This window comes from Mauremys mutica, chromosome 9, assembly GCF_020497125.1.
Source record: "Mauremys mutica isolate MM-2020 ecotype Southern chromosome 9, ASM2049712v1, whole genome shotgun sequence".
Classification (NCBI taxonomy): domain Eukaryota; kingdom Metazoa; phylum Chordata; order Testudines; family Geoemydidae; genus Mauremys; species Mauremys mutica.
Window position 1 is genome coordinate 47,627,354 of NC_059080.1, and position 129,282 is coordinate 47,756,635.

Genomic DNA, 129,282 nt, shown 5'->3' on the forward strand with positions numbered 1-129,282 from the left:
ATTTTACAGAGATGAAGTTTACCTTTTCTTTTAATAAAATTCTTCTTTTAAGAACCGGATTCTTCAGTTCTCTTGAGTTCAGAGTGGGGAAGGAACCTTGACAGGCCTGATGGTTGGCAACCCACAACTATAGACTGGAGGATGAATAAACTTTATGCTCAAACAGGTCTAGTCTGAGTCTTTATTCTTAGGAGTAGCCCCCGGTTGACCCGGTCTCTCTCTGTGGCTGACTGCCTCTACCACTAGGGAATTGGGAGCAGGGGGTATAAAGGTACTTGTGACCCTTGGATGGCATAAAGTACTTGTGCTCCGCTATCTTGGAGAGCGGAGGCAAGAAGAAGGGAGCTTGCCAGAGGGCATTTGTAATTTTCTTTACCCCCTCATGTAGCGCCAAAGCTAGCCTGGCCGGGGCTACGGGGCAGAGATCATAGAGAGTCTGTGGGTTCCTTTAACTCCTCCGCCTAGAGGCCCAGATTGGCGGCGACCCTCTTTAACAGGTCCTGATGTGCCTTAGCATCATCCTGGGAACCAGTGGAGAGGGCCCCACTATAGCTTCGTCCGGTGACAACGAGGAGGAAGCCAGTAGCAAGGAGTCCTCCGCAACCAGAAGTGGTCCAGCAGCTTGCTCACCCACTTCCTCCTGTGCCTATTAGAACAAATTCATTTCATGATTCGACAACAAAATGTGCAAAGAGGTAGTGATGATAAAACATGGTCACCATTATGTTTTGTTTAATAGTGGACATAAGTTTTAAGAGTATCGCTTTGGCTGGCTTTCTCCCCTTAAATCTCACTTGTTCCTCCAGCACATCTCCCAAACACACTCTTCAATGTATTTTGTCCATGATTGCACCATAAGAAATATCCAACACACTCAATTAATGGTGGGAGGTGGATGAAAGTGAGAATTGTTTAGAATGGCTGTTACTCAATCCACAGCCATTAGGATAGGCTGGCATAGTCACCAAAGCAGCAAAATAGAAGTCATGGGCGGAGACAGCAGGGGATGGAATCAGGATGTGCTAGCTCACTACTTTAGGAGGAAATATTAGGATGTTTATTCAAAGAGTAGCAGCCAATAGCTATTTTAGAACAGGCTGTCACACAAAGCAGTCACAGAGAAGTACGGGCTGTTAGTACAACTACAGGATGAAGTCCTTCAACCCAGAGAAACTTGTTATCCCTAGGAGAGGCTTAAGGAAAGGTTCATCTGTCCAGAGAATTCAGGTCTCTTCAGTTTCTCTGCATCTCCTTACTTTGCCTGGCGTAGGTGGGAAAAGCTCTGGATAGTCCTCTCCACTGCTTCATCCAGGCTCACCACCGGCTTGTAGCCCATGTCCCTTTTGGCCCTCTTGCAACTGTAGTAATGGAATGTCCCAGCTAATGCTACCCGCATGGGGGTGAAGGTAGGTTTGATCGTTATGAGTGGACTCAGCAGCAGCAACCCCAGAGACAGTAAGAGGGCTAAGTAATATGCCACCCAATAGGGGATTTGGTATTTGGGTGCATCGTAGTTCAAGCCAGTCAAGATACGAGACATGAATGACCAGAAAGGGACTGGCTCATCATTTGTGATGTGAAATGCCTGAAAGAAAAAACAAAAAAAGCCTTGTGATTAAATGTGACAATTTGGACAGATTTTTATAAAATCATAGTTTTCATTTCATTTTATTGTTGACTAGATTAACACCCGCAGCTTTGCTCTGATGATTCTTAGGCCTGGTCTACACTAAAAAGGGGGTTCGAATTAGGGTACGCAAATTCAGCTACGGGAATAGCGTAGCTGAATTCGAAGTACCCTAATTCGAACTACTCACCCGTCCAGACGCGGTGGGGTCGAACTCCGCGGCTCCCCCGTCGACTCCACCACCGCCGTTTGCAGTGGTGGAGTACCGGAGTCGACCGCGGCGCTTCCGGAGTTCGAACTATCGCGTCTAGATCAGATGCGATAGTTCGAACTCCGAGAAGTCGAACTCACCGCGTCGACCCGGACGGTAAGTGTGGACTAGCCCTAAGTATCAGACTTAAAAAAGAAAATTAACTACATTTAATATCAAGAAATGGCCATTAATGGAGCTACAACTCCCTCCCTTGTTAAGAGAACCCACTGCTCCCAACAAACCAGAAGTGAAAATTCACACCCCTGAGTGGCATAGTTAAGCCAACCTAAGTCCCCATGTAGACAGCTCTAGGTTGACAGAAGAATTCTTCTGTTGACCTAGCTACCACCTCTCGGGGAGGAGGATTAGCTATGCCGATTGGACCAACCCTCTTGTTGGTGTAGACAGTGTCTACACTGAAGTGATACAGCTGCGCAGCTGTGCCACTGTAGCATTTTAAGCGTAGACAAGACCTCAGACTATTAGTGATTGTTGCACTGTTTAATTCTTTACCCAAAGATAACCCTGACAATTTCCGCTGCCTTGGAGTAGGTGTTTTGTAACTGCTATGTTATACTTTTAAGTTTAAGTCTATCTTTAACCCTTATGGTTAAAGGCTATTTAACTATTTTATTGCCAATCCTACTAGCAGAAACATGCAGCTATTTCAGGAGTGTGGGCAGAGCATGGATAGGGTACCACACTCCCCCAACCCCAGCTAAGTCCCGACCATGGGGTGCGGCAGAACAGTGCATGTTGGGGTGAGGAGATGGAGTCTGAGGGAAGTTTACACAGCACTTTTTCATAGTGGGTTTTATTCTAGTTAGTGCAGTCACTTTCCTGTGCAATAAAAATTCATCCAAGTCATTGAGAGGAAAGAAGAGCTAAGGGAACAAAATGTGTGTGAACAAGGAGGACACAAAGAAATGGAACCTCTGATCACACCCAGTTTTGCTATCCATATGCAACGGAAAGAATACCTTACCTTCCCACACAGGGGAGAGTCTTTATGAAGATGTTCTGCAGCTAGTATGTGCCCATGGACCACATTTTCCACAAAGGTAAAGTCTACTAGGTTCTTCCCGTCCCTGCATACACAAAAGGAAAAAACTTATCTCAATGTACAAAGCAGCTGAAAATCAGCAAGTGGCAAAAGGCAAAGCTGAGCTACCAGCTACCTCTTCCCCAGATGTCAGCAAAAGGTGCTGCTTCAGGGCTGGAGCACCCATGGGGAAAAATTAGTGGGTGCTCTGCACCCACCAGCAGCCAAGCTCCCCTCTCCTCACCTCTTTCTTCCCCCCCACCCGAGCACACCATGTCCCTGCTCCTCCCCTTCCCTCCCAGCGCTTTCCGCCCCCCGACAGCTGTTTGGCAGCACTCAGGACTTCCCAGGAGGGAGGGGGAGAAGAGGCAGGGAAGGGACGGGGACTTGGGGGAAGAAGGTAGAATGGGGCGGGAAGGGGGCAGGGCTGAGAAAAGGTGGGGCGGGGAGGTATGGGGGTGGGGCAAGGGGGGTGCAGGGGCAGGAAGAGGTGGGACGGGGCAGGGCTGGGGGAGTCGAGCACCCACCGGGCAGAGGGGAAGTCGGCGCCTATGGCTTCAGGCCAACCTGTTTCTGAACGAGAAGTCTCTAAGGCTTTGCCTACACTACGGACCTTACAGTGGCACAGCTGTACTGTTGCAGCTGCGCCACTGCAAGGTCTCCCATGTAGCTGCTCTATGCCAATGGGAGAGCTCTCTCCCACCAGCATAATTAAACCATCCCCAATGAGCAGTGGTAGCTATGTTAATTGGAGAGAGTGTTTTTTTCACACCCCAAACCGATAAAAGTGCTAGTGTAGACAAAGCCTGTGGCTACACTTAGCACTTCAAAGCGCTGCCGCGGCAGCGCTTTGAAGCGCTAAGTGTAGTCAAAGCGCCAGCGCTGGGAGAAAGCTCTCCCAGCGCTGTCCATACTCCACCTCCCTGTGGGGAATAACGGACAGCGCTGGGAGCCGCGCTCCCAGCGCTGGGGCTTTGACCACACTGGCGCTTTGCAGCGCCGCAATTTGCAGCGCTGGAGAGGGTGTGTTTTCACACCCTGCTGCAGCACTGCAAATTTGTAAGTGTAGCCAAGCCCAAACCTAAATCACTATTCAGGAGAGCAGAGTAAGCCTGGCACCACCCCAGCTCCTGTCCAAAGCCTTCAAAACCTGCAGTCACACCTAATTGAAATCTGAAGGTTTGGGGACACACAGAACATCAGTGGAACAATCCACAGATGCAGGACAAATATGGATATTGTATCTAGCATAAAAGTGGTCATTTAAGGACAAGCTTTCTGCTCAATTATGAATTTGCCTGGCTCATTAAATTTAAAATTTCATCCAAATTTAGCCCTGGCCAAAGTGAGGGGGATCTTCACCTGCTTACATCAGAGTTGAATTTAACCCACTGTGTTCATTTCTCTTTAAGAGCCTAATTAAATCAACAACTGGATTGTCAGATGCACTCTCCCAGCCCCTATCCCTGAAAGCAAATTATTGTGAAACAATTGTCCTGATGATTTATAATTTTCAGTCATTGTGGCTTTAATGGGTCATACAAAGACAGAAAAGAAAATAGTCTTCACTGGAAGGGAATACATGAGTTTCTGGTTCTGCACAGCCAACAGCTTTCTGATGGAGGAAAGTGGAGACTGCACAAGAAATGTTTCCGTATCATAAGATAGGAAAGCTTAAATTTATTTGGATTAATGATTCATAAAGCAGCTTGAGAGGGGAAGTTTAATTGATGGTAGAGGTGCAAGCTAACACAAAAGCCACACAAGACACCTCTCTTTCTAAATATCAGGAGGTAGCCGTGTTAGTCTGTATCCACAAAAACAACAAGGAATCCGGTGGCACCTTAAAGACTAACAGATTTATTTGGGCATGAGCTTGTGCGCGTTAAAAAAATACAAACAAAAAAAACCAAAAAAAAACAAAACACCACTCACTTCTTCAGATTTTTTTTACCCACAAAAGCTCATGCCCAAATAAATCTGTTAGTCTTTAAGGTACCACCGGACTCCTTGTTTTTCTCTCTAAATATATGTCTCTCTCACACACACACACACACACACACACACACACACCCCTCCCCATCCCAGCATGCAATTAAATCTATCATAAACTGGACGGGAAATGTATTTTTTAAATCACAATACATGAGTCTAAGAAAAAGTCTTAATGGCAGTCAGTACTATTTCTTGCTCTAAATTTTAAATTCCACACTACAAGTTGTGCCACTTTCAATGAGGAAGCAAAGTTTTTGAACCTTATTATAGTTATCAATATGAATATCAAAATGCAATTTAAGTGTTGAGATCACAATAAGAGTTGAAAGCAAGAATTGTATAACACTAGATGAGCTAATGTAACAATCCATGCTCTGTCAGGTCTTGTTGCATATTACAGATGAACATAACTGGACCATGCTGAATGTGTGACTGGTCAGCTTTGAACTACTGTCCCAACTACTAGGTCTGTGGCATTTGAATGCAACTTCTCTCTGATTTACAGGTCAATCTTTGGTTTGACCTGTAATGTCACAATCATAATTTAGCCATAATGATCAAGAATCTTCACTATAAGCTAGCATAGAACAACAAACTCAAAGATGGTCCATCTGATAAAGGCTCATATGCCACTCATTACTTCTGAGTTTTAGCACCTTCCAGTAGTGCATTAAGCAATATTTGTACATAGTTATATTATAATTATATTCATTTGTTCTAGATTGTTCATAGATAGCTCAAGTGATGTAGTCTCTTCAAACAGGAGACAGTCATCTCAGTGCCAGTATCCCACAAAAAGAAGGCTTCTTCAAAATGAATCCTTGGTCAAAGCAGTGGTGGTATAGCTGGGGAACCCATCATTTCTTGGAAAAATTTTTTGATTCCTGAGTAGGTTCTGTGCAGAAGTTGATGGACTGTTAAATCACACATTCTGCCTAGTTCTTGGGCATCTCCAGTCAAGGCCTTTGATTTAACATTGGAGAAGCACCATCCACATCTTTGATACTACAGATTTAATAATACTCTCTTCCAAAAGGGGCATGTCACTTTGTTATCAAATTTCCCATGAGACAAAGATGTCTGAGCCTCTCTCACCCAATCATGAACTTCATTTTGCCACTCTTAGCTGCCTGAATGAGGATGGGAACCAGCTGTAGGTCCCTGGGACCAAATATCCCATGAGGGCGAATGGCAGTTGTGAAGAAATCATCATCTGGGTCATTAGCATTTAGCACTTCCTGTGGGAGACAAAAAGTTAGTCAAGAAAGACTGGTGAGACCAACAGATGACTTAGAAATGCATCCCTTGTGTCATCCCATTGAACTGCTTCTCACTAGAAAAATGCTTCCTCCGCATCTTTTGGGGAAACTTCTCTCCAGCATCAATATATGAGCTAATGCCCATCTATGCCTTAGGGGAACACCTTTTTCCTCTGGATTGCCTCCTTTTTTCCCCCACTCGTCTTCCTGTCAGGAAGGCAGCAGACAAGGCCACATCCAGTTTCATTGTCAGACACAACTTCACAGATCAGTCAGCAAAGGAGAGAGCAAAGGAGGTCTCTCAACAAGGACCAAGGAAATCATATCTATAGGTGAACAATGGAATTCTGGAACTGCACCGCTCCATCCCATTCCTTGCTTAGGTAGTGGGGAATAGGAGAATCAGAAAATTATTTTTCCCACCCCAAAATCCTTTAGCTCGTCAATAAATGAAAGATTTCCATCATTAGCTCCCTTAATGCACCTTTTGAGAAAGAATCATCTCACTCCACTGGAAGCACCAATTGATAACATGCAGACTTAGTTTAGTTTTAGTTCCATTAGGAGTTTCCAAACAACATGTTCTACCATATTCCAGCAGCTGGTATCTTTCCCAGAAGAAACCCATGTTATTTGTTATGAAGTACTGAGTTGTATATGCAAATAAATATGGATATTTCCACTGCTTAGACCTGGGGTAGGCAACCTATGGCACAGGTGCTGAAGGCAGCACGCAAGCTGATTTTCAGTGGCACTCACACTGCCCAGGTCCTGGCCACCAGTCCGGGGGGCTCTGCATTTTAATTTAATTTTAAACTAAGCTTCTTAAACATTCTGAAACCTTATTTACTTTACATACAACAATAGTTTAGTTATATATTATAGACTTATAAAAAGAGAGGGGGGAGGGATAGCTCAGTGGTTTGAGCATTGGCCTGCTAAACCCAGGGTTGTGAGTTCAATCCTTGAGGGGGCCACTTAGGGATCTGGGGCAAAAATTGATCCTGCTAGTGAAGGCAGGGGGCTGGACTCAATGACCTTTCAAGTTCCCTTCCAGTTCTAGGAGATTGGTATATCTCCAATTATTAGATCTTCTTAAAATGTATTACTGGCACACGAAACCTTAAATTAGAGTAAATAAATGAAGACTCGGCACACCACTTATGAAAGGTTGCCGACCCCTGGCTTAGACAAAAACAAAGGCATAATTATGGGCATATTGAGCTGGATTTATCTAATCGTGTATTCATAAGCCTCCTACTCTATTAGTTCATCAATCTGCAAGGCAGCTGAGTTTGCAAATGAACGGATGCTCTGATGAGATTTTTGAATAGCAAATTCTTAATTTTTTTTTAAAAAAGCTTTGTGTTTTTTCAAGGAATGTAAAAAGGCTGTTAAGCCTAATACTTTTGCTTAAGGGGCCACTGTCAACTTAAATTGGTATTCAAATGTAAATTGTTGAGATTGAGATTGTTTCCATACCTTTTTTTTAAATTCCAACTACAAGGATTTGGTTGTGTTTCATTTAAACAATCCCCTGCCATCTTTAACACCCAACTCCTGCTCTTTCTGTGTCCTGGGCCGAAAGTTCTTGCAGATGCAACACTTCTCTTTTATGTGGGATTCCACTACACACTTCAAAACAGCTGCCGTGCGGGTCTCTAACAGGCATAGGCATGCCCTGCCTGGAGCAAAGTCCCTGCCTGGATCCTAATGGACTATTTACTATATAACTACTACATAGAAACTATTATAAACAAATTATTTGCAGATATAGCACAAAGATCAAGTAGGAAAAAAAATGCTGACCACCTGTGAAGTAAGAGAAAGAAGCACTCCTACTAACCACCATGGTTGGTAAGAATGACACTGGGATGGCGGCACCTGATATATCAACGCACAAGCACAGCACTCAAGGGGGCACCACAGCCAGCCCTCTGGATACCGCGAAGGCAAAAGTCTCCGATAACTGTGCACGTGGGTGCACACACACTTAGAATGGAATCGACATGAGCAAGCACCTAAAGAAGAACAGCTCTGGTGAAATGAATGGTACATTTTATATCTTAGAGCTATCCTTTCAGGCTCTGAGAAATCAGGCAAACTTTGCTGCATCAGTTATACTTGGGTCACGTTTTAAAGGTTTTCTTTGCAACCATAAGAGCTAGAGATGTCTTGTTTTTTAAATGAAAGCTGAGACTCTGAAAAACAACTAAGAAGTCTGTCCACTCCATAGCTAGTTGTCTGCCGCCACTGCACAAGGCATGCCCCACTTTGGGAAGAGGAGGTTACTTACTGTAATTAGATACTCTTCACAATGTGCGGTCCCTATTTGGATTCTAAACGTGGGCGTGCATGCTCACCATGTGCTGGAGCTGGAATTATTCATAGTAGTGTCCGCTGACCACCGCATATGAGGCTTTAAGAAGCTGGGCAGGTCAACGCTGCTCCAGTTTCCTCTTCCTGGCAACAAAACAGCCCAGAGTAGAGGGGAAAAGAGAGCAGGACTGGAATCCAGATAGGGACCACACATCTTGAAGAACCTCCAGTTACAGTAAGTAACCTCCTCTTCTTCGAGTGGTGGTCCCTATGTGGATTTCAAACGTGGGAGAGTAGTGAGTAGTGCACAGGTAGAAGGTGGCTGTGAGGGCTTGGAAGAAGAGATAGTACGAAGAACAGCATGGCCCACTGCAGCATTTGTTGATTTGGCAGAGGTGATGGCATAATAAGCAGAAAAGGTGTAGACCGAGGCACAGGTGGCAGCTTGACTGTTGTCATACCATGGGACATCCGCCAGGAAAGTGGATGTAGCAGCGTGAGCCAGTGTGGACTGGGCCATGACTCCCGGGGGGAGGGAGGGAGGGAGGGAAGAGAAATATGGGAGAGCATGTAGAGGTCCATGATGCAACAAGAGGCATTGCAACGAAAGGGCATGGCTGCAACAACACTCCACAACAGTGATAAAAAGCCAATGGGGAGGCCTGAAAAGCACTGGGTTCGCTGGAGGTAAAAGGCCAATTCATGGCATACATCCAGGGTGTGAAAACACATTCCTGGGGAGAGGCCTGCAGTTTAGGGTAGAAGGTGGGGATTTGCACAGATTGGTTGAGGTGAAATGGGGAGGAAGCTTTGGGGAGGAATTTGGGATGGAGACAAAGGGAGACCTTGTCTTTCTGCAAAACAGTAAAGGGGGGTCCTGCCATCATGGCTGCTAGGTTCACTAACTCGCCTTAGAGGTGTGATGGCCACCAAGATCACCACCTTCATGGAGAGATTTGGGCAAGGGAGCATGTTGCAAGCGGCTCAAATGGTGGTTTGGTGAGGGCCAAGAGGATGAGGTTAAGGTCCCAGAGAGAAGTAGGCTTTTATATGGCGAGGAAGGCATTAAGAAAGCTATGAAAAAAGGAGGAGGTAGTCGGGTGGATGAAGACAGAAAAATCGAAGCACTAAGCACTGCCAGGTAGATGCAGACAGAAGAGTGGGCAAGGCCCGACTGATGGAGGAGGAGGAAGTAGTCCAGAATGGCAGGAACGGAGATAATCCAAGGGGAGCCCAGGTGACAAAATGGTACCCTTTGGCATGGTAACATGCCCTAGTAGATGAGTGGCAACTCTGGGAAAGGATGCCATGAACAGGAGAGGAATGTGTGTTGTCTACACATGAGCCCCATCAAATACCAGGCCGTGAAGTGGAAAGGACCCAGGTTGGGGTGGTGGTGTCAGCCATGTTGTGTGAGGAGATTCAGGATGTCCGGAAGACGTATCTAGGGGTGAACAGAGAAGTGGAGGAGAGTTATGTACCAATACCAGTGGGAAGAGGAGGGGGCTCTGAGGAGAAGAGTTGCGCAATTTCGCTGTACTTTGCGGAGGACTTGGGGAAGTAAGGAAACAGGCAGAAAAGCATAGCATAGACTGGGGGTCCAGGGAACGAGGAGGGCGTTGCCCTAGGAGCCTGGGCCAAGAGCACCTCTGGAGCAAAAGAGGGGAAGTTTGTGGTTTTCTGGCATGGCAAAGAGGTCCCAAGTCAGCATGCCCCACAGGTGGAAAAGGGACCGGAGTTGTAAAGTTCCCACTTGTGATTGGCATGGAAGGAGTAGCTGAGCATGTCTGCCATGGAGTTGCTGGTTCTGGGAAGATGTGCTGCCTGCAACATGTCGTGCTGGAGGCACCAGTTCCACAGGAGGATGGCCTTGGTAGAGAGAGAGGGATGGGGCGCCACCCTGCTTGTTGATGTAAATAGCAGCTGTACATAGCGGGATCGAAGGAGAGGTAGGAAGGCCCAGCAGGCAAGGCAAACGGCTTGCAGCTCTAGGATGCTGAGACGCATCCGTGCTTCCCTGAGTGACCAGAGGCCCTGAGCCACATGGTTGTCTAGATGAGCGCCCCAGCCAATGAGCAAAGCATCTGTTGCGAGGGTAAGGTGGGGTGTGGGAGGTGCGAAGGGAACGCCAGTCAAAACTGTGGCTGGATTGCACCACCAGATGAGAAAGGCAAGAACTGGTGGGGGAATGAGGACTCATTTTGTTGAGGTGGTCAGACTGCAGGTTGTAGATGGACCAGAGCCACAGTTGGAGGCAGCACAGATGGAGACGGGTGTATGGGGTAACGGAGGTGCAGGCTGCCATATTACCCAGAAGGGAGAGGCAACACGGATGTGAGTACACGGGTGTCAGCAGAGCTGTGCAAGGAGAGTGATAAGAGTGGTGAAGCATTCTGAGGGAAGGTAAGCCCAGGCTGCAACGAGCACCTATAAAGGTGAGGGAACGGGTAGGGGTGAAGATAGACTTTTCCTCATTGATGCAAACCCCTAGGGCGCCAAGGAGGACACGCAGGGTTTGAATAGTGGTGAGGAGATGGGTTTGGGGTGATGCAATGAAGAGCCAATCATTTAGGCACGGGAACACAGAATGGCCCAGGCAGTGCTGACACGAGGGCAAAGACCTTTGTGAAGACGCGGGGAGCATTAACAATCTCAAAGGGGATGGCCCGGAACTGATAATGAGAGCGTTGACTGTGAAGCAGAGGAACTTGCGATGAGCAGGGTGGATGTCGATATGGAAATATAAATAAAGGATGCCTTCATACTGTGAACCAAGCTCCATGGGGAGAGGGGGAATAATGAGGGGGAGGGTGAACCATGAGGAAATGGAAGTTGCAAATAAATTTATTCAGAAGGCGGAGGTCCAAAACAGTACTGAGGCCACTGTCCTTCGAAAAGAGGAAATAGGGGGAACAGAAGCCCCAGCAGCACTTGAGTTGCAAGACATACGCTTCCTTCTGGAGGAGGAGGAGAGTGTGATAATGTGGCAGGGTGCTCCCGGGACGGGCAGCAAGTCAGGAAGGAGATAAACTCAATGAGGTACCCACAATGAACAATGTCTAGCACCCAGCAATCTGTGGTAATGCTGCCTCAGTTGTGAGCAAAGAGGGCAAGGTGACCCTCGAAAACCATCTGTGGAGTGGAGGGAAGATGGTGGGGAGGTTCATGGATCTCAGGGAAGGCGTCAAAAGGGCTGCTTTGAGGAATGTTGGGGACAGATGAAGAAGCAGTGGCAGGGAAGCAAGGTTGCTGGGTGCACAGGTGGTGCCAAAAAGAATCCTGTGAGCACTGAGAATAGGGCTGGTGGTAAGGCTGGTACATGGTCTGAGGGCGGGGTCGGAAGGAGGACCGTTGTTGGTAACGGGTCGGGGGAGGGGAGGATAAAAGCCCAGGGACTGGAGAGTGGCACAGGAGTCCTTGAGGAAGTATAGGGACTCATCCATCTTGAAGCTGAACAACTTATGGTCATCAAAGGGGAGGTCCTCAAGGGTGGTTTGGACCTCTTTTGGGAAGCCACTGGATTGAAGCCAGAAGTCTCAGCAAAGGACAACCCCGGATGCTAGCAAGCAGGACGCAGTATTGGCAGCATCGACCACAGCCTGGAAAGCAACCTTGGCCACCAACTTGCCTTCATCCAGTTGGCATTGGAAGTCTTGTAGCTTCTCTGGGGGAAGGAAGGCCTGGAAGACTGCAAGCTTGGAGTATGATAGGAAGTCATACCTGGCCAAGATGGCCTGGTAGCTGGCGATGCAGAATTGAAGGCCAGCAGAGGAGCAGACCTTGCAGCCCATGAGGTCCAACTTCTTGGCAACCCGATCAGGGATGTAGATCGCAGGTGTTGGCGGGCGTGCTTGGTCACAGGCGAGTTATGGAGTGGGTGGTTGAATGAAAACAAAGTCCATGCCCTTAGAGGGAATGCAATAGCAGCATTCCACCTGCTATGGCGTTGGGGCACAGGAGGCCGGGGTGTGCCAAACAGTCTGGGCCGGTTGTAAGAGTGCATTGTGAATGGGGAGGGCAATACATGAGGGTCCAGGAGATCGTAGGATGTCCAAGAATTGATCCTGTGGGTCCTGGACATCTTGGACAGGAAGATTGAGGGCAGTAGTCATATGCTGAAATAAGTCCTGGTACTGCACTAGGTCGGCAAGAGATAACAGTGTAGGAGGGATGATGGCATCATCGGGAGACGAGGAAGTGCCCGTATGGACTGGGGTTGGTAAGGTCACTGTCAGTAACACCAGTGCCGCCGGAACAGGGACAGCCTGTGGGTCCTCAAAGATGGAGGAAGGGGCCACATGCGTTGGGGATGGACAGTGTCACAAGTGAGGTGGCATGCCATGGTCACGGTAGGGCTTCCACATGGCCCAGCATACGGGTCGCCAGGTGGGGGTGGTGCTCGGAAGTAATGGTACCATGGATTGGCCGGTGGGGCATATGTGGGAGGGTATGGATGGCACTGAAGGTCCGGGCTGTAGAACCGTACAGGCGAGAATGTGGCGTTCAGTTCGGAAGACCACTTAGATTTGGAAGACAGATCTGGTAGGGGCAGAGCCGTCAGGACCACTGGCACCGCTGGTGTGGGAGGACAGTCCAGAGGCAACAGGGGCTCCTCTGTAGATGGGCCCAGCATAGAAGAGCAGAGAAGGTTGGAATAGGAGCAGCTCGTCCACGAGGGATGGTAGGCGGATAGTGACAGAGGTCCTGGGACAGGGCAGGGAGACCATGTATGGCAGCATAAGTTCAGCCGTTGGTGTAAGGGGAGACAAGCGTTCTGGCGTACATGGTACCAGGCAGGTATGTCTGGATGGACTTGGCAGGCTGAACAGAGCCAGAGGTGACAGCAGCGGGCCAGACACCGTGGCCGGTGGTAGGCTGAACAGAGCCAGAGGCGACAGCAGCGGGCCAGACACCATGGCCAGTGGCAGTGCCAGCGGAGCGTGGGTCTTAGATTTGTGCTCAGAGCGGGACTTCTTTGGAGCAGGAGTGTCTGAGTTAGTGAGCAACTTCTCACCTGACCTGGCACGGCTCAGGGAGGCAACACTGTGCTTGGAGGCAGTTGCCATCAGGGAGCTCCCTTTGTGCCCATGAGTGTGCTTTTTATGTAGCTGGTGCTGGGTGGGGTGGCTCTGGAGAGGTGTTCACTGCCAGTGTTGAACCCCACTCCAGCAGATCCTGGAAGCACACACGGTTGCATCGCATTGCCTCTTCCATGAGGTTTTTGCAGAGGTGACATTCTCTGGCCTTGCAGATGCGTGACAGAGTGACAGAAACGACTGACAAACAGAGCAGCGGGCAGCAATATGAGCTTCGCCATGGCAATGGTGGTGCTCATTGCTCACAGAAAAGGACTGCAGGCATGAAGCACGGTATTTGAACTCAGCTTGCCAGACAAAAAGTCCCCAGAGGGGAGAAGTCCAGGGGAAACAGATAACTAATTAATGATAAACAAATAAGTACGCTACAAAAAACTAACTAAGGAGAAAAAACTATGTACAATGGACAGAAGCAGTTCTCTTATCAAGCTAAGAGCAGCAAGGAACAGGGGTTCCTACTCTGGCCATGGGTTGGTAAGAGGGAACTGGAGCGGCATCGACCCACGCAACCTCTTAAAGCCTCGGAATGCGCGGGTCAATGGACACTACTATGAACAGTTTTGGCTCCAGCATCTGGCACAAATGCGCACCCACATTTGGAATCCACATAGGGACCATCACTCGAAGAAGAAATGCTGGTTTAAGTACAGAATGTGATAGTATTAGCAGCATGGTGCTGTATACCTTCTCCTGCAGGATCTTGGTCTCTGTGTAGTAGTCGATGGGCTTCTTTGCATAAGGGAGGTCTTCTGTTCCATTCTTGATGTCTGTGCCCTCAAAGACTACACTGGCACTGCTGGTTAATACCAGTTTCTGACAATGGTTATGGAAGAAAAGTAATGTATTAGAGGATAAGCCAAAAGATATATTGTTTACAAAGGCTGCATGAAAAGTCAATGTGAAGGAACAATATTAGCCTCTTCTTGGCTAGTTCTACAGAGAATGCAGCAGTTCCTTTTAGAGATGCTTTAATTGAAAATGATCTGAAAATTACAGGTTATAAAAACCCCATATTCATAATTGAGCTCCATTAGACGGCACACTGCTGTAAAAATCAGAGGAACTCCCTATTCTAAGGAATGTATTTAGTTATTTATTTCTATGAACTGTTTATTAATTTTTGAATACACATAGAAAATGCAAACAAAATATACATAAACTTCTCATAATACATATGTGATACTGGCAAACCAGATGCCAGCTCTTGCCCATGCTGCCGGCATTAGCTAAGAACTGACAAACTCATAGCTGGAGATCAGACCAGTTCACCTGTATGTTAGTTTTGCTCAAAAAAATTAATGTATTTAATGTTTAGACTCTACGAAATGCTTGTAAAATTTTGCATGCATTAATCTCACTTGTAATGTTGGTATTCCATACTAAGAAAATGCGTAAGTTTTGCTTTATAACTTTGAAAATATTTACTCTGAACTTGTGAACGCAGGCACCGGAATCATGCATCACGCTCATCCCAAAGGACTATCAAAATCTGATGGGCCATCAAGGAACATCGCAATACAATGGACTGGTTAATGGGCCTCTGACACCTGGGAAATTCTAACAAAACAAAGTCACAAGAAGATTTTTTCTCTCTTTGGCCCTGTGAGAGTTCAGACTGCAGAGCTACCAAACTGAAGCCAGAGATCCCCAGGGGCGGTCTTCTGGGTCTGCTCTGAAAGACACTTTGAATTGACAGATTACTACAACTCTGTCATTCTTAGAATTTAGATGGTAAGTAATTTGTTTGCTTGCTTTAAGTTGTAACTAACTCTTTTTCCCCCTAGTTAATAAACCTTTAGATAATTTATTACAAGACTGGCTACAGGCATTGTCTTTGGTGTAAAATCTAGGGAACCAGTTGATTTGGGATAAGTAACTGGTCTCTTGGGATTGGAAGCAATGTGAATATGGTACGATTGTGGTGTACATAACCATTTATCACCAAGTCCAGTTTGTCTAGATGACAAGATAGACTGGAGAGTCTAAGAGGACTGTCTGACTCTATGCTAAAACTGTTACAGTGATCCAGGAGTTCACATTTGGTGAAATCTAATTACAGAATACATCACCAGTTTGTGGTATCTGCCCTGGTTCTGACAATCTGCCCTGAGATAGAAATTCATGGTTGTGAGCCACTGCAGACCGCCTGACGACATAAACGTCTCATAATATATCCTACTCTAAGGATTTTATAATCCTACTGAAGTGATCAAATGCTTCAGAAACAGGTGAAGTGGACACTTCAGAAAATTTCCAGTGTTGTCAATCAAGAGGGAAAAATAGTTTCCAAGGAGAACTTGAATGCCCACTTACCCTGCTTGCCTGGCACATTTCAACTCTTAATACCAATGGCTGCTTTTTAAGAGGTATTTGCTAGTCTTTAAAGTATCTTAAAAAATATTTTTATGCTGCATTTGTTAGAATATGATATGGCCCAGCAGATTTGAAATGGGAAGTCAGAGAAATACCATCAACCAAATTACCCTCTGAAACACAACTTTTTAATCTTTTACACTTTAAAAGAGACATTACTTTCTGCCTAAAGTACTGGACTCAGATGTACTCCTTGTTCTGACAAATCCCAATCTGAAACCTGAAGGTAAACAACACATGGCCCATTTTCCTCCCAGCAGCCTATTACAAAAAGAAAGCAATTGTGGGGTGGGAGTCCATACTTGACATGCATCATTTAATTCTGTGTATTGTTTTCGTAACTCTGTATTTCCACCCAGAGACTGTACAATGGGGGTATTTCATAAGCAACTTTCCCTCCACCAAAAAATAAAGTCTCTCATTCATCCAGTGCTCAAGGATTTCAATATGCAGAAATTGAAATAAAAAGCTCATGTGATGTCAGAAAGATCAAGGGGAAAATGGTGCAGTTGTCTTACAGTTACTATTGGAGTCACTGAGTTCACATTTCTTTAATGCCGCTATTGCTCTATATCCTTATATCAGGACTTCAGCATCTCACGTTCCCCCCCATACACTGTTCTACTCTTACCTGAACCCCAGCTTCTTTGCAGGCTTCAATGACAGTTTTGGTCCCCATAAAATTCACCTTGTAAAACAGATCCCTGTTGTCACTGGAAGGTGCTGGTGAAGCACAGTGAAAAGCCACTGTCACACCTTGTAGAGCTGGGAACAGGTCCTAGGGGGACAGATGAGACAAGGCACCAGTGAAAACACCAGGAGTACTTTCCATTCAGAAAGTGTATAGGTTATATGAACACACACATGCCCACATTTTTGTTGTGAAACATAACAGCCACATCATCTTCATGAAGCTGAAGAGTCAAGATATAGGACCAGCTCTTGTATCTCCAGACCTGTTACTGCTAGGCAGGAAGCTCCATTTATTGTTTTTTCCCTCCAGAAAAAAAATCCAGAAGCTTTCTAAGGCTTGGAAACAACTAGTCAGGTGCAGGCAGAAGGCCAAGAACACCTCAGATAGGAGTTAATAACTCAGCATGGAACCCTTCCAAGGATTTAACCCCCAAATCCCAACGTTACTGCCCAGCTTTATGGTGCATCCCTCGTAAGGAGTACATCATGCCTGTGGAGGAGTCCTCTCTAAGACACATGCAGCAATTTATTTCCAAGACACGTCATGATGCATGTCTCCACATTGCAAGGCAGGTATAAGCCCTGTCCTTGTACAGATACAAGCTAAAACAACCAAGGACTGTTTCAAAGAGTTCAAGAAGAGTCCCCCCCTTAGGGATTATTTTTAGCCACTGGCGAAAGAGAAGCGAGGGACTGCACTGGCAGAGAGGGGACATAGCTGATCACCCTTTCACAAGGTCGTACTGCAACCCTTCCACAAAATACTGCTGTAGCGTTGACCTTCCCACCTTTCAAGGAACACATTACATGTCTCATACAAAAATTGAGTCAATTACCTTGGGGAATGTGCCTCTACGAGATCCTAAGCTCAGTCTATATATTTCACTTTTATTCCCTAACACAGTATTATATTTGTTAGCTCTGTTCATACTATACCTTTTTACTGCAGAGATCTCCCAGGAAAAACTGCACTTTATCATTCTCAAACCCCTTTTGGATATCAAACACATTGACTGTGTAGCCTTTCTCCAGCAGCTTCTCCACCATGTGTTGGCCTAAAAATCCTGAGCCACCTATCACGGTACATTTCTTACTGGCCTGCAGAGGCAAGAAGGGGAGAGAAGTATCATAACAAGCAGGCACACTTGTGAAGTCTTTCAGTAAACCCAGGATTGAACTTCACAGGATCATATGAGTAATGATCTCAGTCACTTGGCTGAAGTTCAGAACTCAAATTTTCCACTGCTGCAGTTAGACAAGTCAGTAATTAGGCTGACCAGAGGACTCTGAATCCAGGTATTAAGCGACTCACTGGCACAGCTTATGTCCTTTGTAAGAAAACCCTGTCTCATTCTCTCTCATTGACTAGGTTTATCCTGACTGTATTTACCTTCCCAGGAGGTTGATTATAGTGCAAAATTTCATTAGGCTAATTTATTTTGTTTAATTTCCCAGTTCTTGTATCAAGCAGGCTGAAACTGCTCTAGAGCCAGAGACACGGGAAACAAGAGTTTACCCACCCCTAAAAATATGATGAACCAAGTTCTACACAATCCTATCTGACTTTATGTACTGATTCACAACCCATGTAATGCCACTAATTTGGCTCAGATATAAAACAAATACATTAGTTTCCCAATATTAGAAAAATCCGTTCAGTTTCCTGTAAACAGGAGCTGCAATTCTTGGGCTTTGCAACATGCCAGCTATCTACCTCCTCCCCCATTCTGCCAACGAGCCCCACTCTTTATATATTCCAATTGCTCGCTCATTTACAATCTCGATCTCTAGAGCACTCAGATTGCAAAATTCTTCTCTACTTCGATACACATGTATTTCATACTGTGCAGGCAGTGTATCTACAAACCAAAGCATGAATGATAGGTGCAGTTGTAGATCTATTTTCCCCAAGTGTCTCTTAAAATCAATGGGAACAAAGTCCACTCTGGCTGTCAGTAGCTCCTAGTCTCCAGAGGTTTCCTTCATATATAGCTGTAACCCTCCCACAAACTTAGCTTACTATAGTTAAGTCTAAGAGTTTCATTCTCAGTGATGGAAAGGAGCAGGTGAAACTAGCTCTCACACAAAGCTTGGAGCAAGACTAATGGGTCCAAAACCAGGAAGCAAGCCAAGCAGATACAGCTTATCCTTTTAATTAATCCTTAGCCTTTCTTCTATGAAGACATTGGTCAGAGTCAATATCAGGCACTCTGGTCTAGGTACTCACCTGCCTGAAATAAGACCAGTGACCTATCTGCTCAGCACCAGCATTGAATGAGCAACTGAGGCTTTGCAGAAGAGCTTTGTACAGAGAACCCTTTGTCCTGGTTGCAAACAGATTTGCTCCTATTGTTACTACACAAAAACTCGCCTCAGCAAATCTTCTACAGAGTTCAAGGGGAAAATTATCCCAGTGAAACTACCCAAGGCAGGTGATTGTTCAATGGATTCTAAGTGCTGTGTCTTTAGACTGGGATCACATTTGCATAGTACCAGTTTTCCAGAACGGAGATGAGAAAAAAATATTTCCTTTGAACTTACTGGTCTGAGTCGTGTGGCCATTTCTTGGAGGATTCACTGCAAATCTAATTCCAAAAAAAAAAAGAAGAAAAAAAAGTTAATACTTTAACATATCACATTTAATTAATGAGTGGTGCAAAGAACTTAAACACCTGCCATTTAAACTGGAAAACACAGACTTTCCCCATATAACATTACCATAGCAGATGAGTAACTTGGATCAATCTTGTATACTTTACTCACTAGCATCGTCCTCTTAAGGAAAGCACACTGTTTTTGTGTAGGTCCCACAAAAATAAAATGGCTATTTTTCATAAAACATAGTTGAGCTCTTACTATTTTAAGCTCCAGAAAATACATAAATTATTGAAATTCAAATTGATATAAAGATTCTATGTCAATAACAGAACTCCAAACAGGTTTATGTAACTCAGGTATTTGTATATTTGTGGAAAAATGACTCTTAATCAGCAAATCCTTCTCATTTTAGCCAGTTTAAACTGCCGTGCCATCTCTGAATTGAACACTAGAATGCAAACACATCAGCAGACTGTGCAAAATAATTCCCAGAGAGCAGCCTGGGAGTGGGGCAGAAGCTCCGTGCAAATGTGGGGGATTGAGGGGTGGTACTGAGACTCAGCCAGGAAATGGAGTGTTTCTAGGCTGGAAAGGAGGCTTCCAGGGGTACCTGTCTACTCCAGCCCCTGCAGGTCCCACTCTCTGGCCTAACCCCCAACCCCTGGTAGCCACTCCAGCCTCTCTGTCTCCCACTCTTACCTCCCCTCCCAGTATGAGTTTACTGTGTGACTATTGCAGGGGTGGGGGCTAGACCGCCCCTCCAGTTCCACCACTCTGGGAGCAGCCACACTGGGCCCATCAATAACTACTGCAGATCTGTTGAGGTCTGTTAAGGAAGAATCTGAGGTTAAATTAGTGGCGGTTCGGATTTTATCAGGGAGATTTTGCCGGGGAAGAGTAGTATTGTCAGTCCCCAGTCTTCAAAAATCAGAGTCTGGCCCTGGAAAAATATTAGATTGGCTTAAAATTCATGACGTATTTTACATGATAAAAGATTTCTGTGCCTTCACAGTGCACCTGCTTCCTCACCATGACAGCTAGAAACTTTCTTTAAAAGAATGAAAACTGAAGTACTGTACTGTATAGCAGTTCCAGCACCTGGAGCTTTAATAAAAGCACAAGAGTTGGCAACACAAAGGCAATATGGGAGAGAGCTCCTAGGTGAGTCCCTGCCCCGGGCTAAAGCCTGGGAGATACCACCCCTCCCAACGCCCATATTAAAATGACACATGTGAATGACAAACACAGCCCATAACTCCCCCTGTTCATGGGCGGCGAGTTCTATGGGCCCTTGGTGCCTGGGCACCAGGAATATCCCTGGCCCAGGGACCTGGCTGTTGCATTGCAGGCGTACATGAACAAAGCTCAGCAGTCAATATGATTGGAAGCAAAGAGTTTTTTATTTTTTTCCAGCATGCTTTTATATACAATTAAGGTCAAGCAATCAAGCAGTTGCTAATTAGTTAATAAGGTACACACAGGCACAACTGTAACTTCATTGGGTAATTGCCATTCTGTTTAGCCTTCTAATTTATTATCCTGTTACTGCCTACCAGCAAATAAAAACTAGCCTCATCCTAAAAACTTGCATATCAATTTCTCACACTCTCATGCAAAACAATCCCACACCTGGCTCCAGCAGTTTCCCTCCCCTCCCCACCTGCTGCCCCCTGGCAATTTAAAACAGTGGGGCTGAGCGGCTTCTTGCAGACTCATTCCATGCGGCTGCCCACACGTCCTTGCAGCCCATGGGGGGGGGCAGTAGCCCCCACCCCGAATGCCCCCGCGGCCAATGGGAAGCTGCAGGGGCAGTGCCTGGGAACAACAGCATGGGGCCGCTGCTGGAGGAGGTGCCCCAGGTAAGCACCAAACCCCACCATCTACTTCCAAAGCTTGCACCCCCACCACCTCCATCTCCACCCCCTGTCCCAACCCAGAGCCTGCACTCAGCACCCAAACTCCCTCTCAGAGGCTGCACCTCAGGTCCCCTCCCTGACCCGAACTCCCTCCCTGAGCCAGACCTCTCACCCCTTCTGCACCCCAACTCCCTCCTAGAACCTACACCTGCCCCAGCCCAGAGCATGCACCTCAGACCCCCTCCCCCACCAAACTCCCTCCGAGCCCAATCCCTCATACCCCCTGCACCCAAACTCTCTCCCAGAGCCTGACCTCTCACCCCTTCTGCACCCAAACTCCCTCTCAGAGCCTACACCCTGCACTCCTCCTGTACCCCAATCCCCTGCCCCACCCCAAAAAACCCCTCCCTCCCAGCGCCTTAGGCAGGTGGTGGTGGTGGGGAGTTTGCCGGGGGGGGGGTTCTGGGAACCACCAAAATTTCTACAAACCTGCTCCTGTCCCTATAGCCCAAGGACTCCCATTGTCCCCCCTTCCCCGCAACCAGCATTCGGGACTCCCCATCCACAGGTCCCTACGGCCGTGAGCACCCAGACACCCTCCCTCCAGCCCCCCCTTGTGCCCCCAACCTCCTCCTGCCACAGCCCTTCCCCACCCACCTGGCGCCCAGCCCCGCGAAGAAGCAGGCAGGACCCCTACACCGCCGCTGCGCTCACCAGCCCCGTCCCAGCTTCAACCCTCAAAGCGGCAACAGCCTCTCCCGCTAGCTCCGCCCTTCTCGCAGCCCAGCCCCTGGGCCGAGAATCAGCCGAGCCCCAACACGCTCAGTGATTGGGTCCCCGGATACACCGCTTCAGCCAATCAACTTGGCGGAAGGCGGAATATACCCCCCCTTCTTCCGGATCCGCCCACTAAGCGTCTTGACCAATCGGCATAGGAGCGGGTCTCCGGAGCGAGGCCTTTAATCAATGGAAAACGTGGTTGCTATGGCACCAGGATAGAACTATTGGCTTACGGGGAAGGCTGCCGTTGATACTGGGCCCGCCCCCTTTTTTCTGTCCGGAGCGGAGGCGCTGCTCCCGCGGCACCGGCCTGCGGGATGGTGAGGGGGGCGAGGGCTGCCCGGTCCGGAGGGCGGGGCGGGGCGGGACGCACAACACGGCGTGGCGCGGGCTAGGCCGGCTGCTTGGGGGAGTGACCGCAGTGTAGTGCAGCGGCAGTAGGCCCCGAAGGCTGTCCTGGGATTTAGCAACCCCAGCCCCACACAGCGGCTGGGGCAGTGGGCCCTGGGGTGGTCACCGCCCCGGGGGAGGCAGCCCTGAGGTCCTGGGGCTGGGTCCGGGCTGGCGTGGCAGGTACCGAGTTCCTAGCTGCATCCTTGCCCGTGCTGTAGTGGCGCTTCCAAGGGGGCTGCAGGCCCCACAAGCGCGTATCCTCCTCCCACCCCGCCATAATAACACCACCACATTTTGTCGATGTCAAAGTACATTACAAAGGAGGGTGGTAGCATTATCCCCATTTTACAGGTGGGGAAACTGTGGCGCAGAGCAGGGACATTACTTACTGAAGGTCCCTCTGCAGGCTAATAAAGGTGCTGGGATTAGAACCAGGTCTTCTGAGACTGGTTCAGTGCTAATTTATTAGGCTACACTGCCACAGTGTGTTGCTCCAGTTGATCTAAGTGGCATGACCTAGGTAGGCGACAGGCCCTAGTGTGTGCTACATGGTGCTGGTCCCAGCTGCGTGGCTTGCAAACATATTCTGGTGTGCACTGTATCATCTTGATCCCAACCATGTAGCCAGGGCTGTCGCTAGGGGTATGTGGGGCCTGGGACTACCCCCCCTCCATCCCAGACCGCACCCCTACTTCACCCTTTCCCTTAAGCCCCCACCTGCCTCTTCCTTCCCCTGCTCCACTCCTGCCTTGCCTTTTTCTGGCTTCCGCCCCCTCCTCTGAGCAACACCGGGAGCTGGCGGGGAGGGTTGGGGTCACTGCTGCTGCTTCCCGCTGGTGAGTGCAGGCCTGACCTTTGCTGCTGGTGCTAGCCTGGCCCCCCACACCCTAATCACACACACCCCAGGCTGGCCTAGCACCCCTCCTCCCCCCGCACGACACACAGAGCTGTCCCTAGGGTATGGTGATTCGTGGCAGCTGCTGTGGGGTCCCCCAAAGTGTGGGGCCCCCCAAAGTGCTGGGCTTAGGGGCTGCCCTGATTCGCTGCACCCTGCAAAAATTACCAGTCTCAGCATACATTGCACTGTCTCAATTTCAATGCACTTACATACAAATATAGATGGAGCATAATATTTAGGGATCTATCATCCCTGCAAGTTACACCTTCAGGCTGGAGCCTTCTGTCTTCACAAGCCATACCTCTGTCCTTTAAAAGGGCAGCTTTTTACATTTTTGTGTGGCCACACAGTGTCTATTGTTCTCTGGCTTCTCTGGAAATCACAATGGTTGCTGAGAATGGAAGCTTCTGATTTCATTCCGGATTGTTCTCCCCTGACACTGAGAGTCTTGTCTGCCTACTTTGGGAATCTAATTCTAGTCTCTACTCTTCTGTTAATATTTCAAGGCTTCCAGCTTCAAGAAATCTACTTTAGGGGCAGTAGCCCAGAGGAAGAAGACAGGTCCTAAACTTGAACTAACTGAAGACCAGAAGCAGGAGATCCGAGAGGCTTTTGATCTGTTTGATACCGATGGCACTGGGAACATAGATGTTAAGGAGCTAAAGGCAAGATTAAACTCAATGTTAAAGAGAAAAAGGACCTAGACGTATAGAGACCTAAACTAATTTAAGCTGGGGCAGAGGAGGGTTGATCCCTTTACAACACAAAGCCACTGCATCCCCACACAACCGCTATCTGTCGCTCTTTGTGCTGTCCCCTTCTCCCATGGGTCTCTTTGGAGCTGGGTTGGCAAAAACACACTCTGGATTGTAGTTCTAGGATGTCATGAGCTTTGTATGTGTTGGTAGAAGGTCAAAGGTTTTTGGTCATTATGAAAGCCATCTTAGGCTCATACCATTATGAAAGCCATTGTTAAAGAACATGCCAGTGTCATCATTTCTGTGTCTCTGTGACAGAGCAGATATTTGGGTCTTCCACCTCACTCATTCTGCTAGGGAGGATGATTAACCCTGTCTAGGATTTTCCTGCTTTCTACAGCTCCCTCTTCTGCTTCTCCAGTTTAAACCCTGCCACACTCTGAGGGCCATGCAGAAAGGCAACCTCATGGCAGGAGGGATAGCTCAAGGGTTTGAGCATTGGCCTGCTAAACCCAGGGTTGTGAGTTCAGTCTTTGATTTAGGGATCTGGGGCACACAAAAAAATAAAAAAAATCTGTCAGAGATGGTGCTTGGTCCTGCCCTGAAGGCAGGGGACTGGACTCAATGACCTTTCAAGGTTCCTTCTAGCTCTATGAGATAAGTATACTTCCATAACAAAAAAAACAACTTTCAAGTCTGCCATTTGTCTCTTCACCAGGGAATGTAAAAGCAGTGTGTGGAGGGGTGAGGAAACTCTCAAATATGCTGAGGGGATTCTAAGTGTTTTTTCTACACTCTTTGAGAGAAATTTCCATTATGTCAGTGGAATGTGGCAGGGGCTGAAGCAACTTCTATGTACATGATGGACAAAACCAACTATTCAGCTTTTTTAAAGGAGATTTGTAGAGGAACCAGAATCCCAGCTGTTTTAGACTTTCTTCTGAAGGTTTATGTCTTATGTTCTTATGTTCTTATGTCAAGGTGTAAACGCAAACTCCCCCTGGGCTTAAGTGCTGGTTGACTTGAGGAGCACAGTAGATTGGAGTTCAGTACAGTACTAGACATGATGGGATCTTCTTCCATGGGGTCACGTTCCTTGAAGGCTGTGACCTTTCTTTTCCCTCCAATTACCTCCCTAGAAGCTCCAGGAAGTCTGTATATCTGAGGTTCCTCATTCTGAATGTAGTGTCCACATAGTAATGTAGTGACCCTTTGACCAGTAGAATAGGAGAGCTCTCTGCCTTTTCCTGTACCCCATCCACACTTGATTTCCCATAGAGAAAAGGTGGTCTTTTAGATCTGTTCTATTTGTTTTCCCAAACCTTTCACCTAACCAGAACACTTATCCTCTGAGTGGGTGTCCGAGTTCTAAGCCAGAAAGAGGGAAAACCCAGACCTCAAAAAGTGACTTAGAATGCTAAAGATCAAATGAATAAGGTTAAAGATCTGAGGATCAGGGGGAACAATTTCTTACGTGGCATGGGTGATGAGTCTTACATCTTCGGCTTTTTTCTTATGGGGGAAAGAGGGTCTGCAGAACACCAAGAACTTCTCTCTTCCATTAATTTTCCCCTTTACTGACTCCACTTCCTTGCTAGTACTGACTAGATATTCTCCAGAGCATGTCTAGAGAGCTCCTATACAAGCCGAAGGAGTTACTGTAAAGGCATTCAGCTCTCTCCAGGTTGCTAAGTGTTATTAGGAGACCATTTTTCCATCACCTGCTCTTTGACCTTGCTGTTTGCCTTGAGGAAAAAATACCTAATTTAACCACAGTGTGACATAGTTTAACTTTTTTTCTTTCGTACTTCTATTTCCATTGCCCACTGAGGAGCTAATCTTTTTTCATTGTTTGCAGGTGGCCATGAGAGCACTAGGGTTTGAACCCAAAAAAGAAGAGATCAAGAAAATGATATCAGACATTGATAAGGAAGGAACAGGAAAGATCAGCTTCAATGACTTTCTGGTGGTGATGACTCAGAAGATGGTATGTAAATTGGGACAGTTACAATGAAACCAACTTTGCAAGTTGCTGAATGCTTTTCAATTCCTGTTGACTTCAGTGGGAATTGAAAGGACTCAAAACTTCCCTGCCTAATCTTAGCAACCACATGTGCAAAAGTTGTGGTTGCGAATAGGAACCATCCCATCATAGTTGGTGGTGTCTTTAAGATCTTTCTCTCTGATAAGATTGCTTAAAAAGAAGGGTGTGGAGAGAAACTAATATCAAAACCACACAAGAGAAGAAAAACGTTGGCCACCAAGAAGAGAAGCTGTGATCAGTTTTGGTAAGTTGAGGATGACAGTGATAGTCATTATGCCAGTGCAATGTTTTTCCAAATTTAAGATCTCTACTGCCATGATCTGTGTACTGTACCTAAAAATTCTTAGAAAAACTCATTGATAACAAAATAGCATATTTGACAGTGTAGAAGCTTGATGCTGCAAAACTTTAATCATGCAAAGATCTGGTCCTAGACATGAAAGGAACAGAAAAGTGACATTCAGAGAACATCATTACATTGGCAAAATTAAGGCTCGCTAAGTGCTTTCACTCACTATTTGCATAATTTCTAATAATTGGGTTTCTTTTATATTGAATCTTATCTGAGTTTCCTGTGTTTCTAATGTTTATTTTGATAACTACAATTTTACACTTAAGTTATTGATATATACTCTTAGACTTAACTACAAGTTAACAAAGTTTTTGGCTATGAACTGGTATGTTGTTTACTTCTTTAAGGCTGAAAAAGATTCCAAAGAGGAGATTCTAAAAGCCTTCAAACTGTTTGATGATGATGAAACTGGCAAAATCTCTTTCAAAAACCTTAAACGTGTGGCCAAGGAACTTGGGGAAAATCTCACAGATGAGGAGCTACAGGTTTGTGCCTTGTATGATTTTTGCCCACATATGTTGTGTACATAGTAGTTGTGACAGGTTGGATTGGATCACAGAACCCCCCTTGAGAGCTGCCACCTGATGTGCCAAGACTACTTCTACCCCTGCCTTCTCTGCCAGCTCGGGGCCTCAGCACCTTGTCTTGCTGAGCCAGACACTCCCGTCTGCTCCAACAAAGACCAAGGGTCTGAATTACTTGCCTCAAAGCTGCAAGTTTACCTGAAAGCAGCTAACAGAAGTGTTCCTGTCTTTAACACTCAGATGCCCAACTCCCAATGGGGTCTAAACACAAACAAATCCGTTTTACCCTGTATAAAGCTTATGCAGGGTAAACTCATAAATTGTTTGCCATCTATAACACTGATAGAGAGAGATGCACAGTTGTTTGCTCCCATAGGTATTAATACATACTCTGAGTTAATTATTAAGTAAAATGTGATTTTATTAGATACATAAAGTAGGATTTAAGTGGTTCCAAGTAGTAACAGACAGAATAAAGTAAGTCACCAAGCAAAATAAAATAAAATGCGCAAATCTATGTCTAATCAAACTGAATACAGATAATCTCACCCTCAGAGATGCTTCAGTACTTTTTTTTTTTCCCCCTCCTCTCTCAGACTGGACACCTTCCAGGCCCGGGCATAATTCTTTCCCCTGGTACAGCTCTTGCTAGGGGATTCTTCATGATGGCTCCTTCCCTCTCTTTGTTCTGTTCCATCCCTTTATATATCTTTTGCATAAGGTGGGAATCCTTTGCCCCTCTCTGGGTTCCCACCCCTTCCTTCTCAATGGAAAGACACCAGGTTAGAGATGGATTCCAGTTCAGGTGAAATGATCACATGTCACTGCAAGACTTCATTGCCCACTTGCCAGCACATATGTGTACAGGAAGACTTACAGGTAAAACACACCCATCTGCAGACAATTGTCCTGGTTAATGGGAGTCATCAAGATTCCAAACCACCATTAATGGCCCACACTTTGCACAATTACAATAGGACCTCAGTTATATTTCATATTTCTAGTTTCAGATACAAAAGTGGTACATTTATACAAATAGGATGATCACACTCAGTAGATTATAAGCTTTGTAATGATGCCTTAGAAGAGACCTTTTGCATGAAGCATATTCCAGTTACATTATATTCACTCTTTAGCATATTTTTATAAAACCATATAGACTGCAATGTCACAGTAGTCACTGATTGTATTACTCCATTCAGATTTAATTAATTAACTTTCATTTTTTAACTTAAGTGAAACTGCTGCAAAATCACCAGTCTGCTGCACTAGAGTGCCACAGAATCCAGAAGTTTTGCAACAGAATTCTGGCTTAGTTTGTCACACAGTACATGGGGCCTTGAATATGCTCTTTTTAAAGAGATGGGTGTACAATGTAGTGGAAAGAGCCTAAAATATAAGCCTCCCCACTCTGAACTCTGGGGTACAGATGTGGGGACCCACATGAAAGACCCCCTAAATTTATATTCCACCATCTTAAGTTAAAACTTCCCCAAGGCACAAATTCCTTTCCTTGTTCTTGGATGGTATTACTGCCACCACCAAGTGATTTAAACAAACATTCAGGCATGGGCCACTTGGAGCCCTATTTCTCCCCCCCCTTCAAAAAAAATATCCCCCCAAGCCTCTTCATCCCCTTTCCTGGGCGGGGCGGGGGGGCGCTTGAGAATAATATACCAACAGTTAAGTTAACAAAGTGAGCACAGACCAAATCCCTGGTTTTTAGGACTCTGAAAATCAACCAGGTTCTTAAAAGAAGAATTTTATTTAAAAAAAAAAAAGGTAAAAAAATCACACCTGCAAAATCAGAATGGAAGATAACTTTACAGGGTAAATAAAAAGATTTAAAACCCAGAGGATTCCCCTTTGATTCTGCTTCTCAGTTACAAAACAGGAATAAAATTACCTCTTAGAATAGGGAAAATTCATAAGATAAAACAAACGATAATCTAACGCATTTCCTTGCTATTACTTACAATTTGTAATCTTAGATCCTTATTTCAAGTAGGGTTTTAGGAGATTTTTTTTCTTGCCCTGGTCCCTCTCTGTCTGAGAGAGAACCCACAAAGAGAGCACCAACAAAGAACTCCCCCACACACAGATTTGAAAGGATCTTCTTCTCTTATTGGTTCTTTTGGTCAGGTGTCAACCAGGTTATTCGAACTTCTTAACCCCTTACAAGTAAAGGCAAAATTTTATGCTACCCTTTGCTGTGTGTTTATGACAGGCCTGAACTAAAGTAGTGGGCAAGCTTTGCTGATATAAAGCAAAGTTAGGCTGTGAGCAAACATCAGGCTTTGCCTGCTTGCACAGTTACAGAATTTGGCAAGAACAAGACTAATATTGCACAAAACACACATTTCTAAGAAGTGGTAGGCACAAAGTACTTATGCAAACTCATTTTAGAAGAGTGGTACCAGAGCATTTCAGTATTAAAGATGGTACAAAAACATTCCCCAAAGATAACAGGGACACATTGACCCTCCTAAAAATAGGGTCAGAATAACAGTGTAATGAATAAAAATGTATAAGGTGATGGGTGGTAACTGGCTACGTCAGAGGGTGCTAACTAACCACGTCAGATGGGCAATACGTAACTTGTTTATATTAACGTATAAAATTAAGTCTCCGAGGAAGTGTCTTTGGCCAGCCTAAGGGGCAGTGAAAAGTCCTGCCACTAACTAAGCTGCATCCATTGTCCTGGGCATACGTGTCTTAGTATCCTCGTAGAGACTGCCAGGTGCTATTACTGTGCTTCATCAACAATAAACCTAGCTGTGTGTCTTCATTCCTAAACAGATCTTGTGGTCATTGGGCAGTTTGCTCAAGGTCTGCACAAAGCTGGGACAGCGCACAGTAAAAACACACACGCAGCCGAATATCTAACAACGTTGGTGACCCGCTAGATCTTTTGTTCTTTCACACTCCATAGACCAAATCCCCAGTCCCCGACATATCCCCTTTGCATTGCTTGGTAGTGCAAAAGGTCCGTAAGACTGCCCTAACCAAGTACTTGAGGATTTCCCTTGTGTGGGGAAATTCCTTGGTGGAATAACTGGTTCTGTGTTAAAACCCTCTCAGTCTTCAAGGCATGGGGATGGTAGGGCAAGGGAATGTGTCCAGAGTGCTGCTGTGTGCCTGCAAACCCTGGTTCGTGTTATGGCTCTGTGGGGGCTATTCTTAGCCAGCACAATCCTGTGGCTGCTCTGGCTTACGTGGAAGAGGCACACCACAGGCACCAGGATCAGGGATGGGATGTAAAAGTTATTTAAACCCACTCTTGCCCTGGATGCAAGCAGGTAAATTTGTAAATTATCTTTGTAACAACAGAAAGTGCTGAGTTTTACTTAAATTATCTCCATTTCCTGCTGCCCTTTCCTTTCCCACTCCCTCCTATTTCCTGTACTCTGCTGGTGTCATTCTTGCTCAAATGGCACTACTCTGGGACTAAAGAGTGCAAATTAAAGATCCACACCACAATGGGAGCTCTTGCCCAGTGCAGACATTGTAATGTATTAAGTGAATGTTGTGCTGTCCTTCTGCATCTTAAATCAAAGTCCTTTCCATGTGCACTACTACAAAAAATAAAGTTAAAGAGTTTATGAATATTTGTGTCTGAAATAGGTTCTAAAGGCCAAGACTGTGTTGAGTGTATATTGCCGGATGGATCCTACTTACAGTTACACTTTTGTAAATCCCAAGTAACTCCAATGTCTTCAGTAAAATTGCAGTACTCTGGAGTTACAAAGATGCAATACAGCAGGATCTGTTGTTTTCTTCCAGGATAGTTTCTGTAACACACAGTGTGTATAGTAGCATAACAACTGCTTTTGAATAGATTGGATGTGAAATTTGCTGTAATAAAATCCTGTGTTCTTTTCATTCCATTTCCCTCCCTTCCCTGATATACCTTAATGGACCCATCTAATTTGGTCTCTGAATCCTTAACATCATGCAGGAAATGATTGATGAAGCAGATCGAGATGGAGATGGGGAAGTGAATGAGCAGGAATTCCTGAGGATCATGAAGAAGACCAGTCTTTACTGATATGTTTGTTGTGGATTTTCTTTTTATACAGTTGGAAATATACTTGGTAGGTGCATGAGTTTTCTCCAGTCTCTGTCATTTCTCAGGGACAAAGGAAAAGTTGGGTCATTGTGTTCTGTGTGTCTGATCTTTAAACTTCATTTGTGAAATGTTCCAACTGCTAAGCTGAAACTGTTTTCAATGAGAAAAACCTTCACACATTTATTCTTATAGGTTTTTCACACCCAGTTTGTTTCAAATATACAATTCATATTTGCAGAGCCATATCTGACTAAAAACGCACCGGAAAGAGATTGTGTATGCTTACAGAATTGTTAATACAAGAGAGGACTCATAGCCAGAGATTTCTGATACAAACTGCCTCACAGTAAACGGTGAATTTGAATCCAGAGTTTTGGTTTGGGCGCAGTGATATTAAATGCTGCATTTAACAGAGTGACAGGAACCCTTTCCTTCTTTTATTATACCGTTGAAAAACATGTAAGTGAGCAGATTGTTACAGCTTAACATACTGCTATCAGAGAAGTTCTTCTTTGTGCAATCTGTCCTTAATAGTGGGGGACGGGGAAGAAGAGAAGTTACAACTGTTAAAAAAACAGAGCTGTATGTTGTGGGGAATATTCAATGGCTCCTAATTGTACAATTTTGTTTGAAATGAAATACTGGTTTCTTTTTTTAGCCATCATGGTTGTAGAAATAAACATACACAAACATGAATATAAAGGGACACAGCTGCCTTCTTGAATTTGCAAACAACCTAAAGCAAATGTGCCAAATTCTCCTAATAGACTGTTAATATATTAATGGTCAATTTTAGGTGTGACAAAATGGGGGGTTTTCTTAGTGTTTTGCTATGTATTTGCTATGTGCTGCATATTTAACGAGGTGGTGGGAGAGGGTGTGTGTTGTTGCAGAGGACCAGGCATGATCTCACCTAGTAGCCTGGATCCCAGACAATGACCTGAATATTGTGGAACTTAGCAACCAGAGGCCCAGGGCCAGATTCATTTTTTGTGGGCCCTGCGCCAAACATATTTGTGGGCCTCCTGGGGAATGATTGTAAAAGGGGCTGGGAGCAAAACCACAGTGGGGCGGGAGCTAGGGTTGGTTCCTGGAGCAAGGGAGGGACCGGGGTAAACTGCAAGCACAGCAGGGTTGGGGAGGGGGTAAACAGGATCTACCCCTCCCGCCCACCCCTGCCCACATAGAGCGGGTGCCTACCTGGTTCTAGCCCATTCTCTTCATCTCTCTCTGCACTGAGCTGTCCAGCCCTCTGGGGTGGGTGTTGGAGGAGGGAGGAGAGGAGGCTAATGTGGTTACTCCTATAACCGGACTTTTAGTTTCCAGTCAGCACTGCTAACCGGACACTCAGATCCCATTTTCTACTGGAGTTTCCAGTCTAAAACTGGATACCTGGCAACAGGGCTGAGGGGGCGAGCAATCATTTTTAAAAATGAGAGGGCTAAGCCTTAAGCGGGCAGGGAGAGAGGGGAAGCAAGTGGTGGGTGGGCTAGGGAGTGGAGAGGAGCTAGTGGGCAAGGCCAGGTCTGCTGTAGGGCCCAGGTAGGTTGGAGATTGAGGGGGATCAGTGGACACAGTATCCCCAGCCCAGGTGACGTGACAGCCAGTGGTGGATTTAGAGTTAGTGGGGCCTCTTGGCCCTGTGCTCAGCTTCATTTTTGGGGCCCCTCCTTGGGATCCAGCCAAGAAAAAGAAGGGGGGGGGTGTTGCGAGCTGTCAGTCTCCACCCCAAACCCTGCTTTGTCTTCAGCATTTATAATGGTGTAAAATGTATTAAAAAGTGTTTTTAATTTACACGGGGTCACACTCAGAGGCTTCCTGTGTGAAAGGGGTCACCAGTACAAAAGTTTGAGAACTAGTGATATAGAGCTTTCTTGCTGGGTCTAATGATTGACCAGGGACTGGCTGGTGGAGAACTTTTGTTTTGCTGATGTTCAGAGTTAGCTCTAGGCTTTTGTAAGCTTCAGAGAAGCAATTAAGGGTGTTTGATGATCCTCCTTCGAATGTGCAACTATTGCACAAGCATCTGCATACTGGAGTTTGGTTACTGTTGCTAATATTACTTTAGTTCAGGCACAGAGACGAGAAAGGTTGAAGAGGTTGATGTCAATCCTATATTGGATGCCAATGCCCTATGGTAGACTGTCTTGGATTAGTGTTTTCATAGCTGCTAAGTAAATGGAGAAAATGGTGGGTGCCAGTACACAGCCTTGTTTTACGCCAGTTCGAATGACAAAGGGCTCAGAGGTAGAGCCACTACACAAGATGGAGGCAGTCATCTGGTCATGGAGGAGTCTTACAATGGTGACAAATTTGCTTGGGCAGCCAAATTATGACATGATTTTCCACAGAGGCTCATGGGTGACAGAGTTGAAGGCTTTGGTCAGAGCCATAAAGGCCATATACAGCTCTTGGTGGTGTTCTTGACATTTTTGCTGGATCTGCTTGGCTGCAAAAATCCATGTCGGTTGTGCCTTGTGATGGTCTGAAGCCACACTCGGACTCTAGAAGTACTTCCCTTGCAACAGGGAGCAGGCAATTCAATAAGAGTCTAGCAAAAATCTTCCCAGCAATCGAGAGGAGGGCAATGCCTCAATAGTTGCAAAAGACGGCCCTGTGTCCCTTTTTGAAAATAGTGACGATATTAGCATTACATAAGTCAGCAGGGATTTCTTCAGTGCGCCAGATTTTGAGGAGCAGCAAGTGAAGCTTGTTAGTTTTTCTTCTCTCATTTTCAGTACTTCAGTTGGCATGCCATCAGGGCCTGGTGATTTATTGTTCTTCATGTGTTTAATTGCTTTGCAGACCTCCTCAGATGTTGGTGGGTTGGCAAGAGTTTCCCAGGGATGGAGTTGATAGTGTTGTCACTCACAGTTGAGTCTCAATTTAGAAGCTTTTGGTAGTGTTCCATCCAGTGCTCTTTGATGGGTTCGTTATCTTTAAGAAAGGTACTACCATCTTGCGTATACTTAACACCCTAATAACGATGCTGTCTGTAGTCTTGTACTTCTGGTAGGGTCACCTATGGCAGTGTAACCCTTCTGCCTGTCAGAGTCGGCAGCAACAAGGGCTGGGTTCAGTATCTAGGGATTCCTTTTCAATAACACAAGGCAAAACCGGCTCGAGCCCCCACCCAGTGACCTGGGACAATTACATACCACCCACCTGGGTGCCTCTAAGTGGCAATACTTCCCCTCTCGCAAGCACAGAGTCTGAGTGTAGCAAAAACCTTGTTTCGCTCCTTTAGTAAAATGTGGCATTATGTGGGGAAACACCACAAACAAGATTCATAACACAAACCATGAGCAAAAGACCCACCCCCAAGTAAGTTTGGAAGTGTCCTTTTCCCTTCAGGGTCTTAAGTCACCCCCCCTCCAATTTCTGTCCTTGGTCAGTGCAGCCCCAGAGTTCAGAAGTTCATCTGCAGGGTTTACCTCCCAGCCTGAGTGGAAGGGGGGGAGGTATGGGGGCTACTTACATGCTCCATTGCTTGGGTCAACGGCCAACTGCCACGCCTCTCTGCCAGCCATCCTGCTAGCTGCTCACCATGTCTTCAGCCCCCCCACCCCCATGCTTAACACAGCTCTGAGTGACTTCAGCTTTTAGTAACTTTAACTCTTTAGTGATTTCAGCTGTTAGTAGGGGAGCCTCAGTGCTGGCGCACCCAGAACCACTAGCCCAAAGTATGTCTAATACTTAGACCTAGGAATCAGCCATTTCAGCTTTGCAGCACATAACAAGACTCCTAATAGAGTCAGAATTAGCTCTGTTGTTATACTGTGGAGAGAGGAAGAACCAAAGTGGTGTTTAGGGCCGACCCTACCAGGCGCACATATCCATCCCCAGCTTATCTCTATTCACTGGGCTTTGGAACCCATGTCCCTTGCAGAGTGAGTGCTACTTAGTTGAGGGCGAGTCCCTCAGTCATAAAATGCCAAGTACAGTTCTACTGTCCTTGATTCACATAACCAGGATAATAACACTTCATTACTCCTGCCCCAATAACAAAGAGACTGGGGATCCCGCAGCAGCCAGATTGACCATTTGGGCAAGCAGTCTCATTATGCTTGGCAGGGTGGGTGTGCCCGTGCAAACTTGATCAGCCCCTGAACTCCTTTTCCATAGCTCACCACCAGATGTCAGGGTAGAGCTCATTCTGACTCTCCTTACAGCAGTAAGGTCAAAGGTGAAGTACTAGACAAAGTGCAGCCTAGCACAGCTCAACCCAGTATAAGACCTCAATGTCAGAACAGTTGGATGAAGCAGGATCACCTCTTAATGGCTGCAAAGGCGGACGAAGACTGCAACATTAAACTACTCACGCACAGGCTTCTTTCACGGGAAGAACTTTTTTCCCCACCCCTACCCATAAAAGTCCTGCGGCGATGAGCAAGTGGCGATGGGAATAGGTGAAGAGAGACACACACACAGGCGGTGACCGCAAGATGGTCGTCATCCCTGTACTGGGATGGGGGGCATTTTCAGCAGCAGTGGTCATGACTGAGCAGGCCTTTTTAGGCACCCCTCTGCTCACCCCATATGGAGATGGGACTAAAAAAGGGATATAGGCTATATCCCACGATACCTGACTAGAGAACCATGTCCAGAGGGATCACTCCCAGTGTGGTCAAAACCAAAAATGTTTCTTGCAACTTGGAATGTCTGTACTCTACTAGATGGATCAAAAAGTGAAAGACCCAAATACAGATAGAGCAATTGTTGATCGAGAACTCTCGAGGTACTACATTGACATTGCTGCGCTCAGCGAAACAAGACATGCAGATGAAAGCCACTTGATGGACGAGAGTGGCGGATGTACTTTCTTCTGGAAAGGAAACCAGCAAGCGACAGGTGTCGACTTTGCAATCAAAAACCTGCTAGTCAACCACCTGACTGAGCTCCCTGTTGGCATCAACGAGCGCCTTATGACCCTCAACATCCAATTGGTTAATAAGTCATTTGCCACTATGATCAATGCATATCCACCAACTGTTGATGCTGAAGAAGAACAGAAAGTATCCTTCTAAACTGACCTTGATAACATTGTCATCCATTCCAAAAACAGATACGATAATCCTTTTAGGAGACTTTAATACAAGAGTTGGCTGAGATGCTAACATATGGAGTAGCACCACTGGGAAGGAAGGACAAGACCAGTTCCAATGGCATCCTTCTACTCAGCAAATGTGCACAGCACAACCTTGTGGTCACAAACACAATCTTCAGACAAAGCAACAAGTACAAAACAACTTGGCAACACCCCCTCTCAAAACAGTGGCACCTCCTAGACTGTGTCATTGTAAGAACACAGGATTGAAGAGATATCAAAATCACCTGTGTCATGGGAAGAGTCGATGATTGCTGGACTGACCACCACCTGGTGAGGTTAATCATGTACATCAGGATTTCAATGAAATATAGAACCCAGTCCAAATCTCACAGACTGCAATACTACATCCAAAGATTTCACTCCTCAGCGCACCAAGAGAACTTCCAAACACTCCTCAGTGAAAAACTGGCCATATGCACACCTGGAAATGACAGCACAAGTGTCAAAGAAGACTGGGAAGCCCTAAAACAGACCATCCATGAGGTTTGTGAGGAATCCATTGGCCTTGCTACCATCAGGATTGGTTTGACAACAACAACATTAAGATTACAGCCCTTTTGGACCAGAAGAGAAAAGCTTTCTGTGATTCACAAAACCAACCACTATCCAGTCAGAAGCAGCGCTCTTTCCATCAAGTTCAAAGGAGGATCTGAGAAATCAAAAACAAAAGAGTTGGAAAGACTTTGGCCTGCTTGGCCTCCGTAAGGCTGATGAGTGACATCTGGTAAGTTTTGGGCATATGTATAGGAACTTTTATTGTTTTGCATATGCTTTCTCTGAAATGCTTTTACCTTAAGAATAAAGCTGCTTGCTTAGAAAGAGTTGCATAGTAACTTGTAATTGCTGGGAATATGCTGTTCATAGCCATCAGCGAGGCAGTTAGGCAGGGTGGCTTGCTGGGGATATCACAGCGTAAGGCAGGCAGCTGGGCAGCTTTAAAAACCTGGTCGTAAGGAAGTGGGACATGAATACCTTCCCAGAGACTGATGATGGTTGGAGGCAAAGTTCTGCACATTCCACTATCTTGCTCTCTGTTCTCATGTCACAGGGACCAAGGCCAATAGTGTGGTAATGCCAATCAGTTTGACTGAGCCATGTGTTTAAATACTAGATGGATGCCAGTGAAGATGGTTGGATTGCCAGACTCTGAATCAATGAGGGGGTTGAATACAACTGTAAACTACCCAGGTGATGGCTGAGATCCTTGTATGAGCTGACAATGAATCCATCATTGTATATTATTTATTATAAAGGCACTGGGCCTTTATGGTACTGCATAGGAATCCCCAGATTTCTATTTAGATAAGGGTGCCATTTGGGTATATATTTTAAAGACTCAGTTGAATAGTGCTATGATTGTACATTCATTGGGCAGCACAAATATGACATGCTGATGAGTGAGCTGATTGGGAAAATAGATTTGAACAGGAGTCTCCCATCTTTTGCATGGCTGTTAATGCTGGACAATCAAGGCATCCAGCCCCCCAGTCTCCCACCAAGGGGTTCCCTCTCTGCTTATAACACCTGTAGATCAGTGATGCTGAATTCTGTGGCAGCAGCCAGAACTTTTAAAATAGGGATGTTTTGACAAATGAATACAAACATGTTGGTTATTTTGATACAAAATTGAAAAGGGCCCTTATCCTGATTGCAATCTCCAATTACTACAATACAAGTCAGTAATAAAAGTACAAAGTGACTACAAAATATGTAACAGTAGTGTGTTTGTGACATTCCTCAGGGTACAATCTGGACAGAAGGACAGCTGCATCCCCTCAAATCTTCTACCTGGGGAGAGCAATCATGCCTGGTCCTGCTCTCACACAGCCTCTAATATGCAAAAATCACTCCCATCTGAATTGTAAGCATGTCATAATATTACATTACAGGGTGACAGTAAATTCCCAGTTCCAGGCTTGTCCCCAGAAAAGTGTATCTTGTACTGCCCAGCTCTTTCCTTCTGTGCATTACGAGCTCATAGAAAGTCTGTCATTTCAACAATAGAAAATGATATGCACAAATCAGGTAACCCCAAATAGAGGTTCCCAAACACTTCACTCCAAACATACAGTGATAAAACAATAAAACAAGTGTATTAACAAGAGAAAGATTGTAAGTGATTACAAGCCAGAAGGCATAAAAGTCAGAATTGATTAAAAAGAAAATAAAATATAAAACACAAACTAATAGCTAATGTAGCAAGCTAAATGAAGTCAAAGCAAAAGCTTTTCTGATCTCATGCTTTTTGCTGAAAGCCTCCCAATCAGGAGTCTGCCCCAGTTCAGTGTTTCTTCAGGTGGTGTTGCTGCCGTCAGCAGAGAGGAATGGAGGAGATAGGTAATTTGTGTTGAGTGGCCTCTATTCTTATACCTTTCTCTCCTCTTTACGGATTATCTCCTGGTGGGGTACAGGCGACAGCGTCTATCACACAGGAACCCTCAACTGTTCCCTTGTCTAAAATGTAAATTTCTTGTTCACACCCTACTTCCTGCCACAGGGTGGATGTTTACCCAGGTGATAGTCTATTTGATTATACCGATACTTAGCTGAGGTGCTTTTTGTCTCTGAGGAACTGTTTTGGGCTGTTTTTCTAACATTGGAACATGTCACAGCAATGTCATAGAGTAGAATCTTATAATATTACATACAAAGTTGCCACACATATTTTACCAGGACAATAATGTTTAGCAGATTATGAGTTTTCAAATGATACATTTTGTACAAAGTATGCCTTGTGAAGTATCATTGTCTTGTAAACGTGATGAACATGGAGTACAGGCTGTCACAATGGTGCAAATGTTTGTCTATGCATGCAAAACAGCACTAATTTCATTGTTACAATTAACATATACATTGTAAATGTCCTAATGGCATGTACGCTTAGAAGTTGGTCTGTGTTTCAGGCAAAGATAGCAAAGGAAGACGTAGGGGCTGTAGGAAATCAAACTCCACTCCTGAGATTTATATTCTGCAGATAAATGTGCTTAAATGAGAGCAGATAAAAATAATGTTCAAAAAAATCAGTCCAGTTGGTTTTATTAAGAAAATTATAGCAGAATGGAATTAAGATACAGAGGTAGGAAAGGAAATTAAATCAGTTTCTTTCAATGTAGCCAAAACATAAGATTTCAGTGAGTTTTTGGAAGGAAAACTGTATCTTCAAATAATTAGAAATGTCAGACACTAATGTCTTTGAGTTTCTTGTTTGCTTTTAAAGTATGGATCTTTCATTGAAAACAGGAATTCCCAAACACAAATGTTAAGGTTCAGCATATTTATCAGTAATTCAACCTGAAACACATGGTATAGATGGTGTAGTTATCACAAAAACGAGTTGTCAAGGGTGATCCCCCATTCTGGCACTTCGAGTGCAGGAGGTGGGGGCCCACAAGGATTTTAAAAATTAATACTGGCCACTCCAGGCTTGTATTAAACTAAAATTAAAATACCTTTTCTCTGACCTTGGCTTGGTAAATGTGGCCACCACCCAAATGCAAACCCCCTCTCAGATCCCAGGAAGGCACACTTGGGAATTCCTGCTTGTGGGGTATCCTCAAGCCCTTTCACACACACACACACCCTCCGAGAAAGAGCTGAGAAACAAAAGAAATTAGCTGTTGCCACCAGGTAATTTAACAACATATGCAACAAACCTCTTAGAACACCAAAAATCCAATCCTGTTCTTAAAAAAGGAAAATTTTATTAAAAACAAAAAGAAAGAAAATACATTTGTAACTTAGGCTTTTGTGAGATTTTAAAGGAGCAATTCCAAAAATTAAGCACCCAAAATAGCTCTCTTGAGGTTCAGCTTAAAGGTTACAAGCAAAACAAAAGCATCTGACTGGTTAACCGAGCGAGGAGGGCTTTAAACTAGGTTCAACGGGGACAGGTGAGCAAAGCCCACAGGTAAGTGGGGAACATGGAGACCTGGGAGATGGGTCGGAAACAAGAGGGAGCATGGGCTATAATGGCAGAGAGAAAGGAGGGTCAGGGCAAAACTGGGAGGCAAGATCAAACCAGTATCTTAGATGCCTATATACAAATGCGAGAAGTATGGGTAATAAACAGGAAGAACTGGAAGTTTTAATAAATAAATATAACTATGATGTTGGCATCACTGAAACTTGGTGGGATAATACACATGATTGGAATGTTGGTGTGGATGGGTACAGCTTGCTCAGGAAGGATAGACGGGGAAAAGGGAGGAGGTGTTGCCTTATATATTAAAAATGTACACACTTGGACTGAGGTGGAGATGGACATAGGAGACGGAAGTGTTGAGAGTCTCTGGGTTAGGCTAAAAGGGGTAAAAAAACAAGGGTGATGTCGTGCTAGGAGTCTACTACAGGCCACCTAACCAGGTGGATGAGGCTTTTTTAAAACAACTAATGCCTAACATAGTGAATGCTTATGGGAAGGGGGTAGGTTTAGAAGATAAAATAAAAAAAGAACAAGTTAAAAATCACTTAGAAAAGTTAGATGCCTGCAAGTCACCAGGGCCTGATGAAATGCATCCTAGAATACTCAAGGAGCTAATAGAGGAGGTATCTGAGCCTCTAGCTATTATCTTTGGAAAATCATGGGAGACGGGAATGATTCCAGAAGACTGGAAAAGGGCAAATATAGTGCCTATCTATAAAAAGGGAAATAAAAACAACCCAGGAAACTACAGACCAGTTAGTTTAACTTCTGTGCCAGGGAAGATAATGGAGCAAGTAATTAAGGAAATCATCTGCAAACACTTGGAAGGTGGTAAGGTGATAGGGAATAGCCAGCATGGATTTGTAAAGAACAAATTGTGTCAAACCAATCTGATAGCTTTCTTTGATAGGATAACGAGTCTTGTGGATAAGGGAGAAGCGGTGGATGTGGTATACCTAGACTTTAGTAAGGCATTTGATACGGTCTCGCATGATATTCTTATCGATAAACTAGGCAAATACAATTTAGATGGGGCCTACCATAAGGTGGGTGCATAACTGGCTGGATAACCATACTCAGAGAGTAGTTATTAATGGTTCCCAATCCTGCTGGAAAGGTATAACAAGTGGTGTTCTGTAGGCGTCTGTTTTGGGACCGGCTCTGTTCAATATCTTCATCAACGACTTAGATGTTGGCATAGAAAGTACGCTTATTAAGTTTGCAGATGATACCAAACTGGGAGGGATTGCAACTGCTTTGGAGGACAAGGTCATAATTCAAAATGATCTGGACAAATTGGAGAAATGGTCTGAGGTAAACCGGATGAAGTTTAATAAAGACAAATGCAAAGTGCTCCACTTAGGAAGGAACAATCAGTTTCACACATACAGAATGGGAAGAGACTGTCTAGGAAGGAGTATGGCAGAAAGGGATCTAGGGGTTATAGTGGACCACAAGCTAAAGATGAGTCAACAGTGTGATGCTGTTGCAAAAAAAGCAAACGTGATTCTGGGATGCATTAACAGGTATGTTGTGAGCAAGACACGAGAAGTCATTCTTCCGCTCTACTCTGCGCTGGTTAGGCCTCAACTGGAGTATTGTGTCCAGTTCTGGGCACCGTATTTCAAGAAAGATGTGGATAAACTGGAGAGGGTCCAGAGAAGAGCAACAAGAATGATTAAAGGTCTTGAGAACATGGCCTATGAAGGAAGGCTGAAAGAATTGGGTTTGTTTAGTTTGGAAAAGAAAAGATTGAGAGGGGACATGATAGCATTTTTCAGGTATCTAAAAGGGTGTCATCAGGAGGAAGGAGAAAACTTGTTCACCTTAGCCTCTAAGGATAGAACAAGAAGCAATGGGCTTAAACTGCAGCAAGGGAGATTTAGGTTGGACATTAGGAAAAAGTTCCCAACTGTCAGGGTGGTTAAACACTGGAATAAATTGCCTAGGGAGATATTTAAGAGTAGGTTAGATAAATGTCTATCAGGGATGGTCTAGACAGTATTTGGTCCTGCCATGATGGCAGGGGACTGGACTCGATGACCTCTTGAGGTCCCTTCCAGTTCTAGAGTCAGAGTCTATGAATCTGGGGTTAGCACAGAGGAGTCCACAAGCCTTACAGAAAATAAAATAAATAAACCTAATCACATCTATCTAAACATTCCCTGTCCCAATGAATCCTGCTAGGTATGGATGATGATTTTTCATGCCTGGTCCAAACTTTACACAGCATTGCAGCTGCCCCTGTCTCTTCAGCCCGTAGAGAACAACAGAGAGACAAAGGTGAAGCTTTCCCCCCATTTTAAAAAGTTCTAGCTTTCCTATTTACTCTTTTGGTCAGGTGCCCACTCCCTTTTCTTTACCTGGGGAACTTTTTTAACTCTTTACAGTACAGGTAAAGCAAGCAGCCACCAAGAGGGACTTTGTAGCTAGCTGGCTGGCTGGGTGTCCATAAAAGGGAGCTACCTCCCCACTTCATTTATCACACAAGCAATATATATGCAGGAAACTGTGAGGTGCAGTTAAACTTGAGCAATCCAAAGATATGAAGGCACACCTGGCCAACCTTCACACTGCAGTGATGCCACAACACAAATAAAAATGTGTCTTTAAAAATCAGTTACAGCTAATTGGGGACTAAAAGCAAATGCCTTAATCAGACTGATGTTTGCATGGTGTCACTCCAGGACAGAGCTATGGTTATTTGGGTGCCCTAAGACAATACCACATTTGCAATGCTCTTGCAGTTAGGAGCATTAGGCTGCAAATACTCAGGGACATGAATGTGTTGTTGAACAGTGTTGCTTTGCTCTCCAGGTGGCCCAGCTCCCTGTCCTTGAATTGCTCGGTATTCCCCAAGAGGCCTCTCTCACAACATCCTTCACCAACATTTTTGCCACAGACGCAGGTATGCTTGTGGCTAGTCACAGCAGCTCAACTCTCAGGCTCCCCAGTGTCATGTGTGTGGAGGCCACAAGAGAATGTTGACGTCTGTGGTGGAAATGCACCTTAATCATTGCCCTCAGCCCAGCTCAGTGCTTTCCCCTGCTATAGCCCTGCCATGCAGGGAGGAGGGAGAAAATTCCCTCCGAGCAGCAGTGGAACTCCCTTCCCCAGGTGAAGGCACAGTGAATATATGTTTGCATGGGGGGGTTAGTGGAGTGAGGTCTGGGCAAATGAGTAAATGATGGGGTGTCCAAAGCAATGAGAGAAGAGACTGCAAAGGAGACAGACTGAAATAAATTTCCCCTTAGAATCATAGAATATTAGAGTTGGAAGAGACCTCAGGCGGTCATCTAGTCCAATCCCCTGCTCAAAGCAGGACCATCACCAACTAAATCATCCCAGCCAGGGCTTTGTCAAGCCAGGCCTTAAAAACCTCTGAGGATGAAGATTTCACCACCTCCCTAGGTAACACAGTCCAGTGCTTCACCACCCTCCTAGTGAAATAGTGTTTCCTAATATCCAACCCCAACCTCCCCCACTACAACTTGAGACCATTGCTTCGTGTTCTGTCATCTGCTACCACTGAGAACAGCTGATCTCCATCCTCTTTGGAACCCTCCTTCAGGTAGTTGAAGGCTGCTATCAAATCCCCCGTCACTCTTCTCTTCTGCAGACTAAATAACCACAGTTCCCTCATCCTCTCCTCGTAAGTCATGTGCCCCAGCCCCCATATCATTTTCTTTGCCCTCTGCTGGACTCTCTCCAATTTGTCCACATCCCTTCTGTAGTGGGGGGATCAAAACTGGATGCAGTACTCCAGGTGTGGCTTCACCAGTGTTGAATAGAGGGGAATAATCACTTCCCTCGATCTGCTGGCAATACTCCCACTAATACAGCCCAATATGCCATTGGCCTTCTTGGCAATGAGGGCACACTGCTGACTCATAGCCAGCTTCTCGTCCACTGTAATCCCTAGGTCCTTTTCTGCAGAACTGCTGCTTAGCCAGTCGGTCCCTAGCCTGTAGCGGTGCATGGGATTCTTTCTTCCTAAGTGCAGGACTCTGCACTTGTCCTTGTTGAACCTCATCAGATTTCTTTTGGCCCAATCCTCCAATTTGTCTATGTCACTCTGGACTCTATCCCTACCCTCCAGTGTCTCTACCTCTCTCCCCAGCTTAGTGTCACCTGCGAACTTGCTGAGGGTGCAATCAATTGCATCATGCAAATCATTAATAAACATGAACAAAACTGGCCCCAGGACTGACCCCTGGGACACTCCGCTTGATACCAGCTGCTAAGTAGACATCGAGCCATTGATCACTAGCGTTGAGCCTGACAATCTAGCCAGCTTTCTATCCATCTTATAGTCTATTCATCCAATCCATATTTCTTTAACTTGCTAGCAAGAATACTGTGGGAGACTGTATCAGAAGCTTTGCTAAAGTCAAGGTATATCACATCTGCCGCTTTCCCCATATCCACAGAGCCAGTTATCTCATCATAGAAGGCAATCAGGTTGGTCAGGCATGACTTGCCCTTGGTGAATCCATGTTGACTGTTCCTGATCACCTTCCTCCCCTCCAAGTACTTCATAAAAACCCTTGAGCACCTACTCCATGATTTTGCCAGGGACTGAAGTGAGGCTGTAGTTCCCCGGGTTCTCTTTCTTCCCTTTTTAAAATTTGGGCACTAGATTTGCCTTTTTCCAATCATCTGGGACCTCCCCCAATCACCACAAATTTTCAAAGATAATGGCCAATGGCTCTGCAATCGCATCAGCCAATTCCCTCAGCACCCTGGGATGCATTAGATCTGGACCCATGGACTTGTGCGTGTCCAGCTTTTCTAAATAGTCTTTAACCTGTTCTTTCACCACTGAGGGCTGCTCACCTCCTTCCCATACTGTGTTGTCCAGTGCAGCAGTCTGGGAGCTGATCTTGTCTGTGAAGACTGAGGCAAAAAAAGCATTGAGTACTTCAGCTTTTTCCACATCTTCTGTCACTATGTTGCCTCCCTCATTTAGTAAGGGTCCCACACTTCCCCTGACCTTCTTGTTGCTAACATACCTGTAGAAACCCTTCTTGTTACCCTTCACATCCCTTGCTAGCTACAACTCCAATTGTGCCTTGGCCTTCCTGATTACACCCCTGCATGTTCTAGCAATATTTTTATACTCCTCCCTTCTCTTGTGTGTTGTCGTGTTCCCAATTACAAAGGGCTAAAGAACATGAATGTGTCAGTCACTCTAGATGCCTTTTATTTCAGATTAAGGGGAGCGTACAGATTTATTTTAATGGAAAATGAGAACAAATCTACATTCTATACTCAGGAATAAACAAAACTGAAAAATCCTACTAGCTCTTAAACAATTTTCCTGTGAGATAAATCCAATAACATATTAGCAGATAGACTGTGAATACAACAGGGAAAGAAAGGGAAACAAAAATCCAAGGGATGGTATATAATCCTTTGTAGATTAAGGAAGTGAAGTTTTTGAAACCCTTAGACCCTGAATCCCTCATTATATTAATTTGAAACCAGCTTAGCACTGTAGTAAAGAGGTAGAAGTGGAAGTAAATGAACAGGGATTCAACATGGGAGAAGGGTTAAAATCCATGTGCATTTTATATAACAACCTGGTATATGGATTGTGCCAGCTCTTTTTCAGACCCAAAGTCCAGAGTTTGGTCTGGAGACCAAAGGCCTAGCAAATAGTGAATAGCTAAGAGAAAGCTGGGGTAAACAAGATAACATTGCCTTTGCTAAGATATGCTTGGTCAGTAGCAATGCCAGATGTTGAAGCAATAACTGAATAATTATGTTTCATCCAATGTTTCAAATTGAACAAAGGATCCCTGTTCCTATTGTGTTTCTCCTGAAGGGAAACAGTCTTCCCACAGATCCAGCCTTGAGTTTATGAAAAGTTGGCACATGTCAGTATAAAATATGGCATCCTTCTACCTCCCTTCCCAGGGATCAATGCCCTGCCTTAAAACATAAAGGGGACAATCTTTATTGCCATATACTTTCACTGTTTCTTTGCTTTAACCCCTAGGAATGTACCTGTTGGACAATCAAAGGAGTTGCTCCATTTCTATGGACCCCAAATCAGAATTCAACATATATATTTTATACTAATAACATTTTATCAATTTATTAATTAAATGTTAACTTGCTAACTTGAGACCATGGGCGGAGACATTGTGTAACCTTTTAACCATTGGCTAATGTGCTATCTCGTCTTGCTGCAAAACCTATCCCGGGGTGTGGAACTGCCTACCCTGTCATTTTCCCCCACACATGGAAAATCTATATATTCTATTGTAATCAATTGATTGACAGTGTCTCTGAGCCTAATAAGCAAGGTGACACTCCGCCTGCACTGTGTGTAATAAACTCCTATGCTTGAAATCTACCTTGTGGATTTATGTCCTTCAATGGGAAAATCCCGTATGTCCCAAGATGTCGGCACGAGACATTTAAAGATGATTAGTGTCAAGTCCAATGTATGGAGGGCAGCAAGTTGGCATGACATGTCCACAGTTACAACAGGAGCTAAGAGAAAAATCCGTGAGTATCTGAGAGTGGACGAGACATGTTCTGGAATGCCCACTGCAGGATCCCATCAAAGGAGCTCTGGAAGACAAAACAGAGGCATCAAAGGGGTAGTATGTATTTAGGGCATCTCAGGAAAGCAAAGGAAGGGCTTCATGAGGGCAGTAAGAAGGTTTTCTCCAAGTGAGAGAGGAAGATTAGGAGAACATGTTCATCTGGCTATATGAGGCACTTGCATGTGCACGCCTTTGCTCTCTGTCCCCCACTTTAATGGGCACTGATTTCAAACACAGTATACAAAAATAAACCTGCTTTACGCATTATCAGCCTTGTAAATGGGCCTGTTCAGACTCTGACCCTGTCTCAGCCTGTACCCTGGCTCCCCAGGAGCCCTAATCTACACCTTTTGCCAGCAGGGGTTTCTGATGGCACAGCAAAGCTTACAGGGAATACTCATTGACACAGGACTGCCCATTCAGTGCAGTCATACCTGGACTGCTGAAGGTGTTGCAGTATTTCTGTACTTGGACCCAGCTACTTTTAGGCCAGGATTGGGTGAGGAGCCTTTGCAAACAGAGGTGAGTGGAGTGTCTGTGAATTCCATGACCTGTAGGAACTGCTCTGTTCAGATTGTGGACTATTTTCTTGCATAAAATAAAATCGGAGAGATGAGAAGATGAAATGGTATATTACCTCACCCAGGAGAGAGTCCAGCTCTTCTTTATTCAGGATCGGGTCATTCCCAGCAGATTCTTCCACTGCCTGGAATCAAGAACATGGCCAGACTGCTCAGTTTCCCAACATGAAGGTGAAACGTTAAACACAATGGGTCTGAGTCTCTACCCAGTTACACTGGTTTATGATGGAGTAATACCATTGTCATCAATGGAGTTATACCAACATAAGCCTTCTGTAACCAAGAGGAGAATCAATTCCAGCCAAGCTCATCTGTTACTGAGAATTAAAGACACTTGTTGCTCCATGAAGTTTGTTTAGAAGACAGTTGGGAATTGGGAACAAAGTAGTGCTAAACTCACAAGAACCTAAGCCAGAGCAGGGATGTTACACAGATGATTATGCCAGGCATGGCCAAACTGTAGTTTGTGAGCCACCTGTGGCTCTTTTACAGGTAAAGTGTGGCTTGCAGAGCCCTTGCCCCCATTTTCTGCCTACCAGACTGGGCATGGGGAGGAGGAGAGCTCAGGGCTCAGGTGGGGTAGTGAGACTAGTGGTTTCTGTTCTGCAGAGAGGGAGGTCTAAGGGCTTTAGCCCTGTTAGGGGGGATCAGGGCAGAATCCCTACTCTCCAGCAGGTGCTGCCCTTTGGGCCAGATTGTGTGTCTTGTGGCTCTCAAACTTCTGAAGATTATTGGAGGGTCAGTAAATGTGACCACTCCTGGTTATGCTTTCATTACTTGGATTAGCATGGTGGTCCCTTCTGGTCCTGAATGACTAAGGTTCTTGGAGTGAATATTGGCACGGTGACTGGCTATATCTTCTCTGCAATCATTAGAGTGGTTAGTAAGTGTGGCAGTGTGATATACTGCGATATGTGCTTCTCTGGTAACATTCTCAAAAGGGCTTCTAAAAATTTGACCTCCAGTCTATACCAGGCTGTACGGGGGATTCCCTTAACCAGATGGACTTGGAACTGTGTACTAAGTTCGGGGAACTGTGAATCTTGTTACTGTTATGATAAGCATGTTATACTGTAGCTCTAGGCATGTGTATGGTGCTTTACAGAAGACGAGGATCATCTAGGAAGGTTGGGCTTGTGGTTAAAGCACTTGACTAAGTCATGTGATCTGGATTCTGTTCCCCCACAGATCCAGGTAGAGCACAACTTCTCTCTGCCTCCATTTCATCATTTGTAAAAGAAACTGGAGCTTTCCTACCTCACAAGGCTACTATAAGTATACCTGTATTTGTGAAGTGCTTTGAGAGTCTTTGATGGAAGATGATACAGAAGGGCTAAGCATCTGCTGGAAGAGGTTGCTCCCACTGATACGCACTTTGCTAAGTAGCCCTAAAAATGTCATCTAGGACTTCCGCATGCACTGCAGAAAAGTACTGACCTTTGCTGCTCTTAGTGCATGGTTATTTGAGGTCACTGTTCCCTCCAGGCCACTGGTTCCAGAGCTGCCAGAGCAGGACTTGCATAACAAGATTTCACTGGAACAGAAGATAAAGATTATGGATCCTAGTCAAAGCATCACCCTGCAGACTGGAAAAATTAAGGAGAGCCTTTGTATATGTTGCTATTTCGGATCAGAAAAGATAAGTGAGACAGAGTACTATGAAGGATTTAAGACAGTAAAGAGAATTTCAGTGCCATCTTTGACAGCAAGCCAGTAGCCTTCAGCTTCTAAGACTGGCCAGACCCCATAGTGGAATATAGTGTGTGTGCATGGGGTCGGGAACATAGAGCATGAGTGCAAAGTACCAGAGTCATGGGAAGCTACCAGAGATTTGAGAGAATCAAATGTACTTTTCATCTTGAGAAACTGGAGAACAGAGTGTCCAGCGAGTGTAACTTATCCCTTGTAAAATAATAGACAAAATACCTGTTTCTGGATTAAAGCAGGTACACCCAGGTGGGAGATGGCAATGACTTTGCAGTCGTGCACCTCACCTGAGCCGCTCTGCTTGGGCAGGGAAGTGGCAGTTGGCGTGGAAGGCCTTGAAGCACTGGGCACAGTAGGTCATGTCTCCTCCTCCCCTGCAGACTCCACATCTCTCACCAACTGTCAGTTTCTGTGGAAAGGAAAGGTGGAGAATTTGGATTTTATACTCAGCCCCACTGTGACATTCTATACCTTGGGGGAGCGTCCTGTAACCCCCATATTCCTCATTTTTATATAATTGTGATCTTACATATGAAGCATGCCTTGTAAGGTATCAGGTTATGATCTGCTGAGTCATTTCTCTGTCTATATATGTATATCATTAATGCATATGAAGTCATGAGAATTGTGTAGTATGGTTGTCACTAAAACATGCTGTAAATTGGGGAATCAGCCAGACATTAGCTCCCCAGAAGCAACAGCAAGAAAAGTAACCAGCACCCGGGCAGGGTTTCAAACAACCCATCAACAACCTTTGTCCAGCAAGGGAACTACAATTCAATGACTCACCTGCATGAGGCCACACCAGGGGAATTGTTCAACCTTGCCGGGAGACTCAGCAATGCTCTCAGACATGCCTGGACTTGTGTTTTCCAAGCATATGGACTGAGGGTATAAAACAGGCAGAGTGGACACATACTGGGCCCTTCTCCTGCCCCCACCCATTCTGCAAGCAACTAAGACACTGAGACGACAAGACTCCAACAGAGGAGATTGGCCCAGATTTCAGGGGTGAAATCTGTATATTAAGGACTGCAATATCCAGTGGGGTGAGAAAAACTGCTTGATCTAGTTGTTGCCCAGTCTAATAGGGTTGAGAGTTTAGACTGCATGGTTATTTTATTTCTTTTGGTAACCAACTCTGACTTTTTGCCTATCACTTAAAACCTATCTTTTATAGTCAATAAATTTGTTTTACTGTTTATCTTTACCAGTGAATTTGTATGAAGTGTGTGGCAAATCTGCTCAGGTTTGACAAAGCCTTGTGTATATACACTTCCCATTGTTGAAGTGGTGAACCAATTAATAAATTTGCACTGCCCATCTTACAAGACAGTATATTCCTGAGGTACAGTGCTGGGAGCTGGGGGGATTTGCCTCTGGTGCCTTTCTCTGTGTGATTCATGAGTGACTCTGGGAGCATTCATGCAATCTAGCTAGGTGGGGGCGCCACATGCTTTTGTGCTGAGTGATCACAGCACCTGGAGGGGTTTGCTGCTGGTCACTAGCAAAGCATTGTGAGAGACAGCCCAGGCTGGAGAGCGTTAACGGGACACAGCGGTCTCACAGTCCCAGGCTGTACACTGTGGGGGATCCCATCACATTCATATTCTGTCTCAGTCATGGGACCTGCTGGGTATATGTGCTCTGACCATCCCTACCAGCCCATCTCCTTTTTAGATGCAGTGCCTCCTCTGCCGCTGGCCCCTTCTCCTCTCCCTGCCTTCTTTCCCCCTACTTTGCAGCAGGCATGGTGCATGCTCTGCTTTACAGGACACACACACTGACCCCACACCTGCTGCTCTGAGCACTGGGGTGGCAACTCCATGGAGTATTTTGGGGTACATTTGTACTGCTGGGGATAAGCTGAATATGCCTTATAGCCAGCTCAGATATGCTGAACATACTCTCTGAATCTGAACTCTGTGCACACCATGGTTTTAAAGGCCCTATAGAATAAGGTGGTTGAAAATCACATGGAAAGCAGAGCCACAAACTAGCTGTCTCTCCAGGCCCAGACTTGACAGAAGCTGGAGAGTTGAGGCTGGCATTACCACTGGCATTGGTGAGTGGGAAGGCGCAGCGGGCAGAGGTTGTTTGAAGGTGAATGAGGCATCGGAGCCTGGCGTGGGTTCTTTGATAAGAATCCTCTCTCTGTCTCCAGCTGCCCTCTGTCCATACAGACCCTTCTAGGCACAAACAGAAGTGTCGTTAGTTAGTCCCTCCAGAGGAGACACCTCAGGCCCCTGCAGGTGGATCTGCTGATGACAGTTCTGTATAGAGACACTTCAGTCTCCTGGATGGCTATACTGTGTTAGACCAATGGTCCCTCTAGCCCAGTATGCCGGTACCAGAGCTTCAGGGTGAATGCACAGAACAGGGTATTTGGAGTGATCCACCCCATCTTCTCTTCCTGGTAGTCAGAGGTTCTGGGTTGTCCCAAGCATGGGGTTGGGTCCCTGACCATCTTGGCTAATAGCTATTGATACCTTATCCTCCATGAACTTATCTAATTATTTTTTTGATCCCAGTTACACTTTTGGCCTTCACAACATCCCCTGGCTATGAAGTCCACAGGTTAATTGTGCATTATATGAAAAAGTACTTCCTCTTGTTTGTATTAAACCTGTTAAAGCTATTCATTTCCTCGAGTGATCCCTGGTTTTTGTATTGTGGGAAAGGGTAAATAGAACTTTTCTATTCATTGTTTCCTCACCATTCATGATTTTATAGACCTCTGTCATCCCCCCTTAACCATCTCCTTTCTAAACGGAACAGTCCTAATCTTTAGTCTATCCTTGTATGGAAGCCTTTCCATTCCCTTGATCACTTTTGTGCCCTTCTCTGAACTTTTCCAGTTGCACTATAACATTTCTGAGATGGGGAAACCAGAACTGGAAACAGTAACGTGGCATAACATGGATTTATATAATGGCATTATGGTATTTTCTATCCTTTCGTGGTATTTCCTAGCACTCTGTTCACCTTTTTGACTGCTGCTGCGCATTGAGCTGAAGTTTTTAGAGAACTGAACAATGACTTTAAGATCTTGATTGAGTAATAACAGCTAATTTAGAGCCCGTCATTTTATGTGCAGTTGGGATTATTTTTTTCCAATGTGCATTAATTTGCATTTACCAATGTTGAATTTCATCTGCCACTTTGTTGCCCAGTCACCCATTTGTGAAAACTGATCATTTATTCCTATCCTTTGCTTCCTATCTTTTAATCACTTACTGACCCAAAAGAGGACCTTCTCTCTTATCCTATGACCACTTTGCTTCCTTAAGAGCTCTTGGTGAGGGACCTTGTCAAAGGCTTTCTGAAAATCCCAAGTACACTGTGCTGACTGGATCACCATGTGCTTGTTGACACCCTCAAAGAATTTATCCCTACTGAGGGAAGCGAACCATCCCAACAGACTGGGAAAAAACTCTGAGCAAAATCTTGCCCACCCTTTCTTGTATAAGTAGAAGGGACAGAGGAGGGTGGCCATAGGGGGGTTCACATGTCACATTACACACAAGGCAGGGTAATCCCAACAGCACCTGGAACATAATCCTCCCATTTTGCCCAATTTCTCTCTAGGGCACAGAAGAAGAGCGGTGTGGGGATATCGATAGAGGAGTGGTTGGATGTGGCTAAGTTTGGTGAAGCAAGGCTCCTAGCTATACCTGTGTCTCAGATGGTGGCTCTCTGGCCCGCTCCTCTTCTATGCGCTGGTCCTGCTTCACTTTCTCAGTTGAGCAGGAGATGCACCTCCATGTCCCGCTGTCCAAAGTCAGATGGTAAAGAAATAGGTCAGCAAATGTTTAGGGGGAACAAAAGAAATGAGAAAGCAAAGCCAACCTGCATTTACTACAATGGTGCTTTCTTATAGATACAAGGGATTTTTTCCTGGAGACTCAACTGATTGGTCACAGTTGTGTAAAGCAACAGTACTGGCTAGTGGCCAGTTCTGTGAACAGCAATGAATTACAATGAAGCTATGCTGATTTACACCTGCTAAGGACCTGGCCCTGCATGTAGGCTCCACAAGTACCCAAGGTCTCTGCCTCTGTAGGAATCATAGAATATCAGGGTTGGAAGGGATCTCAGGAGGTCATCTGGTCCAACCCCCTGCTCAAAGCAGGACTAATCCCCAACTAAATCCTATGTTTAGGGAAGAAGGAAGCCTTCCTATATTTAGGACAATAAGTTTTGTTTTTTATTTTAAATGTGGTTAAGAAAATCAGGCAAAATAATGCAAAATTATTTCAGCATTTTTTTAGCCCAACACTGAGCACTTTGAAAATCCTGCATCTTCCCCCCACCCTTGGACCAAAGTGAGCTGATGGGGTGATAGAGCAGTAAATACTCTGTGGGGAGTGTGCCTGGGAGTGCTTGTTATTACCTTGGAATTTCTGTCAGTGGGGGCACGAGGCAGGCCAGATGGAAAGCTTTGGGGCAGCCGTCACAGCAGATCAGCTCCCCACCATCCCTGCACACTGCACATTCATCATCATTCTTCTGACCCAGGGAGGCAAATAGCGCACGATGTAACAGAAAGCAAAAGTACAGAGACTCAAAGCCAACTTCTCCCTCACTATAACTATGGTGATCTGTTACACTAGCGCAGAGCAATCCAGGATACTGCAGGACAAACTGGACTTGGTCTCTTATAAAGGGTCATGTTCCAGCACAGGTGACCAACTGGTGAATCCTTGCTATCAGATGTCACAAAACTAATAACTGGAGCAAAACATTAGTATCCTGGACTTCAGAAAATATCTCTCTCTTCTCCCTACAGGATGACTAAACAGAATACAGAGCTGAGCAGCCAAGGGAGGTGAATGCTCAGGGGACAGCATGTAGTACAGCTGGCTGGCAGATGTAGCATTATAACAGAAGCCTGCCTGACTTCTGTAGCCAGGTACTGTCTATGGTATTTCAGAGACATTACACCTGGCAGGTGCTTCCTTGTTGGGGATCTGGGAAGGAATTAAAGCAGTAAATGCTTCATCCTTAATTCCAAGCTCCAGAATCCCACAAATTCAACAGACACTTGTCTCCATTGGGTTATACAACACATCTGACAGTCTGCAGGGAAGCCCTGAACCTCTGAAAACCTTTCCGCATTTTATGCTTTCAACATGTAAGTCTAGTGCCCACACACAGACCATCAGTTAAGCAGGGAGCTCTTGGGCTGAGCAGTGGATGGAAATGGTGTCTGTTTCACTTTGGAATCTTCTGGGGAATTCCAGTTTGCCCGAGGCAGGGGGCTTTTCGCTAGCAAATGTTTGTCCTGACCAAGCCGTTGTGTCTCCCCCTCTCTGGTAGCAAGACTACCAGGCTGAGGAAACCAGAGACTGAGGAAACCAGAGACTTCCAGGAGTCATGTACTAATTCCACGCAGCACCCTGAGGCTCAACAGGAGAATCTCACTCTCACTGAGATAAGGTCATCCAGCAAAGAGGCACACTGCTATCCACCATGAGAGAATCAATGAAAACAAGATGTGGGCCCTGCACAACATTTGGAAAATTCGCCCTGGAGGAGGAAGAGGGAGTGACACTGGACAGAAACAGTTTGCCTGCTCCTGGCAGAGGGGAAGAGAAGCTCAGCTCCCCAGTAGGGTTTTTACCTGGTGGAAGGTTTGATCCATGGTGTGAACAGGGGTGACATGGAGGCTGCTCTGTGAGTTTATTTTCAGCTCCCCATTCTGCAGAGTGAGACGGACAGGGGGTGAGGCAGGAAATGTTGCTGTGATCAGTCTGGCTGTATAAATGCACATCCCATAGATGCATGTCCTGTCTCAGACGGATGCTAGGTCTAGACTCTAGAGCATCCTGTGTTCTCCTGCAATGGAATCTGACTCGTGCCAACTGGCTGGAGAAGCTGTTGTGCTGCAGGAAGAACACTGCTCTGAGAGCACTTTAGGCCAAGCTGGTTCAGAGAGTAGGGAGAGGTTAGAAAACCACTCACACCTTTCACATTCAGCACGAGGTCTGCCCGACCTGCCCAGGGCCAAGCCAAGCACAAACCTGCTCGATAGTTTATGAAGAAAAAGGACAAGGCTGAGCTGAGCTGTATGGGTGGAACCAGCGCAGCATAGAATCATAGAATCATAGAATCTCAGGGTTGGAAGGGACCTCAGGAGGTCATCTAGTCCAAACCCCTGCTCAAAGCAGGACCAAACCCAACTAAATCATCCCAGCCAGGGCTTTGTCAAGCCTGACCTTAAAAACCTCTAAGGAAGGAGATTCCACTACCTCCCTAGGTAACCCATTCCAGTTCTTCACCACCCTACTAGTGAAAAAGTTTTTCCTAATATCCAACCTAAACCTCCCCCTCTGCAACTTGAGACCATTACTCCTTGTTCTGTCATCTTCTACCACTGAGAACAGTCTAGATCCATCCTCTTCGGAACCCCCTTTCAGGTAATTGAAAGCAGCTATCAAATCCCCCCTCATTCTTCTCTTCTGCAGACTAAACAATCCCAGTTCCCTCAGCCTCTCCTCATAAGTCATGTGCTCCAGCCCCCTAATCATTTTTGTTGCCCTCCACTGGACTCTCTCCAATTTATCCACATCCTTCTTGTAGTGTGGGGCCCAAAACTGGACACAGTACTCCAAATGAGGCCTCACCAGTGCTGAGTAGAGGGGAATGATCACATCCCTCGATCTGCTGGAAATGCCCCTACTTATACAACCCAAAATGCCATTAGCCTTCTTGGTAACAAGGGCACACTGTTGACTCATATTCAGCTTTTCGTCCACCGTAACCCCTAGGTCCTTTTCTGCAGAACTGCTGCCCAGCCATTCGGTCCCTAGTCTGTAACAGTGCATGGGATTCTTCCGTCCTAAGTGCAGGACTCTGCACTTGTCCTTGTTGAACCTCATCATATTTCTTTTGGCCCAATCCTCTAATTTGTCTAGGTCCCTCTGTATCCTATCCCTACCCTCCAGCGTATCAACCACTCCTCCCAGTTTAGTGTCATCTGCAAACTTGCTAAGGGTGCAGTCCACACCATCCTCCATATCGTTAATGAAGATATTGAATAAAACCCCTTACTGCATGTGAAACCCCTTACTGCAAAGAGGACTCAAACAGGACAAAGATGTAAAAACAACTCGTGTTTGCTGAAAGCATACATATTGGGGCCCTTGAAATCCCTTGGCTCGCACACTGGGCTTCAGGCTTCGGCTTTTGTTCTTTCCCCCAGGTTCTTCAAACTTGCTTGGTGCATAAAACTCGCCTCCAACTTTGACACATTTCTTGGAGCCCCCTGGAAGAGAGGACACTCGCTTATGTAAGTTGTGTGCTGGGAGCACACGCACATGCTGCTTGAATGATGTTCGGGTGCAGGGGAAGGTTTCATTGTTAATGTGGTAAGGACGCAGAACAGATGTAAAAGCATTACATTTTAGAAATGTTTGAAAACCATCTTCTCTGTTTCCCTCCCAGAGCCCAGTTCAGGAGTCAGCACTTCCTCTGAAGCAGCTGATGACACCACGGGCCCCAGAAAATGTTGCAAGCAGGAGTTCAGGTCCCTGTTTAGCTGCTAGCGATGGGATGGACTCTTATCAGGGAACTTAATCCTGAGCCCAAGGCTTGGCAGGTAAATGAAGGATCTGACCTGCAAGGGCTTTGTCAAGAGTCATCCACACGATATGCTGATGTTTCAAGGGCCAAATCCTAGTGATAGGGCAGAGAGCACAGCAGGGACAGTGGCTGGTAGCTGCACACCCTGCCATGTGCAGCCTGTTAGTGAGAATCATGGGGCAGGACACCACCTGTCCAGCTGGCCCAGCAAGGTGTAGTGCTGGGTCCTGCTGCCACTTGCTACTTCACGTTGCTGCAAAAATAACTCTTGTGCACCATGGCAGGATGCTACGTACATGCCCACATCACAACAACTACTGCTCACAACTCCACCCTCCTTACACAGGCAGGGGTAGCCAGAAGGCTGTGTTTGTTTATATTCTGCCAGCGACTTTTAAAAAATTAAAGACCATCTATGCTAGGAGGAGGGGGTCTCCCAGTCCAGGGTTACAGTACCTCTATACTTTCCACCTGAACCGGGACACCCTTGGGGGTTTCCCCATCCCCCATATCCCATCTCCTCCCCAATGCTGACCCTATCCGTGTCTCTGTTCTTCTTCCCACAGCCATCCACGCTTTCCACCAGTGTATGCTACTTACAGAGCCCTCTGGCTGGTCTGATCTGCTAACTCACCCCCCCAGGCCCACCCTGCCGGCCCCACCATCCACCCTACTAGCCCCTCTGCCAGCAAGTACTGAAATCTTGCCCTACCTATAATTGCCTGGGTGGCTTCTAGCTTCAAGAAGGAGGGTCCTTTCATTCTGATTAACCTGAACTAAATCTGTCTCCTGGAACCAGGCTGTCCTCAGGAAGGGGAAAAACCTGGAATGGAATTGGCCCACATTGTTGTCATGAGCACTGTTCTTGAACTCCCTAGATACTCAGCTGTGTGTCTCATTATAGTCACTACCAGCCCCAAGTTCATGATTTCCTGTCCCAAGAACATTGGCATATCTACCTGACTCAAACACCTGTTTGATGAGAATTCCTTCTACAGCCCCGCAGCTCACTGGTAGTTCACTGGATGACACAGTAACAGCCCTCTGGACTGAGGCAGCCATACTCTGAATGCCTATGGTTTTAAAACAGTCATTATCAATGAAACACGAGGCCTTTGTACATATATTCTCCCAAGGGATGGGGGAGGGCTATGGTTTGAAGTATGTTAAAAACTGGCAAGGCATTCAATACAACCTGATGACCCCAATCAGGGGCTCCCCCAACCCTGATGATTGCATCTCCCTGCATGGCCCATCCCAATCTCTGCTAGATCACAAGCCCCTGGCTGGCCACTTGATCTGGTCCCATGCCTGGCAGGGCAGTAGAATGCAGACCTCTCTTCCCCACCTGCTGAGATCAGCATCTGGGGAGGTCGGTTTAAATAGGGATTTGATTTCAAATGAAAGGAGATTGGTGGGCTCAGTCTTGTCCCTAGTAAATCATTGGTCATATCACACATTACAGGGCATGACTGAAAGTCTCTGCACACCAGCCAAGCCCAGCTTTGGAGCAAGGTGTGCCCAAGGTGTGTTGGCAGAGCTGTGTAGGGAAGGTCATGCAGTTGATGGGTTTTCTGGGTTTTCTGAATCCATTGCTACTAGTCCTTTAGCTTCACAAACACTAAGAATCCTCCCTTCGCCCACTGAACCCTGATCTTTCCCATCTCCTTATACCAGCATGCTGCCACCTAACCCTTTGAGGTGCCTGTGTGGTGCTGCCCTTGTCACCTGGTTCTGGGAGCTGCTGCTTCCCTGAGACATTTAACTTAATCTAATGTTGTGTATGGGAGACGCCAACCCACTAGCACTCACATGGGCCATTGCTATGCAGGGTGATGGATTCTCTTCCCATGCTGAAGGAGGCCCAGTGACACCCAGCTCAGGAATGGCTTTAGCCTGTTCATTGCTGGATGGTGCTAACAACAAAGATTTCTTCAAACAGGGCTGAGAGGAAACCTCACTGACGGGGTAAGACACATCACTCACCATTTCCCAGAGGGAAACGTTGGATCTCCACGCCTTCTGGTTTCTTTACAGCTTTTGCCTTTGGCAGGGTCCCTGTGGGATTATAATATGGGTTAGAGACAAGGGTACACATTGGATGTTATTAGAAAGAGCTCTTAATTCGCCTCCTGGTTAGATAATGGAAACCTTACAAGAAACTGGAACAGTAGGCAGGGATGGTGAATGCTCCAACATGAGCAGCCAGATCTAGGTGCTTAGATTGCACCTGCTGGGGTGTAAGAGAAACTATGTCAGCAGTAAGAACTCCTTATTGAAAGTGGTTACATTCCTTCTTGCATATGCAGTCATGGTGCACACCTCTGGGCACAATGGGCAGCTTTAGAAACTCAGCTGAAGTCCAAAGACCATAAATAAATGATTGCATCTCCCTGCAATGTATATTATGGATTTATATGAACTTTAAAGAGATTTGTAGATTCTAAGGCCAGAGGGGACCATTGTGATCATCCAGTCTGACCCCCTGATCCCCAGAGACCTGTCCCCAAATAAATCCTAGAGCTGAGCTTTTTGAAAAATATCCAATGTGACTTTTCTTACATTTTCTCCAACTCTTTATTCTTTTTCCTCTTCTTCCATCTACCACTTTTCCTTCCTTTCTCTCTCCATTCTGTTAGGTTCTCTCCTTTCAGCTCTCTTTTCCTCTCCTCTATCTCCATTCTTAAAATTCTCAATCTTCATTCTTTTCTCCTCTCTTCTTCCTCTCCTTCTATCCCTTCTTCCAGTCATCCTGGTTCTCTGCTATTCTTTCCATTTCCTTCTTCATTTCTACATTCTCCATCTCATCCTTCCTTACTCTTCCTGCCGCCCCGCCCCCCGACAGCTGGCATCTCCCTGCAAGGCCCAGCCAAATCTCTGCCTGATCACAAGCCCCTAGCTGGGACTTTGATCTGCTCCCTTGCCTGGCTGGGCAGCAGAATGCAGACCTCTCTTCCCCACTCCATTTAGATAGCTGCAGAGGGGATGGGGAGCTACTTGAGGCCTACAAGAAGCCAGAATAGAAGCTGTTGGACCCAAGTGGGAAGAGCTGCTTGAAAGTCCAAAACAGGACAGCTGCTCTTCGTTGCCTATAGAGCCTGGGGGAATTGTGAACGTATGAAGGGCCTGGTGAGATATTTGCTTGATGGGTTTGGGAGGCTGTGTACCAGCACGGCTCAGGATCCAGCATGGGCCAGGCAGTGAAAGAGGCTCTGTACCAGGATTCGAGTTGCATTTCAGCAAGGGCTGAGCTGGCTGGGGAGAGTCCCGTTCCTCTGGTGCTTTCCTCTTCGGCTGCTGTTTGTGCTGCACCAACGTCTTGGGGCTGGGGGGTGGTTTCCTCCCCCGGCGCTGTCTGCTGAGATCCACATCTGGAAAGAATGACAGCAGAGAGATTGGCATCAGGGCGGGGACACTTCAAACTGCCCAGTTCTTTGCTGGGGCTCTAGATTTCTTAAGTTCCCCAGTGATCTGGTGCAAGTTCACCCCTTGGTGCTGATCGTTCCTGAGACAATCACTGCTTGCTTCTCCCCTCCCGCCCTGCTCCCTGTGCACTTCATTGCTGGCCTGATGGCTGTCATTGTGCACCTCTCCTGGGGCTGGAATTGGAGTACGAGAGGCAAAGCTCTTGGTTCCTAAAGAGGAGGGACTCTCATGGAGCAGAGGCCTGCTAGGTAGGGAGTTGTTCTCTTCACAGTCCGTCTGAGCACCCTCCTACCTTTGGGAAAGTTGCTCTGAATAGGCTGGAGCTTGGAGTATCTCTCCAGGTTGTAATCCTTGAAGAGGACCCTCCAGAAGTCCTGGATGGAGGATGAATCCCGGTTCAGTAGCCAGGTCAGCATGGCATGGAAGGCCTTGTGAGAACCCTCCTGCTCCTTCAAACTCAGTGTTTCCTTCAAGAACAAAAAGAGCAGTGTAATCAAATGTTCAGTTCTCAAGGGCATCCCTCCTGTTCCCATGCCTCTCACCACCTTCTCCCCCAATGGTGCCTGGGTGTGCATGAATGGATGCTTTAGTCAGCCATTAAAGGAAAGCATAAAGATCACATGCAATGGGGCGCTGGGGTAGGCCGTGTTGTGTTGTGTGTGGGGGGGGAAGTGAGACCCTAGGATGGACTGAATGAGGCTGAAACCATGTTTGACAAATAGCATAAGATTTGAAATTGTATTGCCTAGAGCTGATGACACAGTCACATTATCATTGTAGCATAAGAGGTGGAGGGGGGTGAGTCATGAAAACAGCAGAGGAAGGGCAGAAAGAAGCCAAGAGTCCATTGTAAGTATAAAAGCAAAGGACTTTAATCAAAGAGCTCCTAAAAAGTTCATTAAGTTGACTTACAATGTTCCCTTAACAACCATCATATAAAATAGCCACCACTTCCTAAAAATTGGTGTTAAGGGCAAAAGTGCATTTGGCCTGTAATCTGACCAGCACTAAATTCTAATGACTGAGCCTCTAGCACCAGAGATCAGCTTTATAATTACTTGGCTCCACCCCTTTTAGTTTCATCCAATCCGCTCCCCCTTCCTCCTCATGCTGTTTCCCCCTTTTATTTGTGTGTATGTGTTCCCACCATGGAAACACTTTTCACCTGATGTATTCCAGCCAAGAGGATGTAGGGGCCCCCACCAAGAAACCATCCAAACCAAACAAACCAGAATTACAACAAACACACAGAGTATTTAACGTTCCGCTCCTTGGAGGGCGGGGGCGCTGCCATGCTGACTTCCTTGCAGTATTGTCAGTTCCGGGTTTACAATGGCTCCAGTAGCCCATGCTCAGAAGGGGCCCCGCCTGCTCTGCTTGCACTGCGCCCTGAGACCCCGCTGGGTCCCCCCGCCCACCACTTGCTTCTTCTCTGCCTGCCTGCAGGCTCCTCCCAGCTCCCTGGCCCCACCCCCTGCTCCTCTCAGCCCCCTGGCTGGACCCCAGTGCACCTCTGGCTCTGGGCAGTCTCTGCTTCCCACTGCCTGTGCGGCCCCGCCTGTCTCCCTGGAGCTGAGCCGCCTGGGACTGGTGCAGAAGCCTGGCCAGTCTCAGCCAACTGAAGGGGGAGACAGTGTGGGGGGCTTGGCTGGACCTCTCCAGGCAAGTGCGTCTTGAGGAAGCCCAGCTGGGCAGGCCCTGACCTGGCTGATCACACCTGAGGGGCCAGAACCGGGGGGGGGGGGGGCTGTGTGGTATGGCATGGGCCTGCCCCCAGGACAGGCCACTGTGCATCTGGCAACTGCTGGTTTGTAAATAGTGCCCTGGCACTGGGCTGAGCGGGGCTTCCCCTGCCATGCCATGCCCCATTGCCTGTGGCTGGCTCCTCGCTCTGGGGACTGACCTCCCCGCGCCATGCTCCATTGCTTCCATGGGGGCCCACAAATATGTTTGATGCCGGGCCCATGAAAGGTTAATCCGGCCCTGATTACACTCCAGACAGAAGGATGTGCTGTGTAAGAATAAAAATAGCAGCATTTCAAAGCCCCACCTAATGACTCAAATAGAGTCCAGCAGCCACCTGCAGGAATTATGGCCTCTGCTGATTCAAGAGAAAACTCCTGAAAATACTGCCTCCAGGTAAGACTCAGCAGTCTCCACCTTCTGGGGAGGGCAGCTGAAAAAGGAAGTCAGCTCTGCAGCGTGTATCCTTCAGTTGTTTCTCCTTCCCTATTTTAACCTTAAACATTATATATAACTCACCAGGCAGTTTTACTACAACTACATTTCAAATGTCTCTCCCCACAGGCCCAGCCCTTGGGGTTCCACACTATCTGCACTAGCTTGTGCCAGTACGATCATCCTTGCTGATAGGCCTCTCAGCTAGCTGCAGTGGGGAAGGGAATCGGAGTGTCAGATACAAACCAAGGAAATACACCTCATCCCTCAGTGGAATATTTCCAGTTTTTCCAATTCCTTTTCAAGAGTATAAACCTGGAGCTCCAGTCAAGCTTTTCATAAGTGCCCAGTGGTTTGGGGTGCTCAGCTTGACACCTGACTTTCAGATGGTGGGTACTCAGGACTTTCTGAAACTCCTGCCCCTTTAAGGGGCATCCATAATCACTAGTTACTTGAAAGTCTTGGTTTATATGCATGCACATGTATACATACATGTGCACATACAGAGCAGTGCACAATCATTGCCCAGTCCTGAAGGAATGTAGTTATAACCCCAGTAATTCCCAAAGTGAGCTTAAAATATGACACTTTCCTCCACCCCCAAAAGACATTCATAGAATCATCGAATCTCAGGGTTGGAAGGGACCTCAGGAGGTCATCTAGTCCAACCCCCTGCTCAAAGCAGGACCAAACCCAAGCCTGACCTTAAAAACCTCTAAGGAAGGAGATTCCACCACCTCCCTAGGTAACCCATTCCAGTTCTTCACCACCCTACTAGTGAAAGAGTTTTTCCTAATATCCAACCTAAACCTCCCCCTCTGCAACTTGAGACCATTACTCCTTGTTCTGTCATCTTCTACCACTGAGAACAGTCTAGATCCATCCTCTTTGGAACCCCCTTTCAGGTAGTTGAAAGCAGCTAACAAATCTCCCCTCATTCTTCTCTTCTGCAGGCTAAACAATCCCAGTTCCCTCAGCCTCTCCTCATAAGTCATGTGTTCCAGCCCCCTAATCATTTTTGTTGCCCTCCGCTGGACTCTCTCCAATTTATCCACATCCTTCTTGTAGTGTGGGGCCCAAAACTGGACACAGTACTCCAAATGAGGCCTCACCAGTGCTGAATAGAGGGGAATGATCACATCCCTCGATCTGCTGGAAATGCCCCTACTTATACAACCCAAAATGCCATTAGCCTTCTTGGCAACAAGGGCATACTGTTGACTCATATTCAGCTTTTCGTCCACCGTAACCCCTAGGTCCTTTTCTGTAGAACTGCTGCCCAGCCATTCGGTCCCTAGTCTGTAGCAGTGCATGGGATTCTTCCGTCCTAAGTGCAGGACTCTGCACTTGTCCTTGTTGAACCTCATCATATTTCTTTTGGCCCAATCTTACAACTCTCCACACCTCTGAGACCCTTTCTTCCAGATTTACAAGTATCCACATTCAAACTGCTTCTAGGGTTAGAATCCTCACTAGAAAATCGCCTCAGACATTAGACCTGAGGAGGTCACTTAGCATGGAGTGCCAGTGTTCTTCTCACCTTGAACATCTCCTCTGTGACAACGTCATGATCAGCAAGTCCATGAAGCAATGGGAAAACGTCGTCCACAGCCATGGAGATCTCCGTGCGGTATAGCTTCAGTAGCTGCCGCAGGTCCCCTTCTCCCAAGGGCCTGTCAGTGCTGGACATCCTGCAAGGAATCCGTATTTGTGGGGGTTTCAGCTGGAGCGGGAGAATCTCCCCTACAGTCAACACCATTGGCTGCCTATGCTCTTACATCATTCCCTGTGAAGCCTGGTTCTGGGAAAGGCAGGCACTGAAACAGGGAGAAGAATGTGCATCTTACTTAGGACAGGACATGCTGTGTCAAGACAGGTGCCAAACTTCCCCTTTAATAGAAATCTAGGTGTCTTGTCACCAATAGCCAGCTCAGCTGTCAATCGCTGGCTATTGAGCTGAACCCAGGAATCCCATTAAGTTCAGTTATTGCATTCACATTTCTATACTCATGCTAACGTCACTTTCCATGAATTTCTTCTTCTGGCTCTCCTCTCTGACTGTTCCTCACCTGTCCCTGGACCGAGACACCACCAGACTGGATGTGCTATGCCTCAAGTGCTGACTCTTTGCCCACGCTGTTCAATAAGGCTGGGTGGTAGGTATTCTCCTCCGTGTGCGTGTGTACACGAAGATGCAGAAAAGGTTGGTTGGTTGGTTGTACATCCACCAGCCACACTGAAATGTGTTAGTAGCTAAGCTTGGTGTCTGTGAAATCCATCCTTTGCCCTTTAGCATGCAACACTTCCTTGAGCTCTTTATACAGGTTAATCTGTGGAGGGAGGGGAAAAAACAAACTACTATTATTGAGGAACCAATTGGGTCCCAAGGATGAGCTTCTGAAGCTTGATTGGAGCTGGGAAGGTGTCTCTAATTAAGCTCATTTGCTCAGTTTGACTTTATAAGAGTTTGTTGGGTTTTTTTCCCCCTCGCTTCACTTAAACCCTGCAGATTATTTTAAATTGGTGCAAAACAAAATTGCTTAGTTAATTTTAGTGAGATGTAAAACTACGGTAGGTGCATTTTCAGATCCGTAATGCTAGTATGAAATGGTCAATACACATTTTACAAACACTCTGGCAGTTAGTGGCCACAGAGGAGTCTCCAGTTGTCATAGGCCATGTGTGCAGCTTGCTGTATGATTTACTGTTTGTGCCAATCAAACAAACAATTTGTGTATTTGATTTTTTAACCAGTATTCACTATGTAGAAATATTTCTGCTTATTCAGCCCCTGTCACATCTGATTTCTGAAATGTTTAATGTCTGGCTGCTGCTTATACCAGTTGGATGGTTGTCTTTACAAAAGAAAGACAGCTGGATGACACATGACACATATTTACAGGCTTGCTTGATTAGACTACATGTCAGCTTTTTAATAATTCTATTCATTTGATGGCAGTAAACTGTTTGGCAGTACCTGAAATTCTGACCTGCTCATATTGTCAGAATGAAGAGTGTAGTTTCCTGTTCCTCTTAGGAATAGAACCTGCAAAACCTTAAGCACATGCCTAACTTTCCAACCAATTTGAAATCAATACTCATGGGGGTAAAGTTATGCACATGTGTGATTGCAGGATCAGGAAATTAATTTTGAAATTATTAGTTGATACACTTCTGCAGTTTCCACCCAACCTTCAGTTTTTGTTTTGTCAGTGAACCCTTCTAATAATGGATGCTCAACACTTCAAATGCATTTGTATTTCAGCCCATGAGCAGGATGAGAGTGTTTTGAGGCTTGGCTCTGCCACAATTGCTTGTTACACACGCTGCACTCCAACTATTTAGGTGAGTATTCTTCCAACTTCTGTAACTGGAGTCTGTATCTTTTCTATGAGTAAAATCCTGAAAACCGCGTCTCCTGCAGAGGGGAGCCCCACACCAGCTTGTGGTTGGGAGCCAGGCCAGCGTGGTATGAAGTACAAAGTGACTACTAAGAGTGTTGGCTGGGCTCCTCACCCATGGAGCAGCAGGGCATGGTTTGGCATTTAAAATATGACAAGCACCAGTTTGCATAGGGGTTCTGTACAATAAGCAATATATTCACACTGGAAAATGAAACTTTTGTATACAACTGCTGCCTCAGGGATGCTGTATACTATGGGAAACAAACTTTATACTCCACCACCTAGCAGGAAAGGATCCTTTATTTCAGAATAAATGGGAGATCCTGTTCACCGTGGTAAAGGTAAGGGTAGGTAAACGTGGGCATTCCAAAGCCTTTGCGAAGATCTGCTCTATGTGTTTGGGTAACTATTAACTGATCAATGCCAGGTGAAACTTAGAAGCTACAGAATCATTCAGATTTCCAAATGGAATATCTCTGCACCTACACCAATCAATGGTCAGCACTATTTTCCCTATGAAATATAATCTCTTCCTATAGTGTTCATTAGTGTCAACTAATTGCTAGCTGTAGATAATTTTGGTTCTATATTAACCTTGATGAGACAAATTCAGAGATTTCAGCTTATACAAGGCAAAAGTAGCCCAACCCTCAGTATATTGGTGTTACTCACAATACCTCTCTTTGTTCTTGTAATGAACTAAGAGTCACCTCAGAATTTATGTACTTTCCAGGGCACCTGTCATTTTCATCCAGAAACTCTCCTATGTAATTGTATCACCAGTGACCTGTCTCTTAATGTTTCCTCCTGTTCTCAGTGAAGTCATTGGAGTCTTGCCATTGACTTCAGCGAAGGTTGAATCAGGCCTGTATTGCATACAGCCTGTTGTGCTATAAGATGATGGCAGAGAAATTCAGCTCTGAGCTGAAAATCTCAGCAGCCCATGTTGGCTCAAATAAACTGTTAAAATGAGAGCAGTAGACTGACATCACACATAGAGACATAATCTAGGAAGAAAAATAAAACTGTTGCTTACTGAGGGCTACAGATTATCACAGGATTGTAGAAAGCACTGTAATTCAGGGCTGAATATAGTCGCTTGCTTATGACTTCTCTTGCCCCTTCAACAATTGACATCTGTTTCCTTACCAACATTTTTTGTTCTTTTCCCATTCCCAGCTCTTCCTCACGCTGCTTTGATACTGTAAGGCTGCTCATCATGTGTGTGCTGAGTTGTTGGCCTCTTCTGAGGAGTAGAAAATATTGTAGGATGCAATTCAGTAACCTAAATGTATAAAGTAAATTGTCTTTTGACAAAGTTTGTAGGCCTAAAACATGACCCTTTAGTCTACCCACCTCACACCTGCTCCACAATCCCTCTGAGCCCTGTCCTTGGCTAAGGACTCAGTAGAATGTATGTGAGTGCTCTCCATATCAGGAAGACTCCCACAAAGTTTCTGGGAACAAGCCAGGCCCAGCTCCAGTTCTCTGGTGAAGGGCTTCAGGAAAAGGCTGTAGATGTTTATGGCAGCTCTGCTGATGAGAACAATTTGACAGTAGTGCAGTCGCACCTCTAGAGTTAAGGCTGCATCCTGACTTCTGTTTAAAGGTTGCCCATTCAAAGTCCTCTAACATCAATGTTCAGTCAGATTCCTTTGCAAATTTGTGTGCCTCAGGAGAGTGCAGGGTGTAGGCTTCAGGCTGCAGATGTGGGGTAACTTGAGTGAGAGTGCTGCAGCAATATAAGCCCTGAAAAAAATGCATTTTCAAACAGTTTCTAGGTGGTTTTTATTTGTGCAGAGCTAGAGATCAAACAATTGATGTAGTGCAGGTCACAATGGGCTCACTCTGGACACATTTCCTCAGGGTAGTGCATAATACACACTAAACCTTTGGAAACCTACATTGAGAATGATTCAAGACAATGTGCATGCCCCCAATTAAAAAAAAAGGCAGCTAGAGGGTTTCCATTCCTGTTTTATATGCTTTAAAGCTCAACTCTTGTCAGTTCTCTGACATCCAAATGGTTAACCAGATTGCTTCCAAATTTGGTGTGCCTCATGCAGGCAGGGGGCAGCGTTAGTGATCCAAAATCTGGGGCTGTTTGCCCAGAGTATTCCAAGTTATAGGCCCCTGCCAAAAATCAGTTCCCTTCTGCTCCCTTGTACTGTTAAACTGAGAGTTACAAATGACTAGATCAGTGGTTCTCAACCTATTTACCATTATGGGCCACATATGCAGCTCTCAAGTGTTATGTGGGCCATCCACACTATATATATTATACCTTTGTGGCCCTGAGGATGTCATATGGGTTGCAAGCAGCCCACGGGTTGAGAACCACTGAATTAGATGAATCACAGAGCACATAGAGATTGTTGGTTATGAACTTGCCCTTCAATTAACAGAACTAAGGATAAGTTTCTTACAAGCTCCCACCTAAGACATCCTCAGCCACGAAGACTGATGCAAAGAATTCATCTACAGTAGTTTCTCCGCAATGGCCTTATTGTCCTTGAGTGCTCCTTTGGCATCTTGATCAGCCAGTGGTCCCTTTGATTGTTTTAGGAAGTTTCCTGCTTGTGATGTACTTAATTTTTTGATATTTGGCTAGCTGTTCTTCAAATTGTTTTTTGGCCTTCCTAATTATATTTTTACCCTTTGTTTGCCAGAGTTTATGCTCCTTTCTATTTTCCTCACTAGGATTTAACTTCCACTTTTTAAAGGATGCCTTTTTGCCTCTCACTGCTTGTTTTACTTTCTTGTTTAGCCATGGTGGCACTTTTTTGGTTCTCTTAACTTGTGTTTTTTTTAATTTGGGGTATACGTTTAAGTTAAGCTTCTATTATGGTGTCTTTAAAAAGTTTCCATGCAACTTACAGGGATTTCACTTTTGGTGCTGTACCTTTTAATTTCTGTTTAACTAACTTCCTCATTTTTGTGTAGTCCCCCTTTCTGAAATTAAATGCTACAGTGTTAGGCTGCTGTGGTGTTTTCCCCATCACAAGGATGTTACATTTAATTATATTATGGTCACTATTACCAAGTGGTCCAGCTATATTCACCTCTTGGACCAAATCCTGTGCTCCACTTAGGACTAAATCAAGAATTGCCTCTCCTCTGGTGGGTTCCAGGACTAGCTGTTCCAAGAAGCAGTCATTTAAGGTGTCAAGAAACTTTATCTCTGCATCCCCTTCTGAGGTGACATGTACCCCATCAATATGGGGATAGTTGAAATCCCCCATTATTATTGAGGTTTTTCATTTAATAGCCTCTCTAATCTCCCTTAGCATTTCACAGTCACTATCACCATCCTGGTCAGGTGGTCGGTAATATATCCCTACTGCTATATGCTTATTATTCAAGCATGGAATTACTTTCCACAGAGATTCTATGGTACAGTTTAGTTCATTTAAGATTTTTACTTCATTTGATTCTATGCTTTCTTTCACATAAAGTGCCACACCCAACCAGCACGACCTGTTCTGTCCTTCTGATATATTTTGTACCCTGGTATTACCGTGTCCCATTGATTATCCTCATTCCACCAAGTTTCTGTGATGCCTATTATATCAATATCCTTATTTAATATAAGGCACTCTAGTTCACCCATCTTATTAGACTTCTAGCATAGGTATATAAGCACTTAAACTTGTCACTTTTTAGCTGTCTGCCATTACATTATGTAATTGAATGGAACTTTTTTTCATTTAACTCTTTCTAATCAGATCTTACCTGTATTTTATCAGCTTTCATCCTTTCCTCCTTACTAGGTCATAGAGAAACTCCATTAATAGATCCTCCCCTAAGAGATGTCTTTGTCTGAACCATGTGCTTCTCTGCACCTGTCGGCTTTCCCCCAGACCTGAGTTTAAAAACTGCTCAACGACCCTTTTAATTTTAAGTGCCAGCAATCTAGTTCCATTTTGTTTTAGGTGGAGCCCATCCTTCCTGCATAGGCTCCCCCTTTCCCAAAAGTTTCCCCAGTTCCTAATAAATCAAAACCCCTTCTCCCTATACCATTGTCTCATCCATGCATTGAGACCCTGCAGTTCTGCCAGTCTAACTGGCCCTGCACCTGGAACTGGAAGCATTTCAGAGAATGGAGGTCCTGGACTTCAATCTCTTACCTAGCAGCCTAAATTTGGCCTCCAGGACGTCTCTCCTATCCTTTCCTATGTCATTGGTACCTACATGTAGCACAACCACTGGCTCCTCCCCAGCACTACACATAAGTCTATCTAGATGTCTCGAGAGATCCACAACCTTCGCACCAGGCAGGCAAGTCACCATGCCGTTCTCCCGGTCATCACAAACCCAGCTATCTATGTTTCTAATGATCGAATTGCACATTACTAATACCTGTCTCTTCCTAATAACTGGAGTTCCCTCCCCCAGAGAGAGGGATCCTCACTGTGAGAGGATACCACATCATCATCTGGAAGGAGGGTCCCAAATATGGGATCATTTTCCTCTGCTGCGGTTGGATGTTCTCCTTCCCTGAGACTTTCATTCTCCTCAACAGCACAGAGGCTGTCAGACCAGGGATGGGACTGTTCTACTGTGTCCCGGAAAGTCTCATCTATGTACCTCTGTCTCCCTTAGCTTCTCCAGTTCAGCCACCGTGGTCTCCAAAGCCCGTACATAGTATTTGAGGGCCAGGAACTCCTTGCACTGAATGCACGCATATGCCACCTGCCCATAGGGCAGGAAATCATACATGCTGCATTGGGTGCAATAAACTGGATAGCCCCCACTCTGTTGCTGGACTTCTGCCTGAATTCTCTTTTTACTCCTGAAGCTTGTTGCTTTATTGCTGTTTTGTTTTTATCACAGGGTGTTTTTAGCTTTAAGGTTAAAGAATGTTAAATTTATCTAGACACTCCTCCCCACACACTTCCGCTCCTGTTTGCTAGCTCCTCTGGTCACTTAGGATCAGGCATTTTAAAGCCCTGGTCTTCCCGAGTAGCCTACCCTCTGGTTAAAGATTGATGAGTGCTAAAGAGCTTAGGGCATGGCTACACTTGCAGATGTAGAGTGCTGTGAGTTAAACCCACCTTCGGAGAGCGCATTAGGGAAAGCGCTGCAGTCTGTCCACACTGACAGCTGCAAAGCACACTGGCGTGGCCACATTTTTGGCACTTGCAGCGGCATTGGGAGCAGTGCATTATGGGCAGCTATCCCACAGAGCACCTCTTCCCACTGTGGCTTGTGGGAAGGGGGCATGCAGTGCGGGGCATTCTGGGTCCCGTCCCAATGCCCCATGATGCATCGGTTCGCATCCCAGCATTCCCTTTGCTTCCATCCACATTTGGTACCATCTTTCAACATTTTTTGTATTGCACACGGTCTTCCCTTTTGGTCTGCAGGAATGGAGCCCGAACTACTGAGGAGTATGCTGACGAGTCTTGCCAGCACGTCACATTTGGCAGTCGAGTTTTTCCTTATGATCCAAAGTGACAGTGAGTGCCGACAATATCAACTCGAGTAACACATATGACACGAGTTTGCTTGTGGCATTCATGGACATGCTCACCACAGCAGAACACCGCTTTTGGGCTTGGGAAACAAGCACTGAGTGGTGGGATCACATTGTCATGCAAGTCTGGAATGACAAGCAGAGGCTGCAGAACTTTCGGATGAGAAAAGCCACTTTCATGGGACTGTGTGAGGAGCTCGCCCCCACCTGTAGCACAAGAACACAAGATTGAGAGCTGCCCTGACAATGGAGAAGTAGGCGGCTATTGCAATCTGGAAGCCAACGAAGCTATGATCCCTTGTTGCGGGTGGTTTTATTTTGTCATCAGGAGAGCTTTCTCTAGGCAACAAAGAGCAGCTACACTGCGTACCTTACAACAATGTGGTTGTAGCAGCACAGCTGCGCCATTGTAAGGTACATAGTGTAGACATAGCGTTAGGCACCCCCACTTTCCCAGTTACAAGGGCTTGGAGCAAAAGATGCACCTACCACTACCCAGTTCCTAGGGCTCAAGGTGTAATCTTTTGTGGGCTTGCAGGGCCTTTTACCAGTGAAAGTCTTAGAAGTTAAGTATATTACTGTGTATTTATTAACAGTTACCAAAACACAATACACTTGCTAAGCATACAATGCTCAACACTCCCAATAAGGCAGACAAACTTTTCTTGGTGGCTAGTTAAGATTAGCTCGTTCTGGACTTAAGCTTCTGCACAGTATGATTGGCAGGATGTTGAGGTCTGGCGACTCTGATCTTGGGCTGTGTCCTGGAGTTAGGTTCCAAAGAACTTCCTTTTGGACCCATTTATATAGTTAACACTTGGGTCCTACTTAACCAATCATTTTAAACTGAAGTACTACAAAACTGTATTTTTCACCAATCCTAGCCCATTATGAAACAATTCTTTAACCAATCAGACCCCACCACCTTAGTTGATTTAAATTTTGACAAAAACAAAATTAAAGAACAGACAGTGATAACTATAGGTAAACAAATGAAAGTATTACAAATTAAAGAACATACAAAAGCAATCAATGGTATCTTTTCAACCAAAACTTCTGGGAAGTGGTTTTGCCAAAGTGTTACCTTGCAAAGTTCTGTTTACACATTTTAAGATTTGTCTGTTTGGTCACTATTATAAAAAGGTAATAATTGGAGATATACCAATCTCCTAGAACTGGAAGGAACCTTGAAAGGTCATCTAGTCCAGCCCCTGCCTTCACTAGCAGGACCAATTTTTGCTCCAGATCCCTAAGTGGCCTCCTCAAGGATTGAACTCACAACCCTGGGTTTAGCAGGCCAATGCTCAAACCACTGAGCTATCCCTCCCCCTATTGGTGCTATTAGGGCAGAAATGCTTCTTAACAACCCATTATATTATATTATTTTGGTGCAGTTTAGACAGGACATCATGTGACTCCCTGCTTCTTAGCTCATGGCTGCTGCTGCTTACTGCAGAAAGCCCACTTGCAACAATCACTCTATATCTGACCTCTCAGTTCTCATATCAAAGGAAACCTGCAAAACCCCTTGAATAGATGAGCCTGGGAGCTTAAATTCATAACTTAGCTAGACACTAAAAATCATGGACACTTTGTAACCCACTAACCCTCTTTTGTCCTATGACTGCGGAGGTGTTAACTGCACACTTCACTTTGAATAGTCTCTTTGCAATGTGTTTACTCCTTGTCTGCTCCACTGAAGGCAAGTCTACACTTAAAAGGCTGCATTGGTACAGCTGCACCACTGTAGTGCTTTAATGAAGACACTCTAAGCCAGTGGTTTTCCAAACATTTTTTCTAGCAATCCAATTGAAAAAAAACTGTTGATGCCCACGACCCAAGAGAGCTGGGGATAAGAGGTAAGGGGTTGGAGGGGCTCAGGGCTGGGGCAGAGGATTGGGGCACAGGCTTACCTCAGGTGGCAGCGCAGCGGGGGTGTCCTGGCTTTCTGCCTGTCCTGGCCCCATGCAGACCATGCTGCACCCTGGAAGTGGCCAACAGCAGGTCCAGCTGCTGGGCAGAGGTGTGCAAGCGGATCTGTGCGGCTCTTGCCTGCAGGCATTGGCGCCCCGTCCCCCCGCCCCAGCTCTGGTGCGTGGGGCGGGAGCAGTGCACAGAGCCCCGTAACCCCACTGCGAAGGAGCTGGACCTGCTGCCGGACACTTCTGGGGTGCAGCGTGGTGTCAGAGCAGGTAGGGACTAACCTGCCTTAGCCGGGCAGCACCGCTGATGGGACTTTTAACAGCCCGGTCGGCGGTGCTGACCAGAGCCGCCGTGACCCAGTGCCTTTGGGTCACGGTACTGGGTCATTGCCCACAGTATGAAAACCACTGCTCTAAGCTAACAGGAGAGATCCATCTCCACACCGACATAATGCTGTCTACATGGGGGGTTAAGTTGGTATAACTATGTTGCTCGGGGGTATGAAAATGTGGATTTTCACACCCCTGAGCAACATAGTTATACAGATAAAGGTCTGTAGTGTAGACCAGACCTGCGTACCTTTGCCTGACCTGAAGAAGAGCTCTGTATAAGAGCAAAAGCTTGTCTCTTTCACTAACAGAAGCTGGTCCAATAAACAATATTACCTCACCCACCTTGTCCCTCTAATATGCTGGGACAAACATGGCAACAGCAACACTGCAAATGGTAACTAATTGACATATATGAGAATTATTGTGACATAAGTGGGTAATAAACCAATTAGCAGTGGGAACCCTCAAGAGAAGTTGGGTTAAAAATACAGATAAGGAAAAGATGTGAAAACCATTAGAAATACGCGCAAGATAAAGTGGGTGTTAGCATAACACAACAGGCACAAGTGTTCAGAGATGCCATGATAAACACATACTGACTCTTGGGTATCTCCACAAAGGATGGTGTAAGGCAGGGATTCACAACCTTTGGCACACGGCTCGCCAGGGTAAGCACCCTGGCGGGCCGGGCCCATTTGTTTACCTGCCACAGCTGCAGGTTTGGCTGATTGCGGCTCCCACTGGCCGCAGCTCACCGTCCCAGGACAATGGGGGCTGCAGGAAGTGGCACAGGCCGAGGGATGTGCTGGCCGCTGCTTCCCGCCGGTGGGAGCCATGATCGGCCAAAACCACCGATGCGGCAGGTAAACAAACCAGCCAGGCCCGCCAGGGTGCTTTCCCTGGCGAGCCACGTGCCAAAGGTTGCCGATCCCTGGTGTAAGTAATGCAAGCGCTGGACATCTGGCAGTATCTTTCTATTTTTTGCTCTATTGCAGTGTGTGTATTTTAGAGGGCTGGACCACATGATTTATGAGGAGAGGCTGAGGGAACTGGGATTTAGTCTACAGAAGAGAACGAGGGGATTTGATAGCTGCTTTCAACTACCTGAAAGAGGGTTCCAAAAAGGATGGATCTAGACTGTTCTCAGTGATACACAGATGACAGAACAAGGAGTAATGGTCTCAAATTGCAGTGGGGGAGGTTTAGGCTGGATATTAGAAAAATCTTTTTCACTAGGGAGGGTGGTGAAGCACTGGAATGGGTTACCTAGGGAGGCAGTGGAATCTCCTTCCTTAGAGGTTTTTAAGGTCAGGCTTAACAAAGTCCTGGCTGGGATGATTTAGTTGGGGAGTGGTCCTGCTTTGAACAGGGGGTTGGAGTAGATGACCTCCTGAGATCCCTTCCAACCCTCATATTCTATGATTTTTGCCTGGCTAGCTAATAAAATTAGTATGTAATCAAAAAGTAGTGTGATGTCCCTGCTGTGTATTTTGGGATCCTCATTCTGATGACAAGTTCTCTACAGTAGCTGATCTTGGGGCTGACCCCTACCAGACCACTATATTTTAAATCTGGGGAGATTAACAGATTAAGCTACATACTACCAAGGAAACTGGAGACCTCCAAATTAAGACTGTATGCCTTTCTGTAAGATACACTTTAGTCAAGTTATTGGGCTCTGTAACAAAGTGAAATTTAATGGCCTGTGATTTACAAGGGGTTAGACTAGATCAGGGATCGGCAACCTTTGGCATGTGACTCGCCAGGGGAAAACACCTTAGCGGCCGGGCCGTTTGTTTACCTGCCACTCCCTCGGCCTGTGCCGTTTCCCACAGCCCCCATTGGCCTGGGACAGCAAACTGCAGCCAGTGGGAGCCATGATCAGCCGAACCTGAGGATGCAGCAGGTAAACAAACCAGCCTGACCCGCCAGGGGTCTTACCCTGGCGAGCCGCGTGCCAAAGGCTGCCGTTCCCTGGACTAGATGATCTAATGGTCCCTTCTAGCCTTAACCTCTACGAACTAGGAACATTATCAAAGCACTATACAACAGTGTTAAAAACCATATTCAAACCACACTGGGTTTCTGTTTAATACGTTTCAGTTTACATCACTTGCTGTATTTGTAGTGTGAAGTGGGTTTTACAGCAGGGATTGAAAATCATACTGTTCCAAGATCTAAGACTGGCCACATTCGGTCCCAGACCAGTGCTCAAGCAGTGCTGCTGCTGTGAGTGCCCAGTGACTGGTTTAAGGTCTAATATATCTCAGGTCTTGAAGGCAAGAAAGTTGAAATGTGACATGCCAATCATTAAATTCAATTTCCTTTTAAACTTTGTTAATGATCTTTACTGCACTGAGTTTGGTTAATATTTTGGAATAAATCCTCAAGGGACCTCAGTTATTTATGTGAAAGTTAACTGAGTAACCAATAAGAGACTAAGTATATTATTCAGAGAGGCAGACAGTTACATCCTTTGAGGGAGAGAGATAATGTAGCTACATATACTTGAGCCTGAGAGGCAAGGCCATTGCCTCCTTCACAATACCAGCAGTTCTTTATTCCATATGAATTTGAAATGCAACATTAAAACTACTAATTTAAGTAAGTACTCACTGGGAGTGGGATTTCAAAGCAGTCGAAGGACAAAGGTAATTAGCCAGTTTTACTATTAGTCCCGATTCTAAAAGGTGCCAAACATCCTCAATTCCCACTGAAATTAATGGGAGTTGTGACTGCTCAGCATCTGCACTTTAAATTAGCTTTATCAACAATATTGTATTACTTCCCAGTAGTCAACTAGAATCCTGTTGACACTATTGGCCCACCATTGCTATCACCATGAATTTTCAGATTTAAATAGCTGAAATCATGAAATGTACTATTTAAAAAATCCTATTACTGTGAAATTGACCCAAATGGACCATGAATTTGGTAGGGCCCTAGACAGTCGTTTTTTGCACTGTTTTTTTAAAAATGGTCATGCAAAAATCAAAGTTGGGAGGTTTTTTGTTTATGAATCAGATCACTTCTGAGAATGGAAACGACTCTTCCATTCCTTGTTCTGTTTGCAACGCGATTACGTTATCTCTGTGGACAACAGAGAATCGTGCTAAAACTTTAGCCTTTCACTTCTGGAAATGAAGATTGTATATATTGTCTTAGATGACAAGTGAAAGTATTTGGTACTCTTAACTGTATCCTTAGTGAACATTCATCCAAAAAAGTCTAGTACAGACAGGGCCTTAGATGAAGAGACTTGTACTGCTACATAGATGATCTGGAGGTTATCTCTAAGCCTTCATTTAGTTAATGACTGGTTTTTCCTTTGGAGTTCATAATCTTTTACAGTTTCTGCCAATCTCATTACTTCAATGCTCTTCCCTCCAAGGTGGATGTTTCTGAATGTTGTTAGAGTATCTACATCAGTGACTTCCAAATGATCATGCTATTTCAAGATCTCCTAAACATCTTGTTGCTAACTTCTATTACAGTAGCTTCAGCTTGAGACCGATGTGTACTAGGAGTTTTTAAACTTGTCAACAGTCTCATAGAACCCAGGCCTAACTTTCCTGATGCTCATACGTATACGTTGACACTCAAGAGGCATACTATCACCAGCTGATGTTGATGAGCTGGCAGTCCACGTAGAATATGGACGCTTTCTTTTCCTCTTAGATGAAAAATCTGGAACACCTTCATCCTCCTCCTCTTCTACAACATATGATTTATTTACACTCATACTGTCATCTGATTTCTCATCAGTTTTGTAAGTCTCTTCTTTGACTTCACTTGTCTCTTTTTTTTCTGCAATTTTTCTCAAGTGCTCCAGGCACTGTAGTTTTCTTCTTTCTATCATCTTAATTTCTTTCTTGTCCATGAAATCTTTATGGTACATTTTTCTCTCACTTCTTTGGTTTTCAAGAAATTTCCACTCAACGTCTGTCATTTTTATACCACTGTATTGTTCCAGCTCATTTCTTATCACGGTGTCTGTACAAAATATGTCAAAGAGCTGTTCTGAACTCCTGTTGAATGTGTCTGCCTTCTCTGTAAATGACTGATTTTGTCTCTGCTTTCTGGTTTGATAGAGTTTTGTGAATTCCTCATACATTTTGAGAATATTCTTCTTTATATTTTCTGTCGCTATGGTGTGTAAGTTGCAAAACAACCAGTGTTCCTGCAGAAGTTCAGCAAGCAATTGGGCTGCATCTTCTTTTGACCGTTGTGCTTGCCCAGCTCTTTTGGGTTGCAACAGATACAACATGTTCTGAATGACATCCTTATTTGTAGGCAGAATTCCTTGGGAGAATTCTGATGACTCTACATAGTCAACGTTTCCAAGAGTTTTCTTTGCTTTAGACCCCGTATCCAACGATTCCATCACTACTTTCTTATCGTCTTGTAATTTCGATAACCTGAAAGTAAGATGAAACTCAAAATTAGAATTTTTGCAGCAAGAACAAACATCAGAACAGTCTGAGAAAAGGACAAAGTTTACATGAAAAAAGACATTCTAAGATATTATAGAATACACAGATACTGTTGGATATCTGCTCCCTTAGATCAGTCCATCTAGATGTCCGCACAATGAAACTGTCCTGCTGATCTGTTTAACTTCTTTATATAACGTTAATATTTATTATCTGGTTAGTTTTGTCACTTTTTGGACTGAATTTCTTAAACATTAGCTTTTCAATATTACAAATGCTCAATCCATTGTGCTTCAACTTTTGAAACACAAAGAAAGAGTGTATCCACACTAGCCACTCTGAAACAGTCTAAGCTTTACCCTGCATCCACACTAGGGCTGCCTTAAACTGATGCAGGTGTAGTAGATGGGCTGTCATCTCAAAGAAGATCCAATCTCCTCACCCCACCCTTTAAAATGCATCCTGGCCACATCATGCAACAACTGCCCCTAATGTATCCAATCCCCCATACAGCTCAAAATACCCACAGGATCTGGTGCGGAACACTCTAAAGTGACACTGTTGAATCCTTTGCAAAAAATTATTCATTGTCATCAAAAGATGATGTTGCCCTGTTGGACCTGAACTGCTCTGACAAAGCAGAGCCCTAATGAGAGATGGTTGGCACTTCCTTTTGGCCCTGGGGGGCCCAATGGAGAGGGATGAGGCTGCTGTCAATGGAATCCAAGCATCTGCATTATTTGGTTCATCAGGTATAAATCATGATTTGGCACCTGTACTAGCAGCTGGTGAGCCACAGTTGGCTCAGTTTGGGACATCTGGTGGCCAGGGCAAGGGGTATGACAGAAGTGGGGGCAGGGCATTTCAGAGATGAGGATGGGGTTGTTCATGGGCAGAGGGGAACATTTAACAGGAGGCCATTGCTAGGAGGGGGACCCCAAAGGGAAATGTGTCAGAGTTCACAGTTAGCTTAGAATGTGTCTATGCAGGAACCATTAGCTGAGCATTTGGAGGGAGTAATCATGAGTGGGGCACCATTTCTGAGGAGAGGACTCTGAGGAAGTAGCGGTTTGAAAGGGGACTCTTAGCTGGCAAACTGAGGTGGTCCACTGGCTGAAGGGCCTGTCAGCCCTAAGCTGTGTCAGTCAGTAATGCACAATTGTGCCAATGTACACACTGGATTGATCTCCAATTGACTGAAGTATTATCCCTAAAAATTTCAGACAGAGTGAGCACTAATTGTTACATAACACTTCTTGAAGCACCTTGTGTCCATGTACAAAAGTGCTTTTCATCTGATTAAGGGGGAACAATCTACATTAACCCTGGTACCATTTTCTAAAGGTGACAAAACCTGTGTATGGGATAGGGTTGCCAGTTTTCTACTCACACAAAACCAAACAGCCTTGCCCCACCCCCTGCCCCGCCCCTCCTCCAAGGCTTCACTCCTGCTCACTCCATCCCCCCTCCCTTGATCGCTCACTCTCCCTACCCTCACTCACTGGCTCATTTTCACTGGGCTGGGTCAGGGGGTTGGGGTGTGGGAGGGGGTGAGGGCTCCATCTGAGGATGCAGGCTCCGGGGTGGGGCCAGGGGTGAGGGATTTGGAGTGCAGGAGGGGGGTCCAGGCTGGTGAGGGAGGGATCCACGGGGTTCAGAATATGGGAGGGGGCTCTGGGCTGAGGCAGGGGGTTGGAGTGTGGAAGGAGATATGGGCTCTGGGCTGAGGGTGCAGGTTCTGGGGTGGGGCCAGAAATGAGGGGTTCAGGGTGTGAGAGGGGGCTCTGGGCTGGAGTGCAGTGGGGGTGAGGGCTCTAGTGTGGGGCTGAGGATTTAGGGTGCAGGTCATAGACTTTAAGGTCAGAAGGGACCGTTATGATAATCTAGTCTGACTTCCTGCACAACGCAGGCCACAGAATCTAACCCACCCACTCCCGCGACAAACCCCTAACCTATGTTTGAGCCACTGAAGTCCTCAAATCATGGCTTAAAGACTTCAAAGTGCAGAGAATTCTCCAACAAGTGACCCATGTCCCACACTGCAGAGGAAGGCGAAAAACCCCCAGGGCCTCTGCCAATCTGCCCTGGAGGAAAATTCCTTCCCAACCCCAAATATGGCAATCAGTTAAACCCTGAGCACGTGGGCAAGGCTCACCAGCCAGACACCCAGCAAATAATTCTCTGTAGTAACTCAGATCCCACCCCATCTAACATCCCATCACAAGCCATTGGGCATAGTTACCGCTAATAGTCAAAGGGCAATTAATTGCCAAAATTAGGCTATCCCATCATACCATCCCCTCCATAAACTTATCAAGCTTAATCTTGAAGCCAGATAGGTCTTTTCTCCCCACTACCCCCCTTGGAAGGCTGTTCCAGAACTTCACTCCTCTGATGGTTAGAAACCTTTGTCTTATTTCAAGTCTAAACTTCCTGATGGCCAGTTTATATCCATTTGTTCTTGTGTCAACATTGGTGCTTAACTTAAATAACTCCTCTCCCTCCCTGGTATTTATCCCTCTGATATATTTATAGAGAGCAATCATATCTCCCCTCAGCCTTCTTCTGGTTAGGCTAAACAAGCCAAGCTCTTTGAGTCTCCTTTCATAAGAAAGGTTTTCCATTCCTTGGATCATCCTAGTAGCCCTTCTCTGTACCTGTTCCAGTTTGAATTCATCCTTCTTAAACACGGGAGACCAGAACAGCACACAGTATTCCAGATGAGGTCTCACCAATGCCAGGTGGGAGCTCCAGGCTGGGATCGAGGGCAGGAAGGGGATCAGGGCTGGGCAGGGATGCAGGGGGGTCAGGAGTACAGGGTCTGGCCAGCGCTTACCTCAGGCAGCTCCCAGAAGCAATGGCATGTTCCCCCTCCGGCTCCTATGCGGAGGCATGACCAGGCAGCTCTGTGCATTGCCCCAACCACAGGCGCCGCCCCCGCAGCACCCATTGGTCATGGTTCCCAGCCGGGAACTGGCGCTTGGGCAATGCACGGAGCCCGTTGGCTATCCCTATGTCTAGGAGCCAGAGAGGGAACATGCCACTGCTTCTGGGAGCCGCACGGAGCTGCAGCAGGCAGGGACCCTGCCTTAGCTCTGCTGCGCCGCTGACTGGACTTTTAACAGCCCAGTCGGCAGGGTCCCTTTTCAACCAGGCATTCCGGTTGAAAACCAGACACCTAGCAACCCTAGTGTGGGGGCTGGGAGGAAAGAGAGAAAGGGTCAGCTGCCCTAGGGCTGGTGGAATGAGGAGTGTAAATAGGACCCCCCTCGCTACACAAACATGGTTAGCAACTACTGCAATTTTAGTACAAATTTTGTGCTTTTTGATGTCCATAAAGCCCCAACTCCTGGACTCTGGTGATTCCAGGAGAACCTGCATTCGTTACACACCAAGAACCGTTGTAGAGTGCAACATGCAGAGAAAATCTGCCAGGGGGGAAACAAACCCATTTGTTACTAACATCCATCTCCTGACCTCAGACACCTGGGAACGGGCCCTACGGGAGATAGGTCGGTCGGAGGGGGGGGGGGGGGAAGAAAGGCCCAGGGCCCCTGGAGGCGGGACTCAGGGAAGCCTCATGCCCCTGCCACCCAAAACCTGCCCAGCGCGGCCCTGACACCTCCCCCGCGGCTGCTCAGCCCGAACCCCGGAGGACGCTGGGGGCTCGAACTGTCACAGCCCCCGAGGTTCCTAGGCCCGCGCCGCGCGTCCCCGACCCACCCCAGTCCAGCCCCTCGGCGGATCTCACCGCCATCTTGGAGGGGGCCCTGTGGAGTTTGCGCAGCTCCGGGGAGAGAGGGCCGAGAGCAGCGTTACCTGCGCCATCTTGGAGATGGGCAGCGCGGGAGCAGCAGCGCGCCCTTCCGGGAGTTCCGTCCTCCAGCCGGCCTAGCCTGGCCGCTCTGTGGCTTACACCGGAACTGCCTCTCTTGCTGCGTCTCCGCCTATAGCGTCTGCCCGGCTTGTCTTTCCGCCCGCCCGACTCTATGACCGGGGTGGACAGAGCCTCTAGTCCAACGTGCGCGAGTAATAACGGCCTCCTGCGGCAGCTCGGCCCAGGCCGCCTTTGGCGGGAGGTGCAGGTAAGGGGGAGAGCAGCCCCTGCCCTTAGACAAGGCGATGATTGGTCGGTGCCTGGGTATTAACTGTTGGTAACCAATGGCCACGCCCCAGGCACTGACCAATCAACTCACTGTTGAGTTGATTGGTCAATGCCTGCAAGTAACCAAGGGCTGAAGGACAAAGAGCTGATTGGTTGATGCTTGGGTATTAATAGTTGGTAACCAGTTACTGCAGCCTAAGGGTCAGTGTGCTGATTGGCCTGTGGCTGAGTATTAGTGCCGGTAACCAATGGCTGCCCTCTGAAGCATTGGGTGGCGGGTTCCAGTAATACCTGCTGATGAACCAGTGTTGAGCTGGTGGCTAATGGAGCAGGTGGCTGGGAGGAGTTGAACTGAATGAACTGCCCCTGAGCTGGGACCTGGGTAGGGTGACCAGACCTCCCGATTTTATCAGGACTGTCCCGATATTTACTTGTTTGTCCCGCGTCCCGACCGAACATCGGTCGAGATGCAAATTGTCCCGATATTTTACCCTCCTGCGCACAGGCAGAGGGGGCTCATGCCCCCCTGCCCCAACTCCACCCCGGCCCCACCCCAACTCCGCCCTTCCCCGCTTTGGATTCCTCCCCAAATCCCTGCCCCATCCCCATCCCCCAGCCCTGCCCCCTCATTGCCCTATTGGATCTCTCCCCAAATCCCCGCCCTGGCCCCACTTCTTTCCCAATCATTCCTCCTCCTCACTCCTCCCTCCCTCCCAGGCTTACGCAAATCAGCTGTGTGGCAGTGCAAGCGCTGGGGGGAGGGGGGAGAAGCAGGACGCGGCAGCCAGCTCAGGGGAGGTGGAGGCAGAGTGATGGCAAGCTGGTGCGGGGGGGCGGGGCGAGGCAGGGAGCTGCCGGTGGGTTCTCAGCCCCCACCAATTTTTCCTATGCTCCGGCGGCTCTTGTTTTTGTTTTTTCCTCGGCTGCCGGATCTTGGGGTTTTTTTTGTTTGTTTGTTTTTGTTGTTGTTGCTCCTCTGGCACTCACCCCCCCTTCCCCCTCCCGCGTCCCCATATTTCACATCTCTCATCTGGTCACCCTAGCCTAGACCAAGGACTTGCTCCTTCAGGTCTTTACAGTGGGCTCAGCTGGGCACATGCAGCTCTCCCTCACTACACTGTGCTCAGACCCGGTCAGAGGGCAGGATTTAACCACTGGTAGCCATATGGCTCATTGCAGCAGCAATAGCGGTGGTTGGTATCAGCATAGGCGCCAACTCCGTGGGTGCTCCAGGACTGACTCTGGCGCCGACTCCATGGGTGCACCATTCCAATTAAACATGTGAGCAATCAGAGAGTTCTCTTCTGATCAGGGCTGTCAAACGACTGAAAAAAAATGATCACAATCACAAGATTAAAAAAATAGTTACAATTAGTTGCTGCTTTAATTGCACTGTTAAACAATAATAGAATACCAATGTAAGTTTATTATAAATATTTTGGATGTTTTACTACATTTTCAGATATATTGATTTTAATTACAACATGGGATACAAAGTGTACAGTGCTCTCTTTATACTATTATTTTTTATTACAAATATTTGCACTGTAAAAAAATAAAAGAAATAGTATTAAGGTTTAAGAATCTGAAGTGCCTTCCAAAATCTGAGAGAGACAAGGTGTGGAATATATTGTCAGAAGTCTTAAAAGAGCAACCCTCCAATGCGGAAACTAAAGAACCCAAATCATCAAAAAACCTTCTGTTGGTGGCATCTGACTCAGAGGATGAAAATGAAGGTGCGTAAGTCCACATTGCTTTGGATTGTCATCAGCATGGAATCATGTCCTCTAGAATGGTGGTCGAAGCATGAAGGGGCATGGGCGGCGCGCGGCGGATATAATAGGCCAGAGGAGGCTCAGCCTCCTGTGGTGCTGCTGCGGCTGCTGGGAAAAAGTGCCATGTGAACTGTTCTCATTTTCAGATGACATTGTAAATCAGAAGCAGGCAGCGTTATTTCCCGTAAATGTATATAAACATGTTTGTTTAGTGTTTGGCTGAACAAGAAATAGACTGACTGGACTTTTAGGCTCTAAAATTTTCCAATGTTTTGTTTTTGAGTGCAGTTATGTTAAAAACAAACAAAAAAATACATTTGTAAGTTTCATTTTGTACATAAAAGGTTTCACTATAATACTTATATCAGGTGAATTGAAAAATACTATTTTTTATCTTTTTTTACAGTGCAAATATTTGTAATAAAATAATATAAAGTGAGCACTGCGCACTTTGTAATTGAAATCAGTATATTTGAAAATGTAGAAAAACATCCACAAATATTTATAATAAATTTAAATTGATATTGTATTATTGTTTAACAGTGCAATTAAAACTGCGAGCAGCCACCGCTCTCCAGCTGCCCAGCTCTGAAGACAGCGCTGCCACCAGCAGCAGCACAGAAGTAAGGGTAGCAGTACCACAATTCCCCTACAATAACCTTGCGACTCCCCCCACCTCTCTCCCCCAACTTCTTTTTGGGTCAGGACTAGGATGACCAGGTGTCCGGTTTTCGAGCGGAAAACCCAGTCAAAAAGGGAACCTGTTAAAAGTCCGGTCAGCGGTGCTGCGACGCTAAGGCAGGCTAGGCCCTACCTGTCCTGGGGCACCACGCTGCGCCCCAGAAGTGGCCAGCAGATCCAGCTTCTACACGGGGAAGTCATGGGGCTCCGCGTCTTGCTCCCACTCCGAGCACTGGCTCCAGGGTCCCATTGGCTGGGAACTGGCCATTGGGAGCTTGGGGGGGGGGTGCCTGCGAACAAGGGCAGTGCGCGCCACGGAACCTCTTGCCCCTTCCTCCCCCATGTAGGAGACTTACCTGCTGGTCTCTTCTGGGGCGCAGCACAGAACCAGGACAGACAGGGACTAGCCTGCCTTAGCCCTGCTGCTCCACTGACTGGGAGCTGCCTGAGGTAAGCCCAAGCCACTGCCCCAGCCCTGAGCCCCCCCGAACCCGGAGCCCCCTCCTGCACCCCAAACTCCTCATCCCCATTCCCAACTCCACCTTAAAGCCCACATCACCAGCCGGAGCCCTCACCCCCTCCCTCACCCCAACTCCCTGCCCTCCTGCACTTGAACCCCTTGTTTCTGGCCCCATTCCAGAGCCTGCACCCCCATTTAGAGTCCTCACAGCCTCTCGCACCCCACCCCTCTGCCCCAGCCCAGTGAAAGTGAGTGAGGGTGGGGGAGAGTGAGCCACCAAAGGAGGGGGAATGTAGTGAGCAGGGGGTGGGGCCTCAGGGAAGGGGCAGGAAGGTGTTCAGTTTTGTGCCAATAGAAAGTTGGCAACCCTAGTCAGGACCCCTACAATTAGAACACTACGAAATTTCAGATTTAAATAGCTGAAATCATGAAATGTACTATTTAAAAAATCCTATTACTGTGAAATTGACCCAAATGGACTGTGAATTTGGTAGGGTCCTAGACATAGTCATTTATTGCACTGTTTTTTAAAAATGGCCATGCAAAAATCAAAGTTGGAAGATTTTTTGTTTATGAATCAGATCACTTCTGAGAATGGAAATGACTCTTCCATTCCTTGTTCTGTTTGCAACACGATTACGTTATCTCTGTGGACAACAAAGAATCGTGCTAAAACATTAGCCTTTCACTTCTGGAAATGAAGATTTTATATATTGTCTTAGATGACAAGTGAAAGTATTTGGTACTCTTAACTGTATGCTTAGTGAGCATTCATATCCTCACTCATTTTGTTTTAATCACTTCCTGTCTTAATACTGCCATTCCTCTTTTTTTATATTCAAGTACACCTCAGTGAGCCCATGATATTATGGTGGCCAGACTATTCTCTTATTTAAAAAAACCCAGGATCACTCACTCTCTGATATCTCATTCAGATTTGTCCCTTGAAGTGTTTAACTGGTCTTGGGACAGATTCAGCTGCTGCAGAAAGGAAGCTTTCATGTTTTAAAGAAAAAACTTCTGGTCCTTATGGTTATGAATAGAACTTGCCAAACATGAACCAAGTGTAATAGTTCTCAAAGTGATCTTGGAATCTGCAGGCAGCCTGAATCAAAGCTCTGAGAGGTGTGAATTGTCCCAGTCAACTCAGTGGCATTTTAACTCTTAAGACTTATGCCCCTTTAGCAGCCAGATTTTAAAACAGTGTAGGTGTGCAGTTGCATGCTTAATTTGCACAATCACTGCAATTGCCTGCATCAAGAAATTGTAGACAAGTGAGTAGCCTGATAAACAAAGAACAGGTATACCAGATACTTTTAGGGTCACTGCTGTCGTGTTTTCCTACTGAGTGATGCTGAATGCAACAGTAACTTTACTAACTAGAATCTGAGGTACATAAAACTCATATTCTACTCTAATCTTGGTACAAGCTTCCAGTTGTTATTGGTGGGAACTCTGCTGTAGACAGAGCAGTGTATGGCCCTTGTTGTGCAGACTTGGCTTACAGAGAATCCTTAAAAATATAGTTTAGCCTTCTGTATAGAATGAGAAGACATCCTTATTTTGGTTGAACTCTGGTGCGTAGGTAGGTATTGCGCTGCCCCACACCATAGACAAGGCTGCTACAGAGTGAAGAATCAGTGGATCGCAGAGTTTGGTAGAAGGTCTCAAAGAATTGTGGGAAAGAATCACAACCACTTTAGGAGGTGAGCATATTTTCACAGATGATATAGGAGAGATGTAGAATGAGAGGGAAGAGAGAGGGTTCCTGATAAAAACCTCCCCAGTCCTTTCTACTAGAGCATTCCTGAATATACACATCATGCGCAAAGTATAAACAAACCTCTGAACCGTTTTATTAACACTTCACTGGAAAGGAGAGGCATAAATAGTAGGCAGAAATGTTACAGTAGAAATACGTTTACTAAGTTACTAGAGAGAGTCACCATTCAGCATTTCACCATCTCATCAAGAATTCAGTGATTACTATAAGTTCGCATAGAAACTAAAAAATGTTTAGGGAAGAATGAAACAAACTGTAGACACTTGTGTTTTATGGAGAAATCATAATATGATCAGGAAACTCACGTGTGTGTTTGTCAAGCTTAAACTTTTACTGTTCATACTGATCTTGTATGTAGATTTCTGCAGAATGGAGGGGGACCAAGTGGAAAAAATGGTGCTAACAAAAGATGGGAGAAAAACTGCTGTGGATAAGGAGTGTGATGGGGAAGAAAATAAGTCAGTGGAATGGTGAGTGAGTGGCTTCTCTATTTTTCCTGGTTTGGAGGGGTGAGGGGAGAGAGAGCGAGCATTTTTATAAAACTTAGAAGGTTGAAATTTTTCTGAGTTGCTGGGAAATCTATTCTTAAAATTCATAAGAACAATAACAGGTCTTAGGCCTAGATATTCATGCAGGTCATGATTAAGACTCAGCTCAAAATGTCTGACTTAAGATCCAGTTGTGATCTCTTCTTACATGATGATGATCAGGGCTGGGATCGCTCAGGTTTTTTTTTGGAGGTGGGGAGGTGATCATTCTGCTCTAGTGCTATGATCTTATTTGAGAGGGGAGGAGGGTAATGCTGGCTCCACATGAAACCTGGTTAAAGCTCTATTTTAGTGTAAAGAAGAGCTGTGCTCTCTGTGAAGTGGTAACATTCATTGTTTGATCCTGCTGACAGCTGACTCTCTTCCTCCTCTCCTATTCTGACTCTCTCTCTCTCTGCTTCCTTACCTACAGCAAGGTTTACATGGATTACAATGCAACCACCCCAATGGCATCAGAGGTGATCCAAACTGTAACAGAGGCCATGCATGAGGCCTGGGGTAACCCCAGCAGTTCTTACACAGCAGGTAAGAGCAGCTCTTGAAGGAAGGGAAAGAGGTAATCTCAGGAAGGAGCGGGGGAGTTGGGTTCACAGGCAGTCCTGATCATTATGAATAGAACATTCCACTAGCCGCATAGGCACCGACTCTGTGGGTGCTCCGGGGCTGGAGCACCCACAGGGAAAAATTGGTGGATGCTTAGCACCCACCGGCAGCTCCCCGCCCCACCCCCCCAGCCCAGCTCACCTCCACCTCTGTTCTGCCGCCTCCCCTGAGTGCGCCACCATGTCCTTCTTCTCCCCTCTCCCTCCCAGCCTTGTACCACAAAACTTCACGCGGCAAGGGAGGGAGAGAGGAGGAGGGGGAATGCGGTGCACTTGGGGGGAAGAGGCAGGGCCGGGGCGGGGATTTGGGGAGGGAGGGAGTGGAGTTGGGGTGGGGGCGGGGGCGGGGGGGGGTGCGAGCACCCACTGGCGCCAACTAGCTGTAAACCTCTTTGAGACTACTCGTGTGCAAATGTTTGCAGGATTAAAGCCTATCATTGTAGCAAATTCATAGTTACAAATCTGAGCATATGCAGACAAGAATTTGAATGCTTTATTCAGTCTAACGGATGTAAGATTTATGTTCACATTTGGCTAGTGGTACACACTACATTGAAGCTTACAGCTAGGGACGTCTGGAAGACAAGAATTCCATTTTGTGAAAAATTTCAAAGTTTCGATATTTGCTTCCATTCCAGTGCAGAATGAAACCAAGACTGTTCTAAGTTTTTTGTGGGGGGACAAAAACAGAAAGAGAGAATAGCCAGAATAGTGAAAAGTCTCCAAAGCAGGGATTTGACATTGGGTATGCCACAACCCTGATAAGTACCCTAAACATCAGGGTATTGGCTGTCTGGGGTGGGTTGGTTCTCTCTCTCTCTGGCTTTCATCAGAAATTCCATCCTGTCACAACTGATATGCTTCCACGATAGGTTTCAGTTTTGATAAATCAGCATTTTCTGACAAAAAAATCTTTTGTTGAAAAGTTTCTGACCAACTCTAATTGGAGCCATGCCAAAAGTAAATGTTCTGCCATTTTTTAGTTATTTGCCAACAAAAACTTAGAATGTAAACTTTTCAGGGTGGGAACTGTCTAGCACAGTGGAGACCCTCAATGCTAATGCAATGCAAATAAATAATCATACTAATAATTAGTAATAAAGGCTGGACACTTTTTAAAAAGCTGATGCAGTGTAATTTAACCCACTCCTCTAAATGGAAAAATGGCAGAGCTGATTGAATTCAATCACCCTAAAGAGAATTTCACCTTGGACTGAGGCCAAGAATGATGAGTTTCATATAAAAATTAAAGTTTTTGACAGTCTGCATGAACAGTAGAAAAAAGGGTCATTTTAAAAAAAAAAGCTCACCTCAAAAGTCCAGGATTTTCAAAAATGGGTGCCTAAAGATAGGCTCCTAAATTTATATTTGGTTATCTTAATAAACGTCCTGACTCTCAAAAAACAAACAAAGAACAGTGCTTTCAGCAAGTCTCGTTGGTGCTCAGCACTATTAAAAGTCTGGCCACTTTTTTAGGTGCCTTAATATGGACTTCAGAGTCTAAATGTTAGGCATCCACTTTTGAAAATCTTGGTCCCTAGCTACGGAGTTCATGACCCAGTGAAATTAATAAAAATAAACTTCTAAATAAAAGGAAACTTTCTTACTCTTTCAGATTGGAAAATCAGAGAGTTACAGCCTCTGTTTGGGTGTTCAGTGTAGGTGCTGTTAGGACACCCCTTAGTGAGAAATATAAAGTTCAGGAGGACATTTAAACTTCAGCTGAAAAAAACCAAACCAACTTTCAAGAAGACTTCCAGGGAAAGAATTTCACCTACTGTGCTATCTGACTCTGATACATTCTAGATACCTCCTTTGTCTTTTCTCTCCCTGCTCCTGTCTGCTAACTCATTCTGTTTGAACTGTGATTTATTTTTAGTTCGTTTATATTTTCAGCTATTGAGCAACTGCACTGAACTTGCAGAGGGTGGGGGGAAGAGCTTCCTCATATGTCCCATGATGGATACATGAGCAAGTGGACGTATGAAAGGAATATGTCTGCAGAAAGAAGTACATGCAATTTCAAGAGATAATCCTTTCTTGCTGAGTGCAGGTTCTAACTGCAAATGATGGGGATTTCCTGTGTTTGTGATTGGGAATCGTTTATGTCATCTGTATGAAAGTGATTTTTGTTTGCTATCACTGTCACCCAAGGACACTCTCTTCTAAAAACTTTATTACTTCTTGACCTTTTAATCTTACAGAGAGAAAATCAAATAAATATGGACAAGAATCCACCTCATACATTAAATCAAACATCTGTGGAAATACATTAAATACCTTTTAAACGAACCTCTAGTACAGGAATAAACATCCAGTGTTGTGTCCTTTCTACAGTTTTCTACTGTAAATATGTAATAAACACAACTTGATCAACTGCATACATTGATCCTGCAGGTAGAAAGGCCAAGGAGATCATAAATAAAGCTCGGGAGAGCCTGGCCCGGATGGTGGGAGGAAGGCCCCAGGATATCATTTTCACCTCAGGGGGCACAGAGGTGAGTGCATAAATCCCAGCCTCATCCTCCCTGAACAGGACGAGTGCTTATATTGTGGTGTTTGAGAGAATAGACGGTAACGCCTCCTCTACATGTGGTGATGCATCCTGCAGAGGGGTGGGGAGTGGCATACTTTCTTAAGTGCACTAAAGTGCTCATTAATTGATCCATGTAGAAAGTGCTGGTGCACAATAATGGTTCCGTAGTACAGTTTAACATAGAAAATCGGGACATCTGGTCACTCCAGAACAGGACTCGGCAGCCTCTGGTACACGGCTCGCCCTGGTAAGTACCCTGGCTGGCTGGGCCAGTTTGTTTACCTGCCGCGTCCGCAGGTTCGGCTGATCACAGCTGCCAATAGCCACGGTTCGCTGCTCCAGGCCAATGGGGGCTGCGGGAAGCAGCACGGGCCAAGGGATGTGGTGGCCGTGGCTTCCCGCCGCCCCCATTGACCTGGAGCAGCGAACCGCAGCCAGTGGGAGCGGCGATCGGCCGAACCTGCAGATGCAGCAGGTAAACAAACTGGCCCAGCCCACCAGGGTGCTTACCCTGGTGAGCCGCATGCCAGAGGTTGCCGACTCCTGTTCTGGAGTGACCAGATGTCCCAATTTTCTAGGGACAGTCCCGATATTCAGCGTGTGAAAACTGTTACCCAGAGATGATGAGCACAAATGACCCCTCCTCTCACAGTCTGAAGATGACCCAACACTCCTGGTTAAAGGACCTGTTAGAGGAGTTCATTTCCCATTGACATTTTCAATCTGCCCTAACGGTTATGTTTTCACAAAAAGCATTTTAAGCTGTTACTTGCATGCAGATAAGTGAGAAATTGAAAATAAGGGATTCTGTGCCCTACCCAGTGCCGTTGGTTATACCCTGCTCTGACAGTTTCCCTCTTACCTCTCTGCAGGCAAATAATTTAGTTATCCACACGGCACTGAGGCATTTTAGAGAGAGTCGGGTGCTGGGACAGGATGGGCCTCGTGAGGATCACAAAAGGGCAGCCGGGGCCACTCCTCATTTCATTACATCTAATGTGGAACATGACTCGGTCCGTTTGCCATTGGAGCACCTTGTGAAAGAGCACATGGCAGGTGAGTACATGTGGATTACAGGGGGTTGCAAGGGAGTGTCATTGATATACACTCCCCATCTACAGGCCCTCTGTTGAGCTGCTTTTCACAGGCACTTTTGTTTCAAAATAATAAATACAAGTCTCCTTTCTTTGCACACTGCACTTTTCCCAGTTCATGAAATGGAAGGTTCTGAATGGGGTGCTTGCAAAAGCAATCTCAACTAGCGTAATCACTGCAGTTACTTTGTCAGATGATTATGATCAAGGTCCTGCAGGGAACACAGAGTTTGAGGTGCTGATGGTAGCACCAAGGTAATTTTCTCTTTTTTTTAAACTACAGTGGAAAAGTCCAATGTTTTGTGCTGTTTTCTCCAGCCCTCAGTGAAGGATACATTGCACTCTCCCTCTGACCTGGCCAAGTGTTGCTTTCCCTGGTCAGTAAATGCACTATTTTAGTGGCAGCTCTGAAGGCTTTAGCTCAACAATCTGGGCCTCTTGCCCCCTTTTCTCTTTGTCCTCTCTATCCTGCATCCACTGTGTATGGTCAGGAAGGCAAGCAGCCACCACGTCTGCAAGGACATTCCTCATGTGGCCACTAGCTGGTGTTCTAGCATGTGTATTTCACCCATTGCTTAAAAGCTGGGGGCATTATCCTCACATCTAGTCAAGTGTCTCCTTCCTCAAGATATGACAAGACCCTAAGTAGTTTCTGACATTCCACCTGCCCTACGCAATATGCAACCACAGTTTTATCAAGCCAGCTGCTAGACTATACTCTAAGTTCTTGTTGTCTATGAGGTATTAGTCTGTATGATGAATCTAATTGCTCGTGTCTTGCCATGCAGAAGCCACCTTTGTCCCAGTGTCCAAGATCACTGGGCAAGTGGAAGTTGATGATACCATTGCAGCAATCCGTCCAACCACGTGCCTGGTTTCCATCATGCTGGCCAATAATGAGACTGGGGTAATCATGGTTAGTTGGACCCTGGGTTTTATTTCCCATGGATTGGAGGGAAGGGGGATCAAATCTGTGCTACATACTCTGTTTAACATTTGTTATTTTGGCATCTTCTGTGCACTGAGGTGCTTCCTCTGCCTGGTCTTTTGTCCTGGTCTCTCTTTCCCTATCTCTCTTTTATTTTCTCTCTCTTTGTTACCCCATTCTCATGTCCCTATCTTCTTTTTTCTCCCCTTCTGTCTGTCAGCCTAAAACAGTGGTTCCCAGATTGTGGTAGCTGGAGCATTTTTTGGTGGCCTTCAAAGATTTGGCTGGTCACTTGCTGCTGGCTTCTCCTCCACTGGCTACACTTCACGTTAGACAAACACTTGTCAGGGTTGGTTTAGGTATACTTAATCCTGGCTCAGCCAGGGGATGGACTAGATAACATCTTGAGGATCCTTCCAGTCCTACATTTCTATGATTCTTTTATTAGAAAAGTATTTAAGGTCACTTTTCCATGCAAGGTCTTTCTTTAGGGGGATGTTCTGTAATAGCGAATGGAGGGAAGGTGGCCGGCAGGATAGTGAATAGGAAGGGAGGCAGTCACAAATGGGAGGGGAGGTGTTCATGAGACATTCTAACAAGATGTGTTACACAGTGTGAAGAGTTTGAGATCCCAATCACCTGAGAGTGTTCTGTCCCACCAGCCCATCTCAGAGCTCAGCCAGCGGATTCAGATCCTGAATCAGAACAGAATGGCATTAGGGCTGCCCAGGATTTTGATGCACACAGACGCAGCCCAGATGATAGGGAAGGGGCGAGTGGATGGGCAGGATCTGGGAGTGGATTACCTCACCATTGTGGGACACAAGGTATGCCTCTATTCTCCTTCCATTTCTCTCTTCATGTCACACTGGAGCTGACCATATATTTAAATCACCTTTCCATACAAGAACCTTCTCTTCTGAATTATTGCATCTTCTGAGTAGAATTCTTTGTATTCTCTGCCTTAGGGCTAGCCAAAGAATGGCTGCTGATAGAAAGCGGTTTTCTAATTTTTTGCAAAAGGGAAAGGAAAAGCCAACTTTCTTAGTATAAGTCTGGAGGACAAAAAACATCCTTCAGAGAAGCCTGCATCAGGGCTAGAACATGTTACCCCAACCAGTATTGTGGCAGGGGCTTTGGGAATCCAAATGCTCTCCGCTCGCTCTCTGCTTTTCTGACTCCAAACGAGGCATGTGGGTGAATGTTCTTCTCTTGTTAAGGTAGTAACTCAGGATTTGGGTTGATCTACTTGTGTATGGCTCACATACAGAGCATCCTTATCTCCCTGTGGCACAGAGAGAGAGGGAATAAGGCAGTCCAGCCAGTTGCTCTTTCTACTTTGGAGGATTTAATGCATTAGACTTTTGTTCAAGTATTAAAGCTTCTCACTAGATGGCACTCTGGAAATAGTCTTTACTGTACCCAGCTGTGTTTTGTTCGTGTGTATATATATACAGTGTGTGCACACAGGTGGTACAGTGATGTGAGGACATGGACAATGGACAGCCAGTTATACAGTACTCTACTTAAACACTCTGCAACCCTATGACAGACTTGTGTCTGCACAGCTATCCTCAGAGCAAGATGGTACAAAAGAGAGAGGGTTCCATGGTTCCTAGGCCATAAGTAAGATGAAGATGGAGGATAAGGCTTTTATTCTTGTTCTGGAGGTATCCTGTTGGCAAAAGAACCACAGAGAAGGAGGAACTGGAGCTTTCAATAGTAGGGAATTGACTAGGACTGTGCAGGGCTGTTGTGAGGACTAACTGGAGAGAGATAATAAATTGCTTGGAATGGGAAAAGAATAGAGTATAGGGTAAGTGTTGAGTATTATTATTATAAATTGTTGGGAAAGTGAAAGTGGGAAGGATCAGGATCAGAATGGGTAGAATCCAGAAACCCTCTCCAAGAGGTGCCAAGTGAAGTGGGGAGGGGGAATTACGATGTTTCCTTGAGTTCCCTTTCTTAGAGGTGGTGGTTTTCATTGCAGTTCTATGCCCCACGGATTGGAGCACTGTATGTTCGAGGGCCTGGGGTCACCACTCCTCTGCATCCCATGCTGTTTGGAGGGGGACAGGAGCGGAATTTCCGTCCTGGGTAAGGTGGATGGCCGGATGGGTGAGCAGATGTTTCATTGGGTCAGTACATTTAGAGGACTGGCTAAGTAAGCAGATGGCTGTACTATTTAGTGAATGCGCCCTGTGAGAAGCTCTGGAGTACTCACTTCCATTGGTCTTTCTGGGGTGAAAAGTTGTAAGATGCTTAGAGAAAAAATGAGTTAGTTTGTTAATTGCACTGAAGATGTCAAGTGTCATATAAATACTAAACGCAAAATTGTAAGCATTGAAGGCCATCCAGGATTCCATCACTGTGCTCCACACCACAGTTAGAGCCTCACAGCACCAATGGGGCTAGAACCCAGAACCCCCTGATCCTGCACTTGAGCTGAGAAACTCTGTTACTTGTTAGTTGTATGGGGCCTGATGCTCAGCTGAGCAATTCTAATCCCTTCCAGTAGAGGGCGAAATGTCAGGTACATGTAGCTACATCCTGCATGAAAGGCAGGCTGCATCCACACTCAGGGCGGTATGTACCTACACAGAGCCGTGAAAGGGGAGCTGCTGGAGCCTTTCCCCACTGCCTCTTCCCTCCCAGATCCTTTTCCTGCTGCTGGAGCCTTTCACTGTGGAGAGGAAAGGTGCTGGCGGAGGGCTGCCGGTGGCTTTCTCTGCTTAAACAAAAGGCTCCGAGCCCTTTCCCATTGCCTTTCCCGCTGTTGGAGCCTTTCACTGCAACAGGGAGGTAATGGGACACTACACTGCTAAATATAACAATGTAGATGTGGGAGGCACTGCTTGGGCGTGTAGATAGCCTTGTAGGGATACACCCTAGGATTCAGGAGTGTAGGGCACTCTGCTTGCCTAAGCTGTGCCTCAGCATCTACATTGCTGTTTATACCTGTGCTAGCTGGGCATGTGGTGTCTGTACTCTACATGCCACTGCATCAGTAGATGTACCCTAAAAGTCTGCGTGGTTGGAAGTCTCTCCCCATTGGAAGGAATAGTCTGATCAGCCAGCCAGATGTAGGGCATAATTAGACTGATAATCGAACACATTTCATTTTATTCCCAGCCTGTCTCTCCTGTAAGAACTGTACAAAGGACAGTAAGGTTTCTTCTGGGTGTGGGAGAAGAACTCTGCTGCTGGTGTACACACATTGGTGTCTGTTATGCTCTTGACTAAATGCATTCTGAATACAGTATCACTGACTTTGTGTAAGCCACATGTCAAATTTAGTTGGATTCACAAAGAGAAGACCATTTTGAAGTTCTCCCGGATTCCTAAAAGCCATCTGCAGACTTCTCAGTGACAGCTTCAAGCTAGTCACTGATTTTTGCAGCCAGAGGTAGAGTTTTCCATGTAGGAAAAGGCAACATTGATTCTCTTGACTAACTGAAAAATATCAGTTTCCTTTACTACAGCTGTGAACAAATAGGGAGTTAAGCACCTAACTGGCCACTTGTGCACACAGTTGTTTGTTGTGGTAATTACCCCACATGTTGCCTTGCAGTTGTGCTCACATTACCTGTGTATGCAAGTGAGGCTACTGCCTTTTAAAAATGGGGCTCTCGGCACCCATTAATTTCCTGGGGAAGATGGAAATAAATAATTTCTGTACAAATGTTTCTCTTTCAGGACAGAGAATACGCCAATGATTGCTGGCCTTGGCAAGGTGAGTTCAGAAGGAATCAAGGGAGAAAAAGGAGTGTGAGTCAAACATTAATGGTGCCTGACGGATAAGTAACTAACTTGTCTGCTGTGCTCCAAGCTCTTTAAAAAAAAAACCCTAACTAAAAAAGAAAAGTCAACTTGTAGCAAAACAAGACTACAGTGTAAACCCTTGTTTTCTGTTATTAGCCAAAGGAAATTTTTTAAAGTGGTTCTGGGAGATTTAGCTGAACAACTTCCCATGCTAGTAATGGGAGTCACCCAGCTAAATCTGCACAATGCTTTGAGGATGTTGGGATAAGTGTGTATGTCACAGGAAGAGGGGTGTGTGGCGGATATGAGTCTAAGGCTACGTCTATACTACCCGCCCGGGTCGGCGGGTAGCGTTCGACTTCTCGGAGTTCGATATATCGCGTCTCATCTAGACGCGATATATCGAACTCCGAACGCGCTCCCGTCGACTCCGGAACTCCACCACCGCGAACGGCGGTGGCAGAGTCAACGGGGGAGCCGCGGACTTCGATCCCGCGGCGTCTGGATGGGTGAGTAGTTCGAACTAAGGTAGTTCGAGTTCAGCTACGCTATTCGCGTAGCTGAACTTGCGTACCTTAGTTCGACCCCCCCCCCCCAGTGTAGACCAGGCCTTAGAGTACAGACACTACATGCCCAGCTAGCACAGGTATGAACAGCAGTGTAGATGCTGAGGCACAGCTTAGGCAAGCAGAGTGCCCTACACTCCTGAATCGTAGGGTGTATACCTACAAGGCTATCTACATGCCCAAGCAGTGCCTCCCACGTCTGCATTGTTATTTTTAGAAGTGTAGTCTTGATCTTGAAAAATGGCCTCTGTAATTCATGAAAGATCTGTAATAAAGCACAGCATGATCTACTATTCCTTCTACTTCCCCCTCCTTTCCCCTTCTGTGACCTGTACAGTTCTGTTCCCCAGCACTCAAGCCAAAGTTTGGGGGAAGGCTGCTACATGTTTGCATTCACTTGTGGAGTAATACCACATTTGAAAACTATATCACCAAGAAGAGATTTGTTTATAAAGAGGCCAAAACTACATAGGGGTTTCTGGTGCACGGAGCTCTGATTAGGAAAAGTTAGAGGTAGGGGACTTCTCCACCCCCTGTGGATCTCTAGACCAAGTTTGTGAGAGGGGCTGGGGAAGGCGGAGAGCCCATGCACGGTTTGATATCCGGGAAGCATTCTTCAGAGCAGGTGAACAAATTGCACAGTGCCTGTCACTGGTTTGGCAAGTCACCAGGAATCTGAACGCTGCACCGAATTGTCCTATAAATGTGCCAAACTAAGGCCAGGACTTTGTAAGGAGCTTAGCTCCTGTTTAGGCATCGAAATAAGGGGACAGATTTCTGAAGTGCTCAGTGTGCTGAATGCACAGCTGTTGTGAAATCTGGCCCCACACCACACAAATGTACTGATACTTGGGTTCTAAAAGTGCCCCTTGGAGGAGAAATGCTGTGAGGGCCCAGAGCATGTGGAGTTTGGGCTTCATTTCACCAGACTAGGATTTGTGCGCCACTGATGGTACCAGCATCCCCCTTGAGGTGGCTTCCTTCTCCGGATTGGGGGCTAGGCACTTTAAGAACATAAGAACAGCCATACTAGGTTCAACCAAAGGTCCGTCTAGCCTAGTATCCTGTCTTCCGACAGTGGCCAATGCAAATTCCACCTTGGTGGAATTAGTTCATGTATAAGCTCTTCCACCCCCAAGTGTGCCTCCTATTAGGTCAGAAAAGTTGGCTTATATACAGGTACATGAGGCAGATGAAATGATTCCATTCTGATTGGTTGTTAGTACTTGTACACCCATATCCATAGTTCCTGGTAAAGGCAAAACATATGCCTACCTCGACTTAGACTCAGAAGCTGAGAGTGAATGACAGGGGATGGATCACTCGATGATTGCCTGTTCTGTTCATTCCCTCTGAAGCACCTGGCATTGGCCACTTTTGGAAGACAGGATACTGGGCTAGATGGACCATTGGTCTGATTCAGTATGGCTGTTTTTATGGTACATTTCCAGGGGATTATTGTTCTTCTGACATGATTGTGACCAGGTCTTGTGTTACAGTTGCTGAGAGATATAGCATCCGATTTGTTTTCTTCCCCGCCTTCAGGCCGCTGAGCTGGTGAACAAGAACTGTGAGGATTATGAGGCTCACATGAAGGAGGTTCGGGATTACTTGGAGGAGAGGCTAGAAGTGAGCACACCTCGTTCCTATTACGTTTATGCTCCTGCTGGAGTCCCTGATCTCTGGGCAGTCTGTACAGCAAGCTTTTTAGAGGAGGAGGAGAAAAGAGCGTGTTTTTCAAGAGCACCAGCAATTTGGAAGGACTGTGACAAAAGCATCTGGCAGGAAGACACACAGCGCACACCATCAGTGGGCACTGAAATGGGGGAAGGAAGTAGTTGAGATGTAGCAAGCTGAGCAGGGGTGTGCATATGTGATCATGAAGAAAGAGGGAGGAGGAAATGGACTGAGAAGGATAGAGGGAAGAAGGTTAGGTGGTCACACACTACATGGGCCAGGTAAGTACCTAGATCAGGGGTGGGCAAACTTTTTGGTCCGAGGGCCACATCGGAGTTCAAAAACTGTATGGAGGGCTGGGTAGGGAAGGCTTTGCCTCCTCAAACAGCCTGGCCCCCGCCGTCTCCCACTTCCCGTCCTCTGACTGCCCCCCTCAGAACCTCCTACCCACCCTACCCCCCCGCTCCTTGTCCCCTGATCACCCCCTCCTGGGACACCTCCCCCCGAAACCCCCCTCCATCCAACCCCCCCCTCCCCTCACTGCCCCTGCCTCAGAACCTCCACCTCATCCAACTGCCCCCTGTTCCCTGACTGCCCCATATCCATCCCTCGCTCCCCACCCCCTGACCGCCCCCCCCAGAACCTCCGCCCCATCCAACTGCCCTCTGTTCCCTGTCCCCTGACTGCCTCTTATCCATCCCTCGCTCCCCACCCCCTGATTGCCCCCCCCAGAACCTCTGCCCCATCCAGCCCCCCCACTTCTCGCCCCCTTACTATGCTGCTCAGAGCGGCAGGAGCTCGCAGCCCTGCCACCCAGGCAGAGCCAGCCACGCCAGCTGCACTGCCCGGCAGGAGCGGCAGGCTAGAGCGCTGGCGGCATGACACTGTGGGGGAGGGGGAACGGTTGGGGAGAGGTCAGGGGCTAGCCTTCCCGGCCGGGAGCTCCGGGGCCGGGCAGGACGGTCCTGTGGGCCGGATATGGCCCATGGGCCGTAGTTTGCCCACCTCTGACCTAGATAATAGATAAAAAAGGGGGTGAAATGGAACTCCCCCCCCTTTTCAGATTGTTCGGCTCCTCAGCCAACACTGGCCCGCCCCAGCTTTCTTGTAGAAGGAAGTGGCAACCCTTCTCACTGGCTTTCTGTTTATGGCCATGACTCCTCCTGATTCGGTGGCATGCATCCCCCCATACAGAGATGCTGGATGCTGTTTTGCCCCTGATGCCCCTAACTTGTAGTCCTTCTGCATTGGCCCTTAGGGCCCTCTGACGGGGTGCAGGAATCATGGGGAGGCAGGATTGGCCAGGTCACTTCCACAACGTGCTACTCACCCACTCTGGAACTCTCCCTGCAGCAGAGCCTCTTGCAATGGCCGTGAGTGTAGAGTCAGCAGAGCAGGGTCTGCAGCTTCCTTAGGGTGACTCCTACACTGGTTTATTTTCTGTGGGGGCCTTGGAGTCCCCTTGCACCAGTGAAGCCAGAGCAAAGTGACCATGGCACAGTGGTGAATTCCCCAGAAACAGTCTAGAGCTTGTATGTCCCAATCTGCCAGCTCAATGTTCAAATCACCAATCAGCCTGGGCTGTGTATGTGTCAAGTCCCCAGGAGGTCTCCTCAAAGCCCTAGTGATGCGTGGGGATGAAGGCTTATAGGGGCTTTAGGGTGAGTTCCTCCTGCTCAGCCGCATCCTACCCAGGGCAGAGCAGTTTGCATTCATGGAGCTGTTAATGTTTATTTTATTTTCCAGGCTTCGTTTGGAAAGCAGAGACTCCACTTTAACAGTCAGTTTCCAGGTGCCAAGCGGCTCTGCAACACTTGTAACTTTTCTATTTGGGGGCCAGGGCTGCAAGGTATCTCTCTTCTATCCTAGCAACGGTCATCCTTTACATCTCTGTCTGGGCCCCCAATTCCCCTTCACTCTAGCCCGCTGCTCCTCCTTTTGTGCTATCAGACTCTGAAGAAGACGTATTGCATGGCCACCTCAGCCATGGAGCAGGATGCCAAAGACCTGCACAAGCCTGAGAGCAGCGGCTCATTGATCTTGTGGGAGGATGCCAGGCATAGGGCTGAATCACCAGAGTCCCCTCATCTGTGCAGAAGCATGTCAGGCCTGCCAGGGCCAGGCATGGACCTCTTACCCTGAGCAGAGAGGAAAATGACCCTGCCAAAACATTGCTCAGAGGCTGTGCTGAAAGGGTTGTTTGAAGTGTAGGTTGGTCATTTGTGTATGGGAGGTTTAAAGAAGGGTCCCTGTGCTGTCATTCAGCTTGGTAAGTATCCTGTGCTGAGCGGGGCCTGTGCTTTGTCTTTCCTGCAGGGCGGATGGTGCTGTCCCACTGCAAGAGTCTACTCGCCAGTGTTGGTGCTGCATGCCATTCGGAGAAGGATGACCAGTAAGTAATCCATGTTGTGATACTGAGTCATCCTCCTGGGAGGAGAGAGGTCAAGTTGAAGGGGACTGAGTTTGCACCTTTATGAAATAGTTTCTCATAAATAATTGCTCCTTCAAACAGCTCCTTGGGGATCACACAAGAAGATTAGTGCTTTCCACATGGTCCCAAGTAACCCCCAGGAGTAGGTTGAGGATGTACAGTAAACACAATTGAGTCACTGAGTAACAGGGATTAGTGTGACATTGGGTAGTTTCTCACTGAATAGACAGGGCAGTGAGGTGCTCAGGTGGTGAGGTGCTCGCTCTCCTGCTGTTGTGTGCCATGTCACAGATGGTATGCAGAGAGCACGTGGAAATCAGGGAAGCTGACCTGAGGAGCTCAGCATTTGCAGGGTCAGAATGAGAGCAGTCAGACTGGAAAGATAGGGCACCTCAAGACCAGCTGAGCCATGAGGCTAGAAGAGTCCAGATTGTTCAGAGCCCAAAATTTGAGCAAGAAACCTTGGTGTTTTAATAGAATCATAGAGATCGAGTACCCTGAGTGTCTTTATTTTTAGTGCTATAGACTGCCATGTGGAATGGGTCACTGGCTTACGCCTGGCTGGCTGAAATACTGCAGGCCAAAAGTACTGTGGAATCAGCGTGTTTAGCTCCAGTGGGCAGGGGCAAGGGCAAGTATTTCACATCACTGTCTTGACACCTCCAGCTGATTAGATTGAACAGCACTGACCAACTTCTAGAAGAATCCGGTGCCTTTCAGCCAGAATGAGGGGGAGAGTGTATAGACTTGAAATTAGTTTAGACTTGAAATTAGACGAAGGTTCTAACCATTAGAGGAGTGAAGTTCTGGAACAGCCTCCTTCCAAGGGGAGTAGTGGGGGCAAAAGACATATCTGGCTTCAAGACTAAGCTTGATAAGTTTATGGAAGGGATGGTATGATGGGATAGCCTAATTTTGGCAATTAATTTGGCAATTGATCTTTGATTATCAGCAGGTAAATATGCCCAGTGGTCTGTGATGGGATGTTAGATGGGGTGGGATCTGAGTTACTACAGCGAATTCTTTCCTGGGTGTTTGGCTGGTGAGTCTTGCCCACATGCTCAGGGTTTAACTGATCGCCATATTTGGGGTCGGGAAGGAATTTTCCTCCAGTGCAGATTGGCAGAGGCCCTGGAGGTTTTTCGCCTTCCTCTGCAGCATGGGGCACGGGTCACTTGCTGGAGGATTCTCTGCAGCTTGAGGTCTTCAAACCACAATTTGAGGACTTCAATAACTCAGACATAGGTTAGGGGTTTGTTACAGGAGTAGATGGGTGAGATTCTGTGGCCTGCATTGTGCAGGAGGTTAGACTAGATTATCATAATGGTCCCTTCTGACCTTAAAGTCTATGAGTCTATAATCTGCTTGGAGGAGGGGACTGCTACTACTCAGACAATTATACTTGTTTTCATTATCATAGTGAATTTTACAGGGGAGGAATGTGTTTCCTTGATGTTTAAAGGGTTAAACCCTGCTTTCATTGTGTTGTTTTCCAGGCCCTCCTCTATACTGCTCAGCTGTGGGATTCCCTATGAAGTGGCTCAGAATGCCCTGCGGCTCAGTGTGGGGCGGGACACCACCAAGGAGGATGTGGACATAATAGTGGAAGATCTGAAGCAGTCAGTGGCTCAGCTGGAACAGAACAGAGTCACTTAGAGATCAGGACGGGGAACTGAGAGGAGACATCTCCTTGAAAGAAACAGATTCCTGGGGCATGATTCTCCCCTGCCCTGTACCTGGTGTGTCATTTAAGGGGTGTGACAAGCTGTCCAGTCAGAACAGTAATGTTTTACACCTGCCTTGGTTTGGTGTAAATGGCTGCAGAAGGTGCAGGGCAATGAAGAATCAGACCTTTAGACTCTTCCCATTCCTGAAGAACTGGCTGTCCTGTGCTGGGAGAACTGCAGCTGTTATTACATGTTCATTCCTTTAGGACATCGGAGTGTGGCAAATAATGTCACTGCTTAAGTTTGGGAAACTTTTGAATGCTCACTTGTTCTACTGAGAAGTAAAAAACTCTGGGTTTGGGGACTGTGCATTTGGGTCTTGGGGGGAGGGGGAGTGTTAATGTATTCAGCTATGTTTGTATCCAGGGGAGTGGCTGTAATTGTGCACAGGTGTGCCTGGGCTAGCACAGAGGAATAAGAGTAGGAGTTTGCATTTAGGAGCACTCTATGAGGGATTAGGAAGGCATGTATGTGTTCCTGGGATACCTGTATTTGCACATAGGAGGTTGTGTGAGAATGCCTGCATTTATGCATAGGATGGTGTATGTATGTCTTAAGGGTGCCAATCTTGGAATGTGTGTGTGCAATCAGGAGGTGGTTGGGCTAGTGTACAGGATGTGTGTGCATTCAGAGGAAGAGTTAGCGTGCATGCGTCATTTTGTCACATCTGGCCAGTCCCACCTTTCTGAGCATCAGAATTGTAGAATCTGTGATGCGCACACACACACTCTACATGCACATAGTTATGAGCATTAAAGATCTTCGCTCTGACTTCTCCATGAAGGAAACAGGCTTTCCAGGACTCATGGAAATTAGGAAAACTTTTGTTTCAAATCAGTGTCTTTCCAGGAAAGGAGGTTGCCAGACAAGGCTGTTATTGGTATCTCTCAAAGGCAGGAATATAACATTTACTGTACCACATTAGATCCTTGGTACCTTGGCTGGTACCTTGCCTCCGACTGGCCAATACCTGATGTTTCAGAGGATTTGTTGGTACTGAAGGAACTAGAATACTACTTTTAAGTATTCCTCAAACTCTTTTATGATCGTCCTTATAACACCTGCACTGGTTACTCTTGTTGGTGTTGACAGTGCATTCTTCCTATTACTTCTCCTGCCAGGGAGCAGGTCCTACATTCAGCTGTGAATTCTTTGAAAGGAATGCACTGTCTATTATGCACCTGCTCCTGTGGAGAACAGAACTTGGCCACTCAAGTGGCTCTTTTATTCCTACTCTAATCAATGGATTAGAAATAAACTGATAAAGCAGTAACTCATCATGGGAGAACAGCCTGGCAGGGTGAAGTGAGGAGATGGGGAAGGACTAATATGTCTGTGTTCTCACAGATAGTAAAAGATATCTCTGTTAAACTGAAACATTTTAATTAAAAGCGCATTTTCCTTCAGAAGTTTCTGTTTTATGTTGGGGACCTAGGAGTTCATGAGACAGTTAGGCTGGCAAGTATCATGGTGAAAGGAGGTGGAAGAGACAACTCTGATTGAGAGCATTTCAAAGGCTGCCATGTCTCTTCACATATGACATGATAAGGGTCTGGGGAAAGTATGCGTGCCCTTCCAGGTGTGGTTAGATGTTGATAGATGTTTAGCTGCATGTGCGTGTTCCCTCTGTGTGCCACCCCAGCACGGCAGACCTCAAGCGAACTGACCAATGACCACAAGATCCATTAAGAGCCGAAGGCACCCAGCCAGGTTTATTGTCAATGAAACATGATACCAGTATCCCACAGACTCTACCAGACCGCTAATAAATGTATGCCCATAACAATGGACCAGCTCAGTGAACGGTGTGACTTTCCGTTCCTCCCGTGGCCAGACAAAGATACTCCCTCTGAGATACGTCTTTATACCATGATACAAACAAGTTAGTACTGCCCCTCTGACATAGTTACTGCCCCCTGACATGGCTAGTTTTCACTCATCCTTGTACATATAGGTTCGATTAAAACATCTCTATTACATACTGTCAGGCTGACCTTATCTTTTAGGAGGGATCACTGGGTTCCAGTTATCCTTGGGGAAAGTTTTTGTACCATCCTTGGTATTGGGATGTTCAGGTACCACTTGATACTGGGATGTGTTCACGTGAGTACTCTGTGACTAGCATTCCTTAGGAATGTGTATTTCTGCAATATTAGCCCTGTTCTTGCCAGATTCTGTGAACCAGTCCTGCCTCATACCAGGCCTCTGATACAAGGACTTACATCTCAGGCTCTCTTCCTACTACACCAGGTCTACACATTTCAGCTTACAGCTGCCAACATTTTTGAGAGGGATAACGTGAAGTGAGGGTGGCTGTTTCCATGCAACTGTGGGATATTAAGGGCAAAGGTCCCTTCTGAGCCATATACTCTACCTTTGGAATTGCTGTGAGATGACTCTGAATTGGACATAAATCAGCCATACGTGAATGTATCCATTCCAGCATGAACCAGCAGCCATAAACCTCCATGCAAGTTGTGTTTGAATGTAAGATTCGTCACTCAGACTCCTCCTAAACCGCTTAATTACAAAATTAGACTGGAATGAAGTATTTACCGAGTGACTGCAGATTAGATCTGAGCATCCTGATAACATTTATCCCCCTGTGCTGATAACATTACTGGTGTCCTGTTTAATTACTATGAGAGGCAGTCAAAAAAGCAAATAGGATGTTAGGAATCATTAAAAAGGGGATAGAGAATAAGACAGAATATATTATTGCCCTTATATAAATCCATGGTACGCCCACATCTCGAATACTGTGTACAGATGTGGTCTCCTCACCTCAAAAAAGATATTCTAGCACTAGAAAAGGTTCAGAAAAGGGCAACTAAAATGATTAGGGGTTTAGAGAGGGTCCCATACGAGGAAAGATTAAAGAGGCTAGGACTCTTCAGCTTGGAAAAGAGAAGACTAAGGGGGGACATGATAGAGGTATATAAAATCATGAGTGATGTTGAGAAAGTGGATAAGGAAAAGTTATTGACTTATTCCCATAATATAAGAACTAGGGGTCACCAAATGAAATTAATAGGCAGCAGGTTTAAAACAAATAAAAGGAAGTTCTTCTTCACGCAGCGCACAGTCAACTTGTGGAACTCCTTACCTGAGGAGGTTGTGAAGGCTAGGACTATAACAATGTTTAAAAGGGGACTGGATAAATTCATGGTGGCTAAGTCCATAAATGGCTATTAGCCAGAATGGGTAAGAATGGTGTCCCTAGCCTCTGTTCGTCAGAGGATGGAGATGGATGGCAGGAGAGAGATCACTTGATCATTGCCTGTTAGATTCACTCCCTCTGGGGCACCTGGCATTGGCCACTGTCGGTAGACAGATACTGGGCTAGATGGACCTTTGGTCTGACCCGGTACGGCCTCTCTTATGTTCTTATTTTATAAGCTTGTGAAAGAAATCATAGAAACTTTGTGAAACTGTGCAATATGTTAAAAATCCTGCCCCCATTCCTAAGGCCGCTCCTTGCTGCTGTGGAGTTCTGTGTCAAATACTACAGGGCCATAGTTGCATTCTGGGTCCCTGATTCTGCTGCTATTGAAATCAGTGGCCAAACTTCCATTGACTTCATTTGATCGGGGTCAGGAAGGAGCTGGTTATCTGTCCTCTGGGGGAGCTGTAAGGAAAGGTAATCTAAATGCTAGTACGTGCTGAGTGCCCTTTGCCATTTGAAGGGCTAAGCCTATAACTACAGTTACTGGATTTTTTTTCAAGTCACCTTATAAGAGCAGAATGTAGCTATAAATATCTGCTTATGTTTTTTTTAAAATGGCCTCTCTTGGTACCACAATCTTGATTTCTGTCCCTTGAACCATAGGTTTTTTGACATTTTAATTAATTTCACACTAGTGACACATGTAATTAATCCAAAACATGGCTACAAAAAGTGCCCTCCTTGATTATCAATAAACACCGAGAGAAATCCAAGACCCTTTAGTCAAGGTGTGGAATGGTCTCATGTGAGATCAAACTTAGGAAAACAAATAATTAAGGGAGGGAACAAGATGTCTTGGAGAAATGAGCCACACTGCCTTTCGCTGCTAGATGCCTGGTCTGAATCCAACCCTGGTTGCTCTATGCCATGCCCTGCATACAATGTAATTACACAGAGTTGTCAGTTTGGCTTGTGTGTGCATGTGTTCTTTCAGTGTGCTGTCCCAGCTCTGCTCAGACAGCTGGTTTAGCAGACCTCAATAGTACTACCCAGTGTTGATAAGTGCTGAAGGCTGGAACATTATTGCTTTGGTAATGCAGTTTGGGCTGCCCAGTGCTTCTATCCTTGAAGCTTTAGTGCTATTAATAGTGCAGCATGTTAATTCATCAGACCTTGATGTTGCTGTGACGGGTTCGGTCCCAGAGACTCCCCTCAAGACCGTCACTCGATGAGCTGGGATACTACTGAGAACAACCCTCCTGAAAGAACAGGTGCCCCTCCACTCCTGTCTCGCTAAGTTAGACACTCCAGTCAGCTCCAGCACAGACCCAGAGGTTGGGCCACACCTCGCTGCAGTTCATTGAAATTGAGATTCACTCAGCCCAGGAACTCCTCAGTTAACAGACACTTTTCCAGCACCCAGTGTTCAGCCTTTCTGGGAGCCTGAAGCCCAAATAGATCCGCTTTACTCTGATGAGGGACATGAGCATTCCTCTCTATTCAACATTGGTGAGGCCTCATCTGGAGTACTGTGTCCAGCTTTGGGCCCCACACTACAAGAAAGATGTGGAAAAATTGGAAAGAGTCCAGCGGAGGGTAACAAAAATGATTAGGAGGCTGGAGCACGTGACATATGTGGAGAGGCTGAGGGAACTGGGATTGTTTAGTCTGCAGAAGAGAAGAATGAGGGGGGATTTGATAGCTGTTTTCAACTACCTGAAAAGGAGTTCGAAAGAGAATGGATCTAGACTGTTCTCAGTGGTAGCAGATGACAGAACAAGGAGTTATGGTCTCAAGTTGCAGTGGGGGAGGTTGAGGATGGATATTAGGAAAAACTTATTCACTAGGAGGGTGGTGAAACACTGGAATTGGTTACCTAGGGAGGTGGTGGAATCTCCTTCCTTGGAGGTTTTTAAGGTCAGACTTGACAAAGTCCTGGCTGGGATGATTTAGTTGGGGACTGGTCCTGCTTTGAGTGGGGGGTTGGACTAGATGACCTCCTGAGGTCCCTTCCAACCCTGATATTCTTTGATTCTACAGGGTAAATTCATAAATTGTCAGCCCTCTATAACACTGACAGAGATATGCACAGCTGTTTGCCCCTCCCCAGGTATTAATCATTTACCCTGGGTTAATTAATAAACAAAAGTATTTTATAAAGTATAAAAAGTAGGATTTAAGTGGTTTCAAGGAATAACAGACAGAACAAAGTAAGTCACCAAGCAAAATAAAGCAAAAACACTCAAATCTAAGCCTAATACATTAAGAAACTGATTTCAGGTAATATCTCCCCCTCAGAGATGTTCCAATAAGCTTCTTTCACAAACTAGACTCCTTCCTAGTCTGGGCCCAATCCTTTCCCCTGGTACAGTCCTTGTTAGTTCCAACAGACATCTCAGGTGGTAAGCAAGGATTTTCTCATGACTAGCAGCCCCTTTTGTCCTGCTCCACCCCCTTACATAGCTTTGGCACAAGGCGGGAATCTTTTGTCTGTGCTTGTCCCCAGCCCCACCTCATCAGTGGAAAAGTACAAGGATTAAGATGGATTCCAGTATCATGTGTCATGGTCACATGTCACTGTAAGACACCCCCCCCCCAGTCTCCATTCTTCCTGGGTTGGCCCACACTGTACACAGGAAGGCTTGCAGGTAAATAAACCATTTACAACCAATTGTCTTAGTTAATGGGAGTCATCAAGATTCTATACCATCATTAATGGCCCACACTTTGCATAATTACAATAGGACCTCAGAGTTATGCTTCATATTTCTAGCTTCAGATACAAGAAGGATACATGCATACAAATAGGAGGAATATATTAAGTAGTTTATAACCTTTTTTATGATACCTTACAAGAGGCCTTTTGCATAAAGCGTATTCCAGTTACATCATATTCACACTTATAAGCATATTTCCATAAAACAAATGGAGTGCAATGTCACAGTTACTTATAAAGAAAGACTACAGGCACGGTTCAGTGACATAGGCACTCAGCCAGGTTTATTAGTGTCAAGACATGGTCCTAGCATGCTGGCTTCCTTCCCTGTGGCAAGGAATGTCTCAGTCAGCAGCTGGACTCTCTGCTGCTCCTTCGCCCAAACAAAGAATTAAGGCAAAGTATCCCTATGTTTATAGACTAAAACAAATAACATACAACTTCCATACCACCTTATGTATCTCATGACATCTGTTTGTTACCACCCCTTGTTCCTGATTTCTTAGACAAAACATCCCTATTCATTATTTTGTCAAATCATCTTATCTTGTATTAGATTGGGGTGTATCTGTACTAGCTAGAATATATTTACATAAATATCTAGGGCCTAGTACACTAGAAACAACTTTGCCAAGTTCATGTACTGGACAGTGAACTTGAAAGCATCTGCTTTAATACAGGGTCTGACTTTGGTTCACAGTCTCTGGTTCAGGCCTCAGATCTTGCACCAGGACCAGTGCTCCAGGCTCTCTTTATTAGATGTGGCCATGCAAATAGCCACATAAGTGTAGATATTTTAAAGTTGCTGCATAATTATGCTTTAGGTTTTTATCTTTGGGCACGAGCCCCAACTACTGTAAATGGACACATCTCTACTGAAGCTAATAGAGTTGTAACTTTATGAGTAGCTTGAAGTAAACATACTGCCTTTCTGGTATGAAATCTCCATGGCAGCTGCTCGCCAGATGGCTGATTTGAAAACCAAAGCCATGAGGTGTCAACTGGGTTATGGCACATTCAGAGCAGTTCAATAGGAAAATAGTTTTTCAGTGGATCAAAATATTGTTGGGAGAGTTTGTAACTCGTGAGGCTACCCATATGCTCTGTTAACAATTTGGGACCCAGGGGTTTGTTATATGTTTATTTACAATAACTGTTTAGTTAAGCTTTAACATAGTTTGGGGCTGAATGCACAATTGGGGAGCAAAGCTAGGAAAAGCTTTGTCTGTGTAACAGTTCCCCATACAGTTTGGGATCTTATTTGTTCCCAGCTGAGTATGTTTGTTTTAATGCAGGTTGCTCGATGGATAACTCCATTTCCCACCCCATCTTAGCCCCCTCTGCTTTACATACCCCCAGCTGTACCTTCTCAGATAACCAGAGACAGGCTACTTCTGCTCTGCACATAAAACAAGAGGCTCAGAGAGAGAGAGGATGGAGCTTCCCATGGAATTTTAGCCACCAAGGAAGGGGATTTGACAACATTAGAGCAGCTGCCCACAGATGGCACTCTGGGCTGGGACATCACAGACTCCTTGGGAGGGGCCTGGTTCAACCGTGCCTCAAGAGCAGGGAGCTTGGAGTGCCTGAAGTCCCTGGTACCGCAAGCCAAGATTCCAGGGAACCAGAGAACCAACAACGGTGTGACTCCAGCACACAGTGCAGCATCCATGGGGAATCTAGCAGAGCTGCAGTGACTGATCAGGGATGGCAGGTACAACTTACAGGTAGAATTGGGTTTCAGGAGCCGGGGAGCAAGATAGGGGTTTGTTTTAGGGTAATGGCTCGTGTGGCTCCAGTGCTTTACCCAAGGAGCTGTAGGGCAGAGTGAGCAGTGTTCTAAGCAGAGTGGGTCAGTAGCACGTCTATACAATCCTTCAGTTTGAGCTGTCATTGGCGTTTCACTCCCAGCACCAGCATGGTGGTCTCTTGTCTCTGCAGCATCTTGCTACCAGCACCGGGGAGGAGTTAGTGTTATATTACAGTTAAAATTATCTTTAAGCCACTTTTGAGTATGAGAGTTGAACGTAATTTGCTGCCATCTCTTACTACTTCTAACTTTTCTGAAACTTAATGAATCCAGAAGCTCAGGGTACCTTTATTTCTCAGGCACCTAATGTTCTATTTAAATAAACATACTTTACTACCTTTGCACTGAGAACACACCAGGACAACATGGCAGAGCAAAATGGTACATCCTGCTTTTGTTCTCTTTACTCTTCTGACTAGACACTGGCCCAGATCAGAAGACATCAGATCTGACCATTCCCATCCAGGAATCTTAGGGATGGTAGAATCCAGAACCAGCACCCTGATTTGGGCTTGTCCCTGTAATTTGCCTTAATTGTAACCCCAAATCTAAACCTGCCCAGCATAGGGAAAAGCTTGGATCTGAATCTGAGCTCTAGTTCAGGCCCATCGCCAGTTCTGGTGCAGGTGCTCCTTGGGAAGAATGCTGTTTGTTTATTCAGTATGTACTGACATCGTGATGTAAACCTGAGTGACACTGAGGAAGCCATTTGCAGGGCACAACAAGTTTCACTGGTCCTGCAAAACCCAGGAACTATGCTACAAACTCTTGAGTGTTTTCTGCAGGCCCCTTATCTCTTAACTATTTACTGATATAGAACTCTTCTGTAACAGATAGTTAGGGGTGGTTTATAGAGTGTGTTACACTTGGTCAATCATGCAGAGGGCCACTAAGCCAGAGTGAGAGACTGTCACAGAGTCAGCGGGTGATGCTCTGGAACTACTCCATATGAAGCCAGTCAGGACTCTGGGGGAGCCTCCTCTCTCTGAGCATACTGTTGCCAGGGCAAAAAGCTTACACAGAAGCTTGGGGAAGCCAGAGGGCCTGCACCCCAATTCTGCAGTCAGATGTGACTCTCAGCTAGTGTAAAACAGAAGGTTTATTAGTTGAAAGGAACACAATGTAGAACAGAACTTATTAGCACAGAAATCAGTGACTTTCAGCCAAGTCCATCTTGGGGAGTCCTGGGCCAGAAGCCCTAGACTCCCCCTCTTCCAGTGCCCCCAAGCAGACGGCCAGCTTCCAGGAACCTGACCTCAGACACCCCGTTGCTCCTCCTCCTTGTTTTTATCTTGCTTCCTGGACAAAGAGTCACCTGGTCATCACTTAGGGTACGTCTTCACTACCCTCCATATCGGCGGGTAGCAATCGATTTCTTGGAGTTCGATATATCGCGTCTCATCTAGACGTGATATATCGAACTCCAAACGCGCTCCCGTCGACTCCGGAACTCCACCACCACGAACGGCGGTGGCGGAGTCGATGGGGGAGCCGCGGACATCGATCCTACGCCGTGAGGACGGGTAAGTAATTCGAACTAAGGTACTTCGACTTCAGCTACCGTAGCTGAAGTTGCGTACCTTAGATCGAACCCCCGCCCTAGTGTAGACCAGGCCTTAGTTGTATCCCCCTCCTATGTCTCAGGTTACAAAGAGCACTGGTCATAGCATATGTATTCATGCAAAACAGTAAACCTCACATAGGCTCAAGAGTAAGGCCTTGTCTACACTACAAGACTATTTCGAATCAACTTAGTTCGAATTTGTGGATTCGACCTTATGAAGTCGAATTTGTGTATCCATACTAAATACACTAATTCGAATTTCTGAGTCCACATTCACGGGGCCAGCGTCGACTTTGGAAGCGGTGCACTGTGGGAAGCTATCCCACAGTTCCCGCAGTCCCCGCTGCCCATTGGAATGCTGGGTAGAGCCCCCAATGCCTGCTGGGGGGAGAAATGTGTCGAGGGTGGTTTTGGGTAAGTGTCGTCATTGAACCGTCAATCACAACCTCCCTCCCTCCCTCCTTGAAAGCGCCTGCGGGCAATCTGTTCGTGCACTTTTCTGGTCAGTGACAGCGCGGACGCCACAGCACTGCAAGCATGGAGCCCGCTGCGATCATCGCCGTTTTCTCCTCCTCGCACTTTATCGTCCACCTCTTCCACAGTCAGCTGATGAGAAATTGGGCTACTTTTCAATGGTGCTGCAAGCACTGGGGGACCATAGGGGACGTTTTGCAAACATCAACGTCGGGTGGCCGGGCAAGGTTCATGATGCGTGTGTTTTCAGGAACTGTGGGCTGCTCAGACGCCTGCAGGAAGGTAGTTTCTTCCCGGACCACGAAATAACTGTTGTGGATGAGCAGATTCCTAAAGTCATCCTCGGGGACCCAGCCTGCCCGCTAATGCACTTGCTCATGAAGCCCTATACAGGCGCCTGGGACAGCGAAAAGGAACTCTTCAAATACCAGCGAGCAGCGTGACCTGTGACTGTTCATTTTCTTTACAGAGAAGCTGAACCTGCCCCTGTTTCTTTACCCACTGACTGTTGACTCTCCTCTTCGGTTACATACCCCGTTCACCCCATTTCCCCCACTTCCAACACACGTGTAAAAATAAAATACATGTCCCATTGTTACTGAAGAAAGGTTTCTTTATTCATGACTTTGCGTTAAAGGGTTGAAACTGGGAGGCAGACTGTGCTGGGTAGGGTGTGCGGTGATGTAAAGACCGCCTCTAAACTCAAGGAATGACAGGCTCCTGCTCCTAGAGCGGTCCGCAGTGCCGGAATGCTTCTTTCAACGGAGCCTGCCATCCCTCTTTTTCGAATTCTGTGTGCGGGGGGATATGTGACCTTGTGGCGGAGGAGTACGGATACAGATTCCTCTGCTGCGTGACTCAGCAGTCCAGGACAAGGACCGCTGTATAAGATCTGTAACCGCCCTCCCCCGCTACAAAGTCACATCCCCCCCGCCCACACAGAACCTGGAAACCACCTCCCATACCGACCATGGTGCCTACTGACTGCACTGTGTGTGTGACCCGCTGCTGATCCTGCCCCCGTGTCTGTACCCTGGGAAAGGTGACTGTCCTATGCAATTAACAACCCCCTTCCCCACGCCCCCCATTCAAACACAGTCTTCTTTGAAAAAACATGACGGAAACAGTAATTAACAGCAAAGTATTTTTATTACTTAAGTAGACACTTAGGGGATGGAACTGGGATTGGGACTTGTGTGAGTCCGGAAGGGAACGACTTCTGCAAATGTAGGGTATGAGAGCTTTTGGGTACTTGAGCACTCTGCTGGGGTGCAGTGACAGTTTACACGGCCTCTGGCGCCCCTCCTTCTGGTTATTTTGGGTGAGGGGGGTATGGGACTTTGTGGCGGGGGAGGGCGGTTGCAGATACACTGCAGGGGGGCTCTGTCCTCCTGCGGTCCTGCAGAACATCCACAAGGCACCTGAGCGTGTCCGTTTGCTCCCTCACTAGTCCAAACGTTGTTTGAGTCGCCTGCTTGTCTTCCTCACGCCACCTCTCCTCCCGTTCGCTGTGTGAGCGCTGGTACAGAGAGACGGTCTCCCTCCACTGGCTCTGCTGGTCCGCCTCGGCTAGGTAGCAGCCCATACGTTCATCGAACATCTTGTCCCTTGTCTTTTTCTTTCTCCGCCTAATCTTTGCCAGCCTCTGCGAGGGGGATGCTGTGGCAGGTCTGGAGACAGTGGAAGCTGTGAGATGGGAAACAGGGAGTGAATTCCTTGCAAAGATACATTTTTGCGAACAATTAACTGAGTCTAGGCTGTCTCTGTGAATTCTGGGTTGAGACCGCTGTGCCTGCTGGGGCACAAATAATTTTCGCGGTGGATTCTGGGTAAATGTCGCCAGTCATTCCTTCCTCCGGGAAAGCAACGGCAGACAATCATTTCAAGCCCGTTTTCCCAGAATTGCCCTGGCATACGCCATAGCGTGGCAACCATGGACACTGTTTTGCCTTTTGTGTATGTCACCGTATGTGTACTAGATGCCGCTGACAGAGGCGGTCCTGCAGCGCTACACAGCAGCATGCTTTTGCTTTTGCATGACAGCAGAGATGGTTACCAGCCATATTGTACCATCTACCATACCATAAATTGGTAATAAGATGGTAATAAGATGGGCATGGTTACCTGTCCTTTTGCACTGCACCATTTGGTGCTGTCATAAGTGCCCCATGCCGAGCAGCCAGTGGCGCAAAAGCAAAAATTGGGAATGACTCCCTGAGTCAATCCCTCCTTTTTGGTATCTAAAAATAGAATCAGTCCTGCCTAGATTATGGGCAAGTGTACTAGAGAACCACTGTATCATAGAACCAGAGAGCACAGCTGCTCTGTGTCCGATCCTGCATAAATTTGGAGCTGTATGCTATTCACAGGGGGTGCTCCTGCAACAACACCGGCCTTCCCACAGCCTTCCTGGGCTACCATACCATTGTCCCACCACTTGTGTGATGAAGTAATAAAGAATGCAGGAATAAGACACAGTGACTTGTTTGTGAGAAATGAGTGGAAGGAAGCCTCCTGCTGCAATGATAGTCCAGGCAGGACATTAATTACTGTGGATGAAGGAGCCCATCATCCCTCTGCTAGTCCAGGGGCAATTCAATCTTTTCTTTACACAGGAAGGGTGGGGGCTGATGGAGCTCAGCCCCCTGTTGTAATGATGAGGACGGTTACCAGCCATACTGCACCATCTACCATGAAAAATTAGGGCCAGGCGCCCTTGATCGACCTCACAGATGCTAGTACGCATGGTTACCAGTCCTTTTGCACTGCCCCATGTGCCAATAGGCTGATGATGAGGACGGATACCAGTCGTTTTGTACCATCAGCCATCCATAGCGTGGGGGGAGCAAGGATGTTGGTGTTGAGTGCTGCACCATCGCGTCTATCTGCAGCATTCAGTAAAGATAGGGTGACATGTAAAAGAGTCAACAGAGGATTGTTTTCACTTCTGGTGGTGGGTGGGGTGTGCGCGCAAATTGCCGAACTATGCCCTGACCCACCGCAGACACTGTGTTTGACCCTAGAAGCATTTGGAGCTCATCCAAGAATGCAAATACTTTTCGGAGACAGCAGGAACTGTGGGATATCTTGCGTCCTCATTCCCCCCTCCCTCCATGAGCGTCCATTATATTCTTTGGCTTTCCGTTACGCTCGTCACGCAGCTGCGTGCTGAGTCTGTGCCGTCTGTCCGTAGATTTTTTAAAAATACTTTGGACCAGGCGTAAAATTACAGTAATTACCCTAATTAGATGCAGGAGTCTCCGAGCGAGATCACCCTGAGGACGGTCACTGAAGGAGATAGAGAGCGCATGCTGCGTGAAAGCTAGCACGAACCAGGGCCCGATGCAGCCGTGCTCGGAGAGGCAGTGCTCCCTGAGTACCTCATGAAAGCCTTGCGCGGAAAAGTGTGCTACCACGGAGCACCCAATAAGGCAGCTCTCCCCAGGAACCTCCTGCTGATGCTTTGCGATTAACGCAAGGAGAGCTTCGTGGAGATCTCCAAGGATGATTTCTGTTCTATCCCCATATATAGAGAGCCCTCCTTTTCACACACTTAAGATTCCTGTTATATTAAGAATAAAAGTTAACATGGTTAAAGCACTTACCGACTGCTCCTTCCCCTGATTCAGGATCCGGGTTCATGGCCGGGGAGGGTTGTTGGGGGATCTCCGTGACGGTGATGAATAGATCCTGGCTGTCGGGGAAACCAGCGTTGTAAGCGCTCTCGCCTGCCTCGTCCTCCACAAACCCTTCCTCATCTTCCCCATCCGCGAACATCACCGAGGAACTGTCCGTCGACACTGTCCCATAATCAGAGTCCATGCTCACTGGTGGGGCAGTGGTGGCAGGCTCCGTAGCGTCCATTTGCCGGTTTGATTTTTTGGTAGCCTTGTCTGGGGTCCTTTATTTTCACGCGGCACTGCGTTGCATCCCGGCTGTATCCTCTGTCTGTATCATGGCTTTGGAGACCTTCTCGTAGGTCTTTGCATTCCGTGTTTTGGAGCGCAGCTCCGAAAGCACAGACTCCTCGCCCCACACACCGATCAGATCAAAGAGTTCCCAGTCAGTCTATGCTGGGTCCCTCTTTCTATTCACAGATAACATGAACTCCTCTGCTGGAGAGCTCTGCATCGTGGCAGGTGCTGCGGAGCTCGCCCCGATGTCCAGCCAGGACGTCAGATTCAAAGTGCCCAGACAGGAAAATGAATTCAAATTTTCCCGGGTCATTTCCTGTGTGGCTGGTCAGAGAATCCAAGCTCCGACTGCTGTCCAGAGCGTCAACAGAGTGGTGCACTGTGGGATAGCTCCCAGAGCTACTAAGTTCGATTTGCATCCACACCTAGCCTAATTCGAGCTAGCCATGTCGAATTTAGCGTTACTCCACCTGTCGGGGTGGAGTACCGAATTCGAACTAAAGAGCCCTCTAGTTCGAATTAAATGGCTTCCTGGTGTGGACGGTTGAGCGGTTAGTTCGAATTAACGCTGCTAAATTTGAATTAAAGTCCTAGTGTAGACCAGGCCTAAGACTCACATACAACATAACAAGGGAAAATCCCTACTTCATCACATCTCTCTTCCCTTTGAGACTGAACTGAACGGAGTCACTTTAGCCAACGGCCTGGGGAAGTTCGGGCCCCCCTCTCCGGGACAAAGCATCAGCTATAACATTTGCACTCCCTTTAACATGGACCACCTCCATCTCATACTCCTGGAGGGACGGAGTCCACCTCAGAAGCTTGACATTGGCTCCTTGCATCTGGTGCAGCCACGGCAGGGCAAGTGGTCAGTGCACACAGTGAAGTGGCGTCCAAATAGATCTGGCAGCAGCCTTTTAAGAGCCCACCCCAGGGCCAGGCGGGCATTCCTTCTCTATGGCCACATAGCTCTGCTCCTGGGGCAACAACTTCCTGCTCAGGTACATGATAGGGTGTTTCTCCCCCTGCATCAGTGTGCATCAGCACCACACCCAGCCCTGTGTCTGAGGCATCAGTGAACACCATAAAGGGCTTGTCAAAGTCTGGGTTTCCCAGCACCAGGCTCTTGACCAGAGCCCTCTGGCACTGCCTCGTCCAGACCAGCTTGTCTGGCTCACCCTTCTTGCATAGCTCAGTGATGGGAGCTGACACAGAGCTAAAGTGGGGCACAAACCTCTGGTAAGCCCTGCCATCCCCGTAAAGGCATGGGCCTGTTTCTTAGTCTGGGGAGCAGGCCAATCTCTGATTGCCTCCGCCTTGGCCGAATCTGCCTTTAGGCAGCCGCTCCTCACCCTGTGGTCCAAGTACGACACCTCTGCCATCCCCACCTTGCACTTGCCAGCTTTTACAGTCAGTCCTGCATCCTGGAGGCAACCCAGACCCCTCTTTATCTATGACACATGGTCCTCCCAGGTCTGGCTAATGACACAAATATAATCAATGTCCACTAGGGTAAAACTCTCCATCCCCCTCAGTAAATGATCCCCCTGGTGCTGGCAGGTGACCAGCACCTCCTTGAGGCCAAAAGGTAGGACCAGGGATTTGTACAGCTCCAAAGGGGTGACAAAAGCAGATTTCAACCTGGCATCTGGATCCAAAGGCACCTGCCAGAAGCCTTTGGTGAGATCCCTGGTTGTGGGGTATTGAGTCCCCCCCAACTTGTCAAGGATCTCATCAGGCCTAGTCATGGGGCAGGCCTCAGACATGGTGATGGCATTGAGCTTCCAATAGGCCACACAGAATCGGATCGACTCATCTTTCCTGGGGACCAGCACCACAGAAGAGGCCCTGGAACTGGTGGACGGCTGGATCACCCATAAAGCCAACATGTCTCTGACCTCTTTCTCCAGGGCCTGGGCTGTGTTCCCAGTTTCTCTGAATGAGGCACACCTGGATGGGAGGGCTGGCTCCCATCTCCACCCAGTGGACAGCTCAATTATTGAGCCCAGGCTGGTTGGAAAACAGCTGTTGGTAAGAATCTCTGCTTGCTGGGCAGGGGTTAGCTAGTCAGAGAGGGGAATTGATTCCAGCAAGGGGCTGGCTCCTGTCTGAGGGAAGAGACCCACCAGGGGATCTTCCCCCTTCTCCCACTGGCCACACACAGCCAGTACCAGCCTCTCTCTGTCACAGTATGGCTCCATCATATCGACCTGGTACCCTCGGTGGCTGTGAGCCCGGTTGGGCAGTTCCACCACATTGTTCTCCTCATTCAGCTGCTTGATGACCTTGAAGGGCCTCTGCCAGGCAGCTTGCAGCTTATTCTTCCTCACCAGGATGAGAACCCTCACCTGGTCCCTGGTGCCATAGGCTGAGTGGTTGTACCAGACCTTCTGCCTCTCTTGGGCCCTGGGTAGGTTCTCCCTGGCCAGACCCATGAGCTCAGCGACCTTTTCTCAGAAAGTCAGTACATATTCCACCACTGATTCTCCATTGGGGGAGGCCTTCCCCTACCATCCGTCCTTCACCAAGTCCAGGGCCACCTTCTGAAAACGCTCCTCTATGCCAGACAGGTATCTCAAGGCTGCTTTACCCTTGTCCTGGGCCTTTTGCACCTCTGGACAAGGCAGCCCTGGTTGGCAGCTGTCCCGCCCTGGCCGTGGTTCCCCACACTCTGCTGGGGTCTCTGATCCCCCTGGACTCAGCTTTGTCCCTGCTGTCCCAGCCCTGGTCTACACTACAAATTTAGCAATGTTAGATCGATTTAACCCTGCACCCATCCACACGATGAAGCCGTTATTTTCGATTTAAAGGGCTGTTAAAATCGATTTTGGTACTCCTTCCCCGACGAGACGATTAGCACTGAAATTGACCTTGCTGGGTCGAATTTGGGGTAGTGTGGTTGCAATTTGATGGTATTGGCCTCCAGGAGCTATCCCAGAGTGCTCCATTGTGACCGCTCTGGACAGTGCTCTCAACTCTGATATACTGGCCGGGTAGAAAGGAAAAGGCCTGCAGACTTTTGAATCTCATTTCCTGTTTGGCCAGTGTGGTGATCTACAGGGGAGTGCAGATCTCATCAGCAGAGGTGACCATGATGGAGTCCCAGAATCGCAAAAGAGCCCCAGCATGGACCGAACAGGAGGTATGGGATCTGATCGCTGTATGGGGAGACGAATCCATGCTAACAGAACTCTGTTCCAAAAAGACGAAATGCCCAAACATTTGAAAAAATCTCCAAGGGCATGAAGGACAGAAGCTATAACAGGGACCCGCAGCAGTGCTGCATGAAACTTAAGGAGCTGAAGCAAGCCTACCAAAACACCAGAGAGGCAAACGGCCGCTCCGGGTCAGAGCCCCAGACATGCCGCTTCTATGATGAGCTGCATGCCATGCTAGGGGTTGCAGCCACCACTACCCCACCCCTGTGCTTTGACTCCGTTAATGGAGTAACACGCAACAGGGATGCGGGTTTTGGGAACAAGGAAGATGATATGGAGGAAGTTGAAGATAGCTCACAGCAAGGAAGTGGAGAAACCGTTTTCCCCAACAGCCAGGAACTGTTTCTCACCCTGGACCTGGAGTCAGTACCCCTTGAACCCACCCAAGGCTGCCTCTCGGTCCTGCCAGGCAGAGAAGGGACCTCTGGTGAGTGTACCTTTGTAAATATTATACACAGTTTAAAAGCAAGCGTGTTTAATGATTAATTTTCCCTGGTATTTGCAGCCACTGGAAAAGTCTGTTAACGTGTCTGGGGATGGAGCGGAAATCCTCCAAGGACATCGCCACGAAGCTCTCCTGGATGTACTCCCAAAGCCTTTGCAAAAGGTTTCTGGGGAGGGCGACCTTATTCTATCCGCCATGGTAGGACACTTTACCACCCCAGGCCAGTAGCACGTAGTCGGGAATCATTGCATAACAAAGCATGGCAGCGTATGGTCCCGGTGTTTGCTGGCATTCAAACAGCATCTGTTCTTTATCTCTCTGTGTTATCCTCAGGAGAGTGATATCATTCCTGGACAACTGGTTGAAATAGGGTGATTTTATTAAGGGGACATTCAGAGGTGCCCGTTCCTGCTGGGCTGTTTGCCTGTGGCTGAACAGAAATGTTCCCCGCTGTTAGTCACGCGGTGTGGGGAGAGGTGAAGTGATCATCCCAGAGAATTGTGGGGGTGGGTGGGGGGGGGAGGTTAGTTGGGTTTGTGCTGCACGTTACCCTGAAAACCTCAGCCCCTCCTCCTTTTAAATGGCCAACCCATTTTAAATGGCCAACCCAACGGCTGCTTGGTATGGGAAATGAGGCCGCTGCTGTTTGAAACCATTCCCATATGTTATAAAGGTTAAAGAAGCCAAGAGACTCTGGCTTACCATGGCTGCCTGCAAGCCAAATTCTGTTGCCTGGCCCTGCGTGAAAGATGTCTCACACCAAACTGGCATACCCTCAATAAGAGGCAAAATGCGACCTTGTACCGAAAGCACGTGTGCTATGTAATGTTAACAGCAAGGTTTACCGTGAAAGAGTCTACCCATTGTTCTCTAAAATGTGTCTTTTAAACTACCACTCTCCCTTTTTTTTCCTCCACCAGCTGCAAATGTTTCAATGCTCACTCTATCTTCTCCTTCCCAGAGTTAGCGAAGATTAGAAGGTGATAAAAACCACACTTGTTATGAGATGTTCTCTGAGCTCATGCAGTCCTCCCACACTGAAAGAGCCCAGCACAATGCGAGGAGGCAGACAATGTCAGAATCCAGGAAAGCACAATATGAACGCGAGGATAGGTGGCGGGCTAAAGATAATAAGTGGCGGGCAGAAGATGGTAGGTGGTGTCAGCTTGGTGACAGAAGGCAAGAGGCAATGCTGAGGCTACTGGAGGAACAAACTAATATGCTCCGGTGTATGGTTGAGGTTCAGGAAAGGCAGCTTGAGCACAGACCGCCGCTTCAGCCCCTGTGTAACCAACTGCCCTCCTCCCCAAGTTCCATAGCCTCCTCACCCAGACGCCCAAGAATGCGGTGGGGGGGCCTCCGGGCACCCAACCACTCCACCCCAGAGGACTGCCCAAGCAACAGGAAGCTGGCATTCAATAAGTTTTAAAGTACAGTGTGGCCTTGTCCTTCCCTCCTCCCCCACCCCACCTGGTGCTTCCCTCCTCCCCCAGCCCTCCCAGGCTACCTTGGCAGTTATCCCCCTATTTGTGTGATGAATTAATAAAGAATGCATGAATATGAAGCAACAATGACTTTATTGCCTCTGCAAGCGGTGATCGAAGAGGGGAGGGGAGGGTGGTTAGCTTACAGGGAAGTAGAGTGAACCAAGGGGGTGGGGGTCATCAAGGAAAAACAAACAGAACTTTCACACCATAGCCTGGCCAGTCATGAAACTGGTTTTCAAAGCTTCTCTGATGCATAGCGCGTCCTGCTGTGCTCTTCTAACCACCCTGGTGTCTGGCTGCGCGTAATCAGCGGCCAGGAGATTTGCCTCAACCTCCCACCCCATCATAAACGTCTCCCCCTTACTCTGTGGAGTGCACAGCAAGCGGTAATAACAATGGGAATATTGGTTTCGCTGAGGTCTATCCAAGTCAGTAAACTGCGCCAGCGCGCTTTTAAACGTCCAAATGCACATTCTTCCACCATTCTGCACTTGTTCAGCCTATAGTTGAACAGCTCCTGACTACTGTCCAGGCTGCCTGTGTATGGCTTCATGAGCCATGGCATTAAGGGGTAGGCTGGGTTCCCAAGGATAACTATAGGCATTTCAACATCCCCAACGGTTATTTTCTGGTCTGGGAAGAAAGTCCCTTGCTGCAGCTTTTGAAACAGGCCAGAGTTCCTGAAGATGTGAGCGGCATGTACCTTTCCCAGCCATCCCACGTTGATGTTGGTGAAACATCCCTTGTGATCCACCGGTGCTTGCAGCAGCATTGAAAAGTACCCCTTGTGGTTTATGTACTTGCTGGCTTGGTGCTCCAGTGTCAAGATAGGGATATGGGTTCTGTCTATTGCCCCACCACAGTTAGGGAATCCCATTGCAGCAAAGCCATCTACTATGACCTGCACATTTCCCAGAGTCACTACCTTTCGTAGCAGCAGCTCTTTGACTGCACTGGCTACTTGGATCACAGCAGCCCCCACAGTAGATTTGCCCACTCCAAATTGATGCCTGACTGACCGGTAGCTGTCTGGCGTTGCAAGCTTCCAGAGGGCTATTGCCACTCGCTTGTGAACTGTGAGGGCTGCTCTCTCCTTGGTATTCTTGCACTTCAGGACAGGGGAAAGCAAGACAAAGTTCCATGAAAGTGTCCTTACGCATGCAAAAGTTTCACAGCCACTGGGAATCGTCCCAAACATGCAACACTCTGCGGTCCCACCAGTCTGTGCTTGTTTCCTGGGCCCAGAATCGGCGTTCCACAGCATGAACCTGCCCCATTACCACCATGATGTCCACATTGCCGGGGCCCGTACTTTGAGAGAAGTCTGTGTCCATGTCTGTGTCCTCATCACCCTTGTCACCGCGCTGCCGTCGCCTCCTTGCCTGGTTTTGCTTTTGCAGGTTCTGGTTCTGCATATACTGAAGGATAATGTGCACGGTGTTTACAGTGCTCATAATTGCAGCAGTGATCTGAGAGGCTCCATGCTTGCCGTGCTATGGCGTCTCTGCTGAAAAAAGGCGTGAGACGATTGTCTGCTGTTGGTCTGATGGAGGGAGGGGGGGAGCAAATGAATACAAAACAAATCTGGTCTCTTTCTTGTTTTGATCCACTCCATCTCTCTTATACATCTTAGGCTGGCAGCAGACGGTGCAGTATGACTGCTAGTCATCGTCATCTCCTGGGTGCTTGCCAGAAGATGGTGCAGTATGACTGCTGGCCATCGTCATCTCCCATTTATGTCCAGGCGCCCCCAACCGACCTCACCAAGGTCAGCTAAAAGAGCACCCAGGAGATGACGACGATGGCTACCAATCGTAATGCACCATCTGCTTCCAAAAGGCAATGAGCTGCTGCAGTGTAGCAATGCAGTACCACCTCTGCCAGCACCCAGGAGACATACGGTGATGGTGAGCTAAGCGGTGTCCATGCTTGCCATGGTATGTCATCTGCACAGGTAACCCAGGAAAAAAGGCGAGAAACAATTTCTTGCCATTGCTTTCGTGGAGGGACGACATGTACCTAAAACTACCCGCGACAATGTTTTTGCCTCATCAGGCATTGGGGGCTCAACCCAGAATTCCAATGAGCGGTGGAGACTGCGGGAACTGTGGTATAGTTACCCACAGTGCAATGCTCCAAAAGTCGACACTAGCCTCAGTACTGTGGACGCACTCCGCCAACTTAATGCGCTTAATGGGAACACACACAATTGACTGTATAAAATTGATTTCTAAAAAATCGACTTCTATAAAATCAACCTAATTTCATAGTGTAGACATACTTAGAGAATCCCATTGGCTCACCTTTGTGTCTGAGCAGGAATTAATGTCAAGAACAACCAGGTACTTACCTGTTAAGTCCACCAGCAGGGTGATAAGTAGTTTGCCATGGTGCAAACCTAAATGACAAATTGGGTAATTCAGATCATTGTTTTGCAGCCAATATATTTCTCTGTTTTCTCTTTCTCTTTGTGAATGCAGGACTGAGGGAAGAAGAGGCATTCCACAGCGCCTCCACTTTAAGCACTCTGTCCCTTTCCATCATGGCCCTTGAGATCTGCCCATAGGTATTGTAATTCTTACGGCTGGAGTGCAGCTGGGACTGGACAGCTTCCTCCCCCCAAACACTGATGAGGTCCAGCACCTTGCCATTGCTCCATACTGGGGATCGCCTGGCACGTGGAGGCATGGTCACCTGGAAAGATGCACTGAGAGCACTCCATGCCTTGCTGAGCAAACATGAAGGGGAATTTCAAAATTCCCAGAGAATGTAAAGGGCGGGTCTGGCGGTTGGTCACCCGAGGGCAGGGCAATAGAGTTCAAAGTGATGACCAGAGTGGCTAAAACAGGCATTGTGGGACACTTCTGAAGGCTGATCAGAGTGCATTAATAGACCAGGGTGTCCACACTGGCACCATGGAGCTCCAGCCAGGGCACAGCAAGCTTTATGCTTCTCATGGAGGTGGATTACCAGGAGCGCTCCAGCCGCGGAGTCCAGGTGCTCTACATGCCTTGCCAGTGTGGACATCTCAGGAGTTAGGGTGCCTGGGGCTGATTTAATGCGCTCTAACTTGCAAGTGTAGACAAGGCCTAAGATAGGACAAAACTGGCCCAAGTGTGTCAGTGGTGTGGGGTTACCTTGGTGTCTTGTTACCAAGCAGCTACATGTCACAAGTGTTTGTGTTGTCCGTGAATATGAAATCCCCCTGCAGAGGTGTACAAGCTCACAGTGCCCTGACACCTCCCAGCAGAATTCTGTACAGGGTTCTCCCCTGGGGACCCTGCTACACTCTGCCTCGCATCAAGAGGTTGGCATTCACCTGGGAACCTGGGTCTAGTATCCACCTAGGAAAGGATTGCTGTTGAAGCAAAGGGGCTTACAATTAATTACATATTCCTGGAGCCCTGGACACCAATCACAATTCAGTACAAAAGGGGCAGCCACTTCAACCCTCACCCCTGTAACAATTCCCTTCAGGAGCCCTCGGTCTCCTGTTCCACACAGCATCTACCCTGGACCTTCACTCCCGATAGCTACCAGCACTCAAGCTGTTAAGTGTGCTTCTCCGTGGATAGAGCAGAGAGGAGACAGGATGGGCAGGTGATGGCAGGGGTCAGCTCAGCCCTGCAGCGAGGGAGGTCAGACGTAGGGCTGCGAGATGACGGCCGGGGCGATTTGAACATAGAATGAGGGATAGATGAGAGAGGGATGGCAGCGATGAGATGGCAGGGGAGTGCTGCGTAGGCGTGAAGTTAGACCTGCAGTAGATATCCTTTTCCTGTCAGATGAGAAGTACAGTACCCAGGTCTACAGTCCCAAGAAAATCAATGCAAGTCTGCCATCTGCTGGCACCAATATAATTTACACTCCCCAAAGATACCAATATTGTGAGCAAACCCATTAGGTGAGATTTAAAAATAAATAAATACATACATAAATAAATAAAAGCCTAAGGGAGCTCAATCCTCTAATTCCACTGGAATTCATGGACAGTGACACAAAGAGAGAGGATGGGCCAGTGTTTGGGGCACTAGCCTAGGACTTGGGAGAACCTGGATTTGATTCCCTGCTCTGCCAGGCAGTCTGTGGCAAGTCACTCAGCCTCTCTGTGCCTCAGTTCCCCACCTGTATAATGGGAAAACAGCCCTGCCTGCCTCACAGGGGTGCTGTGAGGACCAGTGCATTAAAAGAGATTGGGAGGCCCTCAGATACTATAGGAATGAGGGCTAGATATGGGCCTAAGGGCGCCTTTAGAAATCCCAGCCATTTTCCGTCTCTCATGCTCTGGTCATAGTGAGCTCTCTCCTTCCACACATTTATCGTTTTGTCTACAACAAAAATAAGACCTTTCTGAATATGTCCAGTTTTAAGGCTCTGGGGCTAAGCAATGGCCCTAGACAATGGTGCTTGTAATGTTTCCCATAGGTCTGAGTGCCCCTGCATCTCAACTATTCCCCATCCATTAGAGGGGAACAGCACTGGAGTGGCCTCCCCATTGCCCCATCCCTCCCACATACAGGTCTGCCAAAAGTTGCCCCAGGGAGCTGCTCAGAGTCAGTGATAGACTAGGGCTGCCTGAGTGGACAGGAAGCTCAAACAAACCTGCTCAAGGTTTGGAGGTTTTAAAAGACCACAACAGCAGGTGAGTTTTCCTTGTGTTGCAGGGCAAGTACACCCCATCCCTCTTTGGGGTGGGGCAAGGGTGCCACGGTTAAGTCCTCCTGCCTGCCCTTAGCCTGAGGGCAGTACAGCCCAATGGCTAGAGTCAATGTGTTCGCCCTTGTCGTCAGGGAAGTATGGCCTAATACCCAGAGTCTATACATAGAATCATAGAATATCAGGGTTGGAAGGGACCTCAGGAGGTCATCTAGTTCAATCCCCTGCTCAAAGCAGAACCAACAACAACTAAATCATCCTAGCCAGGGCTTTGTCAAGCCTGACCTTAAAAACCTCCAAGGAAGGAGATTCCACCCCCCACCCCCCGCCCCAGGTAACCCATTCCAGTGCTTCCCCACCCTCCCAGTGAAAACGTTTTTCCTAACATCCAACCTAAACCTCCCCCACTGCAACTTGAGACCATTACTCCTTGTTCTGTCATCAGGTACCACTGAGAACAGTCTAGATCCATCCTCTTTGGAATCCCCTTTCAGGTAGTTGAAAGCAGCTATCAAATCCCCCCTCATTCTTCTCTTCTGCAGACTAAATAATCCCAGTTCCCCCAGCCTCTCCTCATAAATCATGTGCTCCAGCCCCCTAATCATTTTTGTTGCCCTCTGCTGGACTTTTTCCAATTTTCCACATCCTTCTTGTAGTGTGGGGCCCAAAAGTGGACTCATAGACTTTAAGGTCAGAAGGGACCATTATGATCATCTAGTCTGACCTCCTGCGGGCCACAGAATCTCACCCACCCACTCCTGTGATAAACCCCTAACCTATGTCTGAGTTACTGAAGTCCTCAAATCGTGGTTTAAAGACCTCAAGGTGCAGAGAATCCTCCAGCAAGTGACCCATGCCCCACGTTGCAGAGGAAGGCAAAAAACCTCCAGGGCCTTTGACAATCTGCCCTGGAGAAAAATTCCTTCCTGACCTCAAATATGGCAATCAGCTAAACCCTGAGCATGTGGGTAAGACTCACCAGCCAGCACCCAGGAAAGAATTCTCTGTAGTAACTCAAATCCCACCCCATCTAACATCCCATCACAGGCCATTGGGCATATTTACCTTTAATAATCTCCAGATGAGGCCTCATCAATGCCAAATAGAGGTGAATGATCATGTCCCTCGATCTGCTGGCAATGCTCCTACTTATACAACTCAAAATGCCGTTAGCCTTCTTGGCAACAAGGGCACACTGTTGACTCATAGCCAGCTTCTCATCCCTAGGTCCTTTTCTGCAGAACTGCTGCCCAGCCACTCGATCCCTAGTCTGTAGCAGTGCATGGGATTCTTCCGTCCTAAGTGCAGGACTCTGCACTTGTCCTTGTTGAACCTCATCAGATTTCTTTTGGCCCAATCCTCCAATTTGTCTAGGTCCATCTGTATCCTATCCCTACCCTCCAGTGTATCTACCACTCCTCTCAGTTTAGTGTCATCTGCAAACTTGCTGAGGGTGCAGTCCACATCCTCCTCCAGATCATTAATGAAGATATTGAACAAAACCGGCCCCAGGACAAACCCTTGGGGCACTCTGCTTGAAACTGGCTGCCAACTGCATTACTGACATCAGCTCTTGGCTGCTGCTGGGTCTCTGTTCCAAGCTGGGCTGCTACGCCCCACTCCCCATAGGGAGCCCTGCTGCCCCCCAGTGTCCTGGCTCCCCACTCCTGGCAGGGAGCCCGATGCTTGGAGCCCAACTGCCCCCCTGACTTTCAGTTCCCCGCTGAGAGCAATAGAACCAACCAGACTCTGGGTGTGAATCTCTCCGATGGAGGCGAGAGGCCCCACATGGCTTCTGCCCCACTCCCCCACTCCTGGCTGGGAGCAAGGAGGCAAGAAGCCCAGGGGAACAGCCTCTCAGGCCTCTCCTCCCGCCTCCCCCGCTTCAGTCAGTGGAAGTGCTCCTGGTGAGGACACGCACCACCGACAGAAGGAGGATAGTGTGGGTATCAGCCACCACAGTAATTACTGTGGTGGCTGTAAGTCAACTTAACCTAGATCGACTTAAGACTGTAGTGTAGACAGGCCCATAAGTCTGAGGCTACTGCTCTAACCCTGAGCCCTCCTTTCCCTCTAATGTACCTCCTGGCCCTATCTGCTATGTATTATTATTGTTACCAAGAGCTAGAACAATGCTAACCAATCAGATTCCATATGAGTTTATCTGCTGACATCCAGTTCTGGGGAGCACCTAGCATCATGGGTTCCTGGCCTCCAGAGGCTCCGAGGCACTACCACCATACAAACAAGTAACAGTACCTATTTCTTATACAGCACTGCTCATCAGTAGTTCTTACAAAGCATTTTACAGTATATTGTGCAGCTAGAGAAACAGAGGCATACAGCTGCAATGTAACTTGTCCCAGGTCATCCAGCAGGCTAGGGGTGAATCTGGGAACAGAGCCCAGATCTGAGAGTCCTACTTGGGTGATCTATCCACTAGGCAATGCTGCCCAGTTAAATACATAATAATATCAAGATGTATTGACAAAAAGGGTATTTGATAGTCTTCAACTATCTGAAGGGGGGGTTCCAAAGAGGATGGAGCTAAGTTCTTCAAAGTGGTGGGGGAGGTCTGGGTTGGATATTAGGAAAAACTATATCACTATGGGGGTGGTGAAGCACTGGAATGGGTTACCTAGGGAGGTGGTGGAATCTCCTTCCTTAGAGGTTTTTAAGGCCCAGCTTGACAAAGCCCTGGCTGGGATGATTTAATTGGTCCTGCTTTGAGCAGGAGGTTGGACTAGATGACCTCCTGAGGTCTCTTCCAACCCTAATCTATGATTCTATGAAGAGGTCAATTTTGGCCTCATAATCACCTTGGTCACTATTTACCTTCTGGATCGAGATACTATCAAAAGTGCTAAATACTGGAATCTGATTCTGTTACCCCATCCCCTCCCCCCCCATTATTTGAAATATAATTTTAGATAGCTCAGTAGATAGCTCCTTTTGGTCTTTGGAAACATGATCCAAAATAACCCTGGCTATGGGATAATACTGCTACACCACTAAAAGGAAGCAGAAAGCTGATAAGGCCAGGAATACATTAGCCAAAGATGTTTTCCCCAGCCCTCCAGGTCCCCACTTGCTGTTTTCATGGGGGTTATTTAATCTTTTACACAGGGTGGTTAAACGAACTGTGTCCGCAGTCAGTAGCTTGATGCTTCTGCAAGGGAAGAGGATAGAGGCGTCCAAATGGAGAGTCCCTGTGATTTCCATCTCCTCTCTAACCTGTAGGTACTGCTTGTACCGTGTGCAGTAACATGATGGGGAGCACCCAGTTGCCATGAATGGGGCCCAGGCTTCAGGAGGATGCAGCATGATCCTCCCCAAGTGAACATCCATCTCTGATAGCCAGCATCAGCCCGTATTTAACCCACCACCTGTTCTTCTTGCACAGGCAACTTTCACCGACATTGGCCTCGCCACACAGGATGCCAAGGGAGGCACTGCACTGCACTTTGCAGCCAGAAGCGGCCACACTGCCATTCTGGACAGACTTCCCCTAATAGAGATTGCGATAGTGAAGGACCACTGGGGAGGAACCCCCTGCACGATGCTGCTTAGAATGGGCAGCTGGAGGTAAGATATGGGGTTAGGAACAAGAGGGCTTGCTTAGCGACCATCCAAACTCCCGGGCTGTTAGGGACCC

At 46.7% G+C, this 129,282-nt stretch overlaps 5 protein-coding genes across 17 annotated transcripts; 2 read left to right on the plus strand and 3 right to left on the minus strand.

Moving 5' to 3' along the window:
- Positions 1–696: 696 nt before the first annotated feature.
- NSDHL (NAD(P) dependent steroid dehydrogenase-like) lies at positions 697–28,884 on the minus strand. Of its 3 annotated transcripts, none has more exons than XM_045030235.1 (8): positions 28,777–28,884; positions 19,199–19,242; positions 17,594–17,755; positions 16,596–16,742; positions 14,276–14,404; positions 6,013–6,155; positions 2,866–2,968; positions 697–1,585 (listed from the first exon to the last, which is right to left on the minus strand). In XM_045030235.1, exons 2-8 carry the CDS (start codon positions 19,217–19,219, stop codon positions 1,253–1,255), a joined length of 1,038 nt encoding a protein of 345 aa, XP_044886170.1. In that variant the 5' UTR covers positions 19,220–19,242; positions 28,777–28,884; the 3' UTR covers positions 697–1,252. The 3 variants fall into 3 exon arrangements, with proteins under 3 accessions (XP_044886170.1, XP_044886169.1, XP_044886168.1); XM_045030234.1 differs by lacking the exon at positions 28,777–28,884 and adding an exon at positions 21,826–21,937; XM_045030233.1 differs by lacking the exon at positions 28,777–28,884 and adding an exon at positions 21,769–21,884.
- On the plus strand, positions 22,043–31,575 carry CETN2 (centrin 2). The gene is made up of 5 exons (XM_045030236.1): positions 22,043–22,211; positions 23,689–23,847; positions 25,739–25,867; positions 26,624–26,761; positions 30,759–31,575. The coding sequence occupies exons 1-5, from the start codon at positions 22,209–22,211 to the stop codon at positions 30,846–30,848; spliced, it is 519 nt and encodes a 172-aa protein (XP_044886171.1). The 5' UTR covers positions 22,043–22,208; the 3' UTR covers positions 30,849–31,575.
- Positions 31,576–46,281: 14,706 nt separating this feature from the next.
- On the minus strand, positions 46,282–66,814 carry AIRE (autoimmune regulator). The gene is made up of 15 exons (XM_045031031.1): positions 66,695–66,814; positions 66,488–66,584; positions 60,049–60,223; positions 59,549–59,701; positions 58,317–58,388; positions 57,290–57,403; positions 55,880–56,013; positions 54,370–54,447; positions 53,140–53,255; positions 52,421–52,517; positions 50,744–50,935; positions 49,034–49,155; positions 48,473–48,573; positions 47,096–47,160; positions 46,282–46,483 (listed from the first exon to the last, which is right to left on the minus strand). Exons 1-15 carry the CDS (start codon positions 66,769–66,771, stop codon positions 46,403–46,405), a joined length of 1,674 nt encoding a protein of 557 aa, XP_044886966.1. The 5' UTR covers positions 66,772–66,814; the 3' UTR covers positions 46,282–46,402.
- Positions 66,815–76,081: 9,267 nt separating this feature from the next.
- Positions 76,082–81,456, minus strand: LOC123377611. 3 transcript variants are annotated; one of them, XM_045030717.1, is made up of 2 exons: positions 81,322–81,456; positions 76,082–77,487 (listed from the first exon to the last, which is right to left on the minus strand). In XM_045030717.1, the coding sequence occupies exon 2, from the start codon at positions 77,451–77,453 to the stop codon at positions 76,590–76,592; it is 864 nt and encodes a 287-aa protein (XP_044886652.1). In that variant the 5' UTR covers positions 77,454–77,487; positions 81,322–81,456; the 3' UTR covers positions 76,082–76,589. The 3 variants fall into 3 exon arrangements, with proteins under 3 accessions (XP_044886652.1, XP_044886651.1, XP_044886653.1); XM_045030716.1 differs by having other exon boundaries at positions 81,254–81,331; XM_045030718.1 differs by lacking the exon at positions 81,322–81,456 and adding an exon at positions 81,226–81,267.
- Positions 81,437–104,087, plus strand: SCLY (selenocysteine lyase). 9 transcript variants are annotated; one of them, XM_045030709.1, is made up of 15 exons: positions 81,455–81,587; positions 83,926–84,005; positions 86,109–86,229; positions 86,665–86,776; positions 87,267–87,379; positions 89,854–89,954; positions 90,865–91,048; positions 91,875–92,002; positions 92,677–92,841; positions 94,005–94,111; positions 95,711–95,747; positions 97,888–97,971; positions 99,766–99,868; positions 100,336–100,411; positions 101,947–104,086. In XM_045030709.1, exons 4-15 carry the CDS (start codon positions 86,676–86,678, stop codon positions 102,104–102,106), a joined length of 1,359 nt encoding a protein of 452 aa, XP_044886644.1. In that variant the 5' UTR covers positions 81,455–81,587; positions 83,926–84,005; positions 86,109–86,229; positions 86,665–86,675; the 3' UTR covers positions 102,107–104,086. The 9 variants fall into 9 exon arrangements, 8 of the variants coding, with proteins under 8 accessions (XP_044886642.1, XP_044886649.1, XP_044886650.1 ...); XM_045030708.1 differs by lacking the exon at positions 86,109–86,229; XM_045030707.1 differs by lacking the exons at positions 83,926–84,005; positions 86,109–86,229 and having other exon boundaries at positions 81,437–81,587.
- The last annotated feature ends 25,195 nt before the right edge of the window (positions 104,088–129,282 follow it).

Bases quoted from the DNA above. Each gene is read 5' to 3' on its own strand.
- NSDHL (XM_045030235.1), bottom strand. From the start codon at position 19,219: ATGGCCACACGACTCAGACCA. The intron at 14,405-16,595 runs GTAAGAGTAGAA...AACCATTGTCAG, and splicing joins GCAAAGAAGCTGGGGTTCAG to AAACTGGTATTAACCAGCAG. The intron at 1,586-2,865 runs GTAAGGTATTCT...TTTTTCTTTCAG, and splicing joins ACTCTCCCCTGTGTGGGAAG to GCATTTCACATCACAAATGA.
- CETN2 (XM_045030236.1), top strand. The intron at 25,868-26,623 runs GTATGTAAATTG...TACTTCTTTAAG, and splicing joins TGGTGATGACTCAGAAGATG to GCTGAAAAAGATTCCAAAGA. The intron at 26,762-30,758 runs GTTTGTGCCTTG...AACATCATGCAG, and splicing joins TCACAGATGAGGAGCTACAG to GAAATGATTGATGAAGCAGA.
- AIRE (XM_045031031.1), bottom strand. From the start codon at position 66,771: ATGGAGAGCACTCACATACATTCTACTGAGTCCTTAGCCAAGGACAGG. The intron at 56,014-57,289 runs GTAGATATGCCA...CCTCTCTTCCAG, and splicing joins CAAACAGGTGTTTGAGTCAG to GGGGCTCCAAGAAATGTGTC. The intron at 54,448-55,879 runs GTATGCTTTCAG...CTCACTCTGCAG, and splicing joins GATTTCAAGGGCCCCAATAT to AATGGGGAGCTGAAAATAAA.
- LOC123377611 (XM_045030716.1), bottom strand. From the start codon at position 81,330: ATGGCGCAGGTAACGCTGCTCTCGGCCCTCTCTCCCCGGAGCTGCGCA. The intron at 77,488-81,253 runs GTGAGATCCGCC...TCTTACTTTCAG, and splicing joins GGGCCCCCTCCAAGATGGCG to GTTATCGAAATTACAAGACG.
- SCLY (XM_045030707.1), top strand. From the start codon at position 86,676: ATGGAGGGGGACCAAGTGGAAAAAATGGTGCTAACAAAAGATGGGAGA. The intron at 94,112-95,710 runs GTAAGGTGGATG...TTTCTCTTTCAG, and splicing joins GAGCGGAATTTCCGTCCTGG to GACAGAGAATACGCCAATGA. The intron at 97,972-99,765 runs GTGAGCACACCT...TTTATTTTCCAG, and splicing joins ACTTGGAGGAGAGGCTAGAA to GCTTCGTTTGGAAAGCAGAG.